The 144,179-nt window shown below is 37.3% G+C and overlaps 1 protein-coding gene and 1 long non-coding RNA gene across 2 annotated transcripts; one reads left to right on the plus strand and one right to left on the minus strand.

Moving 5' to 3' along the window:
- Positions 1–22,694: 22,694 nt before the first annotated feature.
- Positions 22,695–85,294, minus strand: LOC145661780 (synaptic vesicle glycoprotein 2B-like). Its single transcript, XM_081727118.1, has 4 exons — positions 85,195–85,294; positions 81,941–81,979; positions 28,946–29,107; positions 22,695–22,861 (listed from the first exon to the last, which is right to left on the minus strand). Exons 1-4 carry the CDS (start codon positions 85,292–85,294, stop codon positions 22,695–22,697), a joined length of 468 nt encoding a protein of 155 aa, XP_081583244.1.
- Positions 85,295–94,032: 8,738 nt separating this feature from the next.
- LOC145662178 (uncharacterized) lies at positions 94,033–108,034 on the plus strand. Its single transcript, XR_014127006.1, has 3 exons — positions 94,033–94,121; positions 103,044–103,182; positions 107,887–108,034. It is a non-coding gene; the product is annotated as an uncharacterized LOC145662178 (long non-coding RNA).
- The last annotated feature ends 36,145 nt before the right edge of the window (positions 108,035–144,179 follow it).

Genomic DNA, 144,179 nt, shown 5'->3' on the forward strand with positions numbered 1-144,179 from the left:
TGTAAACTTGAGTACGTGTGAAATGACGTGTTTCGAAGTACTATAAAATATTAAACACATGAACTTGGAAAGGAGAGCACATAACTAAAATATCATAAAATACAGAAGATACACTGAAAGTTGTCAGTACTAAAGTGTCATCTACAGTCTAAAAACAATTACTGTACAATAGAAAAATTTAGTTTTTTTCCACTCTATATTATGTCATGCTATATATAAACTATTATATTAACTGTAAATGAAATGAAATGAATCCTTTGAGTTTTACGTCCCACGGTAATGCCAGTTAGGTTAAAGGAGACGGTGATGATGAGAAATGAATGAAACGGCGGAATGAAGAAAGTGGATAGAAACGGGATGACCCCGAGGAAACCCACGCACATGATGTTTCTCCACCACAAAATTCACTTGGCGCGAGCTTGGATCGAACCAGGGACCCCATGCACTAGAGGGGAACGCTTTAACACCGTTTGAACACATCCCCGGCAATGCCGGATCCGGTTCGACAATGCCGGCTATGGAATCGGCGGCAGTGTAATCAAATGGTAGCTTGCACACGCTTTCAGACCCGGCAAAAAAGCCGGTGAAACTCCTTGGTCCAGCAAGTGCAGTCGGCCTAGCGCCGACAATTATCGGTGTCGGCTTCGGCTCCGGTTTTGTCGGCGGCAATGCTTTCTTATGCGTGGATGCACACGCAGCCGGAAATACCGGAGCCGGTGTAGAAGGCCCATGTCCTTCTCCATCATCTGCATATCGAAATGCAGATGAGGGGCACATTTAAATATTGATATGTAAGTATATATATTTTGTGGTAAAATTAATTGCTTATTAGTAGCATATTCATTGCATATTAATTGGTTATTATGAGTAAAGATATGTAAAACACTGAACATAGTACGTAAATATTAATACAATATTGTATTATATTGTATTTGTTCAATTGTGTTTATTCCTTTTATAGGCTTGTTATAGTGGTTTTTCGGGTTGCATCTAATTACCGAGTCTTTGTAAAATGTATATTAAAAGGGGATGAAGGAAGAATTATATAAATAGTCATATACCATGGATAAATTAAAGAAGAAATTGGCAGATTCCATAGGAATCATGCATGCATTTTAGTATGTTGGAAGACAGAGCTAGCATGGACAGAAGTTTTTTTTTTCCCGACTTCTTGTCGCCCAGACTTCAAGATGTGGGGTCTACACAACTCATCTTGTATAGAAATCACCAGAAGAAGGATAAGTAAGACTCCTTATACACAGGAAGTAGCCTACAAACTTCCTTAGTGGAACCACACTGAAGTGGATGCACTCGGTAGAAACACATCATTTGTATTGTTTCAAAGGTCATAAAATTTTTTGCTTCTACATGCGAAATTTTAGTTTTCTATAGGTGTGATTTTCTATGTAGCGAGCTCTAGCGTCACTTCCACCCCCATTTCACCCAGGACCGGTAATCGTCAGCCAGCGAACCTTTAGCTTGTTCCCAAGATGCAACACCATTTTAAAATGTTTACTTTGTTTTGACTTATTTTCTATGTGTAATATTAATATTTACGTACTAAGTTCAAAAACGTTCTTGGAAATACCGTCAAAATTCCTGATTTATTTTATCATCGTGATCCCTACTCGTACAAGACGTTTGGATCTTGTAATTATCAAAAAGTAAGAATAAATAAATAGGTTTCCTCTATCTCTCTTCATGTAAACATGGTTGCCATTGCAGCAGACAGCTTGAAGGGCGGCCGCAGGAAATTGGGCTGACTTCTGCTTCTAGGAGAGATGACAGTGTATGAATAACATATCAATGTATTGTATAAATATTGTTCTTTATTTCTGTGTATTTTAATATGTAATTTTCTTTTCCATAAGTGTGAAATAAGTATGATAAACATTTTGTTTATATAAACTCTCATAGATTTCTGCTAGGTGCAGAAAGTTTCAAACTTATCCGTCAGGTGCATTTAGCAGCACCTGTCAAAGAGGTGAAGGGTTGGTTTTGCCACCAGAAGCAGCTGAACTGGTGTTTTGCAGAAAAGACCACCCGTAAGATAGCCTGAAGGGACAAAAACCTTTGTCCGAGACTCTTGACAAAGCGAGTTTCTGCGTTTCCTGGTTTTTGTCGATAGATATACTTGTTTTCGGGAGAAAACAAGGGGAGTTCGTTCTTAGATTCAGTGGTGTTAACATGTAAGCTATCGTCTCTTACTTTATCAGTGGCGTCTAACCCAGGAGTGTGTGGACATAGTTCCCCGTGGATTCCTCTGAGCCATATTATAACTCGTGTGTGTAGTGAACTTATATTCTACATATCACTTCGAGTGTTAATAAGAATGTGTTACACAAAAGTATTTAACTGCAGTGTTTGCATCGAAGACTTACACTTAACTGCTGTTATTAATGGAGCTTAACCATTAACGTCGCTTACTATAACTTTTACTTTTCATTATAACGTGCTAACTACCACGTTCAGATAAGAGCATATCTTATCCAAACCCCACCAGTAAATATGGGAAGCATTTTCTTTTTAATCATGCCAGTGACACTGCAAAATTAGCACATCTCTAGGAGAGATTGTTAACAAGGCCTGTATCGCCTATTACACAGAGCCTTCCTTGGACTTATGTACAAGGCTACAAGCATCATTTTGAATGACTTCATGGACATTCTAGATGCCTACAGTGGGATACAGCATTATCCAGTCATTTAATGTAGTGAAGAACACTTACCCTCCATGGTGGAATAAGAATGTGGAAGGACTTGTGATGTGGATCTAGAACTGTGTGTGTTTTCAAGCATCTGTTTTAACTACAGGAACAGTGCTACGAACTAGCGATGCTATTTACATATTTAACCATTTTTGTTTCTTTATTAATTTGGTGATACGATAATATAATTTGTGTGAAATTGATAACTCCTCTGAGACTGTTCAGAGACTACAAACTCTTCGAGAAATGAGGAGTTAAGATATCTGTATATATATTTTTTTTTAAACTGCAAAGGTCAAACAGACCTTAATTTTATCAAATTTTCATCCTCCCCACTTTTGTTGTTTTGAATATAGAAAAGATGTTGTTGAATGGTGTCTATATATATATATATATATAATGATATATACATAATTTGTGGTGTAAGTATAATTAGTGGTGCACTACTAAAGGAAAATGAGTTGTGAGTGTCATGGAGTTAGTATACCTCAACAGCTCCCATTTTAAATGTGCTTTATAATTGGAAATAAAACCTACATCTCTATCCAGAATCTGTGTTCAACTCAATTGCTGCAGGGTGAGTACCTACTGCTAATGAGAATGTTTTGTTTTCAGGAGGGTGATACAAGGAACCATTTTCCCTTGTTGTGTGTATGACTGACTGGCTCTCTGCATGGAGCCCAGAGAGAATATTAATGCCCTAGGAACTAGAATAACAACCATGAGTATAGTGAGCTCAAACACAGGCTGCTACCTGTAAGTTGTAACGTTTAAAATTTTTTTTTTCTTTTAACCTATTTGGAAAATTTAAACTGAACTCACTATAGTAGCATCATTGACCATGGTTGTTATGCAGCTAACCCTGAGATCTGCTGTTCCATTATTCTAAATTTGTTATGCTCTACCGACATATTGAATGGAGTGGCGGCTCTTGCAGGAGAGAACCTTTATCTCCAAGAGGGAAGACATCAGTTTTAAATGTGTGTAATTTGCATTTTATTCAAATCTCTAGATAAATTTGAATATCCCCAGCCACTCCACTTCATTTATTTTTATTTTATTTTGTGGTGGTGTTCTTAGGTAGTAGTTTTGTGGCTCTAGCTACCTGGCACCTCACAAAAAAGTGGCGCCCCAGCTATTGGGCTGGATTTCACGTGCTGTTTTAGCCACTCACAGAAAAAGTGTCTACCCAGCTACAGGGTGATACTTCACGCTCTTGCGCCAACAAAAAGTGGCCTGCAGAGTGAAGGGCATTGAGTATACGCTGTATACTCCCTGGTCAGCATACGATTAAAATTTTCGTTATATGTTTTTTTTTCTCTTCCCGAAATTTCCAAGAACGAAGGTGTCTTGTGTGTGAAATTTATTTGTGTTCTGAACTTATTTGTGTTTATTTGTGTTTGAATCTTTCGAATTGTATTAGAGTATTCAGTTTGTTTAGAACTTAGAGGGGGGAAGAAATTTTTTTTAATACCGTTGTTGATTTTTAATGGTCTTAACGCGAGCACAAGCTCGAAAAGTTCAAATCATGGACAGAGAGTTCGTGAATGAAGAGTTCGGTCAGAGAGCTGACGAGCTCTCAGATGAGGTACTTGTTGAAGTACATAGTAACAACGAGCGTACCATCAGCTTAGTGGGAGAGGCTGACGTGGTAGAAACGGTCCCACCAGTCACCGGTAGGGAACCGGAAGTACCATTGCGGGAGGACAGGGAAGAAATCAGAGAAAATCAAAGCGAAGTTAGCCCAGCCGGTAACTTAAGTATTGCTATGGGAAACATAAGTAATGAAAATATAGCAGCAATGCTAATTGAACTTTTGCAAGGTCAAAAGAAATTTGATAAGAAACTTGAAGAAAATAGTAGAAGTCTAAAGGGACTTGAAGAGAGTACGCGAAAACAGGATGAGAATGCTAAGATTTTAGAGAAAAAGTTAGAATCAAAGCTAGTAGAAAATGCAACCCAGTTGGAAAATAGATTAGCAGAAAGTTCAAAGGGCTTGGAAAAGTTAGAGAGGAAAATTGACGAAAGTAACTGTACATTAGAATCAAGTTGTCATAGGCTAGAGCAAGCCATTGAGGCTAGCAACGCTCGTCTTGAACTCCAGCTGGAGTCTGTGAGTTCAAGACTTGAGCAAAGTGAGCGTCAGCTGACTGAGCGTCTAGAGCTCACTACTGCAGAGCTGAGGGGGGAGATTAACCATACCCGAGAAGAACTGTCTACCCGTGTAGCTGAAACTTCTAGTAGGCTAGACGAAGTAGAGGAGAATGCCACAAGCGTAGCCAGACAACTGGAGGAAAATTACTCCGATCTCACTGACAGTATTCAACAGGTCTCGTCTCGTGTTGAACAGACCACGATACAACTGAATAACCAGGTCAGGCGAGTGGAAGTGAGTTTCGCTTCCCAACTAGCAAGGCTCAGGGGGGAAATCGAACAGGAAACGCCAGTCGAGGAGATTCGCTCAGAGTGCAACGGTAGCATCCAACAGATGCAAGATACCGTACAGGATGTTTGCACGCAATTGGAGAAGAAAATGGAGGAGTGGAAGAACTCCATTCAGAAGGAGACAAGCGAGGTGATTGAGGGGAGACTCGCCAACATCTCTGTCTCCGCCACCCAAGAACGTCCTCCATCTCCACCAAACACCTCGAGTCGCGACCTGCCTGGTTCTCAACCTGGGAACCTCGCTACTTCCCACGAGACAGACCCTGTTCCATCGACGTCTCACTCATGTACCCATGAGACGAGACAAAGCCTAGCAACTGCGTTAGGACTGATACACAGAGATGTCACCCTGCCTGTGTATATTGGAAATGAGACAGAGACTGAAACTTTTAACTTTCTCCAAGATCTCGACCGGTATTTCGAGGTTACCGGAGTACCGAACGAGATGAGACTTAGTTTCATCCCGCGTGCAGTCCGGAACACCTGCTACCAATGGTTCCAGGTGAACCGAAGCAAAATTAAGTGCTATGAAGATTTTGTATATGAATTTAGGAATTGTTATTTAAGCGAAGAGCGGCTGGCTAATCTAAGAGCGAATATTTTAACTTCACATTTTGACAGCAGGGTACACAAATCCCCTGCAGAGTATCTGTTAGATTTACTGCATAAAAACAGTATTTTGGAGCCCCGCATGTCCGATGCGACGTTACTTAAGGTACTTCCGCGACATTTTCCCAACTGGCTATTTAGGGCAATAGTCTCTTCTCGCCCTAAATCCATAGCAGAATTGTTAAATTTGGTCCAAGAGCTGCAGTCGTCGATGACTAATCGCGACCAGTTCTATCAAACCAACCAGAGAAAAGGGGTCAACATGCTCCAAGTGAGCATGGAAAATGAGGTACATAACCCCTCTGGCCATAGTGGTAAGCACGCTGTTCGAAAGAAAAACAGAACGAGAGAGAACCAGCGTCCTTATCAGAGACAGAGACATTCCAACACGAATCAAAACAACCACCAGCGCTCCCCGCCTCGCAACCAGAGCAGCGGAAGTGGGTCGTCTGGCTGGTCACGTGGGGGGAACTCCCACTCCACCCACAGCAACGGTCGTGTAGCCCGCGGTAGGAGGGGCGGAATGCGCAGTACGGAGAGACAACGAGGAAATTCCTTCCGTCAAGAGGACGAGGAAATACAATTACTCGAACGTTATGACCGGGCGCCCCCTTCTACCAGCCAAAACATAAACAATACCAGGACTAACCAATCCTCTTCTCCTTCGTCACGAGAATGAGGATTGTCCGCATGTGCTTGGAACAACGGTAGGATGGGACTGGAGAAAACGAGTACACCCGAGTTGTCAAATTTAAATTCCAAGTATGTGCGACATTTAGAAGATAACTTAGAAAATAGACAATTTGAGGAAAACTCTTGTGAAACCGCAGTAAAGGAAATTTTCGTAACGCAAGAAGAAAAAGAAGAAGAAAATTGTAATTTTTGTTTAGCAATAAAGTCGAAGAAGCATTTTAGTGAAGGAATGTTAGAAAACAAATTAACATTATTGTGTAGGAATGGAGAAAACATTGATTTAGATAGGGCTATCTATGAAGAGGCGAACGGAATTTTTAAGAATTTGTTTGATTCTAGTAACGATGAACTACCTACGAATAACGTCATCTCACTGCCAGAGATAAAAGTAGTTTTGTTTGGAAAGGAAGTCAATTCTTTATTGGATACAGGGGCAACTTGCTCCGCAATTTCGAAAGAAATTTGGGACACTGTCTCAAATAGCCACCCCACCCCCGCATTTTTGAGTGCTAAGAATATACGGGTTACGTCTGCTTTTGGAAGTAAATCAGCGACGATCATAGGCCAAACGCTGTTAGTCATTCAGATACATGGGAAGGAATTTCATACACTAGGCATTATAATTTCAGGTCTGAACAGATCTTTGATTCTAGGGTCCAACTTCTTTACCGAATCTCGTACCGTGTTAGACTATGACACCGGCCTTCTACATCTCAAACATCCTTATGATGTAGAAGTGAAGTTTAGATCAGTAGATTGCGAGACTGAGGATCTAGTAGTTCGTTGTTTAGAGTTGAGTGGAGAGTGCGAGAAACCTTTCAGTTTTATAGATGAAGTTGATAATTTTGAGTGTAATTTTTCCCCGTCAGACGAAAGACGGAAGGCCATACGGGTTAGTGCACAGAATGAGCCTAAGACCTGCAGAGAAAAGGCAGCTCGTGCCCCGAACTTGGATGACAGTAGGTTCCCAAGTGCCCAAGAAATGGCAGTTCATGTATTCCCACCAGAAGAGTGGATGAAAGTGAACACACGTGCCTCCCACTCAGAGATAGAGGAGTTTGTATCGAACTACTCAGATCTCTCAGCCTCTCAAAGAGAAAGTTTGAAAGCTGTGCTTCTTAAGCATCAAGCGCTTTTTGATGTCAAGCCAGGTTGCATAGCTAACTACGAGCATGAGATCGGAGTAACGGACGAACGTCCAATACAAACAAAATTATATCCTTACCCAAAGAGATTCAGGAATTTAGTATCGAATGAAATTTCGCGTTGGTTGGCCTGGGGGGTGATCAAGAAGATGCCTACAGCATATATAAACCCTCTGGTAGTGACACCGAAGAGTGACGGACGTATTCGGGTCTGTATAGATGGCCGAGCTCTGGCCAAAATTTCAGGAGATCTTTCCGACAGACCAATGCCACCCCTATCTGTTCTCCAAGACATCTGTGACAATTCTTGGTTCAGCTGTGTCGATGCAACCGAGATGTTTTTACAGATCAAAGTAAAAGAAAGCGACCAGAAATATTTAGGATTCCTACATGAAGACATTTCGTATGTTTTCCAGAAACTTCCATTTGGTACGAAACAAAGCCTTGCTTCTTGCGTTAGAGCATTAGATATGCTGATTGGATCAGAAGCTAGAGAGTACTGCGGCGCATACGTGGATGACCTGATTCTAGCCGACAGGAGCTTCGATGATCACATAGTACACCTCGACAGAGTGTTGGGTTTAATTACTGCGGGCGGCCTAACTCTCAGGCTGAAAAAGTGCAATTTTGCCAGAAAAAGCTTGAACATACTTGGATTCCATCTTTCGCAATCCGGTATCGGTAAAGATCCGGCGAAAGTGAGGCAGGTGTTGGACTTTAGAACACCCCGGAACGTAAAGGAACTGCGTTCCTTCATTGGGTACTGCCAGTACTATAGATGTTTTAGTAGAAAGTACTCAGAAGTTCTCCATCCGTTGTTCCAACTTCTAAAGAAGAATGTGAGGTTCAAGTGGGAACCAGAACATCAGGCAGCGATGGATAGGATCAAGCAGATCTTCCAGGAGGAAGTAGTGCTAAAAACCGTCCTGCCTGACAAACAGCTGATTCTAGAGTGTGATGCGTGTGACATAGCATGTTCATCTCTGTTGTACCAGCGTGATGATAATGATGATATTCGTGTCATTGCATTTACATCACGTGTGTTTAATGCAGCACAGAGAAATTATTCTGTAACGGAGAAGGAATTTTATGGACTAATAGATGGGGTTGTTAAGTTTAAGCAGTATTTAGTGGGAACTAAATTCATAATACGCAGTGACCACCTTGCACTTAAGTTTATTCTCTACTGTAGGCTTACAAACCAGCGCATCACTCGGTGGGCGATGTTGCTTTCGAATTTCAACTTTGAGTTCCAGTTTGTTAAGTCAAATGAGAATCTGAGTGATTACCACTCTCGGTACCCTCCTCACACAGAAGAAGACCTCAGTGTTGCACGGAAGCCTATCCTCCAGGAGTCGCTGATGTCCATCCTGACGGAGATCCCTTGTGAGTTGAGGAAGATGATAGCCATACTACCGGAGATGCAGTCTTCAAATCCTGTCTACGGCAAGATCAAGCGAGATGTCGAAGAGAAGACGAACTCACCAAAGGTGAATAGTGCTTGTCACCGTTTTGAAGTTTTGAACGGGCGCTTATGCAAGCGTGACCGGGAAGGAGTCCGAATATGCATCCCAGAAGTGTTAGTAGTTCCACTTCTCGATTACTACCATTCAGATCGAGGGCACATGTCGGCTAGTAAACTACTACCACTTCTATCAGAATTTTTCGTATGGCCTAAGATGAGAGCAAGTGTGAGGCGATTTTGTGCTTCCTGCGAATTATGCCAGAAGAGCAACCCTCCCCAGTGTTATCGTCCGGGACCACTGAATCCCGTAGTTGTTGAGAAGCCAGGCTACTTGGCCTGCGCCGACTGGTTAGGCCCACTAACCAAAGGAATTGGGGGAGTCCATTATATATTAGTTTTCTATGACGTATTTTCGAAGCTCATTGGTTTGTATGCGTGTAGAAAGGCCAACGCTACCACTGCAATTAGGAAACTGAAAGAGTACCTAAAAGTTAACCCTAGTGTGGAACTAGTCTTGACAGACAGAGGGTCACCTTTCCAGTCTAACCGCTGGAAAAATGAGTTAGCAGATCTTGGTATCAGGCACATCACTTCAACACCATATTATCCTCAGGGTGAGATGGCCGAGGTAGCTGTCAAGGCGACAGTACGTTTGCTACGTAAATTGTGCCATGATAACCAAAGATTGTGGCCCAAATACTTGGATAAAATTGAGAAGTGCTTAAATTCGGCCAAACACCTGACCACTGGCGTGTCAGCCTTTGAGTGTCACTTTGGGGAGTCTATGTCTAGAGACATAGCAAGGCTATTTGAGATCCCAGAAGTGGACCAACGCCATGACGTGCAGTATTATGTTGAAATTGCTCGTAAGAACCATAAAAGGAATGCTGCTGCACGAAAACGTAAATTCGACAAGTCACACCGTACTGTAGAGTACAAAGTGGGTGACCTTGTTCTATCTAGAGTTTTTCCCAAGTCGGATGCTCTAGCAGGTGTGTCGAAGAAGCTATTACTCTTGTACTCGGGACCATGGCAGATTGTCGCCGCCACTGGTCGGAACATGTACACACTAGGGGATCCAGCGACAAAAAAAGTCAAAATGACTAGAAATGCTTTTCTCTTAAAGCCATACATTTGTAGAGAAGACAAGGATCACAGTGGTAGTGGTCAATAGAGATTAAACAGGTCACACATTGATGCATCTATTTTCCCGGATTTGACAACATGTGTAAGTAGTGTTAGTGTTATTGTATATTCAGTGTATCAGCGTATTAGTGTATGTATGGGAACGTATGTCATTTATGATATGAAATCTTAGGGAATACTGAATTCTCGATATTTAGCTTTTGAGTATTGATATTTCATTTATTATGTTTATTGTGTGTATTACTTTGATTTTTTTAACCTTGGATGTATGTGTACTTATATTTTCAGGAACGAAAATGTGCCCTCTTTATGATCTACGTCCTGTACTAGAGAGTACAGCACCTAGAATCATAGGGGGAAAAACTGTAGAAGGCCCATGCCCTTCTCCATCATCTGCATATCGAAATGCATATGAGGGGCACATTTAAATATTGATATGTAAATATATATATTTTGTGGTAAAATTAATTGCTTATTAGTAGCATATTCATTGCATATTAATTGGTTATTATGAGTAAAGATATGTAAAACACTGAACATAGTACGTAAATATTAATACAATATTGTATTATATTGTATTTGTTCAATTGTGTTTATTCCTTTTATAGGCTTGTTATAGTGGTTTTTCGGGTTGCATCTAATTACCGAGTCTTTGTAAAATGTATATTAAAAGGGGATGAAGGAAGAATTATATAAATAGTCATATACCATGGATAAATTAAAGAAGAAATTGGCAGATTCCATAGGAATCATGCATGCATTTTAGTATGTTGGAAGACAGAGCTAGCATGGACAGAAGTTTTTTTTCCCGACTTCTTGTCGCCCAGACTTCAAGATGTGGGGTCTACACAACTCATCTTGTATAGAAATCACCAGAAGAAGGATAAGTAAGACTCCTTATACACAGGAAGTAGCCTACAAACTTCCTTAGTGGAACCACACTGAAGTGGATACACTCGGTAGAAACACATCATTTGTATTGTTTCAAAAGTCATAAAATTTTTCGCTTCTACATGCGAAATTTTAGTTTTCTATAGGTGTGATTTTCTATGTAGCGAGCTCTAGCGTCACTTCCACCCCCATTTCACCCAGGACCGGTAATCGTCAGCCAGCGAACCTTTAGCTTGTTCCCAAGATGCAACACCATTTTAAAATGTTTACTTTGTTTTGACTTATTTTCTATGTGTAATATTAATATTTACGTACTAAGTTCAAAAACGTTCTTGGAAATACCGTCAAAATTCCTGATTTATTTTATCATCGTGATCCCTACTCGTACAAGACGTTTGGATCTTGTAATTATCAAAAAGTAAGAATAAATAAATAGGTTTCCTCTATCTCTCTTCATGTAAACATGGTTGCCATTGCAGCAGACAGCTTGAAGGGCGGCTGCAGGAAATTGGGCTGACTTCTGCTTCTAGGAGAGATGACAGTGTATGAATAACATATCAATGTATTGTATAAATATTGTTCTTTATTTCTGTGTATTTTAATATGTAATTTTCTTTTCCATAAGTGTGAAATAAGTATGATAAACATTTTGTTTATATAAACTCTCATAGATTTCTGCTAGGTGCAGAAAGTTTCAAACTTATTCGTCAGGTGCATTTAGCAGCACCTGTCAAAGAGGTGAAGGGTTGGTTTTGCCACCAGAAGCAGCTGAACTGGTGTTTTGCAGAAAAGACCACCCGTAAGATAGCCTGAAGGGACAAAAACCTTTGTCCGAGACTCTTGACAAAGCGAGTTTCTGCGTTTCCTGGTTTTTGTCGATAGATATACTTGTTTTCGGGAGAAAACAAGGGGAGTTCGTTCTTAGATTCAGTGGTGTTAACATGTAAGCTATCGTCTCTTACTTTATCAGTGGCGTCTAACCCAGGAGTGTGTGGACATAGTTCCCCGTGGATTCCTGTGAGCCATATTATAACTCGTGTGTGTAGTGAACTTATATTCTACATTTCACTTCGAGTGTTAATAAGAATGTGTTACACAAAAGTATTTAACTGCAGTGTTTGCATCGAAGACTTACACTTAACTGCTGTTATTAATGGAGCTTAACCATTAACGTCGCTTACTATAACTTTTACTTTTCATTATAACGTGCTAACTACCACGTTCAGATAAGAGCACATCTTATCCAAACCCCACCAGTAAATATGGGAAGCATTTTCTTTTTAATCATGCCAGTGACACTGCAAAATTAGCACATCTCTAGGAGAGATTGTTAACAAGGCCTGTATCGCCTATTACACAGAGCCTTCCTTGGACTTATGTACAAGGCTACAAGCATCATTTTGAATGGCTTCATGGACATTCTAGATGCCTACAGTGGGATACAGCATTATCCAGTCATTTAATGTAGTGAAGAACACTTACCCTCCATGGTGGAATAAGAATGTGGAAGGACTTGTGATGTGGATCTAGAACTGTGTGTGTTTTCAAGCATCTGTTTTAACTACAGGAACAGTGCTACGAACTAGCGATGCTATTTACATATTTAACCATTTTTGTTTCTTTATTAATTTGGTGATACGATAATATAATTTGTGTGAAATTGATAACTCCTCTGAGACTGTTCAGAGACTACAAACTCTTCGAGAAATGAGAAGTTAAGATATCTGTATATATATTTTTTTAAACTGCAAAGGTCAAACAGACCTTAATTTTATCAAATTTTCATCCTCCCCACTTTTGTTGTTTTGAATATAGAAAAGATGTTGTTGAATGGTGTCTATATATATATATATATATAATGATATATACATAATTTGTGGTGTAAGTATAATTAGTGGTGCACTACTAAAGGAAAATGAGTTGTGAGTGTCATGGAGTGAGTATACCTCAACAGCTCCCATTTTAAATGTGCTTTATAATTGGAAATAAAACCTACATCTCTATCCAGAATCTGTGTTCAACTCAATTGCTGCAGGGTGAGTACCTACTGCTAATGAGAATGTTTTGTTTTCAGGAGGGTGATACAAGGAACCATTTTCCCTTGTTGTGTGTATGACTGACTGGCTCTCTGCATGGAGCCCAGAGAGAATATTAATGCCCTAGGAACTAGAATAACAACCATGAGTATAGTGAGCTCAAACACAGGCTGCTACCTGTAAGTTGTAACGTTTAAATTTTTTTTTTCTTTTAACCTATTTGGAAAATTTAAACTGAACTCACTATAGTAGCATCATTGACCATGGTTGTTATGCAGCTAACCCTGAGATCTGCTGTTCCATTATTCTAAATTTGTTATGCTCTACCGACATATTGAATGGAGTGGCGGTTCTTGCAGGAGAGAACCTTTATCTCCAAGAGGGAAGACATCAGTTTTAAATGTGTGTAATTTGCATTTTATTCAAATCTCTAGATAAATTTGAATATCCCCAGCCACTCCACTTCATTTATTTTTATTTTATTTTGTGGTGGTGTTCTTAGGTAGTAGTTTTGTGGCTCTAGCTACCTGGCACCTCACACCGGTTTGCTGATAGATTTCTTCAATCTAGCTACAGTGAGTGAGTGGCAAGGCGTTGTGTATTCTTGCTTCCTTTCCTGTATTTGGAAGCTTTATTTGCTTCAGTTTTTTCTGTTATTTTCTATTTTTCACATCACTTCAATATCTAATGAAGAATGAAATAATCAAAATGGCTGTGAGGTACCACAAATATAGCGGATTGCTATTTACATATATTCTCAGCAAGGGAAATTCGGATCTTGTTTGAATTGAATTTGAAAGTGAGTTTCACAAATGTATATATGTATATTAATTTATTATCTTCTACAGTTTAACTTACTTAAACGATTTAAACAAAGAGGTCTTTGGATTCGTTTTGATAGAGAATATGTCTAAGCATATATGAAGTCATAATAAGAAAATCAACATGCCAGAAATGAACAAAATGGAGATATGATGAAATGATGAATTCTAGGATAGTTGCCCAGTATTTATCCTGTTAACCATGGAAACCAGTATGCAGGGTATGAATATCCTACAAAATAAGAAAACAAGGATTTAAATCTCCATCGTAATCGAAGAGGTAGGCATTCCCAAGCATGACAAAGGTTGTAAACAAAATTAAAGTAAATAAAAACTAAAACAAACACAACTACAGAACTGAGAAAGCACAAACAGAACAAGAAAATTTCCAGTCTTGTGGTTGCATGCTGCTTTAACCTATAGTTCATAATAAAAATATTCATGTACTCTGTGTCTAGTCTGGCATTCGTTCCATAGAACGATTGTAGACTGAGTGAATAGGGAACCGCAATGCTGCCTTTTCAGAACCTATTATTATTATTATTATTATTATTATTATTATTATTATTATTATTATTATTATTATTATTATTATTATTATTATTATTATTATTATTATTATTTTAAATACCATGATCTCAGCCTGTTTCAATTTTGACAAGCTTAAAGAGATGTTAAAATTATGGCAACAAAAGTGGAAAGAAAGAAAGAAACCAAAAGAAGGCCATATAACTCGTGCGCACACTACCTCACTCACAAAGAGCAAATAGCCTTTCTGGATCTCATTTCTGTATCTTGGAGCTAAATATGATTACTAATTCTTTGTACTAAGAAATCGAACGTTTGTTTAGACATGCGATAGTAATTTAAAAATTTCGAATCATATTTCCGCAGCTTTTCATATAATGTGTAAAACGAACCTTCCACAAGACGCACTGTCCACAATGGATGGATCTAAATCTTTCTACTGATGCTTTGTTTCCCCTTTCTTCGCCGTAAGTACAGCAAGGCAAGGAGATATCGTTTGTTGATTGACGTCCATTTAGACAGCCTCCCCCCCCCCCATCTTTTCAGACTCAATCGGAAATGGTCTCAATCGTTTGTGCATCGTTTGTACAGAAATGTGCAGGCGAAATTTTCGTTTGTACACAATTAGGGACGCCGCCAGAACGAAAACAAAGTGGGGGCTGTCTAAATGGTAGCCCCCAAACCATGTCCAATTCAATCACAAATTGTCGCAATCGTTTGTACATCGTTTGTACAGAAATGTGCAGGCAAAATTTTTGTTTGTACACAATTAGGGGCGCCGCCAGAACGAAAACAAAGTGGGGGGGCTGTCTAAATGGTAGAAACATTAAAAAAATGTTTCACATACTATGGAGTATTTACTAACAAGACTTTGTGCACACCATTGTGTCGATTGGTATGTTCACACTATCGTGTGATTCACAACATATATCTTATTCTAACGATGATGGAATCTCAAGTTCTTTTTGATATATTAATATCCAGTATTATTCATCTGTTTCGATAATTTTAAAGAAGTGGCAAATGCTGGTAAATACAATAATGATCAATGCAGTCTTCAGTTTCTCATTTGTACAGAGAATTTTGAGGGTGTGCCGATAATTTTGTTTTCCTGAGTTGGCAACCTATTTACGAGGTTTTGTTTCAACTCTGCTACGTAGTGGCTCGTACTGACACTCCGCATGCAAAAAAGTATGTAAGGCTACCATGCGTCCCGGTTTCTTAAAATTTGTCCCGGTGTGCAGAAATTTTCCTTCTTGTCCTGTTTTTTTTTATTAATTACATATCAAAAGCTCTGAAAAGATAATGAAATCGACTTATTCCATTTGCTTTCGATTCCGACAATACTATAGGAACAATTCCATCCTAATCTTTATTATTATTCCAATCTCTGCTTTCCTGGATATAACATGCAATGTTTAAATCCTCCTAACTGGCACTCTTATCACCAAAAGTAAGAATATATACCCTGAGGTGGCGACAAATTCTTGTGACGTTGCAGACCAGCCCCGAAAACATATTTTTTTCTTCTTCAGGAAAACAATTATGCAAATTGCTTTCTTTTAGTTCGCATTTTAGGTTAACAAAAATAAATCAGTCCATTAAAATTTGGAAACAACTTCATAAATCTGGATTTTTTTCTTAATAGAGATGTAGAGCATGTGAGGTGGTATGTGTAATAATATTGAAAATATAATTTTTGCCTAAATAGTGTATGTTCACTGATTGCGTTTATATTGTATAACAGCTTCTATAATAACTTTTAACACTGTTGATTAAGTATGGACTATATTAATACATTATTTTAAGTTGTGTAGTTAGTGAGATGCTGTAGTAAAATTCGAAAGATAAAATTAATAAAAAATGCAATATTTACTACTAATTTGTAAGATGTCCCGTTTTTTCTGTTTTCAAAAAAATATGGTAGCCTTAAAGTATGTTAAACCATACAAAATAAATTGTACTGTAAATTGTAATCCCTCTGCTACTGCTCTCAGTTCGGGTCAGTTCGGGTCGGGTTGTCGGGTCAGGCCACTCGGGTCGGGTTGTCGGGTCGGGTCAGTCGGGTCGGGATATCGGGTAGGATCATTCGGGTCAGCTCGGGTCGGGTTGTCGGGTCGGGTCGTCACATTCTTCACTTATTTTGAAATACTATAAGGAGCTTTGTCGTAGAATTCAATTCAAAGTTGGTGAATGAATGATAATTGTGACTAATTGTAGCTGAAATAGTAATAAAATTTTAATTTAATCCTATATTAACTAATTGGCATGGTAATTGTAATTAATATTACGACTGACTTTTTTCCTTTCTGCGTTTTTATGTTACATTAAGTGAAATTGAAATGAAATATCTAGTTAATGTCCCATGTTATGCACCAACGCTAAGAGAGACAATGATGAAAAATAATTGAAGTGGTTGAATGAAGAAAGTGGGAGGAAATGGGAGAACACCGAGAAAACCCATGCACACGGTGTTTGTCCACCAGAAAACTTACTTGGTACGAGCTGGAATCAATACCCATGGACCTTCGGGTCAAACATCTGCCTTTGGGCAGGACACATTATTATTATTATTATTATTATTATTATTATTATTATTATTATTATTATTATTATTATTATTATTATTATTATTATTATTATTATTATTATTATTATTATTTTAAGAGTGACCAAGGTAGTTCTGCGTTGCCCTGTAACAGGAGGACCCCTTTGCGCTTCAGAAGTGCTGGATCCAGAGTTTTGAGTTTGTCTTGAACGCGGCTCAACTGCTGACAGTACACAGTTGCATTGATGCTTTGACCAGCTGGTAGCAGTTCCCGATGGACGATGCCGCGAGCAGTCCACAAAATGCACACTGGAACCTTATTCTGATGTAGTGCTGGCTTGGGCTGTTTTTTTGCCGGTTTATGGGATGCTATCCAACGATGACGGCGCCGTGGAGCTTCGTACGGGACCCACTTCCCATCACATGTCAACACGGGAACAGGTCAAAAGTCTCACAGCCAAAACCCCCAAACTCAAGAAATATCAAAACGCCCACACAAACAGTCATACCCCCACACAAATGGACAAATCTCCCAAATACACGAACTGTCATAACCCCCACAGCCAAAACTCCAACACTCAAGTAATGTCAAAACGCCCACACAATCATTCATAACATCCACACAAACGGGCAAATCTTCCAAATGCACGAACGGTCATAACTCCCACAGCCAAAACCCCCACACTGGTAATCGGTCATAACCTCAAACGGTCATAACTCCCACACAAATGGACAAAAATCCCACACATAGCAACGGTCACAATCCCCACGTAAATGAAAAGAAACCCACACAAATGGACAAATCTCCCACATGCAGAAATTATCACAACTGCCACACAAACGGACAAAACCCCCACACAATCGGACAAATCTCCCACACTCTGAAATGATCCTGGTTGCATGTCTTGTCCTTGTACTTTTTAATGAAATGTTTTATTCCACTTAAACTGATGTTGCAACTATTCTTCTTGTACTGTTTTCTAATGAAAGAAATACTAAAGTGGGCGTCATAAAGAGCCGCAACAAAGACGTGCAATCACGATCATTTCAGAGTGTGGGGGATTAGTCCGATTGTGTGGAGGTTTTGTCCATTTGTGTGGCAATTGTGAAAATTTCTGCATGTGGGAGCTTTGGCCATTTGTGTGGGAGTTTTGTCCATTTATGTGGGGATTATGACCGTTGCTATGTGTGTCTGTTTTGTCCATTTGTGTGGGAGTTATGACCGATTGTGTGGGCGTTTTGACATTTCTTGAGTGTGGGAGTTTTGCCTGTGGGGTTTTTGACCGTTCGTGCATTTGGGGGATTTTCCATTTGTGTGGGGGTTATCACCTATCGTGTGGGCGTTTTGACATTTCTTGAGTGTGGGAGTTTTGGCTGTGGGGGTTTTGACCGTTCGTGCGTTTGGGAAATTTGTCCACTTGTGTGGGAGTTATAGCTGATCGTGTGAGCGTTTTGACATTTCTTGAGTGTGGGAGTTTTGACCTAGACCGTCATCACCCTGTCCAGAAATTGCTCCTTCCTCAGACGAGACACCAAAGAAACACAGGTGTCTGCTCGCGTTGCTTTCTGGCCCCAAGTCAAATCATGTAGGACCTATCAACCCAAATTGCAGTGCTTCCTAAGTTGTTGGTGGTGGTGCTGAATGGTTTCTCCACTCACACTGAATTGTAGTACCAGTTCCTCACATGTCTGTCTTCGCCTCAATTGCTGCCTGAAGGTCTTTATTTTGAACATCTTTTTGTCTTCCGGCACGTGGTTCGTCTTCGAGTGTTTCGTTACCGTCCTTATACCGTCCTACCGCTGCACTCTCCACGTAGTCACGGCACCCTCACCAAAGGCCTGGCATATCTTCCGCCCCGCGGAGCAGCGTTTAACCCCAGTTTGAATTCGTACAGCAAACAAGCCCATATGACGCTCTGTGGAGGTTCCATGTTCACTCTGTCCTTACGCACGTTCACGGTGTAACTGAACAGCCACAACCAGGTAGTATGTTGGATATACCCACTAGTATTGCTCACGAGACCAGGTTTGGGGCATTCTCGTCTCAAAAATGTGTTGTGAAGGTAGTCTCGTCTCGAAAAGTACATATGTTTCTATAGAAAGAGCTCTGTCTCATCTCTTCCCCCTTCACGAAAATTCTGTCTCGTGTCGTCTCGTCCAAAAACTGACCTTTGCCTTATCTCCATTCGCATTCAACTCACGGTGTGAGGGCCAATTGAACACAGACCTCCACAAAAAGAGACAGAACTTTCTTGGTTACCTTCAGATTATTATTATTATTATTATTATTATTATTATTATTATTATTATTATTATTATTATTATTATTATTATTATTACTGCGGTAGTGAATTGACTTTCTCGACACTAAATTACTTGTTGATTTTATATAACGTTGCAAATATCTTCTAGATAAATTAATCAGGAAAAAATTAAAAGGTAATTCCCTACAGAATGATGTTTCAGTGCAAGTAGTTCCTTATGATTCTATCAGACAGCAACGCTCTTTTAAATAGAAAAATCGGAATGTTAACGTGATGAAATTTTTTTCATACTTTATTACACAGCAAAAAATATTAAAAGAAGTTCTAAATACATTCCTTACTAGAAAATCATGTTGTCTTCAGCACTTCAAATTTTATTTTGACTTTCGAAGTTGATTTCCTAAATTTTAACCTTGGAAATTTGGATATGGAGGAAAATAGAGAAGGTTAGCAGGGTAGAGAGGAAAACGAATTAGGAAATTCTGAAAAAATGAAAGAGACGAAAGCAATATTGGATGATATAAGGAAGGAAAAAAATGGACGAATCACAAGCTTCGATCTTGCTAAAGGATTGCATTCTGAGAGATGTAGTAAAGGGGGTGATATCAGGAGAGCGAGAGTGTGTAAGAAGGTTGCAATTGATAGATTGTAATAAGGAGGGTAGTACATTATGTTGGGTTGCGAGGAAGATATTAGCGGGAAATCGCAAAAATTGAAGCTTCTTACCTAGTTCACGGACTGCTGTTTTACAATCGATTTAGCGTTCTAATAACAATAGTGAACAAGATTTTGGCACAGAAATTAAAATATATCTGATTCTAATAGAACTTTTAACGTAGAATTCGAATCTGCAATAATTTTTCCTCCATCACCCTCTGATTCCCCGTGAGAGAGGGATTTTCAGGGAATTTCCCCTCAAATTTTCTTTTTTTTTTACAATTTTTTTGTCTGTAGCACTGGCACAATTCCCGGGGAGACGAAGGGGACATCCCTTTCCCAATCTTGGATCTGGGGTTCTGTCCCCCCAATAATCTGATTTAAAAAGTGCTTTTTGGGATAAGTGTGATGATTTGTGTCCGACTGCCACAAAAGAATGTAAGATGAAATTGATTTCTTTTGGTTTTTCAATTTTTTTAAAAAAAGAATCGTAATCTGTAGTATTTCAAACTGAACTTCATGCTGTAGTACGTTTACTAGTCTCATCAATATGTATTAATTCCACTTCCGCTACTTGACCACAAATTTTAATAAATGCCAGAGGAGGATATACCCCTCTCCTCATGCTGGAAAGTTGTCTCAGCTGTAGGTACGGGCACAATTCCGGGGAAATGGGGATACATGTCCCCACAACATTGGAACTGGAGGCTCTCCCAATAATCCGATTTGAAAAGTGCTGTTTGCAGATAAGTGTGATGATTTGTGTCCGACTGCCACAAAGGAAAGTGAGATGAAATTTGTTTCTCTTGGCTTTTCCAATTTTAAAAAAATGAAGGCGTGCGACTGTGTGTGACGTGCTGTGCTGTGTAAAAACGAAGTCGCTATTAGTAATAGTAAACTACTCCTGAATAAATACGTCATCAGGTAAAATAAAAAGTTATTTCATTATTATATTGTTTCGGTTCTTATTAACATAAAAATTATACATTTTCTATAATGTTTTGTAAAAAACATGGATGGGATCGGATGGGATTTGATATAGTGGCAAAACAGTATAAAAATTACCTGTCCGTCCCTCTACCCACTTGACCACACAGACTATCTTCTGGTGCCTGTCTTTTTCTTAACAAATAAATGCTCATGACTATAGAGCATGTCACTTCCAAACTTAAGACAACACTTTTCTCTTTGTTTCTATATTTCCGTACAACATCTTGGCTACACAAGCTAATTTATACTTTGCAGACAATTTACACCCTAGATTTAAACCAATAAATGCATTATCTTACTCCATTTTCTAGTTCCTTGATTCAACTCGACCCTATCAATCCTGTTATTCCCTCTGCAATCGTGCTCTGCTACTGCAAAAATCTTTCGAAAACATTATTGCCAGTATGCACAAAAGCGTACATTATATTCTTTGGAAATATCTCCTTAGATGGATTGCGTTCTATTGTCTCCACTTACTAATAACTGAATTTTACCCATTAACGTAAGGAAAATTGAATAATTGCGAAAAATCGTGAGTTACATTATACGCGCTTTTTTTTTTTTTTTTTGCGCATGAGGAAACATATGGTACCATACCAAATTTAAGGAACTGAACATAAGTACGTCTCTATATAAAATCATAACGTAATAAGAACCATCATAGGAGAGCTTAATAGCTCCAAAAGTAATCATTAATACTCATCAAAGAAAACGAAATGACTCCCAAATTTAAAAAGTGAACCATTGTACTCACGGTAAGTCATATAACGAAAAGGTCAGATCAAAGATAATAGGAAAGTTTACAAAAACTTCAATAATTAATATTTGTAACCGGTACTCATCAAAGGGAACAACAAAAATTAAGGTGAACTATACATACACCCTGTACTCCATGAAAGGGGATGACAATCTCCCAATTTCATGCCGTAAAATAGAACAAAATAAATCCCTTCGGTGGAACTACCCCATAAAGGCTGAGCGTAGTACCATATAAACCAGAGGGTACGGGGAGCAAAATTTCGGCGGGCGTCAACCTTCAGGAGACGCGAAAGTTAAAATCACGTACCACAAAATGGTCTATATCTACACTTGTACTCCATAAAAGAGGGCAACAATCTCTAAATTTTATACCATAAAAGAACACGAAATGGACCCCTTGGTGGGCCTATCCTATAAAGGCGGAGCATAAAACCATGTGACCAGAGGGGCCGGGGTGTGTCCTAGAGGCCCCGGTGCAAAAATTGAAATCAAATACCGCAAGGTGAGCTATATATCCACCTGTATTCCATCAAAACTTAACAATCTTCAAATTTTATGCCGTAAAAGGGAACAAAGAGATCTCGGTGGAACTACCCTATATAGGCAGAGCATAAAACCACGTAAAGCCAAAAGAGCCGTGGCCTAACACCACGTGACTCCATAACGTCATACCAGGAGCGGAGCTAAGGAGCAGGGGGGGCCAAAATTTGCTTCAACTGGCGCCCTTACTACTCCGAGCTTGCTTATGTGAATACGGTGCTGAACATCCGGGTTTGGTACTGAGCTCATGTAGTTCGGAAGCTGTAGGTTCACGTCTCACAGAGCTTTGGTACTGAAATAGACACTAAACTCTAATCTTATCACTCTAACTGTGTTTATATGTTTCACTAACAATATATAAACACAATTGGAAGCAAACAAAAAGAAAATTAAGAACATATTAAAATCGTAATCTTCGATCTACAATACTAGAAAAAATATTTGGTTTGCTTACGATAAACCGTTGAGAAATCTTAAAACTCCAAAAATCCAAAAGCTCCTTGCGAAAGCAGTTCCCATGGAGGCAATTGCACTTAGCACCAGTGAAATTGACAAAGTCAATTTTCTTCCCATTATATCTGATAACAATCCCATTACTACAGAACCAACCAATGCTCCTGGAAATTAAATTGACATTCTTGGTATAAATTCTTCTAATAATAAAATCCATATTCAAATCATTGTTTCTTGAAGAAATGCACAACATGTTACTTAATTACGAAGGATCTTTGTTTAAAAGTTACATATTTGTTGGAGAAATAAGTTGCATATGCGTTGTATCACATGAGAAAAATTCACAGTATTGTACACTAGTGATTATCTTGGGCAGTTGGGTCATAACTCTTCTCCGGATTACCCGACGACCTGACATTAACCGAAACGCCATTAAAGAAGGATTTTATGTGGAATTAGTGGTAACCTTTACTCCACCTCGAATATTCATGTTTCATCCGTTACTGATTGGCGTCAACGGCAATACGCCGTGCTGTTAGGCCACCCAATACACACCATCTTATCCCATAATCGTGTCAGTTAAAGAGACCCCCTCTCTTTCCTCCTTTCTTCTCTTCCATACTAAAATTAGCTAACAACATGAGTGCAGTTCTAATTTCAAATTACATAACTATTAGTTTCGATAAAACGAAGTTACAAAACCGAGAGGAAACAAGATTATAGGTTGATGTAGGGAGAAACTGAAACACACAATGAAAAATTGACACCAACGAATGTCTATTACACAGAGATTCAGAAAAGAGGCAGAGAGAAAGAGAGAAGAGGAGAGAAGAAGAAAAAGAAAAAAGAGAACAGACAAAACTTTGGAATTCAAACGGAGTAAGAAAAGAACCTAACATTATAAAGTTCCGTTTCCAGAAGTCCAACAGTAATATAGAAGTAACGTTGTTTTTTTACATATTATTTCAGAAATATTCGAATATATAGAGGATGTTTTAAACATTCATTATGTCACTTTCATAATGCATAGCATACTCAATTTCATGAAGAAGTGTAGATCTCCGAGACACATCCAGGATAATGTCAAAAGTTTAACACACACGCTTTATTTCCTCGTGGTACGATTGCAAATTCGGTAGTGATCATTGGACGTAATGATTCAAAATACATTTTAATGTAACCAGCAGATAGCGTTGGTCATATCATCCCATTCAAACTACTAATGCAAACTGAAAAAACAAACGAAACAAAAAGAAAAGAGAAAGAAAGAAAGGAGGACAAAATTGAAGAGTTCTATTTCACTGCTAAATTTCTATCAGAAATGATCTATATTAAAATTCCAAACTGCATCGCAATGAAAAGTTACAAATTTTCAAAAGGAAAAGTTTATGTTCCTTATAGATGTAGCGTGTTCAAATTTCAAATTGAATAAAACACATTGAATTATAGGATGGGAACAAATTTTATGTCAAACTAGTATAAATAAAATTTTGCTTTCAAATAACCAAGTAATTTACCATTTTCTAGTCCTTTTCGAAGATTTATCTGTTCCGAACATCCAGCATGGATTTAATCTCGTCCGGATATAACGTAATTTACACAGATAGAATGAATACACTAAGAGTCCAAACGGATTATGGTGTCAGTAGGATGAAGTTGGTTAGGTTATAGACCACCACTGGGTCCAGGATTCAAATCCGTAGTGACCTGGTAATTCGACTGAGACTGGGTAACCCAGGGGATAAGAAAGGTATTTTACTTATTCCCTTGCGTTTAAACAGTATTTTTGTCAGAGATGACCAGGGCTGGATATGTTATCCCAAGAGCACGAAAAACACGACGCCGAAGTTCCCAGTTATTTAGATTCTCCAAACCAGGTATATCGGGCTCTTGCTCTGTTTTAACTTTGAAACATGAAGTGCATGTGTGTGAGAGAGAGGGGGAGAAGTGAAAGATGCAAAGACAAGATAGGAAAACGTCAAGAAAGAGAGAGGAGGAGGGACGAATATAAATATGAAACATACTTATCATTGCAGTGTATGATGTGAAATGCACACACTGTTTACTTCAACTATCGCAGGTGATGCCTTGTAAGTTTTCCATCAGAAGATGAATCTCTGTTTGCAGCCATTATTTTATGCGAAAAAATCATACTACCTCATGGGGAATCGAACCAAGATTTTCCATTTGGAAGTCTGGCGCGTTACCACTACACGACCGATTGCTTCAGCCAAACTTTGTTTAACAAATGGTGTAGTGTTTCTTTCTGAGAACGATAACACGGAAAGTCTATACTGCAGATCAATGAAGTGTTTGGAACGTCCTGGTAATTCCCTTGCCCTTTCCCAACTGACATTTGTAAATCGTTTCTATCAGTATACAGGTGTTTGCTTCCACATTCTTATGTATTTCTTGTCCAGTGGTAAGTCGATTCTTCAAAATCACTTTGTAAAGAAAATTAATTTTGGACTTGAACCTATGTTAGATAACAGTATTATTCATAAGGCCATTATGTTACCCCTACACTACCATCACATCTCAAATTAAAAGCCAAATATTACTTACTTTAGCCCTGATCTTTGGAACGAACCAAGTGCACAATGGAATTCATTTATTCGCCGGCCTAGTGAGAAATTAGTGGCCAGTAATAAAGAAAAAACATACAATCCAGAAAAAATTACAGAAATAAAACATAATTTGCAGCAATTTCGGCGTGCAAGTTTATAAGTACAGAATTGGTAATAATAATAATATTAATAATCATAATAATAATAATATACGTTCACAATCAAAGTATAGTAGTCTATTATTATTATTATTATTATTATTATTATTATTATTATTATTATTATTATTATTATTATTATTATTATTATTATTATTATCAATTACCAGCGTCGTTTGGTTAAATTGAGAAAAAATAGTAATATGTTCCCATACTCAATCACTTTTTAGTACTTCTAAAGCGCTCTTTGATATCGGTCATTTTCGATTAGTTTTTCTATATCCCCTCCCCTCCCTATGTTGTGGGCAGGGCATTTGCAGTGTCATTGTTGATGTCAGCGAGCCATAAAACTATGAATTTGACACTGATATTGGTTATTTCGATCATTTTTATATGTATTCCCCTCTTCCAAGTTGAGGGGCTGAAATTGGATTTAAACTGCAACAGATGTGTCAGTGTTAATCTCATCGACTCCAAAAATTGTAGATTCGGCACTAATACCGGTCATTTTTCGTTCTTTTTTAAATGTCGCTCCCCCTTTCCATCTCTTAAGTTACACCGTCAAAGTGATATGACAGAAACCATCTCAGATTCGTACTTCATCTAGGTTGAAAACTTGATCGAGATTGTCTTTGTGATTCAAGAGTCATTAAGGATTATTTATTTTTATGTGTCTCCATCTCCTATTCCCCTCCCCAAGTTCTCCCGTGAAAGTGAAATGATACAAATCGTCTCCGCCCCGAACCTCACCTATGTTAAAAATTTGATCGTTATTGATCCTGTGTTTCACGAGTTATCAAGTTTTATTTATTCTTTTTAACTCCTCGCTCTCCTAAAACCCTAAGTTATATCGTCAAAGTAAATACATAAATACAATCTTAGGCTTGAACCTCATTTATGTTGAAAATTTAATCGAGATCGGTTGTGTGGTTCAAGAGTGATGAAGTCACAAAGACAGTCACTTTCATTTTCTTTTGCATATATCTCCCTCTCTCCGGCCCCTATGCCGCACCGTCAAGCTGAAATGATAAAAGTCGTCCACATCCTAACCTTATCTATGTTCAAAGTTTGATAAGATCGATCTGGTAGTTCAAGAGATATTAGGTTTTATTTATTTTTATATATCAACCCTACTCCCCTCCACCTAACCCTAAGTTTTACCGTTAAAATGGAATGGTAAAAAAGCTTCCCAGACCCGAACATTATCAATGTTGAAAATTTGATCGAGATCGATCGGGTAGTTCAAGAGATTGGCGGCCATAAACATAGTTACTTTAAATTTTATAATATAGATTATTATTATTATTATTATTATTATTATTATTATTATTATTATTATTATTATTATTATTATTATTATTATTATTATTATTATTATTATTATTATTATTTGAGTACTTTTGAACTTGCAGGGCAAAATTACTGCAAAATATGTTTTATTTCTCTATTTTGGGGCCGCGGTGGCTCAGTGGTAGAGCGTTCAGCTCTGGTGCTTGAGGCCCAGTGTTCGATCCCAGCCCCCGCCAAGTGAACTTTGTGATGGATAAACACCGTGTGCGAGGGTTTTCTCGGGGTTCTCTCGTTCCCCCCACTTTCTTCATTCCACCAATTCATTCATTACTCATCATCACTGTCTCCTTTAGCCTCACCGGCATAATCGTGGGACATAAAACTCAAAGATTTCAATTCATTTTTTCTCTATTTTTTCCTGGATTGTATGTATTTCCTTTATTAGTGGGCACTAATTTCTCTCTAGGCCGTCGAATAAATTAATTTCGTTGTGCACTTTGGTTCGTTCCCAAGATTAGGGCTAAAGTAAGTAATATTTCTCTTCTAATTTCAGGCAGGGATAACGTAATGGCCAAAATTAATTTTCCTTACAAAGTGATTTTGAAGAATCGACTTATCATACTGGACAAGCTATACATAAGAATGTGGAAGCAAACACCTGTATCATGATAGAAACGATTTACAAATGTTAATTGGGAAAGGGCAAGGGAATTATTAGGACACTCCAAACACATCATTGATCTGCTGTATACAGTTTGGATACTTTTCATTGCGATACAGTTTGGACTTTTAATATAAGGCATTTCTGATAGAAATTTAGCAGTAAAATAGAACCCTTCAATTTTGTCCTTCTCTCTTTCTTTCTCTTTTCTTTTTGTTTCGTTTTTTTTTTCAGTTTGCATTAGTAGTCTGAATTGGATGATATGACCAACGCTATCTGCTGGTTACATTAAAATGTATTTTGAATCATTACGTCCAATGATCACTACTGAATTTGCAATCGTACCACGCGGAAACAATGCATGTGTGTTAAACTTTTGATATTATCCTAGATGTGTCTCGGAGATCTACAGTTCTTCTTGAAATTGAGTATGCTATCCATTATGAAAGTGACATAATGAATGTTTAAGACATTTTGTATATATTCGAATAGTTCTGAAATAATATGTAAAAATGAACGTTACTTTTATATTACTGTTGGATTTCTGGAAACGGAACTTTATAATGTTACGTTCTTTTCTTACTCCGTTTGAATTCCAAAATTTTGTCTGTTCTCCCTTTTCTTTTTCTTCTTCTCTCCTTTTCTCTCTTTCTCTTTGCCTCTTTTCTGAATCTCTGTGTAATAGACATTCATTGGTGTCAATTTTTCATTGTGTGTGTTTCAGTTTCTCCCTACATCAAGCTATGAATTTTTTTTTCGTCTCGGTTTTGTAATTTCATTTTATTGAAACTAATACTGTGTAGTTTGAAATTAGAATTGCGCTCATGTTGTTAGCTAATTTCAGTATTGGAGAGAAGAAAGGAGGAGAGAGAGGGGGTCTCTTTACCTGACACGATTATGGAATAAGAAGGTGTATATTGGGTAGCCTAACTGCACGGCGTTAACTCACATTTTTTTAATGCGGAGTGTACACGTTTTACTGGCAAGCCGATTAAATTTTGAAGATCTCTCATAAGGAAAACATTTAACTTTTCTGCGATTTTTACGCGTTTATACTCTGATAGGTCTTGTAGTTACATTTGAATAAAATATTTTGACACACACACATACCCACAAATAGGCACGCGTACACAATAAGAGAAATGCAATATATATAAATTTAGTTTTGAAAAAGTGAAACAGAGGAGAAAAGCGTATTTGTTACAATTGCATTAGAAACTTCATTTGTTCTGACCATGTTCAATGGCGATGTCTTGTGATATTTGTATGTGTTCGGGTTAAGCAAAAGTCCTCCGTTTTACGATTCACAAAGATCGTTCGATCATTGTTGTGCACAGTAGCCGAATTGACATTAGACCTTGAACACTTCGACCCACCCGCTAATAACTGTAAGGTGAAATTCCGTTCGACTGATATGCTACATATTCGAAATATTCGCTAAATGCATTGTAATTTACGTAAGTATTAGATCTAAAAAGGAGAGAAAATCCTAAAAACCGGTTCCGGTAACCAAAAAAAAAAAATTAACTACCCAATCGCTGCGGACCGGTTGAATGACACAAAAGTACTTACCAGAAAACACAATTCCATCAATTACACCCTTGTCGTTAGAATTGAGGTTGAAATCACATGCTGCCGATGGTAAAAGAAATGAAGTTTCAAATTTGTTCAAAGCAGCAACGGCTATGATACTTCCACATAAAAAGAACAACTTATAATGAAAACTTCCATAACCTGTAATACATGATACATACAATTAAAACAGTTAAATTGCAAAGATAATATAAAAGTAGTAAATTGTATAAAGGTAACCAAGAAAGTTATGTCGCTTTTTATGGAGGTCTGTATTCAATTGGCCCTCACATCGTGAGTTGAGTGCAAACGGAGACAAGGCGCAGGTCAGTTGTTGGTGTGGTTATATCCAACACACTACCTGGTTGAGGCAGTTCAGTTTCACCGTGAACTTGCGTAAGGACAGAGTGGGACCTCCGGAGAGCGTCATAAGGGCGTATATGCTGTACGAGTTCAAGCTAGGGTCAAACGCTACTGCAGCGGGACGGAAGATATATCAGGCCTTTAGGTGAGGGTGTCATGACTACGCGGACAATGCAGCGGTAGTTTAACAAGGTTAATGATTGTGACGAACCACTCGAAGATGCATCACGTGCCAAAAGACCAACACATGTATAAAATGAAGATCTTTAGGCAGCAATTGAGTCGAACAGTGGCTAGACATGTGAGGAGCAGGGACTACCATTCAGTGTGAGTGGAGAAATCATCCGGCACCACCTCCATCAACCTGTGAAGCACTACAAGTTTGGTCGATGGGCCCCATATGTTTTGACTCCGAGCCAGAAGGCAACGTGAGTAGATACCTGTAATTCTTTGCCGTCTCATATGAAGGAGGAGTCATTTCTGGACAGTATGTTGACATGTGATGAGAAGTGGGTCCTATAGGAAGCTTCACGATGCTGTCATCATTCGTTAGCATGCCATGAACCAGTTCCAAAACAGCCGAAACCAGTCCTGCACCAGAAGGAGGTCCTTCTTTGTATTTAGTGGTCTACTGGCGGCATCGCGTATCGGAAACTGCTACCAGCTGGTCATAGCATCAATGCAAATGTGAACTCTCAGCTGTTGAGCCGTGTTCAAGAAAAACTCAAAACTCTGGAGCTCTTCACAAAGGGGTCTTCTTGTTACAGGACAACGCTAAGCCCCACGTGCCTAGGATCACCCGGGACACCATTTTACGCCTTGGATGGGAAACACTTTATCTGCCATATTCTCTGGACATTGCACTGTCCAATTATCATCTATTCCATTCCCTGGACAATCACCTTAGTAGAAGCCAGTTCAAATCCCTAGTAGAGGTGCAAAATGCAGTTGATACCTTCTTCACATTACGAACCACCAAGGTCTACCGCGATGGAATGCATGGCCCTCCAGAAGTTGGCAGAAGGTTTTCTCGATGCTGATGGGGACTATTTTTGACCTTCTAATTAGGTATTAAGAGACATATGGATGTTCGAAGGACAGAACTTTCTTGGTTACCTGTATAGATACATGTGAATTTTAATCACTACAAGTTTTGATGTTCTCTATTTTTCTACTCGAGTAATACACCTACTTTCTTAAAAGTACTTGTTTGATTGCTTGATTTATCGATTTTGTATTAATGTGCTTCGTCAGCAACGAGGCTATGTAGAACAAGATGTTCTATTTTTCCAAACGAGAACCGGAACCTATACTTTGTGTACTAAAAGCATGAGCCCAAGCCGTTAGATCAGTAAGAAGGAAAAAAACGCTTTTGGATTGTAAGAGAGTAAGATAGGTAATTCTACAAGTTACGTAGTGTTTTAGGCTGTCATCCTCAACATATGTTTCCACTTGTGCATTAGAGATAAAGATGTGTTAACGTAAGCATTAGGCTACACACCTGATACATTTGTGTAAATAGCAAGATTGCTAAGTAATTTCTTTGTACATAAGTTACATAAGTCATATAGTAATGTTGACATAAGTATTCTTCTAGCGAAAAAATACTGCTCTTATAAATGCATGGGATTTTAGTAAAACAAAAGTAACGAGTTAGTTCTAATGAAATTTGTATGAAAGGAGTCGTGTACGTACTTCCACTACTTGCGTTCCATATGTCATTTTCCTGTGTGCGTGCTGTAACGCCAGGTTTTCATTTACTATTAAAAGACTGTCTAGATCGTTATAAAGGGGATAGTTATTGTGGACGCGCGAGAAGAGCATTCATATTAATAATTAAAAAAAATCATAGTGAAAGATTTGGACTGAACAAGGGACATTTGGACTTTCTGAAGGGATTTTATGCCGCTTCAGGTTGGCAACACTGACCATAAATCAAACACAAGGTTTTTTTTTTTTTTTTTTTTTTTTAGATCCCGAACTAGCTAATTGTTTACCTTCAAAGCGAAAACATGTTTGTCGTAATTGAATACTCCCTTAGGAGTGCCATCTACTGAAACAATTCTTTTTTTTTCTGTGAGTAAGGTTCTGTCACATAAGGTGAAATAGTATAACTAACTCGTGCCTTCAACAACTAAGAAATTTCATCATCTCCTGGATTAATACGACCCTTAATAAAGGATATATATTCATGACATCCACATGGATGTCACTGGTATTTTGGAACGGAGTATTTTATGACATCCACATGTATATTATTGACATGCAAGAGGTTAAGTAAGAAGGGACCATCAGTGTTCCGTCACAGGCTCCGTCTTCTGAGTGGGTTCCCGAAGGTAATCGATGCAAATGATTAATTGTTCGTTAATCAATGGAGCATCTCGATGGTGGTTTGCAATGGTTTAATTGTGCTTCCCTCAGGATTTACTGTCCGCTTGGCTGTTCTTATTAAAAGGGAAAGTCTTCACAAACTCAATAGCCACGGTTATTCGTTCGTTTTGCATAGCGATTTACCCCCGAATAATACCCATTTCCTGTCTGATCTCCAGTATCAGTATGCATTCATTAATTGGCTAAATGAATTTTGGAATCTTGCTTGTGCTGCTCTGTTGTACTCTGTACATACATCAGAAAGATACACACTTGATGAACAATTTATGTATAGAATCATTAAAATACAATACAGTGAAACCTCTACTAACGGACACCTCTATATAGCGGACACCTCCCATAACGGACATATTTTGTAATCCTCGTACACTGTAATAGGAAAAAACATATTGGCAGACCTCTCTAAAGCGGACTCTCTCTAGTACGGACACGGACAGTCTTTCTTGTATTTTATAGGTATTATTTACCTCCGTATTACGGACACTTTCTCTAGAAACAAGTTGAAAAGTACATTAAAAGTATATTTTCAGAATTCACTTTTTTACCATACATATGTTACCAAGGAAGCCTTGTGATAACATTTTGCCTCCTCGACTGGCTGCTCAACAACCCAGACAAAGCGTCTCTGTTTTACAACCTCATGTTCTTTCTTTGCATTCTACTCCAACCCAACCTGTTTAAGAAACAAAAGTGATTGACAGTTGCCCGCTGTTTGGGATGACACGTCATTGTACTGTCCCGCTGGAATCTCTAACCAAGCAGAAGACTAGTTTGGTAATTTTTGTCCACGGTTACGCATATTGTCTCACTGCCTCTGTTTGTAGAAAGAAATCTTTTTGTCATCCGGCATCAAATAAGCAATAAGGTGTATTCAGTTGTTGTAGGCTTTGAAAATGCCACGAAAAGCGCTAACGTTAAAAGAAAAATCGAAGTGATTGAATTTTCGAAGAAAGAAAACTGTGGTGTGCGAAGAATTGCTGAATATTTTCGTATCGGTAAAACACAAGCAGCTGAGATAATAAAAAATCAAGACAAGTTAATGAAGTTGTGGTGTGAAAATGGCAATGAAAAACAGTGTCGCAGCGCTTTGAACAGTGTTGGTGTGCAAGTGGATAAAGTAGTTTTTGAATGGTTCTGTAGAGTGCGAAATCAAAAAATTCCTGTGTCAGGGCCGATGCTACAAGCTAAGGCTTTGGAGGTAGCAGCAGAAATGGGTGTTACAGATTTCAAAGCCTCGAACGGGTGGTTAGAGAAGTTTCGGATTAGACACAAAATTTCTTTTAAAGCGATTTGTGGAGAATCCGCAGATGTCGACATCCCCACAGTAACAGAATGGTTGGATAAATTACCTTCGATAGTTCGTAATTACCGTCCGGAAAACATTTTTAACGCAGATGGAACGGGGCTAATTTTTCGTGCGCTTCCAGAAAAAAGAATATGCTTGAAGGGAGAAACGTGTTCCGGTGGTTGCAAAGAAGCGGTTGACAATTTTTTTGTGTTCTAATATGGCTGGCGATAAAGAGAAACTAATTATTATTGGTAAAGCTGCAAAACCCCGGTATTTCAAAGGACTGAATTTGAACAATCTCCAAGTAGAATGGAAAGCAAATAAGAAGGGTTGGATGACTAAAGACATTATGACCGAATGGCTGTTGCAGTTTGATAGGAAAATGATTCGTCGAAACAAAAAGGTGCTCTTATTTTTAGACAATGCAACATGACATCCGAATATTGAACTTCAAAATGTTGAAATTGTTTTCTTCCCTCCGGATGTTACATCTACTTCACAGCCGCTTGACCAAGGTGTCATTCAAAATTTCAAACTGAACTATCGCAAGCATGTCTTGAAAAGTTTGATTACGAATGCGGAAATGGAAAAGACGTCAAGTGAGTTTTTAAGCAAGAAAATTGACGTACTGCAAGCAGTAATGTGGATCCAAGCCACCTGGGATCAATTCAACCACGTAACAATTCAGAAGTGTTTCCGCAAAGCAAGCTTTCCTTCAGATAATAATTTAATCGAAGATACATCAACTGATGACGCAGTAAAAGATGTTTCTAGCTTGCTTACGATTGTTGGGAGCACCAATGTTGCTGCAACTGATTATGGTTTTATCGACGATCAGATTTCGACGGAAACTACGAGTACTGATGTGAGTGCTATAGTAAAAGAACTACAGGAGAACTTGGAAGTGGAAGACGTCGAGGAGGATAAGGAAGAAGAAAAACCGTGCGATGTGAAAAATTACACTGATACACTAAGCCATCTGTCGATTTTGGAAAATTTCTATTTGTATAAGAAAGACACTACTGGACTGCAATTAATCTACAAATTAAAACAACATACCAAAAATGTAATAAGTAGTGATAAGTGTAAAGTGCAGAAAACTATAAAATCTTATTTCCATGTTGTGCCTCGAACATAGATGGCGGAGAATAATACAGGTATAGTAACATTTTTGTAATATTCGTAGATACATGATTCGTGCAAAAATACTTTTTTCTAATTGCATATTATCTTGTTTACTAATTTACGTAAGAAAATATTGAAACCTCTTTAAGGCGGACACCTCTCTATAGCGGACAATTTTTGATTCCCCACGGCTGTCAGCTTTAGAGATGTTTCACTGTATTTATTGTCTAACTTGCTACTTGCTTTTGTCGTGTGTGTGTGTGTGTGCGTTTGTGTGTGTAGGTGTGTGTGTGTGTATGTGTGTGTAGATGCTACATTCAATACTATAAATGGAATGAATTCGGACGATATTTTTAGTTTTACTTACATCAAACTGAGCGGGAAGGGAATATCTAATGACCACACATACCAAACTTTTCAACAAGTTAATTCATTTGCGTGATATTTAAAATTTTCTTATCTCCATGCTTTTGTTTCAATTTGTCCTATACTATACTACATAGTTCTTTTCGACGCTTAATATGTTTTACGGACGCTAAGTATTTCCGACGACCTTCCTTAATATCTCTTAGTAAATTTATAGTGCTATGCATTTGATACCTTTTGTCATATCAGACGCTTTATTTTTAAATATACTTTCCAATGCAAGTGACTCATGTTCCGATTTAGTATTTAGGAATTAAATTTTGGGCTTTCAGCATCTATGGCAATGTTAGAGAGGAGTTATATTTCTTTACATTTCTGGCGTCTGTGGTCTAATCCTCTCATATATGAGGGATGACGTCCGTAATCACACAACTCGGAGAAGTGGGAAAGGAAGGAATCTGCTTGAGACCTTTATGTTAGATGTCTTTCCGGCATTTGTCTGGTGAGAATGACGAAAACCTTTAAAAAAAATGGATGGCTGGCCTGAAATGGCGTTTTTTTACCTAATGTTCACACCGGGAGTCGAACCCAAGACTTAAAGAAACATAAACAAAGGCAGCTATCACCAACTGAGACAGCATCGTCTGTGACTGCAGGAAATTATGCCAACGAAAATGGATGAACGTGTCAAGAGGCACCACATTCTAGATGTTGCGTTTCAAGATATTGCATACTGGAAATTCCTGATTTCTAATGCATTTCGTCACTTAATGGTTGGGATCGTTCCAAGAGATCTGCAGAATCAAGACTGTAGTTTTCCAAAAAGATATTTCAGAACTGGAACAGTTCAAAACACTTTGAAAGAAAAATGGCAAATAAACAAAAGATTGCTATAACTTTAATGTGTTACTCCTCACGAAGCAAGAGTTGTTTCTTTTCTTTATGTCTTTTGTTCCTAGGTGAGAGGATGAAACGGAGCAGGTTTTGTCGTGGTGATGGTTTCTGGAATTAGAGAAAGTTGAATCCTACAATCCAAGACCATGAAAGGAGCTCTAATCATCGGTCGGATTTTCGAAATGAAAATACTAGAATATCCCACAAACAAATGTGTACTGATCGATGACAGTTTTAAAGTCTCTTAGTATAGCTCCGTCGTGGGCCACCGACCCTTAACCCTTATCCAGGCAAGTGGGGCCTCCCAGGCCCATAAGCTTCATTTTTTTCGAATTTCTCAATAACTATAAATATTTCGATGACACAAAATTCTGAATCCTTTTATCGTTAGTCAAAGTTAAAGTCATGAACATATCGAGTTGGTAAGGCTAATAGAGTTGGTTAGGCCCAGTTGCCCGTCTACAGTACAAAAATATCTTGCCCGGACAAGGGTTAATGACCAGGGCAAGTATCTAAAGAGGGAGTCAAGCCTTAGAATGATAATTGTTAAAGAAGGGAAAATAATTGAAGTTTCATTTAATAGCAAAAAATAGAAACATTTTCTATAATAATTCTTGTCTATGGTATCAATTCGTATCTCAGACTAGCAAAACATAAACCTGTATTTCAATAACCAAAAAGGTAATATAAGGCTATAGAAATAAAAGCTGGTATATCTATGAAATTAATAACTTTATAACAATAATGCAAGCGAGTAATATAAACTGGAAATTGATTTGAACAAGAATAGTAATTTACAATTTGTAGATTGATATCCTGAAATATACATACATACACACACACACACACACACACACACAACCTGTTCTTGCGATAAGTCTAATTACAAGGTACTAATGATATTCTACTTCTCGTAAATTTAGATTTAAGAACTTTCTAATAGGGCCTTGCCAAATAATTTAAATATACATATTTACTCCACAATAAATTTACATATTAAATGAGAAAAAAATAACATACAAATACAAAAATTCACCTACTGCCAAAAACTGGTATATATCTATATTCCCCTCCAATTTAGTTATTTTATGCAGCACAACAGTAATTTTTAACCACACAATATCCTAAATAAAATTAACACTTTTCTGCAATTATGTAACAATGATTTTGAAATTACATACATTTTTCTCCCTTGAAGAAACCGTTAAACTCACTAATCCTGACACTTGTAATAGGTAATTACGTTATAGTTGACTACTATAAGAAACAATACACTTTCACATTTTTTAAAGACATTGGTGAAGTGTGTGCGTGTGTGTGGTGACGGTATATACAGAACTTACCTATTTTTATATCTTTTGTTTCCTCTACATAGACAAGCATTAAGCATACGTTTCCTACGCGTCACACCAACATCTTCAAAATCATTCTCTCGCAATCGTGTTCTTCTTAGCGTATTGGTAAGGAGGTCACTTCTTACTTTCTGATTGTTCACTTCGTAGTGTTGGCAGTTCGAGTCTTACCCAATCCATTTGATAATGTTTATAGTACCTTTTCGTAATACACACAATTATCTTCACTGATCTAGATTAACAAATATTGAAAAATGTTGTAGAAAGTACCTAGGTATCTGTAATGCCATCTAGCTGGAAGGAACGAGTAATTGTTATGTTATTTTCAATTGCAGACCTTATTTTATTCACATAGACACTGTAAATTCGTTGTGGTTCGTATTTCTTGTTGGCTTCGTGGTACAGTACGTAGTATTTCGGTTTACAAATAAGACGATCGCGGGTTGTAATCACTTCTACTTATTTCTATTTTTTAAAAAATATTATAATTTAATACTTTTTAAATATTGCCATTAGAAGTTCGTCTGTAATTATGCCTTATTTCGAACTCACAGACAATTGAGAATAGAGATAAAACAGGAGATAATACTTGTTTCATTGTTTTATAATGTCTTTTAGACTTACCTTAATGAAAACAATCACGCGTATAGGCAATTTAACGTATTTTGGGGGAACAATTTATTTGGTTGGTTGGCGTTTCCGCGCGTCTCTGTCGCTAGTAGGCCACTCGATGTATAATTTTTAAAACGGAAGTGGGGCCACCGCGTATCGTCGCTACGGATCCGCCAATATTTGGCGAGGGGTCGCTGGGTCCCCATCGGTAGTACACCGACGCTTACAGCATGGGGTTGTTTCTGAAATTTAATGGCGTACCATAATATCATATATGTCAATTTAATGTGTCACAATGATTGACGATATATTTCCACTGAACATTGAGTATGGCAAAGGGTTAATATCTAATATAAAATGTTATTGTTAACTTGTATATTTCCATTACATCTAATCCAAACGAAAGTTTTGTGAACGAGACTTCTTGCAAAAACAGTAGTTTTTACACGAACAAGAATACGTTCTTCTTTGTAACAGTGAAAATTGCTACACTATTATTTTGCACTGTTGTAACAGTAAGATTCGATGTTGTTTTATTTGCATCTATTACATTGGAAATGTGTTTGATCGTTGACAAGTGCCCCACGCTGTGAACTTAGGTGGCCCACGGATGGTCAACTAGCAACATCTTGCCAAAAGTTGGCTGTCCCGCAGTGACGATCCGCGGTGGCCTCACATACGTTTTGAAAATTATACCACCAGCGGAAGAGAAGCAACGAAACGCCAACGAATCAGAAAATTACTCCCCAAAAATATGTTAAATCTCCTATATGCGTAATTTGTTTACATTAAAGGCGAGTCTTAAAACATCTAAAAACAAAAATACCACGTGATGGATGCGAGCCACCAACGTTATGATTATTAAGTTCGTGTTCTTCCGACTTTGTCACGGAGTCGATGAAGAAAAGTCTCGCTTGTAGAGGGTTGGCCAATCAGAGCTCCTTTAATCGTGTATATTAGACGGTAACAGCTTGGGATCAGATAAAATGCAATGGGGAAATTAAACAGATCTTTCAGAATTGGCCCATATTTAAACAGTTTTTTAACATATACAAAAGGGTATAACATACACTATAAGAAATTTACGATGTAATTGATTAGAATTGTGTTCATGTAACAGATAAATTATAAATAGAGGAACCATCTACCGTTCAAATGTAACCCATGTCCCCATGTGCGTTTGATACGAAGTCTAATTCTGACTGAGGAATAAAAACAATAAAGAGGATTGTGTTGTTTCATGCAAATAATAGTAACGAAAAGCATTATAAGAATTATTATTATTTATTAATCAATGTGATTTCACCAAAATTCACAAACGAATTACTACTTTCAACGGGTTTTGAATCCTACTTTCTAATGGCACCGCGCAATATCACAGTTATAATTTGTTACTTTGTATTACTTACAATTAGTTTGAAGTCCGGAATAGATCTAAACGTTGAAGGTGAAGAAAGAACAGAAACGACAAAAACATTATAACGTTACCTAAATATTAAAATATTGTATTGAATAATAACAGTAAAGTAAAATAGTGAGCACCTTTTCTTATGTTCACTATTGATTTAGAAAGAACTAAAGATATAAAGTGATAGAATGCTCAACTAAAATGGAGCTTTACTTTTTCGTAATGTACGCTTTTACATAACTGCCGACTTTCGTTCAAGAATGTTACGTTCAAGCTATTCCAATGTGTTCTTTCAACGCTTGCTCTCAGAAACGTTCTCCTAGGCATCCGAAATTAAATTCCACAATTCTATTTTCGTGGTAGGTGACGGAGTAAGCCAGTGTTCCTTCATAATTATTTTATCTTCCGTCCACAAGTTCTTGATCGGGTTCATGTTGGTACCACGGGGGGGGGGGGGGGTGCAATCTCCAACATCCAGATCACCCTGCCGCGCCAGCCAATTGTGAACTATCCGAGACATATGAACGGATGAATGACAGCATGCTATTCCGAAGAATTTGCACGAAAGAGAAGCTTATTTTTAAAAACAGTGACATTATCAAATTAGATTGTCCTTTATCACCATATATTCAAGCAGAGAAGTTCACTCTCGCGAGGACATCCTCACCCTCAAATTCCCTTGCTCACAATGACGCGAAGGTGAGGGTGCGCTAGGACCAGGACAAGCTTCCAGCACGAGGGCGAGGGCGAGGACAAGCTTGGACTGCGAGGGCGATTACAAGTTTCAAGCACGAGGGCGATGGCAAGCAAGGGAGGACCAACTCCCTTCGTGATGGCGTGGGAGAGTGAAGGCGACGACCAACTGCCACTGCGAGGGCGAGGGTGCGCTAGGGCGAGGACTAATTTCCTTCGCCAGAACGAGGGCAGACAGGGAGAAGGACAAAGCTTTCTTAACACCACCTATTTTGGAATTTGCTCTTTGACCATATTTGGAGGGAATTAATATTTAAAATAACATTTGCCATGTCCCCTGGAAAGATAAAAATTTGGTGTCATAACAAGATTATAGATAAGTTATATTCTTCCTTTCATTTAATTGCAGTAGACAATATCTCTAGTGTACTTCTACATAATCATTAAAAATAATAATAGAAGTGAAAATAATATTTGATGTTTCCGAGGAAAGTTTCCGGATAGAAATAGCGCTATGTTTAGAAGCGAGTATGCCCCATTGCTGTCCTGCTTGTGCTGGAGACAATTTTTTAGATAAAAACTTTCTACAGTGTCATGTTTAAAGTCAGTCACTCTCGACATTCAGCAGTAAATGAGATAATCTTAAGAGCGCTGATATCTGTACAAACAATCAGTTTGAGAACCGAAAGAATGCAGTATATCACATAGGGAAAGACTTGATGGAATGATTGTTGTTCATACATGACCATTTTGCACTGGGTTCGCTCGGGCTCACGCTTAGTTCTTTTAACTGAGCTTGCGCTCATCCGTGCTCGGGCTCAGTTCCCTCAGTTGGGCTCGCGCTCGGGCTCAGTTCCCTTAGTTGAACTCGCGCCGGCTAGCGCTCAGGTTTACTGCCCTCAGTTGGCCTCTCACTCATTTGGGCTCACGCTGACTTATTTCATTGGGGCTCGGGCTCGCTTTTAATTATTGAGCTTCAAACCGGTTGAGCGAGAGTGCCGAGCTCGCGAGCACCAGGTTCGTGAGCTTGGATACCTATGAAACGAGCTGATTAATGATGTACTCCTCCCTCCAATTTCCTCCTGATGGATTTGTTACAATTAATTGGAATTTTTAAGTTTCCCATTTTTGTAACAACCCAAACTATTAACTGAATGAATATTTGTTAAAATAATGTCACAGTATTCTATCGATTTTCATTGTTTCTGGTTTTAGAATCTACGTGGACAGAGCTACCATTTGTGACAAAATGTGTTTTTTCTTGACCCTAAATAGAAATACCTGACACGTTAATACTAAAATTTTGTTAAAATAGCTCCTTTAACAAAATAAATTTAACCAGTTCCACAAGACATAGTTTGTTTATGCAGCAGAAATTTGCAACACTGTTCACTGATTTTGATTATCGTTTAGCGTCCACTTTTGTCGGCAAGGCTATATAAGATGTGGACCTATATTTTAACGTGGAATTCTTACCACTGTCGTTCAATGCTTTCCCACTAGTAATCGATCCCCAGGACTCTGTGCACCAAAGGTTCGCGTGCTAGCTATTAGACCAGCGGGGAGGGCTTGTAATTATTAGACTTCATATCAAAGGCACATGGGCACATGGGTTACATTTGAATGGTAGGTCCCATTATCTATAATTTGTCTGTTATATGAACACAATGCGAACAATTTCATCGTAAATTTCTTACGGTGTATGTTATGTATCATAATAAACTGTTTAAACATAGGCAAATTCTGAAAGATCTGTTTAACTACCCAATAGCGTAAACGTCGCAAACACTTAGTGGCCCACTTGCCGGTAAATGTCGATTTTTGATAGAGTGACGCGCCGAAGGATCACCTCTAGTGTGTCACGGGCGGCAGGGTTCGTCGGGTTGAAACAGATATCTAGAGTCGGGGTATTGAAGTTACCAGCGCATAACAGCGGGGACTTCATTTTGGTCCGCGCTCCTTCGATTCGTCGCGTAGAATCGCGCAGGGAGCAGCACGAACTATCAACAGTCATGTGCAGCCGCTTATCATTATATATGACTTTTCTGACGAATTGTTCCTAAAGTGAGCTCCGGGAGTCAAGAGTAACTCCTGTCTCTACATCATGAAGTAAAAGATCTTGAGATGAGTGTATATAATTGTATGAATTTATATGGTAACTGCCGGCGATCATTAGAAAGTGAATATGGGAGACTATAAAATAAAGTAAACAGACGAGCGTCATTTTGTAATAAATTATATGGCAATTGCATTTTATCTGATCCCAAGCTGTTACCGTCGAATTACACGATTAAAGCAGCTCTGATTGGCCAACCCTCTACAAGACTTTTCTTCATCGACTCCGTGACAAAGTCGGAAGAACACGCACTTAGTAATCATAACGTTGGTGGCTCGCATCCATCTCATAGTATTTTTTTTTTTTTAGATTTCTTAGATTCGCCTTTAATGTAAACAAATCACGCATATAAGCGATTTATCATATTTTGGGGAAATAATTTTCTTATTCGTTGGCGTCTCGTTGCTTCTCTTCCGCTGGTGGTATAATTTTCAAAACGTATGTGAGGCCACCACGGATCGTCGTTGCGGGACAGCTAAGTTTTGGCAAGATGTCGCTAGTTTCATATCCGTGGTCCACCGACGTTTGCAGCGTGGAGTAGATGTCAACTATCAAACACATTTCCAATGTAATAAATGCAAATAAAACAACATCGAATCTTATTGTTAGAACAGTGCAAAATTATAGTTTAACAGTTTCCACTGTTACAAAGAAGAACGTATTCCTGTTCATGTAAAAACTACTGTTTTTTCAAGAAGTCTCGATCACAAAACTTTCGTTTGGAATTAGATGTAATGGAAATTTACTAATTAACAATCACATTTTACATTCAATATTACACCCTTTGCCACACTCAATATTCAGTGGAAATATATCGTCAATCATTGTGACACATTAAATTGACATATGTGATATTATGGTACGCCATTAAATTCCAGAAGCAACCCCAGGCTGCAAGCGTCGGTGGACCAATGATGGGGATCCAGCGACACCTCGCCAAATATTGGCGCCTCCGCAGCGACGAGCCGCGGTTGCCCCACTTCGGTTTTGAAAATTATATCATGAGTGGCTTACTAGCGACAGAGATGCGGCGAAGCAGTAATCAACCAAAAATATTTCTCCAAAATATGTTAAATTGCCTATATGCGTGATTTTATTACATTAAGGTAACTCTAAAAGACATTATAAAACAATGAAACAAGTATAATCTCCTTCTGCTTTACCTCTATTCTCAACTGTCTGTGTGTTTGTAATAAGGCGGTACAGACGAACATCTACTGGCAACATTTAAAAAATATTAAATTATAATATTTTTTGAAAAAATAGAAATGAGTAGAAGGGATTACAACCCGCGACCCTTTTATTCAGAAATAACAGTATTTTATAACAGAAAAACTACGTACTGTGAAACGAAGCCAACAAGAAATACGAACCACAACGAATTTACAATGTCTATATGGATATAATAAGGTCTGCAATTGAAAAGAACATAACAATTACTCGTTCCTTCCAGCTCAACGGCATTCTGTACAATATTTCTCGACATTCTTTAATCTACATCAGTGGAGAGAATTGTTTACAATGTAAGGTACTATTAACATTGTCGAATGGATTGGGTAAGACTCGAAATGCCAACACTACGAAGTGAACACTCAGAAAGTAAGAAGTGACCTCGTTACCAATACGCTAAGAAGAACACGACAGCGAGAGAGTGATTTTGAATATATTGGTGTGACACGTAGGAAACGTATGCTTAATTCTTGTCTATGTACAGCAAACAAGAAGAGAGATAAAAATAGCAAAGTTCTATATACTCAGTCATCACACATACACACACACACACAACACTACCACCACCACCACTACTACTACTACTACTATCACCACCAATGTGCGACTCGGGCTTGGGATCGAAAGTGTTAAAACAACAGTTATTTGAAGAGTGTCAAAAACTTCAATTATCTCAATCTATATTACACGTAACAACACGACACGAGAAAGTAAATTCTGCAGAGATAACGCGCTACGCACAATGATAATGAAACTTTTCAAACTTAAACACTTAAAAATAAAATTACAGAATACATTCGTACAGCATTATCTAAATAATTTTTAAATATTTTTTATCTTTATTAATAGTTTTTATCCCGTGCTAGTGAACGCGTAAAAGTATTTTTTTTTAAATAAATATAGACATGCCAAGTACGTTGATGAAGACAGCCGGTCATCCCATAGGTAATGAAAGAAAATGGATAGGAATAGGAATACGGATCGAGATCAGCTTTGTGAGGCTTAAGAAGTAACAGCACATCTTGTTTCGCACCTTTGAATTCTCCTTTTAAACATTTGTAACATTTGAAACCATATACCTATCAATTTATTTTGCTTCAATTTTCCTGCTGTGAAAGCGAAAAGCTTGTAAGTAGTTTCAAGTTCAAGAACGACTGATAAACGTGAAACATGCAAGCTGTAGTGTTCCACAGCATATCAGTTAGAAACCTGTTTTTATCATTTTACGTTTTTCTAAATACCAGAACAATGAGTGTTCTTCACACGGAAATAATAAAATTTATGGAATATACTTCAAAGTTACATGTATTTTTTTATTGTTTCAAAATACTTGTTCATTAAAGTTCTGTATAAATTATGTAAACGCTCATCCTCGTTTTACCACTAAGGAAGCACATTAAGTATAATGGGGTCTTAGCGTCAGGTTAGGATATATAGTGAATGTTTATAGAAAAATTTCAAAACTCTGCAGCTAATAGTTCTGGGCACGTGCTGAACATCGAAAAAATTTTCAAGCCTTATAGTGATTTTTATTATGAACTAATTTTAGGGACATTCATTTTATTTTGTGTAATGAATTTAAATACGTGTATTTGATTTTTCATTTCTGCATTTTTTTCTTTTCATGTTACAATGGACTCTTTATTCATGTTTGAACCTCATCCGTGAAACCGCAGCGATAACATACTGTCATAGACTTTACGTCATGATAATGCTCCAGCCAATGAAAATACATGTGCATACTGTACTTGTATTTCCTTTAGTACGAATACAAGGCCTTCCTTTCAGGGATAGCATCTCGCAAAATGTCGTCTTACCTGTAGCTTAGGGTTCATATCAGATGAAATACAAAAAGGACATTAAAGCTCTCCTTTTTCTTCTTGAGATTCACATTTAGCAAACCCCGTCTATCTAGAACCTATTGTTCAGCCACTTACAAAAGTATCTCCCCCTTCCCTAAGTGCTCTAATTCCATTCCTTGGGGTCCAGGTCATTTGCAGTTGTGAGAACGCCTACACAGATGCAACCCAACTTACACGTAACTTTTCCCGGTAATGACAGCAATTTGTAGCACTGACTAGGTATGATTCTATATCGGGACCAAGTACCTGGGAAAAACCTATATATCGCCTGAAAGCTCTTGCTATGAGAAGTATGAAACCGTTTTCAAATCACGGGCGAACCCGCAACTTCACCCTATAAGGGCCGGTTTGTTGGTGTTTTTGACCTTTTGTATGGCATATTCGACAGAATATAAATGAATGTTACGCGTAAGCGCCAGAAGCTATTATGTTCCTTTTTGGCTCATTGCTAGAATATGACTCGAGCAAGAGTTTGATAATGTCACTTTTGCACCCAGATATACCCATTTGGTCAGTGTTGCCAACGAACTATAAACACAATATGGTAGATAGTTTCTGTACCAAATTTCACAAAATTAAATCCCCACGTTAAGCGGATTTGCATATCCAGGCTCCTAACTATGAAAACATTTACGCTCAGTCCAACCTCAATCATTTCACGAATTCAACCTGTTTTACGTATGTTATTAGGACATAATATCGATTGTGATTTATTCTAAAAACACTTTTATACATTGCAAGAGCTGTAACGTCCAAATATTTACTGAGAACTCATAGTCGTATCGGAATAAACAAAATCAAGTATGGAACAGTAAACTGCTATAACAAAAGGCAAAAGAAGATGCGCAGAGGCATACAAAACAGTTCGCGTTGAGACACGGGGCGCATAACATCGCCTCTCTGTCCGTGCTGTACTATTGTATCTGCTTTGTTTGTCGAATAGTGCCGTTTGATTTTTTTTTAATTATTTCTGTGACTTAGTGATTTGGTGAAGTGTGTACTACAAGTCCTTTGTTTCACTTGTGAGCAACACCATTTATATATATATATATATATATTCTGTAGTTGACGTGTAACGTCGAGTGTAAGCAATATGAGTTGTATGAGGTCTAATACGCTCCGAATTAATTTCGTAACTGTGCGTCAAAAGCCTACGTCTATTCATATTCATGAATGGATTCGAAGTGTTTTCAAGTTAACAATTGACCAAGTGTTAAGTATAGAACTCGACTTTATTCGTAAACTTTTATACATCAAACTAGTTAGTAAAGTGCTATGTGAACGTATTCTTGCCGGTACCAACGGCACCGTACCAATACTGATGGAGATCATGTGTTACCCATTGATTTGGCAGACAACTCTGTTGTTGTTGTTGTAAAAGTCTCTTTATGTCCAATGGAACTTAGTGATACCCAGTTAAGTCGTGTACTCTCCCAGTATGGGGATATTCAGAATATTGCTGATGAACAGTACTCTACTGATCATATTTATCTTACCCGCACGGGTCGCAAACTAGTCAAAATGACTGTTAAACGTAACATTCCATCCTTTGTTACTGTTTGAGGTTTACGTCTTTTTGTCAGTTACGCCGGTCAAATCCAGACCTGCGCGGTCTGCAACTCTCAGGACCATTTTGTACAGGATTGTCCTAAGAAGAGAACTCCACCTTTACCCAGGTCTACTTCTGTGTCTCCAGGTGTCCGCATGCCGTGCAACCTTCCAGTGGATACATCAGCTCCCAATACCGGTTCTTACAGTGCATTTCCTGTTCTACAGAAGGATACCCACATACCCGTGTCGTCCCCGATTTTGCCACTTGCAAGTGCTGCATCTAGTGTTCCAGACATTCATCCCGTCCACCCTTCCATTGCTGACAGCTCACATAGTATGGAAGTGACACCTACTCCCGATGCTGATGAGACAGGTGTTCCATCTCCAGTTCCTGTGACTGACCAGCCACTTCTACTAAACTCTGAGGTAGGTGATAGAAATACAATAGAGGGGCACAGTGCTACCCCTTCAAGCGTTCCTCTCGCAGTTGGTTCCATTGAACCACTGGTTTTGAAGATGCTACAAGTGATACCATAAGTGATTCCGATCTGAGTGTAGCATCCTGCGAAAAGCGCAAGTTAACTCAACTTCAGTTTAACAGTAGTGCAGTGTCTAAAAATTCTAAAGGTAACCGCAGTGATGAAACAACAAGTGGTCACAATGTTAGGAAAACACGAGCTTCGACCACAAAGTTGAAATCTGTTGTTCAATCAGACGGCGAATAGTGCATTGCCCATCTTTGGTATCAATAATTTATATTGTTTATATATTTCTTCCTTGTTTCTACTTTACACATGTTCTTGTTCCCGCATTGCTTTACTTTCTTGTATTTACTTTATATATTTTTTGTAATGTTTAGTTTTCGTTTTGCCACAGTCAATTTAAATCGTCTTACTTCTCCGGTCAAATTACACGCACTACGAGATTTTATATATCAGGGAGAAGTTGATATTCTGTTTGCACAAGAGGTGGCAGTACCCGATTTCCCAGACATCCCTAATTATTCATGTGTTTCATGCTTCACTGAAAATGGTTTAGGAACTGCTATTCTATACCGCAGTGATATTGACTTTCAAGCGCTTCTCCAAATGCCTACTGAACGTATCACCTTAGGAACACTAGAAAATATACGCCTGTGTACAGCATATGCTCCAAGCGGTTCGAATCATGCACGAGAGCGCAATAGTTTCTTTAATACTGAGCATGCCCAAGCGTTACATAATGGTTCTTCTCCTTGTATATTAGCCGGAGACTTTAATGCTGTTTTGGCACCAATAGATATGACCCCAAATTATACCTTCTCAGCCAGTCTGTCCAATTTAATTGCCACCTATGATCTAGTCGACGTGTGGCGACACTTATTTCCAACCACGCCTGGCCATACCTTCTTTACAGGGACGAGTTCCTCAAGATTGGATAAATTCTATATCAGTCGCACTCTTATACATCAGGTTCAACACATGGCTGTGGTCCCAGTCTGTTTTAGTGATCATCATGCTGTACTCATGACCATCAAACTACCAGCCCACAAATTTCTCAAACGTAGCCCATTGTGGTACTTTAATACGTCAATTTTACGTGAGCCCGAATATGAAGCTCTGATACATGCTGAATGGAAAGGCCTCCTTCATGTGAAACAACGCTACAAAGGTTCTCTCATGCAATTTTGGGAAAATCGTGTTAAACGAACTTTTTGCTCTGTGACCAAACAATATTGTCGAACTAGAAACGCCGACCATTATCAGCAATATCACTACTATACTGGTCTATTACGAGATTACATGATAGAACAACAACGCGGGGGTCAAGTACGACCTCAAATTCAGCAGATCAAAGCTCATTTATTAACGCTGCATAAACGACGTATGCAAGGTTTTATGATTCGTAGCAAAACACATCAATATGATGACACTGAACAGGCAAGTATCCACCAAATACGCAAGGAGCGCACACGGGGCAGACAAAAATTGATTTCTAAAATTAAGGGTGACGATAGCCGTGTGTATGAGGGCGTAAACGTAATGACTTGTTTTATTGATTATTATAAACAATTATACGCTCAACCTCCTACTTGTTGTACTGATTCTTCTATACTAGAGTATATTCCCTCTGTTTTAACGGATGATGATCGAGAGTGTCTATTGGGTCCGTTCACACTAGACGAGGTCAAACAGTCCATCCGATTAGGAAAGTCCACAGGTATTGATTCTCTACCACTAGAATTCTATGTTACATTTATAGATATTTTAGCTCCTTTTCTCACCGACCTTTTTAATGAATACCGCACACATTTTGTTTTAGGCCAGTCTCTCAGAACGGGCATTACTGTTTTGGTCCCCAAACATTCATTAGCATCTAGTGTTACAAATTTCAGGCCACTAAGTCTCTTGTGCACGGACCTAAAACTATTAACTCGTTGTGTGACGATCAGAATGAAAACATACCTTGAGAAGCTGTTAAGTCCTTGCCAATACGGTCTTGGCCACAATAACCCTATTTATAAGGCCTTATCCAATCTCAGAGATTTTATTTCCTTTCATGAGTCCGCCGATCCTTCTTCAGTAGCAATTTTATCCACCGATTACTCCAAGGCCTTTGACAGAATTAACCACAATTATCTCTTCCAAGTTTTAGCTAAATATGGATTTGGTGACCTTTTCATTTCTCTTATCAAAGGAATATATACGAAACGAATTACCAGGTTAAAGCTAAATGGAGGTTTAAGTGCTCCCATCTCTGTTTGTAATGGTATTCTACAAGGGGACACAATGTCTAGTATTTTATTTAGTTTATCTTTAGCGCCTCTTGTATATGCGGCACACCGCTTACTCCCTGGTGTTCCTGTGTATAACAACAGTCTAGCAGTGCAATCATACATTGATGACACACACTATATATTACGCAATGACGCAGATCTGGAATGTATACAGAAGTTACTACGCCTTTATCAACACGCCTCAAGCGCGCAACTTAATAAAGCAAAAACAAAAATATTGTGTTTACATGAACAATATCAGTCTCTGTATAGTAGAACGTTTGAAACTGTTCCATCAATCAAAATACTTGGTATTGTATGGTATCCTACTTTACAACAGACTATCACGAAAACATATTAAGTCATAGCCTCTAAGATCCGAAGTCTTTTAATAACGCATAAATCACGTAATCTTAGTCTTTTCAGTAGAAATTTGTTTCTTAAAACTACTGTGTTTAGCTTACTATGGCATTCTGCACAGATTTTCCCGTTACCAAAGCCTATCTATAAGTCTTTAAACAGTCAGGCGTTGTTTTTTCTCTGGCATAATAAAGCTTTAAGAGTAGGTCAAACACAACTACTTTTGCCTGCAGCAAAAGGAGGAATAGAGTTTATGGATATTGGAATTCAGTCACGTGCTCTGCTTGTGCATAGAAGTTGTCGTATGGTTCGTTCCCACCCCGATTCGATTACTGCTACGGTTTTCAGTGTCTATTTTCAGTGTATTGACCTTGTGCTTCCGATTCCTATCTTTCCTTGGGCGATTAAATTCCCTCACCTTCGCGATGTAGTACTTGATATGCTGTATGCAATAGTCGCACGACAGCAGATCGAAATTAGGTCAGTCAAAGAATTATACTGGCACTATCAGAGCACGTGCGTATCTGTTAAGCCACACGTCATGCTTCACGTGCCATGCAAAAACTGGAGTAACATCTGGAAAAACATAACTGCCAAGTTTTTAACTCACAAACAGAATTAAATGTGGTATTTTATTGTTAATAATGTATATGAAACGTCTGCTAGGCTCTTTAATCTAGGTATCACCTCTACAAATGTATGCTATTATTGTAATCAGATAGACACTCTTGAACATCGATTCCATAACTGTTTTGACATACCACCCATTTGGCAGGCTTTTAGCACTATACTTAGTAGAATATGTCGTACCTCACAAACTGTTTTTAGCGTACATAATGTAATATTATTTCCAGATTTTCATTACTTTCCTAGCTATAAACATAATGCTGTGATCTGGTTTACTATACAAACTATCATGTTTATTCTTGTAACAGCACGACCATTGTGTCTTGAAATGTATGAAATGTATTTAACATACCAGGCTATGAAGCTCTCTCCTGTATGTAAACGAAAATATTTTGCAAACTACTTATCTGCAATAGCTCCCACACTTTCTTATGATGTAACCCACAAACAAAAATGAACTGAATCAGTAAGTTTTTTTTTTTAATAATGTTTTATCTTGAATAATATTTTACACTTTCAGTGAGGCTGTGAATAGTAAATATCCTTGTAAATTTCTCTGTATTTCGATGGAAATAAAGTTATTAAAAAAAACGGTCGAGTGGTTTGGGTCGATACACTATCAATCACATGTTTGTGTGTTCAAACCCGCTAGCAAGTTGTTTCTTTTTTAAGTGTCTTCCTATTTTCATCCGGAGGCTGAAAATATTTCTTTGAGTAACTCATTGAAAACTTATTTTGTTTCAAATTCGATTAGAACGGAACATTATATGAATTGCGAATCTTAAATCCATAACTAAAAAAATGAAGTATACTCACTACTCTATTATCCTCTGATTTGTAACGAAAAACTATTTATAAACAGTGGTGACTTCAGAAAATTATCCTCGGGGAGAATTTCAATATGCGGGTGGAGGGCAAACATTGGTAGTCCACATTGAGCACGATCGAATATATGGTCCTGAAGGCGGAAATTTCTTAGCTCGAGAGGGGTCTCAAATTCTTCCTCAGATCACGTCCTGAAAGCATTATTGCTTAAAAGCTTTTCGTAACAAATATAATATTACACTTGTTTCTCGTTCTACATTTAGAATTGGTAAAACTTATAGAGGATTATAATAAAAGCATAAAAATTAAAATACCAATCATGTATAAATTATCCTGTAAGTTACCAACTTTAGATCAGATTAAAACTCAAATATCTATTTTCGGATTGCACTTAGAAGTAGGTCCTCCCTGTATAATCCTGATTGGAAAGCCATGTTTAACACTAATTAATTAATCAATATTTATACGAATATTTTTTTATTTTACTATTTTTACTATTCAATATTATATACACTTCATTTCCAAAATCAAAATCTCGAAAATGTATATTGTACGAGTGCAGACTCGCAAATAAATGATTATTTATCATATATATTGGTCTCTATTCGAAATTCTATTTAATCGAAACCGACAAGAACACAGACAGAAACATCGAGAACAGGTGAAAAAAAGAGAGAAAAAGGCATTGGACCCGGCGGGGACTCTAAGTAAGTTCGAAGGGTGTTTTACAAGCCGAACGCCTTAGACCACTTTTTTTTTTAATTCTTTATTCAAGAAAAGGTCAATTACATAATTAAGCACAGACTTGAGCTAAAAGGAAGCAGAAAATAAATTTTGAACGTTAAGAAATGGCGTTTACATAATTAGCAAAATATTTCCGTTGTTGTTGAGATGTAAAAAGTGACATACGAGAAATTAAAAGTTTTAGATACAGATCAGTATTTCCTTTGATATTGTCCTCAAGTATTAAAGCTGCCGTAGTTATCGTTAACCAGATAATAAGATTGTGCTTTGGTTGCGGAAAATGTTTATATTCAGGAAGCAGCAACATGTTGGTAACAGTGACATATTTTGGGTGCAAACGGAGAATGCGGCTTACAATACAACAATATTTGGACCAGATCACTTTGCTTTCATGACACCCTGAAAGACGATGTTCAATTGTATCCTCAGTAGGGCAACGAGCACAATACATAGTATTACTTAGGCCAATGTTATATCTACGTACATTGGTCACAATTAAATTGTGTACAAGAAGAAACCAAAGCGATTTAAGACTAAAAGAAAGAAATTTCGCCGTAATATTGGCCCAAATTTGCGACCATTGAACAGTCGGAAATTGCTGCTGTATTTTAGGAACATACCTTATATTACTATGATAATAACAATATAATTGTTTAACAGTATACGTTTCAATACTCTCATGACTGATGAGAGCATAACTTATATCAAGAATAACATTAGTAAGGTGGGGGTACATATGAGACCAAGGTAGAACACTGACTGGCGAATCTAAAGATACATAAAAAAGACATTGTTTTAGTAACACAGCTGTGATTGAAGAATCATAAACACAAAGTAAAACACATGTACGGTGTAATAATAAGCTGCGGCATTGTTGGCGAATATTTAAAATACGTAAACCTCCATGAGAAAGAGGCTCATAGATAGTGGGACGAGCAACTCTGAAGATTTGTTTATGCCACAGAAAGTATAAAGCATGGTTGGTGATTTTACTTTCATATTTGACTGGTAATGGGAAAATTTGAGCAAGAAACCAGAGTTGAGAAAATGCAAATACATTAAGAAAATAAGCACGGCCATATAATGTAAGGTCTCGCAACTTATTAGCATATAAAGTAGAAATTATTTTAGCCGTGACTTGAGAATAATTATAATCTATAGTTTCTTTTATTGTGCGTCGCCAGTGAACTCCTAAAAGTTTAAAACCATCAACAAGAGTAAAAGGTGTGTGATAAAATTGCTCAGCCTCAGAGTGAAAACAAAAGAGGTAGTTAACAACAGCACCCGAAATACTAGCAAAATTATTAAGCTCAGTCTGAACCACCTGTAAATCTGCAGGGGAATTAAGTATGACGTGGACATCATCAATGTATGCTTGAATGCAAATGGCCCTTGTTTCAATACGGACACCAGTCAAAAGATTATTAAGTTTGTATACTAAGGGTGCAATAGCTAAACTGTATAAAATGGAACTTAAGGGGGATCCCTTGGGGAGACCTCTGTTCACAACCAAATGCTTAGATAAAATACCATTACAATGTATTTGAAGTAAGCGATCGGAAGAAAGCGCTTTTATCATAGCAATAAAATGAGGTCCAATACCATAAGACGGCAGTAATTGATGTAAATAATCAAGATGGAGATGATCAGAAGCTTGTGTCATATCGACTGAGAGTAATGCAGTGGTAGAACCATGAACATTAGTAAAATAAGCAATCGTGTCCCTGATATTACTTAAGGCTACATACAAGGGGGGGCAAAAGCCATGACCAAACTAAAATGGAGACAATAAACGGTGTAAGACGTGCCTCAATCTATTTGCAAGAAGACGGGCAAGAATCTTGTAGTCAGAATTAAGTAAGGTAATAGGACGGTAATCTTGAATGCGAGTAGAATGGGCATGTTTAGGAACTAATACCAAAAATCCTTTTTTCATGTGCCTAGTCAAGTGAGGCCTTCTCCAAAATTCATTAAACATTTGAGTTAGAAATGGTAACATCAAGTCAGTAAACATTAAGTACATTTCATTGGGTATCATATCAGGACCTGCTGATTTTTGTCGTTTAGCCATAAGAATGGCATTTTTAACTTCCTGTTCTGTAAATGGTGCATCCAGAGTTTCTCGATCGGCAGCCTCCAAGCTAGGAAGCATAGCAAAAAAAGGAGAAGAAGAAGTATTGATGGGAGATACATTTGTATATAAACTGGTATAATACGTATGAAAGCATGGCACCACCTGATTACCCTGATGCACAGTGTTAGTCTGATCTACTAATTTACTTATAAGTTTACGTTGACCGCGTTTGCGCTCTTTACAAATTTGCTGAAGTGCCGCATCCTCCGTTGCATTACAACTTTCTGTTTTACTTCTGACAAAAAATCTTTTGTTCGCTTCCGATACAATGATATCAGTAACGCTTTAATTTCTTTGACCTTGACAAACACAGAAGGAGGCATAGGTCCAGGATATGCAGAGTAATAGTCATGAAGTAAACGAGTATAATAATTAAACTGGGTATGATAAGCATGCCAACGCTCCTTACTATAATGTCTACATACAGATCTTAAGGCCGGTTTAATATAAAGTTCCCAACGAGTAAGCAAGGATGAACGTCCACTATAATTGGAAAATTGGCGCCATTTAGTGAGAAGCTGTTGTTGCAACTCAAGATCCGTTAATAGAGATGTATTCATATGCCATACTGGAGAACACTGATAAAATTTTTGAACAGGTAACTGCAATGTTAACAATACAGCACAGTGATCGGTGAACGAAGCAGGATAAAGTTGTATATCTATCACACAAGGAATTAAAGATTTAGATATGTAAAATCTGTCTAACCGACTAGAACTGTGGCTAGTAAAGAATGTATGTCCTAGTTCCGTAGGCTTATAATAATTCCAAACATCGATAAGGTTAAACGAAGTGACTACCTGTTGTAGGGTAGACGAAAAGTTGCGTCCTGGATGATGATCTTGCGCAAGAAGAGAACAATTGAAATCCCCTGCGCAGATAATAGGAGCGGTACTATCATGTAAAGCGACTGCAAGATCAGTAGCAAAAAAGTGCTCTCTGACAGCTTTGTGATTACTTCCAGAATGAGCATAAACGTCAGCAAGATGACAGTGTTCTAATTTTGCTGTTAACAGTCTACCTTCCGGATGTAAAAATAAATTATCAATTGCCAAATCTGCCCTATAAATGAGACCAGTGCCGGTACCAGAAGGAGTATCATTAGCAACATAGATATACTGATGCGGTAAGTGTAGAGTAGAAAAGTTTACTTTTTGTAAAAACACGACGTCAAGAGAATGGACCAAAATAAAATCCACTAAAGCAGCTTTTCTAACCGCGGAAGACAAACCATTAACATTAATTGTAGCAAAATTCACTGAAAACATGGAGAAATAATCATACGGAAACGGTAACAAACACAATGAAAACACTATAAAGAGAGACCATAAAAGTAAAAAACGGATCGGGAGGAGAATCATTATAAAAACAAAACAATAAACAGTATACACTAGGCACTGTAGTTTTCAATTTACACAAGATCGGCGAGTTCACTGAGAAGCACTGACATCCTCCGGAGCACTGATATCATCTTGTAATTGAACGGTTTGAGAAAAGAGTAACTTACCAAGTTCATCTCGCTTCTTACGTTTTCGACGTCCTCGTTCTGGAGATGCAGATGATGAACGGGTGGCTTCCGTGGTAGTAGGTGCAGTTGAAACGCTGTCCAGCACCATAGGGTCAGAACAAGTCGTAGTGGTAGAAACAGGATGAACGTCAGGAGTAGTCGTACTCTTGGTAGATGAAGCATTCAAACATGGCACAGGAGTATCCACAGGGGTCTCAACAGTGGGAGGCAGTGAAACTGGAACCGAAGAGCCGGGCAATTCTTCTACTACGGTAGTGGGACTGTTGCTGCGACTGCAAAGTACAGGATCCGGGGGGGGGGGCACATTTGTCACTAGAAGGTTCAGCTTCAAAAAAAGACTCAGCACTAGGTAGAAGTTTAGAACTGTTAGGAACTACTGTTGAAAAAAGCACTTCCCCAGTTACAGAGGGGGTGGGGGCTACCACAGAAGAAACACACTCAACACTGGTATTAGCAGGACGGTCTGAAGGAGGTTTCTGTTGCAATACAGGAAAAATACTGTAATTTGTAAGGTCGGGCGCACTGTCAAGTTGTAATGGGGGAGGGGGTCCCCTCAGTAGGGTACGGACACCTGGAGCCACTGACGTTGACGTATGCCCATGAGGTTGAACTGGCTTAGCCTGGCGATGAGGGCAGGAGGAAACGAGGTGATTTTCACTATCACATCTAGCACACGTTTTAGTTTGCCCAAAATAGGTAACCCAAAGCCGTAAATTACAGATGGTCACATAGGAAGGAATGTTCCGTTTCAAAATCATTTTTAAGAGTTTCCGACCAGTTCGTACAGGATAATAATGACCTTTGGTGTATTTTTCTTCGTCCATAGAAATAATTTCGCCATACTGTCCCAGCACTTGCTTTATTTGGGCATCCGAAATTTCCATAGGAACTGTATGAATTTTCACCAATTTGAACATGTGAGAAGCCGATTCTAAAGGCAGTTCATAAGTACCTTCAGCGTCAGTATATGGCACAACACCATTACGATCCATGAGGATCCGATCACACAAGTCCGCATTAGAAAGTTTAATAAAAAGAAACTTACGAGCAAAATCAAGTTCTATGCTCAAAACATCACTTAATGCAAACTTAAATTCATTGTGTATCCATTCATGTAAGTAAATAGAATTAGGAACATTTACTACACTCTGGAAGTTAATACGAATCGTATTAAGACGTAAGGAAGCCATTAGTCACGGAATAACCACAATTAATAACTTAGCGTTCCAAGAAGGAAAAAAAACAATGCAATTCAATTGCACAGGCAGCAAACTTAACACCAAACGAGGGCAAAAACAGCGAAGCAACCAGACACCACCCTCCACCAAACTCCAAGCACTCAACTCGTACAGACACAGCACAGTACACGATGTGAACTGCACGAAGGTCACGGACGAACTGCCACTCGGCTATGGTAACAATTAGTGATTGTAGCAAAGGCTTCGAGTAGTAGTTCTTATTACAGAATAACATTTTCTATTGCCTAAAGTTTAAACCTAATTTACTTTGATATAATATATCTATTAATTTGTTACATGAACACGTTTTCGTTACTTTGATGAATGATGTATGTTGTTGATATAGATTCTATTACACGTTTTTTCGTAAGTATTATAGAAAGTATCAGGGTTATTTATGATCTTTCATGGAAATTTACTGGCGCATGCACAGTACACAGACAGTTCAATTGGAAGGCGAGGAAGGAAACGCTAACACACTGTTAGAATGTTTCATCGCTGTGAAGTATAATGAACAGCTAAAATGTATTTTACGCTTGTCATTGGATAAAGAATCACCAGGTTAATGTTTGTCCAAGTTCTCACTAATCAACTGGACTCATGAAAAATAATTAATATTGTCATTACTGCACAATATGAAGAATAAAGAACGTATATGACACCACATTGTTCTCGAATTCGAACTTAGCTAAGGAAGGGACAATAAACAAAATGTGATTTATTCATTAGAATTGAGATAATTCAATGAAACTAGAAATTACACAATCAAAAGGAAAAATATCGTTAAAAGGACAATAATACTTTTATCCGAGATGTGAAATAAAGTTATTAATTAACTGAAATGAAAGTAATATTGGGCATGATATACGAGTAAGAAAAAAACGTAAATTTATTCTTAGAAATGTTCAAAGTAAATTCACAAATACTTTTTGAAGATATACTAGTCTTCCTTTATGTTTTAATGAACTAATAAGTAAACAAGCAAAGAATGAAGAACGAAAGTATTGCTCTTGAAAAAATATAATAAATAAATGAAACTTAAATAAATGTTTACACAAAATAATAACACACTAGTACTTCGTGTAGTCACCTCCAGAGTCAGTAACTTCTTGAAGTCTGGAGGGGATACTAGATACAAGTCTCGAGCAATACGACGGTGTGTCACGAAAATGTTGCCACAGTTCCATAACATGATTTTGAAGAAACATTTGGTCTCTGTCTTCACGTCTCTCTTCCCATTCTTGCACCATGTAGGCTCACAGATGTTCAATTGGGTTCAAATCTGGGGATAGAGGGGGCCACTCAATACAAATTAACTCTGGATGTTCACTTAGCCACTCTCGTGTTTGCCGGGAAGTGTGAACAGCACTGTTGTCATGCATAAATATATATTCTTCCTGTTCGGGGAACTTTCTTTCTAAGGACGGTAACAACGTATTTTCGAGGATATTAATGGAAACACTGATGTTCATTCTCTCAGCCACCGCAACCAAATCTCCAGGACCAGCAGCCGTCATGTATCCCCAAAAGTGTGCTGATATTCGTCCTGAACAAGAAGTTCTGATAATATTTTGTTCAGCATACCTGGTACCGTGCGGTCTATAGCATATAACTCTGCCTTGTTGGTTAGACTTGAAAACCTTCTCGTCGGTCCAGATGACTAAGTCCCAATATGGCTGAGGTTGGGTTATGTTATTCTGTGCCCATTCCATTCGTCTGGCCTTGTGAGTTTCAGTCAGGAGAGTCTCCCTAACGGGTCTTGAACAGTGTAGACCAGCCCCCAATAATCTTCTTCTTATTGTTTCGTGAGAACAATTATATTCTCTGGCTTTGTCCAAGAGGATTGACATGTGGCGTAGAGGTCTGTTGATTACTTCTGTAACTAAAGCTTGATCTTGAGCTGCAGTTGTCACTTTTGGCCTTCCACTTCTTGACCGAGACCTGAACCATTCACCACTTTCTTCATGTCGCTGAACCCATTTCTTGACCGTTTGCTTGTCACATCCCAGATCTCTAGCAATCTGAGGCACAGTTTGTCCCATTTTTGCTCGGCCTATGATTTCTCCTCTCAGAGCAACAGACAGTTCTCCACAACCTTTAGAACGAGGTATTTTGAGAACTTGTTAGAAATTTGCATTCTGGCGTGTATGACAAATGTCGGTAAAGTGCATCTTTCTGTTTCTACTGCGAATGCACCAGTCAATTTTCATGAAAGATCATAAATAATCCTGACAATTGCTGTAATATTTATGAACGAATACGTAATAGAACCTATATTAAGAACATAATTCGTCAAAGTAAAGAATACCGTAAACATAAAACAATTTCAACAGACTATTACATCAGGCCAAAATAGGCTTAAACTTCAGAGAATACAAAATAAATTTCGTACTGTAACAAAAGATTGAACATGAAACACGCTTACTATATTTTCAACTTGTCACATTAGCCGAGTGGAAGAGTTCGTTGTGAGACGCGGTGTAGTGCACCTCGTGTGTGAGCTCCGCTGTAACTAGGTTATACGTTCGCCTTGACGGCCTTTGTGTTTGATACAATTTCAGTAGTGTGTCTGTCAGTGTACCTAACACGGATTTCTGCATAGTTTTGTTTAGTGAATCTTAGTTGTTGTGTCACTCTACGATAGTTTTGTACCGCTTACAATGAATGCTTTACGTAAAAATACAGTTCGAATTGCATTTGACAAGATGACGCGTACTATCAGGCCCAGTGTAGCCAGGATACAGGCTTGGTTAACTACCGAATTGCAATTACATATTCAGGATATTGCAGCGATTCAACTTCATAATGAGGATTATAGTTTGTACATCAAGTTTAAATGTCAAGATCACGTGGACACCTTTCTTCGTCAGCACCCGGAAACAATGAATTTTGAGCATGAAAATGGCACAATCAGTCAAGTACAGTTGTCCAGTGCAAGTATACAATATACCCGTGTACGCATATTGGATCTCCCCATGGAAATCACAAATGATGAACTTAGTGCAGTGCTTCGCCCCTATGGACAAGTGATACATGTCACGGAGGAACTGTGGTCCAGTACGTTACCATTTCCAGTTTATAATGGCAATAGACTTGTTCAAATGATTTTAGGGAAACATATTCCCTCTAAAATTGTGGTTCGTGGGTGTCGTGCTAGTGTCATGTATCAAGGTCAACCGCCTACCTGCTTTATTTGTCTGGCCCCGAACCACGTCGCAAGTGCCTGTCCACGGTAAGTTAAACCCCAGGTGATATCTACTTCAGCTCCCACTATATTTAAGATGACTGAACTTTTCAGTGGTAAGATGCCGACAACTCCTAGTTATTGCCCTTCTTCACCCGATTTACAGTTGCCAACGGTTTCTACTGCCCAACCAATGGTCCTAGAGAGCACCCCCTCCCCTTCGGTTCCTAATTTACAGGATGAGAGGAATTTTCCCCAGTTGCCCCTCAAAAGTGAATCTCTTCAGTCAGCTGTATCCGAGAAGCAGAGTAAAGAGGGCAGTGCCCCTCATGCTACCTCCAAGATGATTCCCATTACTGCAACGACCCTGTCATCTGACCTCTCGCCCGACTGTAAACAGCCTGAAGTGTCTATTAACCAAGAAGCACATGTGACTCCCCCTGTTGTATTAGAGCCTCCGTTACAGCCAGTGCAAAGTGAAAACGTGTCAAAGAAAAGGAAAACAAAAGTATTTACTGAACGGAATGACGTAACAAGTGCTTTATCCGTGTGGCCTTCTAGTGCAGTGTCTTCCCTCACTCCAGCAAATGGTGAAAACAATGTTAGCCAGTGAATTCGTAAACAAACCATGTTCCAAGTGTTTATATCGTTCTGCGATCTTACACGTTTCAGACACGAGACCAACAACACACCGCACACCTCTTCTCTCTCTCTCTCTCTCTTTTTTTCAAGGTTGCTAGTTTCCCGGTCTGATAGTCATTTTGACTCTAAAGTAAGATTTACGTAATAGTGCCTGCGATACGAAAGCTTTATTTCATTGTTTTCTATTATATGCTGTTATATAGGTTGTTTACAAATGTACCGTCTGTTAAGAAACGTACCAGAGCGGTCATTTCCTTTCTTTTTGTTTCTGCTGTTCCTGTGCGCTATATCCGGGTCAATGCAAGAAGTTCGTAAGCCAAATGTTCGATCATATATTACCTTAAATTTGAATGGAATTCAAAGTGATGCTAATCGCAATCTTTTACGAAGCTTTATCAACCAAACATCGACTGACTTTATTTTATTACAAGAAGTGGCGTTTGCAGAATTTGACTTTTTACCCCAATATATTGCATATGTCAATATAGGACCAGCGCACCGGGGTACAGCTATATTATGTAAACGAGGTATAGAGGTCTCAAATGTTATTCATTTGCCGTCTGGCAGGGGTATAAGCATTACTTGTGACAATATTACGATCATTAATATTTATTCGTATTCTGGCACTAATAATCGAATAGCACGGGAACAGTTTTACTCTACTGAAATCTTACCATTATTTCCGAATGTTCCGAATAACATAATACTTGCAGGCGATTTTAATGCTGTCTCTAGAGCAATTGATACCACGGGAAAGTTTATTCCATCACCTGCCCTACAGCAGCTAGTTTCATCAATACCTTTCAAGGACGTCTGGGTCCACCACCGGCGAGATCTCCAATTCACTTTTAAAAATTCTACTATGAGCAGTCGGTTGGACCGAGTTTTGGCAACAACTAACCTAGTATCCTCCATCACTGATATTCATTTGAAATTAGTTCCGTTCAGTGATCATGCCGCAGTAATCTGGACATGTAAATTTGCGCTAGGTGTTACTACAACCTATGGAAAAACAGCTTGGAAATTGAATACTCAATTACTTACTGACGCCGACACGAAATGTTTGTTTAGAACTAAATGGACGTACTGGCTCCGCCAACGTCACTACTATCCGACACTAAATGATTGGTGGGTCAAATATGTGAAGCCTAAAATAAGAAGTTTTTTCAAATGGCAAGGAGCTGAAAAGAAACGAGACCAGCGTGGCACCCTAGCGTATCTTTACAGAGCGCTGCATGAACTTTGGATCCTGCCCAGCTCTCCGCAAAATATGATTGCAATTCACAAAACGAAGGCATGGATAAAACAACTTCATGCTAATGATGTACGCAAATATGTTCATACCCTGCCAGACGGAGACTGTCTGCCCGATGAACACATTACATTTTATCACTATATGGCGAAACATAAACGTCGTATTGGGAAGGTGATTGACACCCTGAATCATAATAATACCAAACTTACGGCCCTCCCTGACATTCAAAAAGTTTTCTTTGACCATTATACAACGTTATATACTGCCAATACGGACCCTCCTCAAGGGTATCATGATTATTTAAATTTGTTGCTCCCACAATTATCAGCGGCTGATAATCAGACATTAACTGCACCACTAACAGAAGCGGAAATACTTCACACGCTTAAGCAATGTAATCCTACCTCATGTCCCGGGAGTGACGGTTTGCCGTATGCACTCTATCAACAGTATTGGGATATCATAGGCGTGGATATGGTAACATTATATAATGAACTCTATGCTACTCCGCACTTCCTTCAAAATGATGGTCATGTGATCTTTATTCCTAAGTCTTCTGATGCCAACACTGTCACACAATATAGGCCAATCACCTTGCTCAACACCGATCTCAAATTGTTTAGTAAAGTTCTAGTGCGACGCCTCAAATCAATATTTCAAGACAAAATTAGTCCCTTTCAGGCTGCTCTCAACCCACATAAGAATGTTTATTATGCGCTGACCAAGATTCGGGATGTTGTAGGTTATTTTATGTTTAATAGAAAATCGGCTTGCCTGATATCCCTTGATTTTCAAAATGCATTTGATCGATTATCTCATGCCTTTCTGTTTGCTGTGCTAAGAGCGTATAATTTTCCGGAAGTTTTCCTTAACTTTCTCACTCACATTTACAGCACAGCCACGGCTAAGCTTCAAATAAATGGTTTTTCTACTGCTCCCATTCCATTACAGAAAGGAGTACGTCAGGGTTGCCCAATTTCCATGTTTTTGTTTGGCCTCGCACTAGAACCTTTATTATATAAGTTAGCTGCCTATATACAACCTGATCTGAATGACCTGCAAAACATATCGGTTACTGCATTCGCAGACGATGTTAGCCTTAGCTGTACCACTCTACAACAATTTCACTATATTATTGACCAATTACAACAATTTAGTGCCCTTAGTGGCGAACTGCTTAATTTACAAAAACGAAAGTGTTGCCCTTTCATTCTTGGACTATGGACGGCATACCCCTACCATTTGCCAACATTGAACTGGTTACGAAAGTGAAAATCCTGGGCATAACATTTTCTAATTCAGACAGTTTACAGTATGAACATATTTGGGATCCTCTCATTCAAAAATTACGAATGCTCAGTCTAAATCACAAATTGCGCAACTTAAACCTCATTCAACGTATTTGGTACATCAATAGTTATTTATGTGCTAAATTGTGGCACTCCGCTCATATATATCCCATTAGTGATTTGTATGTTCGTAAAATAAATTCCCTGATTGGTTGGTTTCTGTGGGCAGGGCATTATTTTCGTGTCAAGAGTGACACTGTTACCCTACCCCTTGACCGTGGGGGCTTGAACCTAATATCAGTCAGAGCGAAATGTACTGCATTCTTTCTAGCTAACAATTATAAACAATTTCAAGTTACTGACCAAATCACCCATCAATGGATTTCTTGTTGGATCTCTTCCCTCCCTGCACCTAATCCTCCTAATATGATGTCACTCAAACAGGCCCCGGTGTATATTCAACACTGCGTGCAAGGTTGGTCCTATGTTCCTATCTCTGATCCTACAAACTACTCCCATATCCGCTTTCTATCCACACACTTCCACGCACCTCTTTGCAATAATATCGTTCCGCGTATCCAAATGAAATTTCCAACAAAAAATTGGTCCAGAATTTGGTTCAATATTCATAACACCAATTTGACATCAGCGGTCGTGAGTGTCTGGTATACGATAGTAAATGAGCTCGTACCTACTCATGTTAAGTTAAAACGTATTAGTGTACTCCCGACGGATATGTGTCAACACTGTAATCAGGAAGACACGCTAGAACACAGATTGACGTTGTGTCTTCACTCTTCTTCTATCTGGGCTAAATTACAACGCCTGTTAAGTGTGATTTGCCGAGAACCTGCACATAAGTTTGATCATAATTATGCTTTGTTCCCAGACTATAAGTTTTTTCCAATCACGAAAAACAATAGCGTCACATGGTTAATCGGTCAAACGATTTTTTATCTTATGGACACATATCCGTATGGAAATGAATATGCATATGTGATGTTTCTTAAAACTGCTTGTAAACAATTTTCTGTAAATGTAGCTCACAAATATTTTTCAAATTATTTACGTATACTATGTACTGAATATCTGTCCTAAGCTGTTTTAGTTTCCTGTAACTCTTCTGCAAATGGCAAATAAAAAAAAAAGTGGACTAAAGCATTCATCTAAAGATTTTGAGACACCATTCAAGAGTAGTTCGAATCCCACTAGAGTACAATTTGGTTTTACCTCTTCTTGACGTTTCTGTTTGTGATCCTGCCGCATTCTATTAAATATAATTCCGTAATACGCTAAAATATACGTAATATTTGAAGTTCTTAACCTCCCACTTCTACATTTTTCAAGCTCAATTGAGAAGAAAGAGGGAAAATGAAAGTACAAAGATTTACAATAATTACTTAGCATTTACTGTCATTGTAATTGTGGATATTTTATTTATGAAAATGTATAACGAACTAAAAATATATTTAGTAGGTCACATGTCTCCGATTTTCGATTCTAACTTGAAAGTTACAGTTTAGGCGGTGACATATCGAAGACCCAGGGGGTTGAGGGGGTTGTAACCCCTCCCATTGAAACTTTTATGTTCTATTGAAATAAAAAGTGTTTCAGTTTATAATCTTGGAAAAGCAACAATCACTATGTGTTGAGGATGGTTTATTTATACTACGATTTATCACTTCCAAATGTGTAGAAGATGTGACTGGATATTGTGTATAATCATTCAAGAAATATAAGACAACGAAGAGACTTCGTAAACCCTTCACGCCACCCCAGGAAGGACGAAGTGCGTCCCGCCGTCACTCGGTTGGGAACTACTGCTTGCGAGGGAAACATTCTAACAGTGTGTTAGCGTTTCCTTCCTCGCCTTCCAATTGAATTGTCTGTGTACTGTGCATGCGCCAGTCAATTTCCATAAAAGATCATAAATAACCCTGATACTTTCTATAATATTTACGAAAAAACGTGTAACAGAATCTATATCAACAACATACATCATGCATCGAAGTAACGAAAACGTTCATGAAACAAATTAATAGATATATTATATCAAAGTAAATTAGGTTTAAATTTTAGGCAATAGAAAATGTTATTCTGTAATAGGAACTACTACTCGAAGCCTTTGCTAAGATCACTAATTGTTACCATAGCCGAGTGGTCTAAGGCGTTCGGCTTGTAAAGCACCATTCGAACTTACTTAGAGTCCCCGCCGGATACAACGCTTTTTTCTCTCTTTTTTTTCACCTGTTCTCGATATTTCTGTCTGTGTTCCTGTCGGATTCGATTAAATAGAATTTCGAATAGAGACCAATAAATAGGCCTATATGATAAATAATCATTTATTTGCGAATCTGCACTCGTACAATATACATTTTCGAGATTTTGATTTTGGAAATGAAGTGTATGTAATATTGAATAGTAAAAATAGTAAAATAAAAAAATATTCGTATAAATATTGATTAATTAATTAGTGTTAAACATGGCTTTCCAATCAGGATTATATAGAGAGGACTTACTTCTAAATGCAATCCGAAAACAAATATTTGAATTTTAATCTGACCTAAAGTTGGTAACTTACAGGATAATTTATACATGATTGGTATTGTAATTTTTATGCTTTTATTATAATCCTCTATAAATTATGATTTTACCAATTCTAAATATAGAACGAGAAACAAGTGTAATATTATATTTGTCACGAAAAGCTTTTAAGCAATGATGCTTTCAGGACGTGATCTGAGGGAGAATTTGAGACCCCTCTCGAGCTAAGAAATTTCCGCCTTCAGGACCATATATTCGATCGTGCTCAATGTGGACTACCAATGTTTGCCCTCCACCCACATATTGAAATTCCCCCGAGGATAATTTTCTGAAGTCACCACTGTTTATAAATAGTTTTTCGTTACAAATCAGAAGATAATAGAATAGTGACAATACTTCATTTTTTAGCTATGGATTTAAGATTCGCAATTCATATAATGTTCCGTTCTAATCGAATTTGAAACAAAATAAGTTTTCAATGAGTTACTCAAAGAAATATTTTCAGCCTCCGGATGAAAATAGGAAGACACTTAAAAGAGAAACAACTTGCTAGCGGGTTTAAACACACAAACATGTGATTGATAGTGTATTGACCCAAACCGCTCGACCGTTTTGTACGCCTCTGCGCATCTTCTTTTGCCTTTTGTTATAGCAGTTTACTGTTCCATACTCGCTTTTGTTTATTCCGATACGGCTATGAGTTCTCAGTAAATATTTGGACGTTACAGCTCTTGCAATGTATAAAAGTGTGTTTAGAATAAATCACAATCGATATTATGTCCTAATAACATACGTAAAACAGGTTGAATTCGTGAAATGTTTGAGGTTGGACTGAGCGTAAATGTTTTCATAGTTAGGAGCCTGGATATGCAAACCCGTTTAACGTGGGGATTTAATATTGTGAAATTTGGTACCACTTGATGTATATAACACTGACAACCTAAAATGGTAGGGAAACGGTTTCACTCAACCCCTTTTTGCTATAGTGTCGTGTGATGATTCTGCCAAGCTTGGTGTATAAACAACTCACCGTACGGAACCTATTTACAACTTCTCATTTTACAATTGGTTGGCACTAGCAACACTAGCAACCTGGGGTACTTGGGAGAGGAATACAGTGTGTCTACAGCATATTTTCTCTAATGACGAATGATGTTTATCCCACGTTTCATGGATATACATCCAGTGGTACAGAAACCATCTTCCACATTGTCATTTCATTTATAGCTCGTTGGCAACACTGACCAAATGGGTATGTCTGAGTGCAAAGTGATATTATCAAACACTTGTTCGAGTCAAATTCTAGCAATGAACCATAAAGGAACATCATGGCCTCAGGCGCTTGTGCGTAACATTCATTTTTATTCTGTAATATGCCATACATAGGGTCACAGACACCAAAAAACCAGCCCCTTATAGGATCAAGTTGCGGGTTTGTCCATAATTTGAAAACAGCTTCGTACTTCATAGCAAGAGCTTTCAGACGATATATATTTTTCTCCCAGGTACTTGGTCCCGATATGGAATCATCCCTAGTGAGTCAAGTCTTTATGCAAGTAAAATTGTGAGTAGGTGACGCGCGAAACATTTCTCCAGTCTGAGATCAATCTCTCCAGTTCAGAGCGTGTTGACCAATCAACATCATATGTTAATCTCAATATTGCTGTGCAAGTAATGTATTAATTCATTATATAATGTATATTCAAAGAAACAAAACACCGATCACACCTGAATCGGAAACTGCTTGAAAGTAGACGAAAATATCAAATCTAGAACAACTACTGGAAATAAGTTTGTAAATGACTCTCTCCATTGACAGATCTTCTCCAATTCTCCCTATTCCAATATGTTTTCTTCTTTCTAGGAACAAGATAAGATCTTGCTTGTCACACTGAGTATGCATTGAAATTGAAATTGAAACAGGAAGACTTGAAAAAGTTTGTCTGGCCAGGATTTAAACACGGGTGTACCGAATAGAAGTTCAAAGCGCTAACCACTCAATTACAGCGCCACTTAACCTTCCACCCAAACTAATTCCTAGTTAAAATCGTTTCATGGAAAAATATAAACAAGATACTCAAATATAACAAAACAAACAAATATAAACAAAATATAAATAAGAAAATATAAGCAACTTGTCTGAATGTCTTAATGACTTACTCGGGATTTCATTTTTAACTCAGAAACAAGTTAAATAGACGTTCCGCAATGAGAAAAATATAACGAAACATCTTTCAAGTTGAGGCTACGTCATTGGCAGAACCGTAACTTGTGGGGGCCCAGGGGCCTACTACCTTGTTCCCCCCAGAGAAGCTCCTCGCCATTCGAGGGGGTCAATTTTGAGACAAAATTTTCTTACCTCATATACGATACGAACATGAAATTAGAAATAAAGCATCAAATAGGGTCGCTACATTACACAAATAAAACAGCACACAGAAGGTAAATAGAACAAAAAAGTGTCGTAGACCCATTTCAGTAATGTCTACTATATGAACAAAAACACCAGAGGTGCAAAAAGTGCAGCCAAGTTCGTCAGCCTCAAAAAGTGTTGAGATGAGGATGGATGAGCCAAGTTCCTTGGCCACTGCATCTGAAAGGAACACTGGAACTTGGCGCGAAGTGTCTAACATATTCGAATACATTAAGATGTCTGTTCCTAGTTTCACGGCCGGGACATTTCAGCCCTAAGGCTAGTGGTAACCCCCAAATCCACCACGCTCACAAACATCATCCCTAAGGCTCGTTAGCATCATTTACTTTGACACTTCGTCGAGGAATATAAGTTTTCCTTGTCTGGGTTTCGAACCACCAATCTTACTGCAGTATACTGTATATGTGCCTTAGCGCCTTAGCAAAGTTGATATTCCTAAGGTTGATTGTGGTCCCAAACCCACCACGCCCACCACCACTATCCACATCATTTTCCTTGACACCTCGCGCCAAGTTCCAGTGTTCCTTTCATATGCAGTGGCCAAGGAACTTGGCTCATCCATCCTCATCTCAACACTTTTTGAGGCTGACGAACTTGGCTGCACTTTTTGCACCTCTGGTGTTTTTGTTCATATTTCACTTCTTTTTGTAGTTCACCATGTCAATATCGTATATTGGAATTCTCAATTGTGGCATATTGCTGCATTTAAATTTAAAATTGTACATTTTTAAAGGAGTCATAGTGTGTCACATACAACATTAGTTCCCAAGGGCTCTCCCACCGGGAATCGAACCCAAGACCTGTACAAGAAAAGCGCACATGCTAGCCACTAGAACAGCGGGGAGGATTTATTCTATTAAATATCTATCAGAGCGTTATGTCCAAACGAGATTCATATTCATTTACCCGAACTACAAAATCACGATCGCTAACATCTCATTTTTCATTACCTAAATACGAAGAGTATCAACAGGGCCCAAAACCCTTGATGCTGAATCCTCGCTGCTACATTACTAGACATAGCTGGTGTTTCAATATACCTAGTTGTTCTCTACCTTTTCACATTGTGAAATTACGGAGTTCATCACATGACGCGCATGTTGCGTAGTTTCATACTGACTCGGGTTTTCCTTCCGATGATATACACCTTTCAAATAGCTTGTAAACTTAATAATATTTGCCACCAACATATCCTAACTGTATATAAAACTACATGAACTGACATAAATGAAAGGGATGCTTCCGGTTGACGTGGAAAGTTGAAATGATGAAGGGGGATGAAGAATTTTCCCATGTTATTTAAATGGGTCTCTTTTTTTTTTTTTTTTTTTTTTTTGACATATAATCTCATGTTTTAGGAACTTGGAATTGGAATAAAAAAAAATGAGATTCGGTATGCTTGTACGATTTCATTAGTATTACCTAAGTAAATTAGTAAAAATAAACAATTCCAACTTTAGAGTGGTTTTATGGGGAACTGAAAAATCTTTCCCATGGTACGTATTTATATGGGACACCTTTTACACCACAAAATTATACGGCACTTCCTGTAGGGTTACAATGATTAAATTTGACGTGATTGTAGTTTTTTGGAACTAACCGACAGAAAAATTGCCAAAAGTGAATATTTTTAATTTTTAGGGAGTCTAAAGGGGAGATGAAGAAATTCCCCATGCTATTTAAATAGGGCCTTCGCCAAGTGAACTTTGTGGTAAACAAACACTGTGCTCGTGGGTTTTCTCGGGGTTCTCCCGTTTCCTCTCACTTTCTTCATTCCACCATTTCACTCATCTCTCATCATCACCGTCTCCTTTAGCCTAACCGGCATAACCGTGGGACGTAAAACTCAAAGATTTCATTTCATTTTCATTTCATTTAAATAGGCCTTTTTTTTGGACTTATAATCTCATATTTTAGGTACTTGAAATTAGAATACAAACGTGAAATTCGGTATGCTTCAACGTTTTCGTTAGTATTACCTAAGGAAGTCAGTAAAAATGAAAATATATAAATTTAGAGTGGTTTTATGGGGAACAGAAAAACTTTTCCATGTTATTTATATTGGACGTCTTCTACACCCCAAAATGTTTAGGCACTTCCGGCAGGGTTAGAATGATGAAATTTGGCACGATTGTAGCCTCCCGGGACTAACCAACAGGAAAATTGCTAAAATTGAATATTTTTAATTTTTAAGGAGTCTAAAGGGAGATGAAGAAATCACCATGTTATTTAAATAGGCGTTTTCCTGGAATACAAAATCTTATCTTTTAGATAGTTGAAATAGGAAAAGAAACTTGAAATTCGGGAATTGTAAGCTTAAGAGGTGTGAGGAAGTAGGACGAGCAAAGGCGAGGGTGTGGGGGCGAACCCCCGAAGGGCAAATTCAGGAAATATGAAGAGCAAAGGCACGAAATTCACTGTTGATGAAAAGGCTGACACGTAAGAGATTCTCACACTGTTCACAGATGGAGACACGAAGTATCAAGAACATTTTTACATAACGACTGTGGTAACTATAATATAACTCTGGTACCAATATATTTACGAAATCGGTTACATTTTGTTACCGTTTGTAAAAATGTCTCACATAAATTCGAACAATTGGATTTCTCATTTCTTCAAAAACTACATTAATTTTAAACATTCTCACCTCAACATTATCTTACTTATCAAATTAATTTCAATATCTATTTAATACCAATGACTGCAATAAAGGAAAAATATTCACCGAAAAAAGACAAAATATTGGCTTTCCTTGTCTGGGTTTCCAACCACGAAATTTATGGCAGTATGTACGTGTCTTAGTCCACGGTTTTAAAAGTTAACTGATTCACAGAACGCGCCTCATTAACTTGCTTAACTACTTAGTACTAGCTCTCACTTATTTTACTCGCACACTCAGAAAAACTGTATGTGGCGTACGTAAAAACGTTTGTTACATGTGTAAATCCTGTAGTTGTTGGACTTAACGTACACTAAACGTATAACTGAAAAAGTATATTTGAACGTACTTTCCGTATAAGTGTTCCAAATAAACGTACTTTCTAAACGAACTAAAAGACTTTATCTAGGCGGTCAGGATCTCACATACAGATTTCCGTACGTAACTTATAGCTGACGTACGTAATATACGGAAGACTGTTAGATGTCAGACATCCTGCAACGACATTGTGTAACATCTAAGCGAGAAAGAGGGCAGTACGTATGTAGCATATGGATAACGTATGTTAAGTATTGATTTCTGTAGTAAACATCAGGATCCTGTATATTTGTACACTATACCGCTACCCGGATAACGGATTTTTCTCAGTGACCTTAGCTCATTTCTCTATTAACCTAGAACGACAGGGACACGAACACAGAAACATCGAAGAGAGTTAAGATTCCAAAGGCTCTTCCACCGGGAATCGAACCCAGGACCCCATACACCAAAGGCGCACGTGGTAGCCAATAGACCAGCGAGAAGGGCACCAACTCGACCACTCAGACGATTGACAACATTATCACTATGTACATGATGTGTTCAATAACGGAATCGTTCCCGATTTCTGATTATAAGAACAGTTTTTTTGCTAATGAAAAAATTTCCGTAGCAAATTCCTCAAATTTCATTTTCAAGCCGTTATAGTGTACCTTTATAGAGAGTTTCGCATTTTTATCTCATTAAGAAGTACCTAATGGCTATGGACAGTTTTTCGCCCATAAAAAGTCCCCATAGTACATTCCTTAAATTTGGAACCTTTACTTACACAGGCCATTACATAAGGTAGATACCATTATGCAGAGTTTCAATTCTCTATCTCATTTGGAAGCACCTAATCAATGATGAGTGAGTAAATGAAACGATCTCTGTTTGAGTAAGGACAATTTTTTGCCCATAGAAAATTCCATAGCACATTCCTTAAATTTCGGATATTTTTCATATTCAAGCCATTATAAACTACCTTCGTGTAGACATTCACATCTTCATCTCATTGGGAAGTACCTAATGGCTACGGACAATTTTTCGTCTATAAAAAATTTCCCATAGCACATTCGTCACATTTCGGACTTTTTCCATACTCAGGTCATTATAAGATACCTTTATGCAGTTTCACGTTTCTATCTCATTGGGAAGTACCTAATCATTTTGATGAGTGAGTGAGTGAATCGATTTCTTGCTTCGCTAAGGAAGTTTCTTGCCTATAAAAACTTTCCCGTAGAACATTCCTCAAATTTTGGACTTTTTCCATACTCAAGTTATTATAAGGTATCTTTATAAAGAATTTCACGTTTATATCTCATTGGGAAGTACCTAATCAATTTGATGAGGGAGAGAATGAACCGATTTGTGTTTGACTAAGGACAGTTTTTCGCCCATAAATAACTCCCATAGCACATTCCTCACATTTCGGGCTTTTTTCATGTTCAAGTCATTATAATGTACCTTTATGCAGAGTTTCACGTCTCTATCCCATTGGGAAGTACCTAATTAACTTAATAAGTGAGTGAGTGAAACGATTTCTTGCTTGGCCAAGGACAGTTTTTTGCCTATAAAAACTTTCCTGTAGAACATTCCTCAAATTTCGGACCTTTATCCATACTGAAGTCATTATAAGGTATCTTTGTGCAGAGTTTCACGTCTCTGTCTCATTAAAAAGTACCTAATCAATTTGATGAGTGAGTGAGTGAAACGATTTTTTTCTGGGTAAGGACAGTCTTTTGCCCATAAAAAATTTCCCATAGCACATTCCTCAGATTTCTGACTTTTTCCATACTCAAGTTATTGTAGGATACCCTTATGCAAAGTTTCACGTTTCTATCTCGTTGGAAAGTACCTAATCAATTTGATGAGTGAGTGAGCGAAACAATTTTTTTCCTGGCTAAGGACAGTTTTTTGCCCATAAAAGATTTCCCATAGCACATTCCTCAGATTTCGGACTTTTTCCATACTCATATCGTTATAGGGTACCTTTATGCAAAGTTTCACGTTTCTATCTCATTGAGAAGTACCTAATCAATTTGATGAGTGAGTGAGTGAAACGATTTTTTTCCTGGCTAAGGACAGTTTTTTGCCCATAAAAGATTTCCCATAGCACATTCCTCAGATTTCGGACCTTTTGCATACGCATGTTATTGTAGGGTACCTTTATGCAAAGTTTCAGGTTTCCATCTCATTGGGAAGTACCTAATCAATTTGATGAGTGAGTGAGTGAAACGATTTTTTCCTGGCTAAGGACAGTTTTTTGCCCATAAAAAATTTTTCATAGCACATTCCTCAGATTTTGGACTTTTTGCATACTCAAATTGTTATAGGGTACCTTTATGCAAAGTTTCACGTTTCTATCTCATTGGGAAGTACCTAATCAATTTGATGAGTGAGTGAGTGAAACGATTTTTTTCCTGGCTAAGGACAGTTTTTTGCCCATAAAAGATTTCCCATAGCACATTCCTCAGATTTCGGACTTTTTCCATACTCAGGTTGTTATAGGGTACCTTTATGCAAAGTTTCAGGTTTCCATCTCATTGGGAAGTACCTAATCAATTTGATGAGTGAGTGAGTGAAACGATTTTTTTCCTGGCTAAGGACAGTTTTTTGCCCATAAAAAATTTCCCATAGCACATTCCTCAGATTTCGAACTTTTTCCATACTCATGTTATTGTAGGGTATCTTTTTGCAAAGTTTCAAGTTTCTATCTCGTTGGGAAGTACCTAATCAATGTGATGATTGAGTGAGTGAAACGATTTTTTTCCTGGCTAAGGACAGTTTTTGCCCATAAAAAATTTCCCATAGCACATTCCTCAGATTTTGAACTTTTTGCATACTCCAATTGTTATAGGGTACGTTTATGCAAAGTTTCACGTTTCTATCTCATTGGGAAGTACCTAATCAATTTGATGAGTGAGTCAGTGAGTCAGTGAGCCTGAAAACGGCATATTTTGGGGGTCCAGTACTCAAATATGGTTGAAGGTAGGAATGTGAGATTTGGCATATGAGTACATCTGTGAGATATCTCCTTATATTCTAAATTTCATGTTTCTACCCTTAATAGAATCGTTTTTACAAAGCCTCGAAATCTGCGATTTTACCCAAAACTCTTGTTCGTGTATAATATGCTTACGGCAGTGCAGGCCAGTTTTCATTTTCTTCGCGGAACTTGGCTGCCATGCACTACCGTGCATGTTGATTAGAGTGGCTCTAGAAATAATACTTACTCGTATGGCTTTGAGATTTATCAATATTTTCCCCTTAATTTTGTCATGTATGGAATGTGCCCAGGGAATATCCGACAGAACCGTAGACCTTGCCGTGCGGGAGAGAAAAAGGCTCCGGGGGCCCATAAAAATTAACAGAAAGTTTTAAAGAGTGGGCCAAGAATTACAAAGACATTTTTTTCTAGGGGCCCAAATAAGCTTATTAATGCTTGACCCCCCCAGAAACAAACTAAGTTACGGCGCTGGACATCGGTAGCAGGAATGGTCCCGATATACATTACATTTCTTCTTTACCATAACTTCTAATTTCCAAAGAAGAAAAGACGACAGAAATTATTTTCATATACTTTGGATTGTATCATACAGTATCAATACGTGTAAAAATAGACAGTTCCTTCTTTATGTTTCATAACTACTAGTTTATTTTCTCATATCCATATGTGGAATTTGTGGCAAATTGAGCCAGTGGCACTAGCCGAAGGACCTCGGGCGTTCGGTTTCTGATCATGAGGCGCAATCCACTAGGGGTTTGGATTTCTCTGAAGAGCAAGGTCGGAATTTTAACTGTCTTCAGTATTTCTGTATTCGTGTCCCTGTAGTGTTTGGAATACGTCGAAAGGGCATGAGCTGCCAGTGGCAAACAATACTCCGGTTGCGGTGATTTGTTTAAAAAAATGTAAAAGCAGGAAACTTCCATTGCAACTGCCTGGGTTCAAATTCCGTCGTGGCAAATATTAATTTTTCTGAATGGGAAGATAATGTTTATATATTTGGAATTGTAATTATGTTACTCGTTTATTATTATTATTGATACCACAGAAAGAAAGAAAAGTTAACGTAGACGAAGGTATTCATAGGAAAAGAAGATATGTACAGTATGTTGGATGTTTCTTAGGTTTACACATGAACGAAATTTTATTCCGTTTATGGATTTACAGATAGAATTATCATTTGATGAAAACAAGAAATGGAATAGAAATATTATTAGCTGATAACAGTAATGCATTTTGTTTAGCCCTTCTGCTAGGTAGAAAGGTGAGGTGACATCTTATATAGAATCATTTCGTGACTAGCGTTGTATGTTTGATCACTATTTGCAATTTGTGCACAGCTAGGAATAATTCCTTCGAACTCAGTTTTGGCCCATACTACAGCAGTAAGGACGTGTTTAGCTCTAATGTATTCAATTCTTGTCCAAACACGTTACGTCCCAGAGAGTTACGAATGATTGTTGATACGGATGACGTAATTTTGTGTTGTTGGCATTTCACCTGTGAAGGAAGTCGTCTCGACTCTTAGACCCAGAGAAATTGAATACTATTCATGTTAGTATACATCAGAAGTATCAGTATTGCAAATTATGAAAATTTCCTGAATTGCTACAGCCGGGATCGAACTCACGTCCCCAACATTATGAAACTAATGCTTAAGCCATTACTCCAAAAAGTCACTGTGGTGGGAGAAGGAAAATTGGAGTTGCAGTGAATTCAGTAACTAAACACTTTTACGATTCCAGTGTAATAATGCAGAAACTTTCTGATTTCAGTCATGATAAAGTAGTAAATTATTCTGCAGAAAGAATAGTCCAGAGAAGTCAACTTTAAAGTGACAACTCATATGTACGGAGGCGCTACCGTATGCTCTTGCCTCGGACCCTGATTTTCACGGCACGACAGATACTTACATTGATTAGAATCTGGTGTTCAGGGCACTGAATTATTTTTTTAAATCAACTAATTTAACGAACCTTCCTCAGTACCTTGTTGCCTATTTTGAAGCGTTTTACTCACTTTTACAGTTTTTTTACTAACTCTTTAAGAACGGGGACAAAAACAAAGAAAGATGGAGGACAGTAAAAATCACGATCACTATTCACGCGTTCTTCCCTTGCCTGAAGTAAAACAATAAAATATGGTGAACATGTAATTTTTGATCTTCTATCTTCTATGTGGTGTCTAATCCAGAGTTGGAGTGGGCCAGTGGATCAAATGTATTGAAGAAGAAGAAAATTGAAGAAGCAGTTGTGGTTAAATTTATATAATGGCAATCAAGGTGGAACAAAACGAGCCCTGCGGGAATTCAAACCTGCTCCTTCTACTCCTCCAACTACTACTACTACTACTACTTATACAGTGGATTCGTATAGCAAAATCTTACACTTAACGTAACCATTTTTAGTATTATTTCAAGTTATTTTACTTTAAAAAAGTATTTTGAAAATTTTAAAAATAAAATATAAAAATAAAAAATTTTCCTTGGCCCGGGTTTGAACCCATACCAAAACAATCATAATTACTAGCCCATTGCGCTAGTACTTTCGGCCAGGAAGACCGCCAGAACAGATAGTTCATTTTTGCTATATTTGTGCTACGTGGCGAGAAACGGATAACTCCAACTTACCAGAACAACGTATTTAGCTCCTATGAGTAGGGTCGAGCGTGATTTAAAAGTACTTCGGAACACTGGTCAATTTGTTTACGTTTTACTTTGAAGGCCTACATTTCTCTTTTTCATTTGTTTCTCTTTACTTACCTCAGATAACTATATCAAAGTGGAAAAAGAACTTGAGGCATTTTAGATATTGATATTTGTAATTGTAATAATAGCAATAGGACGTATACTACTACTTGGCTTTCGAGACCCACAGTTTAACTACTGGAAAAATTCGTTTTTGAATCACTGTAATATATAAATTCTTATATGTAAAAATGGAATGTAAGTATGTGTGCCTACACGTCACTGGTAAATTGCAGTCAATTAAAATGATTTTAGGTATATAGTTAGACTTTAATTCAAACTGTGATGTTATCATATTGTGCTCATTATAATAATATTCTAACGAATCGTGGGGATCCGAATATTTGCGAAAAAAATTGAGCATCTCACAAGCCATTAAACCTACGGAGCTGAAATTCAGTATATTAACGTATTATTGAAAATGAACAGAACGTCTCCTAGCATTTTTAACATTCTCCTTTATGGGGAGGGGTGCACTTTCCATATATGGTAAACAGATAGTGGGTTAGTTTGTAAAAATAATCGAAAACGATCGATGTTAGTTGAGAAAGAAGAAATAGAGCCGGGTTTGATTTCCGGCGGGAGATCATGTGGTTCGGATTCACGTTAATCCGTACCCCATGCCATTAGTGTAGATGGACCATTGATGGACAACTAGCCACATTTTGTCAAAAATTAGCGGCCCCACAGCGACGATCTGCTGTACTCCCTGTTCCGTTTTGAAAATTATACCACCAGTGGCAGAGACGCGACAAAACGCCAATGAACCACAAAATTTCTCTTCAAAAATATGTTACATCTCCTATATATGTGATTTGTTTACATTAGGATGAGTTTTAAAAGCAAAAAAGTATACCATAAAAGTACCCTAGGAGTGCTCGAACCACCAATCTTACGATTGCTGGACGGGTGTTCTTTCGACTTCGCCACGGAGGCGATGAAGCAAACGTCGCTTGTAAAGGGATAAATCGTTGAGATCTTTTTAATTTGGTCAATCTGAGTGCTTTTTTAACCGTGTATATGAGACAATAACTGTTTGGGATAAGATGTAATTTATAACAAAATGACGCGTGTCTATTTACTTTATTTCATAGTTCTCCCATACTCACTTTCTAATGATCGACGTTATTCTTGGCCCCCAGGAATAATTCGTCAGGAACATATAATCTATAACAATAACCGCATGTACATGACTGTCGATAGTTCATGTTGGTCCCTTCGCGATTCTCCGCAACGAATCGATGGAGCGCGCACCAAAACGAAGTCCTCGCTGCTACGCGGTGTCAACTTCAAGACCCCGACTCCAGATATCTGTTTCGACTCGACGAAAGCCTGCGGCTAGTGGTTCACTAGCGGCAATCCTTCGACTCGTCCTTATTTTGACGATCGACATTTACCCCCAAGTGGGCCACTAAGTGTTGGCGACGTTTACGGCATGGGGTAGGTCCACGTCTCGTATAACCTGGCTGTTGAAAGGGACGTTAAACTCAAAATCAACTCAACAAAAAATACAGTGCTTTCCATCATATATCCATATATGCTTACCATGCGCTTTATAATAATTGCTAAGCTTCTTTATTATATAGTGGGCTAAGAGCACAGGGCAATTAACCCATAATTAACCCTTATTTCCAACATTGTTCTAGATTTGACCGAACTATAGAGATTCATCTTAGAATAGAGAAGTGTTTCGTTAGTCACCTACTTTACAATTTTTCCTGCATAAACACCTGGATCAGATCTACCACCTGCTGTCAGTGTCAACAAAAGTTACGTGTAAGTTGCGTTACATGTGTCTAGACGTTCTCACAACTGCAAATGACCTGGACCCGAAGCAATGGAATTAGATCACTTAGGGGGGAAATACTTTTGTAAGTGGCTGTTCAAGAAAATTTGCAGAGCCGTAACTTTTGGGGGTCAGGACACAACTGCCCCAGCGGAAGCTCCCTGCCTTTCGAGGATGGCCCATTTTAAGGCAAAATTTTCTACTCCATATATAATATGAACATGAAATTATAATTGAAACATCAAGCAGGTTCACTACATTACATAAACAAAACATCACAAAAAAGGTAAATAAACCAAAAATGAGTCGGGGGCCCAGTTCAGTAAAAAATGTCTACTTTTAGGCGGCCTAGATATAATATTTATTCGTATGGCATTGATATCACTAGTCTGCGATGATTTTATTGCATAAGTGCAATAAATTTCTGTGATGCGGTGATTGCCACCTAAGCCTAAAAGAGAGGTTAGTTTTGTCTCATCACATCACATTTTGTGACAAAATCGAGATAATCATTTTACCTATTGATCCATATGCGTCTCAAGCCAGGAGGACTAAACATCCTGATTGGCTGAAATGCTATTACTTACATGGCGTGAAATGTTGTAGCAATAGCTAAACAACAGCTTATAGTGTCCGCCTAGCGGTACAGTACGGTATTATCGCCTAGCGGCATTGTTTTGTTTAGTATATTGCTTTTCCTGCGAATGATTCATACAATTTCGCTGTATACTACCTAATTGTGCTCAGTGCTTTGAATTCCCTAATATCGTGGTGTGTACTTAGTATTTAGTGACAAAAGTGAAGTGGTTGTACGCAGACTTTTCGGAATGCAACGTCGAGGTTGTAAGAATAATCCAGATGTATCTTGTTATATATGTGGGACATTTGTGTCCATGAAACAACGGCACAATATAACTTCCTTTGTGCGAAACGCTTATCTTGCGTATTTTGGTATAGCATTAGGAGATCAAGACAAGACGTGCATCGAAAAACTGCGGCAATGGATGAAAGGTGAAAGACAAGCATTGCCGTTTGGAATACCCACTGTGTGGCGTGAGCCTACTGACCACAGCACCAATTGCTACTTTTGTTCTGTGAATGTGAAAGGTTTTAACAGTAGGAACATGCCTAAAATTGCTTACTCAACTAAAATTCCATCAGTCGGTTTACTAGTATCCCATGGTCCTGACATACCTGTCCCACAGCCACCAGACCAATTAAACGAAGCCTCTTCCGAGTCTCCTAGTTACAACAATGACGATTCGGACTTTGACCCCAAGAATTAACAGAACCTATATTTTTCGAACAGAGTGGTTTAAATGATTTAGTTCGTGGCCTGGGTCTCACAAAGGAATCTGCCGAACTACTGGGATCACGACTAAAGGAGAGGAACCTGTTGATGGCTGAGACGACATACTATTGGTACAGGCATCGTGAACAAAAATTTGCTGCTTTCTTTTCTGCAGAAGATAATATAGTATTTTCCAACAACATTCCGGAGTTAATACTAGAATTAGGATAGTCTGACTATGATCTATTCCAATGGAGATTTTTATCGATGCTTCCGAGCGGAGTTTCAAATGTGTACTCCTACACAACGGAAACAAGCTAGCATCCATTCCAGTTGCTTATTCTGTTTGTCATGAGGTTAAGCTACGAAAACCTTGATTTGATGTTGAACAAGATAAAGTACCACAAACATCGATGGCTAATATGTGGGGATTTTAAGGTCATTGATCTTCTGTTGGGTCAGCAGTCAGGCTGTAGCAAATTCCTATGTTTTCTGTGTGAGTGGGACAGTCGGGCAAGGGCAGTTCACTGGACTCAAAAGGAATGGCCAGATAGGCAGAGGAATGTTGATTCGAAAAACTTACAACGCGAAGTCTTGTTAATGCACATGATATACTGTTACCTCCCCTTCACATTAAGCTTGACTTAATGAAGCAATTTGTAAAGGCTCTAGATACTGAAGGTGAGTGCTTGAAATATCTTTGTCAAAAATTTCCTGGCATCAGTAATGCATAAATTAAAGAAGGCATTTTCGATGGTACAGATATTAGGAAACTTTTTCGTGACACAAATTTTGAAAATGTCATGAACCAGAACGAGCGTTCAGCATGGCAAACTTTCCGAGATGTAGCGAAAAACTTTCTTGGCAACAGAAAGGATACAAACTATAAAGACATGATGGAAAGAATGCTACTGTGTTTTAAAGAATTGTGTTGTAACATGAGTTTGAAAGTGCATATGCTGTTTTCCCATTTGGAATATTTTCCGGACAATTTTGGAGTCGTGAGTGAGGAACAAGGAGAGAAATTTTATCAGGATCTCAAGGAACTCGAAAGTCGTTACCAAGGCAAGTGAAATTGCAGCATTTGCATACTACTGCTGGTTGTTGCGGAGAGAAGATTATGCCACTAGTCACAAGTGTGCCGCGACAAGAGTCAGTTTTTCAGGGGAAAGGCGTAAAACCCACTAGTGTGGATTTTTTTGTGCGGCATGTGATGACCTATGGGTGCGTTATTTCCTCCTTTTAAAATGGCGCAGATGAGAACACAAATTCTAAAAAACTATGGAGTTTTTGTTTGCTTGCTTTAAGAGTCTTACTGTTTTATAGTGAATGCTTATCCATAAGCTTTGCTTCTTTTTTCCCCGTTTTCTTGCCTTATTTGTTTCTAATATTGTGATTACGAGTTAACTTACTGTCGCATAAAGCACTAGAAATACAAATATAAGATATTAATATTGTTTATATTAGTAAGTGTATCAGTATTCGTAACAGTGTTATGAATAGCAATAAACTGTTAGATACATTGATATTGGCAACGTTAATATGCAATTTGCAAGAAAACCTGATGTGCAATGACTAAGCCCATTTCTATTCTGAATTCGATACACCCGAAATATGAAACGTGGCATACTATACTTCCTGCAATGATCCAAAAGTTAAAATTCGCAGGCTAGTGTATTTTTCAATATTGTCCCCTTAATTAATTAATCATGTATGAAACGGGCCCATGAGCGTAACTAAAGGTCCAGCAGCCCTAGCTGTGGTGGAGGGCCTACAGGCTCCGGGAAACCCATAAAGATTAAGACAAAGATGGATAGAGGGATCCAAAAATTACAAAAACAATTTTCTAGAATGCCCAAATAGGCGTATTAATGCTTGGCTTTTCCCCCAGAAGAAAATGTAAGTTACTACGGTGAATATTTGTATAAAATTTGAAGTTTCTACACTCAACAGTTTTGCAGATCCTTTGATGAGTAAATTTGTGAGTGAGTCTTGAGTGAGTTAAAAGAAATTCTTTCAAAAAATAAATATTAATATTAACTGAAATGAATTAAGACGATTCTTTAATTTTTTTGTGAGACCTTAGGCTCTATAAAATCATTCATTCATAATTCATAAACCACTCATTTTTTGTTTTGTCCCTAGCTCACCGAAGAGATTTTCTAACTATCGAAACATCTCATGTAATTACTCAGTAGTTACTGAGTAATTTTGCTGATCATGAGTGTGCTTGAAAGCAAATTTTATTACAGTCTCTTTTTTGCCACTGTTTCTGAAAGCTGAGTAAAATTTGGATGTTATCAGTTCTTTTATAACGATGAAAACCCAATAAGAACGCATTTAACTTGATTGATCCTTAGTTTAATATTTTTTTTATCAGTGTATGAGAAACTTACCTGTAAGATTGACAGCTTCATCAAATGTAACTCCATTCTCTGCAAATAAAGAACAAATAGTGAGATATTCTGATTCAATAAACTTAAGCAGATAAAAAGGAACATTACGCTGGGTACACAACAAAAAAAAGTCTTAAAGAACTACATTTTAACACAGGCCAGTAGTCTGATTTTGACTACCACTTTAGTGTTTTTGGCTTTTGCGCTAGCACAAAAGATAATGTGGGTCAGTGGGTCGTTGGTCAAGTGGGTCAAGATTTGTGAGTAGAACAGTGAGTCTTGGGTCAACAGGAAGTGACTCACTGCAACTGACCTCCCACCGTGACCGACCAACTCACAATGACCCATCGATCCACCAGAACCCACTCTAACTCATTATGACCCACCAATCCACTCTGCTTAGTGCACTCTAGACAGCATCTCCTGAACACTGGTGAATTTGTTTGCGTTTTACTTTCAACGCCTCCATTTTTCTTCATTTTTCATTTGTTTCTATTTACTTATCTGAGACGAGTATGTCTAACAAGGAGAAACCATCTTTGGTAAATGAGCTTCAGGACCATTTTTCACGAGGTAGTAGTGCACATTTGAAAGGTTAATATTACAAACTAGAAGAGGGCAAAAGCCAAAAATTGCTGAGAAATGCACCTTAAAATTTCCGACTCACCGCATATATGATACGACGCGGAAAGTTACTAAGTCAGGCCGTGGCAAAGTGAGAAACATCTACAGCTCACGTACAAAGGATCTCGAGTTCGATTTCCGTTCAGGTCATTTATTGTTTTCTGCTTTAACCAATAAAGAAGTAATTCGTCACTACTAGTAAAATATTAATTCACCATATGTTTATAATGCATAAAACAATAGAAATATTCAACTCAGTTATAAAACCTTTCAATGTTCCATGTCAACTAGCAACACAATGTAACCTACTTTGTAAATATATTGATATAATCAGTTATATTTATATTCTTGTTACCAGAGTTGTTGTCTAAAACTGTTTTTGACGCTTCGTATCTATATCTGTGGACAGTGTGCGATTTACAAGGGGAAGGAAGGAGATTCCCCTTCGGTTATAGGATATATCCAGTTAAACAACGGCTGTGATAAACCTCTGATTAGTGATAATTTGTCAGCCTTGTTTTTTAAAATGTAAACTCTTTAGTCAGTTTAGAGGAGAGCGCGGATCATGATTTAGAGTGGATAACAATATATATTGGTGGGTAGTAGGTCACAGATCAAACTTTCATTGACCAACGCCACCTCTGGCTAGCACAAATATGTGTCACTCATTTAACATGTTGGTAATGACCAGTGTGAAAATAACACCGCGATACTGATAAAGATCTAGGAGAATGAATGAATAAACACATAAATAGAAATTGCACCATGAGATTCTTTCCAAATTTACCCTGTGTTGTCAGTCAAATTTACCCCTACTCGGATGGTAGATGCGACACATTAAAGTACTAACATAAATAACTATATTATTCGTCAACGATCAATCGAACTTTCCATTTGGTACGAACAATAACTTGGCAAAACTTTCACAGCAGCATCAGAATCATGTGCATCAGCTGGATACAGCTGTATTCTAATTTATATGGTACATAGTACCTTGCACGGGTATGGTAGATTATTGAATAACAGACTTTATTTTGAGGTATAAATGAATCTTTACACGAGCAATGAATAACTTGTTATACTTTCCGTAATCTTTCACATGAAGAGTGTAGCCGGATAAGATGGTGAAAAGTGCCCTTATGCAAATTGTTGTAATATTTACACCAAAGGTACCCAATGTCCAAAGATATCTTTGGCCAGAAAATCAAGTTCGAATTCCTTCGAATTTCGAAATTATTGTTGAAGATTCGAAAATTAAAAATTGTTCATCTCAAAAATGACTCAAGTTAAAAGGATGAAACAAAGTATGAGTATGGTTTGCTTAAAGGCTTTACCAAAAACAGAATACTATTATTTCGCCCTTCAAATATTGAACGAAATGTGCGTTGGAAATATTTCAATTCAAATATGTTTGCTTTGTGTTTCAGTGTGTTTTCCACCATAGAAGCAGCCCCAACCCACTTTTTATATATTTTGACCATAGCTAGATACTCACGGTGCAAATTGGTGTAAAATAATGAAAACTAAATTTGGACACGGTTGGATGTCATGCAACTCGCTCTACCCCATAAATGTTTTGGCCGTCTCGAAATACTGTCAGAAGTCAAATATGGTTGAGTTTCAATTTCTTACTCGTTGAGTCTGCATGACAATATAACTCTTACAATCATACCTCTTCTAGAAACTGCGTGAGAGCGCTAGTGCAATCGATGTTCAGCCTACCTAAGAAGGATGACAATATTTTAAATCCTGATTTACTGCAAACGAGGTTTTAGATTATTCTTATGTTTATAATGTACCCATATACAAAATATTATAAAGCACAAGATGATGATAATTTAAAAACATTCTTTTGCAATGCTTTTCCTGTATTAGAAAACACCTCAAGTAAAACGAAGGACACGGTATATGGAACTTCAAATCTTCAGTACTATGTGGTTTATTACTGGAGTAAAAGACCCCAATTTGTTTAAATCTCTGTGTTCCGAAGTTTCTTTGTAAAGTATCGAGCACGTCAAAGGCAATAAATGTTTGCAGCGACATATGAACATCAAACAGTTTGATTCGCGTATGCACATTCACAATAATACGGTTTTAGACCCCAATATTATACTGTATTTGGAAGATGATCTATATGTCACCTGTATGTATCCATACTATACATCCAGATCGTACCTCGAAATTGTCAGTGTGAGCATTTTTCCAGAACATGGAGATTCATGATATTCTCTTCATAGATAATTGCATGAGTTGAATTAATTTTAACGTCCCTTTCAGCAGTGAGGCTATATGAGACGTAGACCTAACGATTAACAAGCAATCCGAATCACATGAGCTCCCGTCGGGATTCAAAAAAGGCGCGTACAATGACCGCTTAGCCACGAAAAGAGCTCTCGTTAATCATTTTACCCGAGTAGGAAACTAAGAGAAGTAATAGGAACGGGTAAAAAGATTTTTTTTTTGGTCTCTTTCTGTCAACTCCGGGAAGCCCAGGATGTCCGCAGATGACACTTTAGAGAAAGAGCATATACAGTGGGCCACATAAATTCTTGAGATACAAAGTCCGTGATTTGGCAACCCAATTTACGCTTGGTAGAGTAGCTAGAACAGCAGCATGAAGTTGCCCTCACCTGTTAAGAGAACAAATCGTAACGAGTGTCTTGGAACAGGAATGAGCAAAACGCTGGCTGACGAAATGACAAAAAAGAGAATTTGAATACTTGTACTCATAGTACACAGCACAGTAACAGAAAAAAGATATACGGACATCAGAAGCGCCGATGAGAAGATAATACTTGGGAGACCTAAATAATCTTATAATTAACTCAAATGAGCGATTATATAAACTACTTAACTAACTTCAAATGACTATATATATGTGTGTATCAAATAATATACGGATAGATTATGCGATATGTGTAGTAGGTTTTTTTAAGTAAACACAAAGCCTTGCGCTGATTTTTGAAACTATTAACAGGAGTTCCACCTTCAAATTAATTAAAGTATGGATGGATCACTCGGGGTAAGAACGCAGCCCCTAATGAAAATTCTGGGGATCTAACAGGGCCTGTGCTCCCATATTCCGGCGCCACTGTTTGATACATAATATTACTTCGAACGAAGAATTTGTCCGATTTCATTATTCGTTAAGTGACTTTTGAAAGGGCTAAATATTGATATGCAGTAATTTATTTTAAATATTAGAAATTCAAAATTCGATAACACTCAAACGAGTTGGAGAACTTATCCGTACTAAGCGTATTTCCCCTTAGGTTGTAAATATAACTAAGGGTTCCTGACTTGTATAACATTTGTAAAAATTTATACATTGAGACATGAGGAGAGAAGAGTAGAATATAGTGTCAATAAACAGCAATCTAAAAATGCACGAAATTAACGGTTAGTATCAAATATAGAACCATTAACTCTGTAACTCATTTTCTCCATTCATTTTTCTTCCTTTATTTTCAGGATTACATCGGCGCTGAATTTCTCAACTGGAGATTATCTTTTATTTAGCAGCATCCAACTGGAGCTCAGCCTTATAAATGAAACATTTTAAAAAGTGTAAAGGGCGAGGTGGAGAATCGAACCGGGCCGCTGGTTAGGAAACCACAATGCTAACCCACACAGCGTTACTTATTCTGGCTCGCCTAAATAAAGAGCATCTTTCTGTTCGCTCAAAACAGTAGCTTGGTAATAGGCAAATTGATTGGCAAAACACATGAATATGTAATTGAGAAATCGGAGTGTAATATATCAATATATTCACTAAATTATTAACATTACAGATTTCTTAAAATACAAAACTCTTTTATTCTGAATCAATAATATACAGGTAAACAAACTAAATACTAGTAAATTACTGAGTAGTAATCGTGGTTCAGTAGTCAAGGCGCTCGACCAGTAATTTGAAGGTGATGGAATCATATAAACAAATGTCCAGTAATTTTTTCCTTTGGAATTTTTGGTTGCGATTGATCGGCGATGATACACGTTTTGTTTTTACAGATATTAAAATACTTGGATGTTTCAATACTTGAACTAACAAATCTTCAGGAATAATAATAATGCTAATAATAATAAACTAATAATTATTATTATTATCTCATAGAAAATTAAAAGTTAGGAGCTTACTGTCGCTCAGGGCATACCAATACAACCAGAAAGGTGACATTTGGCAAGAATATCTCGGATTGCTTAGCGTTGCCTACGAGAACTGGAATTTCTCATCTCGTTTTTAAAACAAAAAATGGAAGAAGAATTAATGTTTTACATTCGAGGCAGGGCGAGTCTAACTCAAATCATCGTCTCGCTTTGAGTTTATTATATGCATTACTGTTCAGTCATATTCAGTTATTTTTATTACAGTTATTTTGCTTAAAACTTACAGTAGAATACTTTCTATATGAAGCTGCAGTAGAACGCTTTCGTTTAAAATATTGGTATTTGCAGAGGTGCGTCCTGGAGGTAAGGACACCCTCCCAAAATCCCGACTTATCTATAAGTCGTGCCTAACTTTAGGGCAATTTTAAAATTTTTAATTTTAAATACCAGTATTATTATTATTATTATGAGTTCAGTAGACTTATTTCCTTCATGAAATTTGACTGGAAGCATTAGGTAGTTGTAGGGATGTACTTAGGGAATACGTTCTGGTGGTCCGAACTCTTCTCTCCAACCTCGTGTATTTTGTAACTTTTTTCTAATATTAGGGGTGATTTTCCTGATTTTATTACAATCAATCCTCATAAGGAATTTGTCTCATAAGAGATACTTTCGAAGGAAAAGTGTCCGAAATGAAACGATGGGGGAGGAAGGTGTCAGCTCCTGGACAATATTAATATCAAAACTTCGGATGCTTAAACAGAAACTAAGCATGATTTGTCTTCATCACCTACATAGTAACACGCTTTCTTTGGATAAAAGACTTTGGATTATGAATTACGTTATATTGATATTTTACCAAAATATACACATTAATATTAAAAAACTACTTCCTATTTACCAATTTAGGATGAACGGATATATGAAACGTGTTGAAAATGGTCAACGAAAATATTATTATTATTTCTAGCAGTAGGAGTACTAGTAGAAGACGTTCGGAAAAATTACTAGCAAACAATATCGTGTGAGAGATATTTATTACTCATACTAGGCCTTAAGAATGGCAATTATGTATTCATGAATTGTTTGCTAAACACGTTACGTTCTCGTGCTGTAGGATTCAAGGTTGTAGACAAAGATGTGGCGTCATACTGCTGGCATTTCCCCTGTGAAAACATCTTGTTTCCACTTTAACGTGTAAGACCGAAATAAATTGAATATTTCTCATTTTATTACACATCAGAAGTGTGAATATTGTAGTTTATAAAAATCTTCTTAATTACCGCAGAGGAAACCGAACCCGGGACTCCTGAATTACGAAACGAATGCTCACGCCTCTACGCTAAGACTGCTCTTTTAAGTAAGAGTAAAAACAACTCGTGTATGTAGCAAATTACACATATTTAGGATAACTACAAATCACTCTGATTTCGATAATGACAAAATGCTATAATCGAGAGAATTCAAATTTAAAATAGAAACCAAAAATAGACACACAAACGCGAAAGGACATGTAGGAGAAACGTTCTACGAATAATTCGAAGCTTTAATTGGAACCTGGTGTCTAAGGCTACTTCACCCAAAGTATCTCCGTAACTTGTTTCTATTGTACTTACAAGGGATAAATGCAAACCCTTGACAGCTAGATATATATGAAAATTGGTACCCTGACTAATTGTGGATCTCTAATCATCGTCGTGATAGTCCCTCGGTGCGGAAATGTCTTGTTTATGCGTACGTATAATACATATGCAAAGCAATGACTTTATGAGGCTGTCCCGAGTTATACCCCAAAAACGACGGAAAACGGCAGAAAACGAAAAATGTATGCAAGTAACCTGGTACCTGCTGGAGGGGTACACGTGACCAAGAAAGCGGCAGTAATTTTATACAAGCAGTGTTGTCATCCCGCCACAAGTTTCCAGTTTTTCAAATAGAATGTATGCCACTTTATGGCATTAAAACGATTGGCATAAAACCTGAAAGAAAATAAGCAAACGGTGCGTTCTCAGTGTTTTCAAATAAAGGAGATATGAGGGTGTAAAGTAGAGAAATTATTTGGTCCATACGATGAAATGGACAACAACGAAACTGCGGAAGGAGCAAATGTACAATAGGAAGTAGACGACAGCATGCACAGCATCTAGTGAGTAACGGGTTTGATATGTCATATCAAGAGTGCTGCTAGGGCGGTGTATTATTAAAATGTTTTACACATATATATTACTGGTAAAATGAATGCAGTATGCTTTATCTTCATCGTTGTCTCATATGTTAACGTTTCCTATACTCTTGAATGTCACCTGTCACACGTCATTATCTTTGCAAATCGATTCTGACGTACTTTCTTGTCTCGGACATTTTACCTTTCGTGCTTCAGGTTTTTTGTACTCTTTTCATATGCTACTCCATCGTTTCAGTGGTTTGGAAGGAATGTAAAATTTTATAGTGTTGCAACCATAAGACACTTCATTTTGAAACTCTAAGGAACGGTTCGAGATATCGGTTACGCATAAATGCCATACGAACCGCTGCGCTAGAGGAAGACTTGATCTTCACATTTAGCATTATGTCACATAGAAGTATTTTTTCTTTTTACGACTACTTTCATATGTGCCTTTTTGAAGCGAATCCTGTATCAAGATCATTAGCCACTGCATGCTGTGTATGCTATGGTTTACTTCCTATTGTACATTTGTTCCTTCTGCAGTTTCATTATTGTATATTTGATCGTTTCTCTCAACGAATCCCATAATTTCTCAAATTTACAACTTCATACCTTGCTTGGCAGCACTGATAAACCACCTTCACTTATTTTTTTCCACGTTCTATGCCAATTCTATTAATGCCTTAAAATAGTATACATTCTATTTGAAAAAATGTAAGTGTGTGTTGGGATGCAAACACTGCTTGTGTGACAGTACTCCATGTTCTTGGTCACGTGTCCCCCTCTCGTATGTTTCAGGTTACCTTCATACATATTTCATTTTCTTGCTTTCTCCGGCATTTTTGTGGTATAACTCCGTACAGCCTTACCCAGTAACTGTTTGAGATATGTGTTTTACGTAACGTATAAAAAGGCATTTCATCACCGAGTGACTGTTACCACGATGATTAGCATCTACAATTTCTGAGGGTACCAATTTTCATATCTAGGTATCACGGTTCGCATACGCTCCTTGTTAGTAATACTCGATTTACAGTAATTTCCAGTAACCTTGAACGACATGGACACGAACACAGATACATCGAAGACATACACAATTTCGAATGATTTCCCACCGGGAATCGAGCAAAGAACCGCGACTACTGACTTATCTAAAGCAGAGATGGCGTGGGTCATTGAAAACGAATCACGACTCACTGCCCCAAAACCACGTCCCAGCATGACCCATGACGTACCGTGACCCACTCTGACCCACCATCTACCTTGAACCACCACCCCTATGACCCACTACGACCCACGCCGACCAACCCGCTCCGACCCACCAAAACACATCGTCATCAACTCTGACACATGATCCACGGCTTCTTCTCTACTGACTAAAGAGTTTATACTTGTAATAAAACTAGGTTGTGAAATTCTAAGTAATCGGAGTTTGAATTTGTACGGTCAATCGCTCAAGCACCGCTCTGTTGCAATAACGGTGGATTTGATCTTTACGATATAAAATGGTAAAGTATTTGTCATGGGCCAAAATGACGATGAATTTCAATGAAATTATCACGGTATAATTATTTCCTTGTTGAATTATCCATACTTCTCAGTGTAAAAAAAGCATGAAATTTCAAAGTCTTAAATCAAGATAAGTAGACCAACGTACAGTCCCAACTTAAAATTTCCGTGTATTAATCTTACATTACAAATTTTATGTATATTTTTCTCGCAACTGTATTACTAGGTTGAATTGTGCTCTAAGCGCCCCATATAATAAACATAGGCTTCAGCAATTATTATAGTACAAAGTACATCTTATGCATACATGGATAAATGATCCGAAGCACTGTATTTCTTGTTTCTTGTTTCGGAATTAGTTTCTCAACTTATATCGATCGTTTTCGATTATTTTTGCAAACCAACCCACTACCAATTTTGCATATATCGAAAGTTTCGCACCCTCCCCCCCCCCATAAAGAATTTTAAAAATGCCATGAGACGTTCTGTTCATTTTCAATAATAAAGTGTTAATATGCTTAATTTCAAGTCCATAAATATAACAGCTTGTGAGAGACTCATTTTTTTCGCAAAACTTCGTATCTCCACTACCCTCTTATGATATTATAATGAAAGTGATATGATAACATCTCAGTGTGGATTAAGGCCCAACTATATACCTAAAGTCATTGCATTTGACTTTGCAATTTGGCCGTGATGATCAGACACACATAGTTACATTCATTTTTATATAATAATTTATATATTTCAGTGATTCAAAAATGTATTTTTTTAGTAGTGAGCGCCTCCAGAAACTCATAGTTTGTGTGTCTTGAAAGCCAAGTAGTAGTATAAGTCCTATTGCTATTATTACAATTACAAATAACAATATCCGAAAATGCCTGAAGTTCTTTTTCACTTAGAGATACTCATCTCAGGTAAGTAAACAGAAATAAGTAAAAAAAGTAAGGGTAATGGAGACCTTGAAAGTAAAACTTAAACAAATTCACCAGTGTTCAGAAACATATTTTTAAATGACGCTTGATCCTAGACATAGGAGCTAAATACGCGGTTCTGATAAGTTGAAGTTATCCGTTTCTCGCTACATAGCATGAATACAGCAGAAATTAAGCACCTTCTACTGTCGGTCTTCATGGCCGAGCTTGATAACGCAACTGATTAGTAATTACGGTATAATCGCTTTTGGCGTGGTTTCAAACCCGTCCCAGGGAAACTGTTTTATATTTTATATCTTATTATATTTTCATATCACTTTGTTCCTTAAAATAAGATAAATAATACTCAAAAAAGTGATTTACTTACGTTACGTGTGCAGTTTTGCTACATGAACACATTGTATAAGTAATAATAGTAATAGTAAGAGTATTAGTAGAAACGGGTTAGAAACCACGCAATTCTAGCTTTCTTCCACCTTAACTGCCATGATATAAATTTAACCGCAGCTGCTTCTCCAATTTTCTTCTTCTTTAATTCCAGCAAACTGACAATTGTCTTCTATTACTATAATACACAACACATACACCAGAAGGTTTGGACAATCGCAAATTGCAATCAATCAGGAACGTGTATTTAGTTCCTATGGCTAGAGTCGAGGGTGAAAAAATACATTGTTCAGAAGATGCTGTCTCCAATGCAGTACATAGAGTGGATAAGAAGATCAGAGTGGTTCGGTGAGTCAGAGTGGGACATGGTGGGGTGGTGGGTCGCATTGGGTAGTGTGCTGTTGATCAACGACTCACTCAGAAAACTGCCCACTTTACCCACTGACCCAGCGTTCCACTCGAACTCTGATCTGAGGTTGGGTAACTTCGCATGTACCAAAGTAAGTAAACTTGTGGTGGACAACATCGTGCTCGTGAATTTTCTCGGTGCACTCCAGTTTCCTCCCACTTTTTACTTCCACCAATTCGTCCATTATAGTTCACTTGTTTTAACCATTGTCTAATATGGACATTTGACTCCACCACATTTTCTAAAATATCTACCAGATAACTTGAAAGAGAATTCACCAGAGTGTAGATATTATTACTCCAGATGCGTTGGAGGTGTTCACAGTATTTATGGCTATAGTAAATCAAATTGCTTTATGTCTTCCTCGTTCAGAATAGCATGCTGAATAAAGGTAAGTTGATTTTATCTGTCTTATACTTACATGTAACATTTCCTAAGTACACTGAGAAAAATCCATTATCCGGACAGCGGTATATTGTACAAATACAAGGATTCGTTATGTTTACTAAGGAAATCTGTACGGAGCGTACTTTATCCATATGCTACACAGCTACTGCCTTTAACGCGCTTGGATGTTATATCATGTCGCTGCAGGATGTCTGATATCTAACAATCTTCCGTATTTTATATACGTATACGTATGTTAAATACTTCAGCTATATGTTATATACGTCCATCTGTGTGTGAGGTCCTGACCGCCTATAGACACCTCTTTCTTGCACCATAGATGACGTCATGAAACAACTGTCGTATGCTTACGAGCTGGTTTATAAACGAGGTTGTTTACAAACGGAAAAGAAGAGCGGAAGGAAAGAAAGCCTGGGTAAGTGCAATAGTAAATTATCACTTTAGTTAAATATTCCATTAATTATATATTCCTTTAGTATAACTTGCTTTAATATAGTACTAAACAAGTAATGTGATTTATGACCACAATTCTTACTATTGTAACTCGTTAATGGTTGAGGAGAAAGAAATGGGTTAATCTGAATTTTGAGAAATCTTTGAATATTAATGTTTTGTAACTTTTTACATTTCAAGGTACGCAAAATGAATGTTATGTGTTTATTCTTTCCTTTTTATATGTGACGGTTTATTACTTGATGGAGATTTACTACAGGACTGCTTAACATAATTGCTAAGAAACCGTTTTCAGCGCGAACATTTTCTTGTGTAGTGAAGATTTAGGATTTAGATTTCTGGGCTTTCGGCATCAATGACCTTGTTAGCCCGTCACATGTGAGTTATGACGTCCCTCGGTGAGCACACTATCCGGGGAAAGGGAAGGAAGCAAACGGCCTGGGACCTATATGTTGGGTACTACCCGGCATTTGCCTGGTATGAAATGAGGAAAACCCAAGAAAGCCTCATTCAGGATGTCTGGACTTAAAAGCTTTTGATACTTTTTCGACCGAGTGCCCCTACCGGAATCGAACCTGGGTCCGCTCGTACCGAAGGCGAGAGCGTTAGCAACTACGCTACGCGGAGCCACTTGTGTCTAGGAAACCTATTTTTACTAGGATATTTGCAACAAAATTTATTTCCTTTCTTTCTTTATTTTTCTTTTTCTTTTTGTTTTTTAACAATAAAACAAAACATATTTTACAGCCTCACTGAAATTTAAAAACAGCAGTCAGGGAGAGCTCACGTTTAAGATTCTTTTTGTTTTGTTTTGTTTTGTTTTGTTTTGTTTTGTTTTGTTTTGCTTGTTATGTTCTCTAGTTAACTAATGTTTGAGTTCCTGAGAATTACATTATTATTATTATTGTTTCATAATTTTCGAACCAAAAATTAGATGTTTTTCTTTTTTCCTTGTGTTGACGTCATTGTGGCAAGTTGGGGTGTTTGTATCGTACCTTGGCAATAATTTGGTTACTAGCACATAGTTTCAAGGTCATAAGTTGTAGGCCGCTTGAAACAGCTATTACACAGTTGAGTGTCAGGCGTTTGACTTGCAGCTTTCGTTACAGCGTCTAAATTGCAGTATTGGATTGCGTCCAGCTTCTATGGCTGGTAAAAAAGTTATATCGCTTTCGTAATATGGTAAGAAATACAATGTAACAGTTAGGTATAGTATATATGACTAGTTTAATTAGTCGGAAATTACTCTGTTTCCTTGTCTTATTCTTTCGATTATGTTTAAGTACTGTGTCTTCATAGTATTGTTTCACTATTTCTAGAAGGAATTAAGTATTAACGAAGTAAAGAATAAGCAGAAGCCCACTTTGACGTTTACTATTTCTCATACTTCATTGAGAATGTTTTGATCCCCAATTGCGCAAACTTCTAATATGTATGTGTGTTTCTTTTTGTTGTTGTTGTTGTTCTAGTATGTATGTGTGTTTCTTTTTGTTGTTGTTGTTGTTGTTTACACTGCTATAGATATGAGCTCCTTCATGGCTAAGCGGTTAGCGTACGCGCCTTTGGTGTGGGAAACCCGCGTTCGATTCCCGGCGGGAGTGTTTCGGAGTCCATGTTAATCAGTAAGTCCACGTCTCATACAGCCTCGTTGCAGAAAAGGATATTAAAATCAACTCAGCACTGCTTTACAGATGGAGTTGTTTGATTCAGGGTTCGAATGAAGCTTTTTACGGGAAGCAGGCACGTAGCCAAGGGGTGGGTCCAGACCCCCCCCTCGGATCCAGAAATGAAAAATATTAAGGAAAGATGAAACAGAAAGAAACAGATGAATCAGCCTCAAAAATATAAAGCTACAATAAGCGTTTTGGTTACTCTTTCTTACGAGGAGCTTTGTGTGGAGGAAAGGGGAGGGGGGGGGCGGATCAAGTTGAAATTGGATATTATTATAACGGAACATTCCGAATTCCATCTAGCTCCATGTTAACCGTATGCAGCGGCGCAAATCTGTCTTCAACATTGGGAGGGACGGGTAAGACAGTTCTCATAATTTTTTTAAGGATGTTCAAATTACAGTATAACCTCGTTAACACGAACTCGCTTAAGCCGAACACTCGGTTAGGACGAACAAAATTTCGGTCCCGGCATCGCTGTACGTTATCTTATAGGAAGTTTTATCGGTTAACACGAATTTCGGTTAGCACGAATTACGAACTAATTTTTAGTCCCTTGAGTCAGTAAAGGTTTTGATTTAACACGAACTTCCAATCCTTTGATTTTTTTAAACATCATTTTTCTTATTTCAGATTTCACTCCAGATCAGTTTTTGTCATACAGTATTTATACAGACGAAAATTGCCTTGTAAATAAGAGAAAAACCAGAAACAGATATCTTTCCTCTTATGAGGTGTTGATTCTGTCCTCTGTCAAGCGCTGAACATGCAGGTGCTTGTCAGACGAGCTGGCGACAGCTCGAGACAAAACATCTTCTCTCCCCTGTAACTCCAAACTGGTGACAGCAATCATAAATACCTTTCCGTTACAAGCGGTACTCACCCTGCTAGCGAAGTTATCAATTTTATAACTTGACCTGGATTTTCTGCGTGGAAGCTTTTTTTTTTTTTTTTTAATCTTCGAAGATAGGCTAATAAACTTACTGTAGTGTTTTCACTTTTCAGAGGATGGTACCGAGACCTACACTAGTCTCGATCTCGATTTTAACTCGAATTTGAGACCGAGGAGTGCTTTCCGAAATCGAGACGAGACCGAAACTCTCAGTCTCGTCTCGATACAATTTTGTAGATGGTATCAAGACAGAGAATAGTCTTGGTCTCGTCACGAATTTGGAACCGAGACGAGACCGAGACTACTCAGTCTCGTCTCGATACCATCTCTAGTGTGTTCTATGACATACATAATATACTGTAGTGGTATGTATAGTCTGTATACTGTAGTGTGTATGTATGGAGAAAATGTATTCGAATAATAAAATTTGTGTCCCCGGTTAACACGAATTCTTTTAACACGAACTCCTGATTTTTCAGTCCCTTGATATTCGTGTTAACGAGGGTTTACTGTATGAAGTTGAAAAACAATGCTGCGGAGGATCAGGGGAGCAGAGTTGTCTTCAAAATTCTGAGGTGGGCAGATTTAAGGCTTATTCTGGGGTGGGGACATCAATTTCATCTTACTTTCCTTTGTGGCAATCGGACACAAATCATCACATTTCTCTCCAAAAAACGCATTTCAAATCGGATTATTGAGGGGAAAGTCCCCCCCCCAGTTCTAAGATTGGAGGGGACATGTCCTCATCCCCCCGGGACTTGCGCCAGTAACCCTATGGACTACAAATGACGATCGATAAACCGGTTCTTTCAGATAGCCTGTCAGAACTTAAGCAATGCCCAGAATTACCAATAATATGAACCATTTTGAATTTCGCGGCAACACTAATCCATTTTATAGGATGTCTTTACTCCAGAAAGAGATCTCGTTGCTATCCTTGACGGCATTGAACTAAGATAAGAGAAATAGAAAGAAGACGAGAAGAACCGAGTTCGAATGACCTTGGAAGACTATGTCTTTGTCAATACTTTTTTCTATTCTTTTACGCAAGATTTCTTCATAATTCTTTAATTAAAATACTTACTAACATATCCTCATTTTATTGTCCTAACAAATCAATATGGATATGTTGTCAGTAAAATAGTTTAGATTGATCGAACCCCTGGTGTGATAACCACAGTATTTCGTCACAGACCTCCCGTATTGCGAAATCGTGGCTACGTGCCTGCGGGGAGGGGGCGACTTTTCAGATATACAATCCAAGCCTTTTATTTCTCAGTGATGCAAGATATAATATATAGTATATAATATGTAAAATATGAAATGAGGGAACATATTTTCCCGGCAAGGGAGAAATTCTTTGGCGAGTTGGGGAAATTACTTGACGAGAGGGAAAATCTTCATCCTCCCGTTGATTCAAATCTTGATCGAAGATCATGCGAGTAGGATTCCATATTATGCTGTAGGTGTAGGTAGTACACAGTCTTGGCGCTGAATAGGACGCTAAGCTTCAAGCCAACCACATGTCTGTAATAACCTATTGCGATTGAATGGTAATGTAACGTAATGTACGATATGTGCATTTTCTAGATGCCATAAAATTATAATTTTAATTGAACATTCCACGATTATATACTTCAGGTTAAAGGAGTTTGATGATTAATTGAAGTGAATAATCGAGGCAGTGATTCTCAATCTTCTTGACTTACGACACACTTTAGTAAACCCCAATGACATCGATATATTTGTTTAGATTTTGGATTGCTTTCCAACAAGTCGAGCCGCGCCAAAGCTGTAGGCTTACTAAGTTAAGTGAACTGATCCTAATCTAAATCCATTGTTTTCGGGGGCGCAGAAATGGACAGTGACACTTCCGATACTATTTAAATCAAAATTCAGCCAAGCAACTTGGGGAGGGAAAGAGGGGAGACGGATCTTACAAATGATCGAAAATAACCGATATGAGAGAGCGTTTCGTAATAGTAAAAAAAGTGACTGACTAACGTAACATACATGTATTACTGGTTTTCTTATTTTCACCCAACGAAGCAGGTAATTAACGCTAGTACTAGGTATGTGTAGACTAAATGAGGTGATTTGCTTCGTGACCCTTCGAACAATGTACGAAGCGGATGCAAGCAGTTAGTACATGGAGTTAGCTTACCTAAATTTAGATTTCGCTTTCCGAAATCTTAATGGATGTATTAAGTGATTTCGTTACTTACACTCTTAATCTCTAAATACAAGGATTCAAAACACATTTTCGATTCCAAACTATGACTCTGCTAGACAAAGAAAGCATAGTCCAGTGTATGTTTTACTTCATTTTCATATACGTGCTCGTAGGTTTTCTCGGGGACTTGGTTTCCTCCCACTTTCTCATTTCACCAAATATTCCATAATCATTAACTTGCTTTAATCACCGACTCCCTTAGCCTAACAGCATAATAGTGGGACATTAAACTCAAAGACTTTATTTTTATTTTCAAGTAATTACTTTTCTCTCCCTTATTTATTTTTAATTTAATTTCTCTTTCAATTTCCCTCTTTTAGGAACATCAACATAATTTACAATTCTTTCTCATTATAATAACACTATTAAAAGTCCCATATGCAGCTCACCACGTTGGAACCCAGCGGAAACAGATGAACAACGAATATTGTCGAAAATATGCATTGCTTACAGCGGCGTAGCGAGCATTACAAGATTGGGAGGGGGATGAAACTTGAAATTGCCAAGTCTTGATTTTTATCTTTAAAAAATGTCAAGTCTTGATAAAAAAAAATGCCAAGTGTTTCGAAAATCTTACAAACCCTATGAAAAACTATTACAGCAACCTTATTTTCATATTCGTTCCATTCCATGCCCCCCGTCTGAGACACGAATAAGATCAGCCCTTGTTCCGCTCTCGAGTCCAATTTAACATCTAACCTCAGGATCATTATCATCACCCACGAAGCACAACTGTTAATTTGATAACTCATGGCTATGTTAGGTAACCTCCGCCAGCTAATCTTCACGAGAACCTTTAAAGTTACAATCAGTTGTAGAAATGCATTTAAAAACGTAGAATAAGGTAGGTTATATTTACTGTTTGTGATGTAGAAGTGCCTAATTTACATATTAAACATTCAATTGAGGGGTTCAGTGAGAGACCAGGCTAACTTACATCCAGGTCAAGATTGAGATTTTGACGGAACAGCATACTAATGTCATTAATTGACCTTTGCCTCAACCACTTGTCTGTGTGGCTTGTCCTGAGACAGGGGCGGATCCAGGGAGGGTCTATCTCCCCCAAGAAGAGGAAACTTTGTGTATTTTAATATAAAATAAAACCCACCCAGAGTTGAATCTCTTAAAAGTAGCTCTATCTTGTAAGTAGTGGCATTACAACCCACCGCCCCCCAGTAGTCCATCCTGGATCCACCCCTGTTGTATACTAAACCAAACTATGAATATCAGTCGTATCCTTTGAAACGTGCTGTTTTCATTTGTTTCCTTTTCTTTCAGAAAGTTAAAATTGTCAGTTAGCCTAGTCTCTCGCTAAACTGTCAATTGTGACAAAACACACCAATAATTGTTGATGCCAAATAAAACATACATATCCAAAGCCTACAAAATATATCACATTATTTAAGTTTTTTTCTTTCTTTCTTTTTTTTTTTTCAAAATTGCTTGCAATGTTTTTCTTCGTGCCAAGCATCCGAATGTCATCTTGAATTCTGACCTCATTTCACTACAATTCTTTGAAGTGTAAGACTGCGCAGCTTTTTTTTCCCCTCTCTCTCGCTCTCTTCAGTCCTTCAGTCTCCCCCACTTTGATTTCATGATTTCGCACTCTGATGAAAAGTATTAAACACCAAAATGGAAAAGTACTAATATATAACCTCTCTTTTAGTAGCCCCTCCAACCACACGCCCGGGGCACGTGCCTTGCTTGCTCGCCCATAGCTCTGTGAGCTATATAAGTAAAATACAATGCGCGCGCATATGTAAACTTGGTGCCAGCTTTGATTCTCGCTGAGAGAGTATACATATAATGTTGGTTCGAATTCCATCAAAACCATAGGCTCATTTTTGTGTAACCTTGGTACTGAAGAAGACAGTAGACTTCAACAAATATTCCTGTCGGGCCTCGATGGCTCAGTGGTAGAGCGTTCACCTCTGGTGTTTGGGGTCTTTGGTTTGATCCCAGCTCGCGCCAAGTAAACTTTGTGGTGGACAAACACCGTGTGAGTGGGTTTTCTCGGGGTTCTCCCGTTTCCTCCCACTTTCTTCATTCCACCATTTCATTCATTATATCATCATCAGCGTCTCCTTTAGCCTAGCCGGTATACCCGTCATTATTGATACAACTATTATATACAGGATGCATCAGAAGTCCCTTGTCATCCTTTCTGAAAACTACAGGGATGTAGTTACATTGATTGCGAGATAAGAGATACACATTAGGCCCAGAGGGATACTTTCGGATTACATCACGCGGACGGTCGCCATCTTAGATTCGAAATTGTAATACGGACGATAAGTGGGTAGTGTGATACATGGCCATGCACTAAAATGTTCTGAGGATGTCAAATATGCAATCAGATATCATGTAACTTATTCTGGTGAAATGTTATTGGCAGTGAACCAAGTGAGACTATATGTAGTGGTATGTCATACCCTTCTTTTTTTTTTCCAGTGATAGAGACATACCGTTTCTGGTTTTTTAGTGATCAAGATAAACCTTCACGGAAGAATAAATGCTAAATACCATTAATAAATCCCTTTTTTATACGTATTGACGAATAGCTTTGCACATAAAAAGATTTTATTTCTTATGTAGATTCTAAGTTGACAATACTGACATTTTTACCTTTTTCTACCTTTTGTTTGTAAAATGAGGTGTTTTCAAAGAAGTTCATCTAGTTTATATTTTGATGTGCCGTATTGAATTGTTTCTTTCGTATGTATGTATGTGTCGTCTTGTCTGAATTCTTATAAGCGTCGTATTTTGAGCATGGGCGGATTTAGGGGATTGCTGTGGGGGCAGATCTTACGGGAGTTTGAAATACCCCTCATTCGAGTGTGTGGTCCAGGAGTTTTCCCGCTGGAAATTGTTAATATTGAAAGTCGGTTTTTGAGCACTTTCGTGTATAATTCTCTGATACAAGGTAAGGGCTATTTTTATTTATTTTTTTCCAGAAAGTTGTTCACGATGGATGGATCAGTCTCCGTTTTTTCTCCGTAACTAAAAGAAGCTTTCCAGTGGTTTTCAGACATTATGTAAATAGAAATGCAATCTTGTAGGCTTCACACCTCACTGCATTTGAACATTTAGATAGCCGATATGTCGAGTCAAAATCGTAATAAAACACACCGCCTCTGATTTTTCCCACTTCGAACACATTTCCCTGTTATAGTCAGGGGTAAAAGCTAGGGGGAACGCGGGGGACGCAGTTCCCCACCTCGAAAAATATGTAGGACGTCCCCCAGATCCTAAAATGGTACAATGGGCAGAGATAGGCAGGAGGAACGGCGTGGAGTGATGCCGCTACCTACCGTCCCCCCACCTTTTCAGGTCCACTTTTACCCCTGGTTATAGTATATGTTCTACATGTTCCTACTGAGCAATAAACATTTGCAGAAGCTTCTTCCAATTGCTGTGGACACAAAGTAGGATATAGGGTCAAATTTGTGCACAGACGATGGCGATACTTTGTTCTAGATGATAAAAATTATGAATATTTACTGCACAAACCATAGCCTTAACTTTTCCACTTAGCTAGAAATTGAACAGCGTTAGGTCCGGTGATCGAGCAGCCATTCAACTGCCTCTCGTCGATCAACCCATGTTCTAGAAAATTGTTCAAGTAGTGACGCAATACGAATCCATAATGAAGAAAGCGCCATGGTGTTGAAAAAACTGCGAGAATGTACCATCCTCGGGCATCGCAGCTCGCAATATCTATCCCTGTACGAACGAGCGTGAGGTATTATTCCGCAGTTAATTTTATGGAATGAAAAAGTGACTGATTAGACGTATTCCTCATTTGTCTGCCAACAACATAATTAATTTTCTTTGCGCTGGTCATGTTGGAGGGGTCTTGCACGCGGGGTTGTCAGGTGACCAATTGTGCATGTTCTGCCTATTAACCTTCCCATTTACGTAGAGGTCAGCTTCATCTGAAAAAAGTATTTGCATAAAAATGTTAACCATAATTACTCACTGCACTTGGCGATCAACATCGTTCTCGTGGAGATGTTGCTTCATTTGCACCTTGTACGGATGCACTTATACACGCGCAGACCCTATGACTCAACCCACATTGCATTAATAAATGACGTGTGCTCCTCTGGGGCCACATCGAGAAAGAAGTCAGCACTGCCGTAGGCGTTGCTTCATCTGTAGCTCTCTACGATCGTCCGCTACGACGTATGTTCACGAATGTGCCCGTCTCCTCAAATTTAGTTAATTACTGTGACACTGCAACATGTAACACAGTCACATTGTGGATGATTCTGTTTGCAATCGGTAACCACTGTACAGGCACTCCTCCCGCTCCACAGTTTGAATATTTCGATGCATTCCTCACGTGCTAACGGTATGGTTCTACATCTAGAAGAAAGAGGTAAATACAACGTTCAATTGGCAATAACTTTTCACCAAATTAAGCTCCATGGAATCTGATTGCATATTTGACATACTGAGAAAATTCTAGCCTGTGGCCATATATATATCACATTACCCACCAGTTTATAACAAACAAATTTAATCCAAAATGGCGGCCGTCTGTGAGAGTATTTCCAAACGGCCTAATGTGTATCACCCATCTCACATTCAATTAAACTACACCCGTGTAGAATTTAGAAAGGAACTTCGTATGATGTATACAGGGTGTTTCGAAAGTCCTCTGACGTTACAACAAAACGTAAGAGGAAAAACCATTTCTAAATATGTTGTTTTCATTCTAAAGTGAACACTTTTTAAATCGGAGGAGCCGTTTGGGCTGTACTCTTTATGCGCCCAATGTGGAATGAAAATGCAATGTTACCATTTACCTGGACCCACAACATATGTGAATGAAGTTACTGTTTGAAATGGGGGCTAGCCATCGATATGTTAGCGTAAAAATCAGTAACTTCATTCACTTATGTTGTGGGTCCAGGTAAATGGCAACGTTGCATTTTCATTTAACATTGGACGCATAAAGAGTGTACAGCCAAACAGCTCATCCGATTTTGAAAATTCCTTCAACTTACATTGGAAACATCATATTTGGAGACGGTTTCCCAATTACATTTTGTTGTAACTCTGATAATAATCGAGTTACTTAATGTCAGGGGACTTTTGAGACACCCTATATATCTTATGGAATATATGTTTGATGTCCCTATAACTGTAGATATAATTTAGTTTGTTTAAATTTACAAGTTATTACAAGTAGATTCTGACTTACATGCGTAAGAGTTTGTATGTAACTAACTAATAAATTCTATTTCATGAAATTTACATTGAAATATTTAACACAAAATCTTTTATATTCATGCTTAACTTAGTGACTTGGCTTTGGACTGCAACTGATTATTGTACCCCATTATTGCTTGAGAAGAAAACCGATGTCCGAATCTTCATTTGGAGAAACCAAAGAACTATTGGAATGCTGAGGATTGCAATCATTAATTTCTACACTTCAAGGTGCGTAAAGTATATCTAGGTATATTCTGTGTTTATTGTTATAATTACTATTACTATTATTGGGTTTAGAATCAATCAAGTACTTCATGATATTTTAGAGGGATCAAGATGGCTGCCAGATAGATAAATATTTGAGCGTCAGGCCCTTATTTCTTTTCAATTTTATATTTAATCAATGTCTATTTCCCCCCCCCCCTCATTATTCCACCAAATCGTATTCCAAGATCATCAATTTTCAATACTCATTTGTGACTGTCAGCATACATAGCATAACCGTAGGAAGTAAAACAAAGATTTATTTTTATTTTTCGTTTTCATGTCTTTTCTCCATAGCTGTGAAAAATAACGCCTTCAACCTCATAAATTTGTATGCTACTTGCCTGCTTTCGAGCACAGTAATCAACTATTTGGACATTACGAAGCAAAGCAGGTCTACGTTGCAGTTAGCATACTTTTGAAAGGATGTGACATAATGATATTGGTGTTGCGATGTTCAGCCTAAACAGTGCAAGTAAATAAATCTGTAACAATTGTATTGGTGTTTAGCTTACATGTCCTCCAGACGGGTCATTTTTTTTTTTTTTTTTACATCTTGTTACTTCTACTCTATATGAGGGGTCGCGGTAGCTCAGTGGTGGAGCGTTCACCTCTGGTGCTTGGGGTCCTGGGTTCGATCCCAATCCCCGCCAAGTGAACTTTGTGGTGGACAAACACCGTGTGCGTGGGTTTTCTCGGGGTTGTCCCGTTTCCTCCCACTTTCTTCATTCCACCATTTCATTCATTACTCATCATCACCGTCTCCTTTAGCCTAACCGGCATAATCGTGGGACGTAAAACTCAAAGATTTCATTTCATTTCTACTCTATATGAAGTATATTCTGAGGTTGTGTTTTTGGGGACGTGGTAGCTCAGTGATGGAGCGTTCACCTCTCCTGCGTGGAGTTCCTGGATCGATCCCAGCACGTGCCAAATGGGCTTTGTGTTGGACAAACACTGTGTGTGGTTTTCTCGGGGTTTTCCCGTTTTCTCTCACAGTTTTCATTCTACTATTTCATTCATTCTCATGATTATAGTCTCCTTTAGCATACCCGGCAAAATCGTGGAACGTAAAACTCAAAGATTTCATTTCATATAAACTTTGGTGCAAAGTAACCCCATAGATGAAGATATTTTGCACCACATACAAAAAAGTATGTTCAATATACTAACATAATGTTTGTCTGCAATGTTTTCTCTCCTGTATTTATACATTTCACTTTTTACACAAAACTGCATGTGTAACGAATTTTTGTTACGAAATTCGAGACGAGACATAGCTCTTCCAATAGAAACAGATACAGTTTTCGAGACGAGACAACTTTCGCGACACCTTTGCGAGAGGTGACAGTCTCAAATCATTTCTCGTGCGTACCCCTAGCCCATATCGTGCGTTATCAAAAAGCATGTTAATGAGAAATAACAACATGTAAATACAATATAGGTAGTTAAAAACATTTTTGTTTTCATTCTTCACTAATGCATTATTATTAACCTCAGTATTTTATTGTCCATTCTTAATCTTAAGGTGATATATAATTAAGTTTTGAATTCGGTTAACTTATTTTGTTTCTCAAATTGTATTAAAAATGTATGTACAAACATGTTTATTTTCATTCTTGAGTGCTTAAAGTCACTATAGTTATTAAACATAGTAATTAATATTGTACTCTTAACGTTAAAATAATATACAGTTAACTTTTGAATTCAGTTAACATTTTTCTTACTGAAATTGCTTTAAAAAGTATGTAAAAACTTTTTTATTTTCTTTCTTGAGTGCCAAAAGTGATGCACAGTTATTAAGATTAGTACTTTATACTCTATTCTTAATTTTAAACTGATAAACAGTGCGTTTCTGAATAAATTATGTCAAGTTATTTGAGTGACGAACACTGGTACAAAACCCTAACTACCACTGGAACATTTCGATTTTGAGATGACTACTACCGGTGCAATACAAGGGATTTTAAAATATTGTTTTTCCTTCAACGGCTATTCGATTTTGAATTCTGACTACATGGTCATATATAGGAAGGATCAGTGTCTCTTTCCAACTATGGTACAGCTCCGACCGATTCACGGTGCTCACAGAAGAGACAAAAGAGTATGTTTTCAACCTTAAAGTAACGACCACTGGTGTTTTTACCCTGGTATGCAAAAGTAAGTGGGTACCCCAATGGGGTAGAGGGGTACTATGCGGTACCTAATTTCTGCATTTTAGATATATGGAAATACATGTGTCTAAAATGTAAAGAACTGATATTTGTTTACCGAAAACTGCAACTCGGTAAGCCTTACGGATACCGAGACATGGGAAAATAAAGAGCGACACGATATGTATGTGGGGCTTGCATACTTGAAGGTACAATTTGGAAAATGAATTCAAATATGACTAACGGCTATCAAGATATTGTCAAATAAAGAGAGGAACAATACAGGTATGGGATTTTCGTATTAGATGATAAAATTTCCGAAACCGGTCATGGAAAGTTAATAAACACCAGTAGCAATTCCATCTTCAAGTAATTAGATATTTCCATGGGGTGTTAGAACATCTTACAGTCTACCAAGATTAAATTTTAAAAGCTTTTGAAAATATAACTTGACATTTGTAAAGAGTATTAGAAATATGTATTTACCTAAAACTTGCAGCTAGTACATCTAACATATAGAGAAACACCGTGAAATAAAAGAGTATGAGATGTTGAAACTTCGGAAAAATTATTGGTCCCAACAAAATTAAATAAGATGGTATTTCTATGGGTTAAGTAAGTACCTCAGTACAATTTCGATGGAAAGATTAGTTCTAGGTTTTCTTCAGGCAGTTCCAAAGGTTCATCGAGCTGTGTAAAAGAGTGAAAATTCCCTGTGAATATCTAATATAGTAACCAAAATATAACGAGTCATTTATTTTATGACGTAAAAATAGAGATCTTTAAGGATTTGTACTTCTGGGCCTTTGCTATAAGAAAGAAATTCAAAAACCTACTGTATATACCTTAATATGCAATTAAATCAGTGAGGACACAGTAACTTAGTGGTGGGGTGTGTACCTAGTATGTTTTGCAGAAACTACACTGGAGTATTCTCTTAATCCACAGAGATACGATCACACTTAACTGCCCATTTAATTTTAAAATGAAATTAAGGCAAGTGAATGTTGATGATAGAATTGATGGAGTGTAAAGGTGGGAGGAAAAGAGTACACCGAGAATACCCACGAATACAATGTCGACTACAAACTGACTTGGACACGGATCAAACCAGGGACCCAATACACCAAAGGTACGCACTCTACCACTAAGCCACCGTGCCTCCACCCATTTAATTGTCTATTAAGGTGTATACGGTAGTTTTCTGAAATTTCTTCTTCTTACAGCAAAGACTCAACAGTACAAATCCATGTGGGTCTCCATTTTTACGACCTCGTAAAATACATAATTACTTATATCTCGGTTGCTATATTAGATATTGACAAAGAATTTTCATTCTTTTTGTACGCTAGGAATTATCACGCTTGGATTTACCCGAAGAAAACTTCGAGCTGAATTAATCTTTCGATCGGAATTGCCCTGACGAGTGTGAGGTACTCACTTAACCCATATAAGTACCATCTTATTTAACTTTTATTAAGATCAAAAGTTGTTTTATGAAATTTCAAGATCTAATACTCTTTTATTTCACGGTGTCTCTCTAGCTGTAAGATGTACTGGCTGGAAGTTTTGGGTAACTCTATTCTCTTTTCTAATACTCTTTACAAATGTCAAATTATATTTTCCAAAGCTTTTAAAACTTAATCTTTTTAGACCCATGATGTTCTAAAACCCCATGGAAATACCCAGTTACTTTAGGATGAAATTGCTACTGGTGCTTATTCAGATTTCATGATCGATTTCGGAAATTTCACCACCTAACACGAAAACCCCATAACTGTGTGGGTCCTCCCTTTATTTGACAATATCTTGATAGCCATTAGTCATATTTTCATTAATTTTCTAAACTACTGTCAAGTATGGAAGCCCCACATACCTATGGTGTTCCTATTTATTTCACCATATTTCGGTAACTGTTAAACATACCGACTTGCGGTTTCGGTAAACACACACCTGTAACGTTCTTTATAAGTTTATTAAGATATATTTTAGAATGTTTAGAAATGGGAGGTCTGCGAATGCCATAGTACCCGAAAACCCCCATAAGGACGTGTGTGTAGTGTATTGAATTGAAACTACTTTTGAGGTTGTTGATAGCCCTCAGTAATTACGTTTTCGAAACTGCACAATCTAGTACGCAAAACTCACACTTCTATGGTGTTGTCCTTTATTTTCCCATACCTCGGTATCCATAAGGCTTACCGAGTTGCGGTTTTCTGTACTAAACAGATATCAGTTCTTTACATTTTAGAGACATATATTTCCACATATCTAAAAATGCAGACATATTAGGTACCCCATGGTACCTCGAACGCCAGTGGGTATCCACTTACTTTTGCATAGTAATACATTTCGAGTTGTTCAGCATCAACAAACACTTTTTTTTTAATTCATCATTTTTCTACCAGAAACCCAAAAGTCCATACCTGACCGAACAGATTTTGTCCATTTAATCTAAAAAATGTTAAATATTTTAAAATGTAACATTTTAAATATTTTTGGATTTTTGTTTCAGGTATTTCATGTATCAAAACAAAACCAGGATTCTGCATGAAAGACAGTGAAAAGAAGCAGTGTAATTTGTGGCTAAAAGCACGTCCTTTCTGAAGACAGACCCGATTGTATTTACATTCTTTTGTACAAATATGTAACCTTAATAAATATACTGCTCCGCAAATTATTTCTTTCTTCCATAAATTAGAATAAATGTATGTCTGTTTAAAGAAAATGTTTGTTAGTTAAAGGTCTTTTCAACTCTTTTTCTCTGTAAATAAGAACATTATACCTTGCAACATTTTTTTTTATCATTGTGCAATTCCGATTGGATAAAGTAAATCTGCACGAAGCACTATTATTTCAGTCATACATTAATAACTAATGTATTGTTCTGTGAATAAGGCAATGGTATAGTGAATATGTTTTAACATAAAATCTGTAACTCAGCTTTTCAGTAGTCAACTTTATTGAGAATCCGAAGAAAGAAAGAAAAAATGTTGGACTTAACGAATTTCAAAATTATTTTTGTTCGAATTCTGGACTAATCCAAATTATCCAGAGAAATCATTTATGTTGCTCTCTACAGATGTATCCTTTCTCCAAATCGTATGAAAAGGAGACTTCATACATCGCTATATTTTGTATGTACTATGTTTCGTATTTATTTAATCACTTTGTACCTTTCTCTAGTGTTGACAAGGCCGCAAGTGTCAATCGAATAATTTAGTGTTTCACTCATGTAACCTTGTGACTAACGTACGTCCTGTCGGTATATATATGTTACTGGGTTCGGTTAGCGACAAACAATTTTTAGTGTTAAACAAATACAAAAATCTACACGCAATGAGATACGATGATCTCTGCCTCATAGACAATACCAAGCAACTAACGGTACTGAGTGTGGTTGAGTTTACTAGTGGTATTATCTGGCTAAAATCAATGTTCCGAGAGCTATACTTCTTTTTGTGCTCTGAATGCAAACTTTGATATAACCGTTTTAAATTATTGTACATCTATCTATCTATATATCTATATCTATATCTATATATGTATATAATTGTAAACTAGAAACTTCCGAGTAATTCTGAGAATCATCGCTCTTTCTTTAAATAATGTATGAGACTATTACACTGCTCGTTACTTAAAATGTTGAACTAAGAAGGATACATCCAGGAAAGTCCAAATTTGCAGAATGTGTAGAGCAGGGAAGGATAAATATGTTTGGTCGATGGCTGCACAGCTTCTCATACCTGTGAACTCCGCCAGCTACAGTTGATGAGCTGTGGCATTGGATCGTAAGACGCATGGCTTACCATACCAGAAGAGAACATCCTCTCGATGTCTCGCTGTGTTACAGTCGTTCTGGTTGTCAATGTTGGGTCAGTTCTGCTCTGCTATCACCACGTTGTCACACAGCGAATACAGCGGTAAGTTTAACCCTTAACGTAGCAAGCCTAAGTCGTCAAAGTTGTTTACCAAGCTGGAGTCTTCTGGGGACCCCAAGTATTATTTTAATTTCTCAACATAGTATTGCAGAGGGTTACTCCAACTATTATTTTTTGGATGTCTAGAAGCATACTTAAGTTAAATGAACATTGTTGACGTCAAATATTATGTATATTTGAACACTATTCAGTTCTTCATACAATTTCATACTTGTGTGTTCGTAAATCTGAAACACAGGTTTAACAATGAAGTTTTTACATTTTGAAGTGTGTTTTTATTTTTTGTATTTTTTAAAGAAACGCATCGTTGATCTAATCATGTAATTGATATCTCAAAGGGTTGCAGGATACATATAAAAATCGAGAATAAATTGATTCTTATAATTGCGGCAGTATCACCAAATATCACTCTCTGGGGTCCCTAGAGTACCCCGCTTGGTATGTTAAGGGTTAAGCATATTCGACACTTACTATTAGATATCGGCTTGGGAACTTTGGCGTAGCTACCCTGTCTCCTTGAAGTTGCATTTTTAATGGGGAGTACTGTTTAGGAATCATCTTGTGAGGGAAAACGTTTTCAGCTGACACCATGTTTTTAATTATAGCTTCATTTAAAAAATAACTTATCTGTTAATTAAAATGTTCAGAGAAGTTATTTCTGGAAAATCCTATTCACGCCTCTTGTGGTAACAACTTCTGCATTTTGGAAGAGGATATTATTAAGGAAAAGAATGAGGTAAAGTCGTCTGTATATAGTACACACGGAAAAGAAAGTATTTGACAGTTGACAAATTTTCTTTTGCCAATAGCTCGGCAACAAATTAATTAATTTGGATCTTTTTGTTGTTATTCTTCGAATAGTTATAACTTGACAACCTGCCAAAGTCGGTACTCTGATAGGTTAATTTATTGTTGAGTTTTTAGGAAAACAAATTTTGTCAACTGAAGAATATTTTCTTTCGTGACTGTACAAGCAATGGATGATAACGGCTTAATAAATGACTGTACGTAAGTCTTTTTTGAGTTTGAACATAGGATTGTACATGGCTGTGAATTTTGCATTATTATTGAAGTGCTGCAACTAAGTTATTGCAAAAGGTATGATAAATTCTTACAGTAATATTGTCACATATTGATTTACTCTGTATGAAAACTAAAATAGTTTAACATATGGTTACCCTCCTTTGTGCCAATAATTTTAAAATTAACTCTTGTGCCACTTTTCAACACTTGGCTTTGCAGTAGCTTTCCAAAGAATTAGCAGGAAGTCCAAACTTACACCCTGCAGATAAATACATTTCTCTGGACAGTTTCACTGCTCCAAACTAAAATTTGAAAAGTGTAGTATTTTTAATTTTATTATTATTGGCACAAAGGAGATCAACCATATTTTAAGCTATTTTTGTTTCCATACAGAGAAAAACAATATGTGGCAACATTACAGTAAGAATGTATCATGCATTTCTCAGTATGTTGCAGCACTTCAATAATGGTGCACTATACGTACAATCTAGATCCTGAATATGTCCAATTCATATATTACAACAAGGCAATACGTATGCGATACAGGTAAAATCCGTATATTTCATATGGACAATCTACAAGCTACATACATCCAGTCCATACATTACATATGGCCAGCCTGTACGCGACATACGTGTAATCTATATGCCGCATGCAGACAGTCTGTAAGCTGCATATGTGCACTCTGTATGGTGCATACGGATATTCTGTATGCTGTATCGGGACAAGCTGTGTGCGACATAAGGAAAATCTGTATAATACATAGGTACAATACGTACACTGTATCTAGTCGTACGTACGGGGCACAAGTACAATATAGATGCTGTCTCGGGGTTGAACGCAAGAAACACACGTACAGAACGTATATTGCATACTTCTTGAAATTACGCTCCGTCCTGATAGTCAGTGAGTGTCGTCATTATTAACCCACATGCTACATACGATCCTGACGTCACAAAGCTAGATATTACCTCCGTATATACTTGTTACTGTAGATGACGTCACATGAATGACGTCATTGCACTTATGTAGACAGTACGTATAATACATACTTTTTCAGCTATACGTTTGCTGCAGGATGCTATATACGGTTGTACGTTAAGTCCAGAAACTACAGGAATTACGAATGTAACCTACGTTTTTAAGTATGCCACCTACATTTTTTTTTCTCAGTGTATAATATTCTGGTTTTGATAAAATTTGACAGATAGGTACTACACATGAAATAAACGAATATGTGTTATTTATTTTCTGCGGAAATCCTGTATTACGGGTGCAAAAGCCCCCACCCAAAATTTTGACAATTTCCTTTAGGCACTTCTGACATACTGTTATTATCAATTTTGATATTTCCTGATCAAAGGTTTTGCGGAGACCGTGCCCACTCAAAAGGTTCTTCCAGGAAACTATGAAACACATATTGCCTCATTTTACGAATACAACATCTGGGCACAATTTCGTTCGCTTCGGTCCATTTTTTGCCTTTCGGGCGTCAAATTTCAAAATTTCGGTTCGACGCTTTTGTTCCCTAAAACATTGTATTTCCGCATACAATAAAAAACACGTATTCGTTTATTTTTTACGTATTGTCCCTACACTAAGTTTCGTTACAACCCTTCATGTTGCTTAGGCACTTCTGACATATTGTTATTAGTACTTTTGAAGTTTCGTGGTCAAAGCTTTTGAGGGGTCCATGTAAGAAAATACGAAACACGTACTAACTCATTTCGGGTCTAGAATATCTGTGTGCAATTTCGTTCACTTTGGTCCAGTTCTTCTTGCCTTTTCGAAGTCAGCTTTCAAAATTTTGAGTATGGCTTTTGCCCCGTAAAACAGTATTTCCGCAGAAAATAATTTACATCCTTTTCATTTATTTCATATGTAGTACCTATCTGCCAAATTTTATCAAAAACGGTGTGTTAAACTTGGGAAGTGTTACGTGTAACAGGCATGTAGCAAGGGGTAGGTCCGGGGGTTTCCGGACCCCCCTTCCGGATCCAGAAATGAAAATATTAAGGAAAGATGAAACAAAAGAAACGAGAAAAAGATGAATCAGCGTCAAAAGTATAAAGCTACAGCAAGCGTAACGAAACATTCCGAATTCCATCTATCTCCATGTTAATCCTATGGACTACAAATGACGATCGATAAACAGGTTCAATAAGATAGACTCTCAGATAGAACCTAAGAAATGCCCAGAATCACCAATAATATGAGTCATTTTGGATTTCGCGGCAACACATCCATTTTATAGAATGTCTTTACTCCCGAAAGAGATTTTGTTGCTATCCTTGACGGCATTTAAACGAAGATAACACAAAGAAGAAGACAAGTAGTACCGAGTTCGAATGACCTCGGAAACTATATCTTTTTCAATACTTTTTTATATTCTTTTGCTCAAGATTTCATCATAGTTTTTCTGATTAAAATACTTACTAACATATCCTCATTTTATTTTCCTAAAAAACCCAATATGGGTACGTTGCCTGTAAAATAGTTTCGATTGATCGATCCCCTGGTGTGTAACCACAGTATTTCATGTCACGCCCCCCCCCCCCCCCCCCGCCATTACGAAATCCTGGCTAAACGGATATGTTGCCAGTAAAATAGTTTAGAATGATCACGCCCCGAGTTTGATTACAACAGTATTTCGTCACGGACCCCCCCTATTGCAAAATCCTGGCTACGTGCTTGCGTAAGACAGATAAAATCAAGTTATTTTTATTCAGCATGCTCTCCTGAACGAGCGAGACATAAAGTAATTTGATTTACTATAGCCGTAGCCATTGTGAACACCTCCAACGTATCTGGAGTGATCATCTCTACACCTAGATCAATTATTTCTTTCAAGTCATCTATTAGATATCTTGGGGAAATGTGGTGCAGGCAACAGTCCATATTAGTAACTGGCACATGCAAGGAGCATCGGAGTATTAATTCTGTGATATTTTTGATTAATCTAAGCTCACTCAAATTTCCAAAATAAAATTTGGAGCTTTTACAAAGATGCACCATCATATGCTGCATCATAAGGGCAACCGAGATTGCAGAAACGCATACCTTTTATTACTACAAGAACGCCAATTTTTACATTAATTGACAAAAAAGTTTCTTCTCGTATGTCCCTGCTAAGAATATTTATACCGAGTTTTTATATGAATTTTGGACGGGGCCTGTAGCCTCATATCAGTCACTGACACATACAAGAAGCAAAAGAACATTAATTCCGCTAAATTTATGATTAATCTGACGCTCACTAGCATTTCCAGGATAACATTTGGACTTACTCTCATATGTTTCGCCCCTGTGCTTCCCTAAGGTAGTGCGTTACCAAAATAACACCCTATATTAAAATACGCTTACGTTTTTGCTACAAAAAAGTAACAGAGATCAATTTCAAATTGATTGATCCAAAAATTGCCTTCTTTTGGTAGTCCCTGCTAAGAATAGTTATGGTGATTTTTTAATCTTATTTTTACAGAGAAGTCTGTAGCTCCGAATCAGTCGCTGGCACATGGGAGGAGCATCGAAGCATTAATTCTGAAACATTTGTGATTAAGTTGACGCTTACTGGCGTTCCGAAACTACAATTTGTGATTTTTGTAACATTCCAACCTAATCCAGAGTCTTTTATCCAAAGAAAGCGTGTTACTATGTATCGTGATGAAAATAATTTCTACCTAGTTTCTGTTTAGGCATTGGAAGTTTGATATTAATTTGTCCAGGATCTGACACCTTTCTCCTCCATTGTTTCCTTTCGGACACTTTTCCTTCGAAAGTATCTCTTATGAGACAAATGACTTGTGAGGACTGATTGTATTAAAATCTGTAAAATCAATCCTAACTAGTGATGTGAGTTGGAAAATTTTCCGGAAACTTTTCCGCTATATTTTTCCGGAAAATTTTCCGTTCTAAAAATATCAGTAATCAAGTAACAATTTCTCAGCAATCATGAAATTGATTGAATTCATGTATAGAAATGTTAAAAAGTGAAAGATCGATTAAAGAATCTGAAAATTTTCATGGCTCAGACAATATTCAGTACTATGTAAGAACAAGTTAAACAATTTTTCATGAATCCAAATATTTTCTGCCTTATATGGAAAAATTGAAGAACTTTTTATGAGTCGGAAAGTTTCCATCATTTTGAAGCAAGAAGTAAAACAACTTTTTGTGAATCGGAAAGTTTTATTGCTCTGTAGAAACAAGTGAGAGGAACTTTCATAGATCCGAAAATTGTCATCACGATGTAGAAACAAGTGGAAAACACTTTTCATAGGCCTGACAATTTTGGATAGTATGTAAAGTGATGTTAGGTGGAAAATTTTCCACTATATTTAACTGCATATAGAACTACAAAATTGAATTTCTGTAGAGGAAAGTTAGTCGTCAACAAATTATAATTTTCCAAGTAGCTTTCGGGAACCGGAAAATTTTCAATTTCAAGTCGGAGAATAAAATTTTACGGTGTTTTTCTCTCTCTCTTTTGCTCTGCGAGCTCCTTCGTTGCTAAGCGGTTAGCGTACGCGCCTTTGGCATGGCAAACCTGGCTTCGATTCCCAGCGGGAGCTCATATAGTTCGGATTCCACGTTAATCAGTTGGTACCGTTTTATATAGTCTCGCTGTTGAAAGGGACGTTAAACTCAAAATCAACTCAATTCAACTACTCTCTCTCTCTCTCTCTCTCTCTCTCTGTGTGTGTGTGTGTGTGTGTGTGTGTGTGTGTGTGTGTGTGTGTGTGTGTGTGTGTGTGTGTGTGTGTGTGTGTGTGTGTGTGTGTGTGTGTGTGTGTATGTATGCAAAGTGCAGAGAAACAACCTCGAGTTCGTAGAGTACAAATATCCCATTCTATTATCTAAAATTTCTATTTATTAAAAGTCATTAATATTTTCCGATTCTTAAAAACATACTCCACTTATTCATTCGATTCATGAAAAATTGTTCCACTTGTTCCTACATAGTACTGAAAATTGTTTAAGTCATGAAACTTTTTACATTCTTTAAACGATCTCTCACTTTTTAACATTTCTATATATGAATTCAATCAATTTTATGAATACTGACGAATTGTTACTTGATCACTGATATTTGTTAAGAACGGAAAATTTTCGGGAAAAATATAGAAGAAAATTTTCCACCTCACATCACGGATAAACAACGATATAGGAATAAGTGGAGTATGTTTTTACGAATCGGAAAATTTTCCGTTTCAAAATTTTCCGGGAAATTTTCATCACTGTACAGGACAGACAATTTTTCGATTCATGAAAAATTGTTCCACTTGTACCTACATAGTACTGACAATTGTCTAAGCCATGAAAATTTTCAGATTCTTTAAACGATCTTTCACTTTTTAACATTTCTATATATAAATTCAATTGATTTTATGAATATTGACGAATTGTTAACTGATCATTGATATTTGTTAAGAACGGAAAATTGTCCGGAAAAATATAGAAGAAAATTTTCCACCTCATATCACGGCTAAACAACGATGTAGGAATAAGTGGAGTATATTTTTACGAATCGGAAAATTCTCCGTTTCAAAATTTTCCGGAAAATTTTCATCACTTTTGTCTCGTCTCGATTATCGTCTCCAAAGCGAGACGATAAATTCCTCGTCCGTCTCGAATGTAAGATACTAGTTCTCGTCTCAGTTTGTTATGTTTTAGAAACGAGATGAGAAATTTCTCTTCTCGTGGACAACACTAAGCAATCCGAGATATTCTTGGCAATTGTCACGTTTCTGGTTGTAATGGTATGACCTGAGCAATAATAAGCTCCTAACTTTTAATATTCTATTCAGATAATATTTACTGTTTTATTATTATTACTATTATTATTCCTGAAGGTTTGATAGTTGAAATATTGAAACATCCTAGTATTCAAATATCTGAAGATAAAAAACATGTGTCATCGCCGATCAATCGCCACCAACAATTTAAAAGTAAAAAGGCACCGGTCGTTTGTGAATTCGATTCAATTATCTTCCGATTACTGGTCGAGCATCTTGACCACTGAACCTCGATTACTACTCAGTAATTTACTAGTATTTAGTTTGTTTACCTCTATAATATTGATTAAAAAAAGGAGTTTTGCATTTCGTTTTTAAAAATCTGTATTGTTAATAATTTAGCGAATACAATGATATAATGCCCTCCGAGTCCAAAACTACATATTCCTGTGTTTTGCCAATCAATTTGCCTATTACCAAGATACTGAGCAGAAAAATGCTCTTTATTTAGGCGAGCCAGAATAAGTAATGCTGTGAGGTTAGCGTTGTGGTTTCCTAACCAGTGGTCCGGCTCGATTCTCACCCTCGCCCTTTACACTTTTTAAAATGTTTCATTTAGAAGGCTGAGCTCCAGTTGGATGCTGCTAAATGAAAGAAAATATCCAGGTGAGAAATTCAGTGACGATATAATCATGAAAATAAAGGAAGAAAAATTAATGGAGAAAACGAATTACAGAGTTAATGTGTTCTATATTTGATACTAACCGTTAATTGTGTACATTATTAAATTGCTGTTTATTGACACTATATTCTACTCTTTTCTCCTCATGTCTCAATGTATAAATGTTTACAAATGTTATACAAATCAGGAACCCTTAGTTATATTTGCAACCTATGGGGAAATATTTTTAGTACGGATAAATTCTCCAACTCGTTTGAGTGTTATCGAATTTTGCACTTCTAATATTTACAAATAAATTACTGCATATCAATATTTAGCGTCTTCAAGTCATTTAACGAATAACGAAATCGGACAAATTCTTCTTTCGAAGTAGTATTACGTATCAATCAGTGGCGTCGGAACATAGTAGCACGGGCCCTGTTAGATCCCCAAAATTTTCATTAGGGGCTGCGTTTTTACCCCGAATGATCCATCCATACTTTAATTAATTTGGAGGTAGAACTCCTGTTAATAGTTTCAAAACTCAGCGCAAGGCTTTGTGTTTACTTAAAAAATAACCTACTACATATATCGCATAATCTATCCGTATATTATTTGATACACACACACACACACACACATATATATATATATATATATATATATATATATATATATATATATATATATATATATATATATATATATATATATAATTTGAAGTAAGTTAACTAGTATATAATCGCTCACTTGAGTTAATTATAAGATTATTTAAGTCCCCCGACTGTATCTTCTCATCGGCGTTTCTGATGTTCGTATATCTTTATTCTGTTACTGTGCTGTGTACTATGAGTACAAGTATGCAAATTCTCTTCTTTGTCATTTCGTCAGCCAGCGTTTTCCCTCTCTCCTGCCCAAAGACAGTCGTTACGATGTGTTCTTTTAACAGGTGGGGGCAACTGTGTTCATGCTGCTGTTGTGGCTACTCCACCAGGCGTAATTAGTGATGGGCAGTGGGAATATTCCCGGTGAAAAGGAATTTAAAAGGTGGGAATTTTCCCGGGTTTTTCCCTGGCCTATAAATACCCGGGAAGGAATTTATTTCCATTTGTTTACTTTATCTTCCAAATTATAAGAACCATATGACAAATTACTTTATTTTAATGTATTCTGATTTACTTCTAGGTTTTAAAGAATTTGGATGTTAAAAACTTAAAAATTCTTTGACTGTACTTTATATAACTAATAATATGATTTTTAAAGTTCCATTTCCATTTGCACTAAAAAGTAAGGTAATTGTAATAATAATACTAATATTGGGGGGCAAAAACTAGCAAAAAGTAGGATGATTTACGGAAGAAATGAGTTGATAGTAGTGTTCAAGGAGTCAAGAAACTATCGAACACAATTTTCTTTAGGGCAGTAGGGAATTTGTACATACCGTAAAGGTAAATGGAAGTGATTTATATGAGAAAAGAAAGTGAGTTGTTGGTAACGAAGATAGAAAACAACGTGCCATGCGGGGCTCTAACCGGCCTTCACTCGCTAACGCTCGATCTGCACTACTGTCTGAATTTAATGTTGGTAACGTAATTTAACGTATGAAACCATAAAACAACCGCATAGGAATAGAATATCGCAAAGAAGTAGTTGCAAATGGTGGCCCCCCAATGCTAAACAATAGCCAAAATTAGCAAAGTACTAATTTACAAACGATGAAAAGGAACCATTTTGTAAAGTAATGTAGAATTATGTAGAAATAGAGATGAAGTACTATTAATAAACCCTGAACCACCGTTAGTAATAAATGTCGGTCTGTCACCTCTCTCTGACTCGAATTTCTGAATAGGTACTCGGACTTCTCTAACATGTGAATTAATGCATGAAATTTCGAGAAATAGGTAGGAAAGAAGGTCGCCTAAGGCAATGTCACGTGCTAAATTATAAAGATAAGTAAGTATCTAGCAAATTTTGTGAATATAAAGGCGTATGCGCAAATGTTGATAAATTGGTGAGACATATATCTTACGGCAGTTATCCAATCTAATTTGTTTAATTAGATTTAACTAGATTTGATTAGATTTAATTATATTAGATTTAATTATAAATTTAAACTGTTTAGCGGTGTAAAAATATGTGGACTTACTATACCATTTTTTCCACATGTTTACTTTCATAGTGCATATTGTAAGTAAATATACATTTATGCGTATTATCTAAACACAATAAAATATTAATAATGCAACATAGTACCGTTCAGAATATACATTTTAAAGAATCCCGTGGAGACAAGTGTAATAATATACGTGATAAAAAACGAATTTAACTTCGAAATCTTAATATAGTAATAGAATGCACTTTTCTTTGTGATTGTACATAAATTCCCGGAAAAATTCCCATTTTGGGAATCTTTCCGAGAATATTCCCGAAGAACATCTTCCCAGGAATTTACCCATCACTAGGCGTAATTAATCTTGGACCGGGGGTTAATTGGGTAGCTAAACTCATGGATTTTGTACCTCAAGAATTTATGTGGCCCGTTGTACATGCTCTTTCTCAAAAGTCTCATCTGCGGCCCACTGTACACCTGTCCCAACCGTGCTCTTCAACTCCTAATCCTAATGCGTTGTCTGCGATATGCTGTCGTTTAATTTGCTGAACTTCTTCGTCGAGGCTATCGTCAGAATTAAGACGATTACAAGAAGTTTTATGTAAAAAAGAAGTTTTTCGGCATTGGAATCCAACTTGGAGAAGCAACTTGTCAAGTTGGTGACGTAGAACAATACTTTGTCCAAGAATATCATGAACGCCTCAACAACCAACGATTGTTTGTAGCATGGCGGGAAACGTTCGCCTCCTCCGTAGTCAACTGCCTACACATATCTTTCAGTGTAGGCATTAAAACTGTAAATCCTCTTTCTTCCAAATATTCAGTTTTATCCTGAAAGTTGCGATTCACGAAAGAAATGCAGAGATCTTATTAAACGTTTGCAGGGACATGAGTTTAGAAGTAAATGCAGAGAAAACTAAATACATGGAAATGCATCGGGACCATAATACGGCAAATTGTGGATGCGTTAAAATATTAAATAATACTTTTGTTAAAGTGGATACTTTCAAATATTTAGGATCGATATTAACAGATGAAATTCATATTCACGAAGAAATTAAATGTCGACTAAAAGCTGGGAATGCGTGTTACTATTCGGTTCACAATCTCTTGTCGTCGCGAATTCTGTCGAGGAATTTGAAGCTTAAAATATATAAAACGATAATCATGCCTGTTGTTCTGTATGGTTGCGAAACATGGTCGCTTACTCTGAGGGAAGAACATAGACTGAAAGTATTTGAGAACAATATCCTGAGAAGAATATTTGGACCCAAGAGGAACGGGAATGCGGAATGGCGGAAACTTCATAACGAGGAGCTACATAATTTTTACGGTTTACCCTACATTGTTAGGGTCGTCAAGTCTAGGAGGCTTAGGTGGGCAGGTCATGTAGCTAGAATGGAAGAAAGTAGAAACGCTTTTAAAGTCTTGACTGGAAGACCCATCGGAAAACGACCATTAGGAAGACCTAGACGTAGATGGGAGGACAATATTAAGATGGATCTCTCAGAGATAGGAATACAAAGTAGAAACTGGATCCAATAAGCTAAGGATAGAAGTCAGTGGAGAGCTTTCGTGAACGCGGCATTGAACCTCCGGGTTCCATAGGCCATAGAGTGAGTTAGTTAGTTGCGATTCACACATAAATGTCAACTTATGTCATGAGAATCGTTAGCTCGTTTGGATCTTGAAACACACATTTGACTATTGCTGCATCATTTGTGGTTGCAGTATATGGCTCCAGCATATCTACAATATAACCAGTCGTATTTTAAATAGTAAATGGCTTACAAATTTTCTTTTTGTCAAGGGTACGATTTTCGTTCATACTCATTATTCGACTTCTTGCCGTGTTGAATATATCTTCTATCAAACATTAGTACCAAATGGTCAACAGTATTATGAAGTCTCGTTGCCACAATAGCTTTTCCAATTGTTATGAGCTCTTTTCGCGAACACGCCACGACTCCAAAATTATAGGGTAAAATGATTTTTTTTTTCAAGGACGTCATGACCGTTGGACACATATCCGAAACTTTCTTTTCCCTTTGCAGTCCTAGAATTGCAGCACTAACACTATTCGAATTTCCAGTTCGCACTTTAGGCAACAACGTAAGAATAGTTATTACAATTCAATTATCAGCAGCACGCGCGCTCACGCGGTTTCTGGAAGAAGTACGATTACGACAGTTATATGCCATGTAGAGCCAGCCATTCACGACGAATCCGAAATTCAAACTCGACTATATTGGACTTTTACAGTATTCGTGCCAGCAAAAACATTTATAGGGTAACGCGGGTTACATAATATCCAGGCATGTTCGACTTTGTTTTCCTCATTTTACTCCAAGTTGCACGGCGAATCTGGAACCAGGGTCAAAATACATTATAGATAGGTTGGTGTTGCTTCTATGGTGAAAGCAGGTGGTTACTCATACATAAAGTAAATATATTTGAATTCGAATATTTTCGACGCACTTTTCGCTAGAAATTTGAAGGAAGAAATAAATAAATAGTATCTTGTTTTGGTCAGGTCTTTCAAGCAAAGCATATTCATATTTTGTTTCGTCCTAGTAACTTAAGTCGTTTCAGAGATATTAACAATTTTTTATTATCGAATTTTCAACAATAACTTCGAAATTCGAAGGAATTTGAAGTTGAATTTCTGGCCAAAGTTATCTTTGTACATGGTGTGCCTTTGGTATAAATATCACAGCAATCCATGTAAGGGCACCTTTCATCGTCTTATCCGGCTATTGCCTTTGGGCGCATATCAATTTCTGACGAAATTTACATTAACAGAAATGCTGCTCTTGTTTTCAATGTTCTCGGTGTATTTTAACCCATAAAGACCATGCCAGAAAGTTGATTTGACCACTGCTATTTTAACAATTTATTTTGAAATTCGATGGCGTTGAAGTAGCACCAGATATGTGTCAAAATTTAACACAATTAGAGTAACAAATAGCCATTGAGTTGATTTAACCTAGCCACTTTTAGTATGTAGAAGAAAATACTCGGAAAAAGAAACATTCATGGTGACATAACGAAAGACCTTCACTACAGGGATTTTAAAATTACTTCAAATTGTGCTTTAATCGAGTTTAATCGTGAAAATGTGTGCATTGAAGTTCTTACCAGCATAACTTCCCCTTCCTATGTAGACAGACACAAGATACTTAAAAAGATATGTGAACTAAATACTACTTATAAACATTTTCTATGAGTAGGTTCATTAGCCAGACTATTGCACTTATGAATGAACCATTTAGATGCAACAAAGATTAACTCCATCAAACGAGATTTTTCAGTACTGAGGATTTTAGTAACTTATATACAATGTATTTAAATGAGAGTAATCAAAACTAGAATGTACCATTCTAGTGGCAAGTTGTTACGCTATGAAGTTAAATCATACCTCTTAATGCTGGGTATACAAAGGAGAAAAAAGAGAAATTAAATTTTCGTAATTGCATTTTAAAAAAAAGAAACTTTTTATTGTTTCGCACAGTTATAAAGAAGATTTGTCAGTTGGTAGCCCCGCGTTTCGTAGTCGCTAACGCTTTCGTTTTCGGTGCGAGCGGTCCCGGTTTCGATTCGCTGTGGGGGCACTCAGTCAAAACAGTGTAAAAAGCTTTTTCAGATCAGCCATCCTGGAAGAGATTTTCCTGGGTTTTCATCATTCACACCAGGCAAATGCCGGGACAGTACCTAACATAGATCACAGGCCGCTTCCTTCCTTTCCTTTCCCCGGATAATGTGCTCGCCAAGGGACGTCATCCCTCATATGTGTCCGGGCTAAATAGCCATAGATGCCGAAAGCCCATAAATCTAAATGCTAAATCATAAGATTAGTCAATTTGTGGATCATAGTCCATCAATATGTGAGTCTGAGGTTACGCGGGACACATCCATGACGAGATATTTCCAGTGTTCTCTTGCGACACATACTTATGGAAGAGCCCCTAGTGTTTTCTAATAACACAGGCTGTAGTACATTTCTGATAACACATGGCATTTCTCATACCTTCAACCTGTACTTAATATTGTTTTTGACTGCACAATGTTTAGTGTTATCTGGCAGCACACACTCGGTGAACTATGTCGAGTGTTATCTAGTAATACTTATGTACGAAGTTAGCTAGTGACGCATACCATTGTTCCCAGGCGGAAGAATACAAATGTTACCTAACGTTAAACTGTACTTGTTTATCTAACACAAGGTTCGTAGAGAGACATGGGTAGTGGAGCTACAACCTCTTCCAAAAACATGATCACTCACATCTTTACAAAAATTGATGTATTCTTATTCACAAGGGGGAGGGGGCGGTTGCTTAGTGGTAGAGCGTTCACCTCCGGTGCTTGGTATCCCTGGGCGATCCCAGCTCGCGCCGTGTGGACTTTGTGGTGGAAAAACATCGTGCTTGTGGTTTTCCTCGAGGTTGTAACGTTTCTTCCCACTTTCTTCATTCCACCATTTCACTCATCTCTCATCATCACCGTCGCCTTTGGCCTAACCGGCGTAATCGTGCGACGTAAAACTTTAAGATTTCATTTCATTTTCTTATTCACACGGCATCAGATGAAAAATGAACTAACATTGTAAGAAGGTTGTTTTTACTTGCACCATGGTCAGAATTCTTTCTCTGAAAACGCCATTTTGGAACTTTCGGCAATGCTTTCAAAACTGGATAACTGTTTTCCTGGTCATAAAGTTTATACTCAAGGAAAGTGATGGACATGGTTTTCTTTTTCCTTATAAAAGCTCTTCTACAGATAGACTATATGCACACAGGAAATGGCTCCATGGGAATAGAACTTTTCTAAATGATTTACGTGATTAAAAACTAGTACAAGAACGAATTTCGCTTACAGATGAAGATAACCCAAAATGCTCAACTGGTTTGAAAGAATATTCTCACAGGGACATATCGAAGGTAACTAAGTATCCACATTCCAATTACTCAGCGCATATTTATTAACAATATACAAAGTGTTTTAAATCAACACCAACAAAGTTCGGAATGTGATTCTTGACACCATGACAATGAAAAGCACAGACCAACATAGGTGCAGAAATGCATTCTTTCGGCGCTATGACCAACCGAAAATTTCTCGGAAAAAAATAAAACAGCCACAACTCGAGAAGAAAATATCGGCTGGAAGTAGGGTAAAAGGGAGAAGTCCTTTATTTTTAGTCGTAAGTTCCACTAATGCACAATTAGAAGCAGTGCAGGGCGGCGGAAGGGAAAATCGCAAAGAAACTAAACAATTTCTGGGATATTTTATCAAATGTTGGCTCAGGCAAATTAGCTACAATTAAATACAGTATTTAGAGAACAAAGTTCGCAGCACTTGTGCAAGTTAGAAGAAAGTTTTTAGAGTTCGAAAAAAAATGAGAAATACATATTTGATTGATTTTCCTTTGTCTCAGTACAGAATTGGCTATTGGAGAAAGAACTTAAACGATATGAATTTACAACGTTCAACTTTATGCTTGCTAGGTTAATGAAAACAGAGATATCACTCATGGCTATGTGATTAGCGTACGCGACTTTGGCATAGGAGACCCAGTTCGATTTCCAGCGGGAGTGCATGCGGTTCAGATCTCACGTTAAGGCGTAACTCCGCATCGCATATAGCCTCGCTACCTAAGTGATTGTAAAATTCAAATCCGATCCAATAATGGAGACAGAGAATAGATATAAGCTAATTATTGCGAAATAATTCGTAAAATGATAATGTAGGGGAAAACAGAATAATCGCGAGAAAACTCTCGGGTAGGGTGTTGTCCACCACGAACTTTTCTTGGTCTGGGATCGAACCAAGTTCCATCGCACCAGAAGTGAGTTCTCTATCACTAAGGCACTACCATTACTTTGAAGGAAGAACTATGATCGTGAAAGATGTACCGGTCTAATAAATGTTGTGATAAACCAATATGCAAAAAGTACAGATGTCAGAATGTGGAATTCGTAGAGTTTCCTTCGCCCGAAAAGTTCGTTTTTTATGTCACTTAACCTTAAGTGATGGACCGCGTCTCTTCAGAGTGGCTCAACGGTAGAGCGCTTATCTCTAGTGTGTGGGGTCTCTGGTTCAATTCGCCGTCAAGTCAGTTTGTGTTGGACACCATCGTGTACTGGGTACTCTCCTTACCTCCCACATTCTCACTTCACCAATTTATCCATCGTCATTCACTTGTCTTAATCATCGTCTTCCATAGCCTAAAGAGTATAATTATGGGACGTTAAACTTAAATATTTCATTTAATTTTTCAGGGGTTGCTGGCAGTTCTTCAATGGGTCACAGTTAAGGTAGATTTCAATACGTTGTATTATTGTTGGCATTATTTGTAATGAAGGATGGATCGTATGGGGATCATAGTTTAAAAAGGCTGAGAACTACTGTTGTAAGTTGATTGTAATAAATGCTAAAAGTACGAACTAGATGCGATTTGTGTATCTTTTGCACAGAGAAAAATCCGTTCTCCGGACAGCGGTATATTGTACAAATATACGGTATCCTCTTGCTTACTATAGAGATCAGTACAGAGCATACGTTATCCGTATGCTACATAGGCACTGCTCTTAGATGTTGCATCATGCCTTTGCAGGATGTCTGACATCTAACAGTTTTCCGTATATCACATACATATAATTATGTTATATTCCTCAGCTATATATTATATACGTCCATTTGTATATGAGATCCTGACCGCCTACGTTCTTTCATACAGAAAGTACGTATAGATGGAACACCTATACAGAAAGTATTATAAAATATGCGCTTTATGCTGCTGTATGTTAAGTACAAAAACTACAGGAATTACGCATGTAACCTATCTTTTTAAGTACGTCACCTACATTTTTTTCTCAGTGTAGGATTATTAGTCGTATGATGAACAACATTATTAGTCGTATGACAATTTTCTATTGATAAAGGGACGAGAAAAATAATTCTACAATGACTAAGTAAAAAGGCTCATACCTAGATAGCAAACATGTAGTGCAAAGATAGTGCGCCTAAAATTATCACAGACAACTTCAACTCATATTTGGTACGGGCTAGACATTAATATGTAAGAATATATATTGAGCACCCTTCGTATTAGCATATTTAACGCAATGATTTAGCAGGCGTTTCAAGATCATTTCTAAAAGAACTAAGTAGTTAACAAGAGTGAACTATGTTGCATGGATTGCTTCATATTTTAAGTCAAGAATTGTTTCTTAACCTGTAAAATATTGAGTGAAAATTATTTTAAATTCGAAAGAAATTGATAGAGGAACTCACTGAAAGATTCTTAATAGTGACGACACTAGTTTTAGTTTCTTGTGCGGGGTTAAAGGGAGGGACAGGAAAATTTTGGAAACTGCATATTTTTGTATAGGAAACGAGTAATGTTATATTACTTCACCTATATCACAACACAATATGTCTGTTGAGGCAAGTGTCGTCACTAGGGGCGGATACTCGTTCTCCTATTTCTTTTTGGTGTTCTCATTGATTCTTGACTTTTATATAGAGCATAATTCACAGCATCGCAAATGTATTAGGGCATGAAGAGTGGAAGGGCACAGCAAACAAAACGTGTATATTAAAGAACTTTATAACAATAAAACTTAAAAGACAATCCACGCTCTCCTATGCAAAATACATATTTGAGTATTTTCCATAAATAATAAATCATACACTCGAAGAATATGTTTGTTGAAGGAGCAGTCTCTCCTCGGAGAATTTATTTTGCACTAAGACAAACTTGATCAATCAAACATGTGTATCTCTTCTCTTTATGAATTCTAAGAGTGTCCTTCTAACTTGGACAATGGTAGGTAGTACGATTTTCGTTCGTTGATGTAATGTACTTGATTATAGTCAATTATTTATCGGTTAACATTTGATAAAATATTCCAGAAATTCTTCAGTTTCTTTGGGAGTCACCGTTGCGCCGCCCCTGCACAACACCGAATTGTGCATTAATGGAATTTACGACTAAAGTTAATGAAAACTTTCCCTTTTACCTTACTTCGATCCGATATTTTGTTCCGTTACATTTTCAATTGGTCATAGCGCCGAAAGGAAGCATTTGTGCACCCAGGTTGCTCTATACTTTTTGCCTTATCTTGGGTGTCAGGAATCACCTCCTAACTTTTGTCGGTGTTGTTTTGAAACACCCTATACAAGGTCTGCTAGGAGGGTAACAAGACTGATTTTCTTGGGACAATCAGAAGGATCGAAGGTTATTGGTTAATGAGCTGGACGGTTGGTGCTAAATGTTAGCTAAAAGAACGATTGCACGTAAGTTAAGTCTGAGCATTTACAGTGTGTGGATCATTTGCGGAGTGGAAAAATGTTTGAGCATCGCATAATTATCAAAATGCAGTTTAGTGTTTAGCAGCAATACGCAAGAAAGTTTTGTGTTCAACTAATAAACTCTGGGAGACTTATTCAATGATACAGAACCCCTACACGAATAATGCTTTCACTGGAAGCATTAATGTTTCGGTACCGCAGCTCTAAGGTGGCACAATACTAAATTGGCTCAAAGTTAAATTGGTTACTATATAGTGAGAAAATGTGTGGTGCAAGTAACCGTGGCAATGCTGTTCCAATCTCTCTATACCCTGGGCATATACCTCGTTGGAGTTTAGCTTGAAAAAGGGTACGATTTTGGGATTATTGGAAATCTTTAAACTGCCATGATGAGTGCTTTGGAAGGGATCCCTATTCAAGAATTCCAGGCAAGCTACAATCAGTGGCAGGGCACAACCACCGGTGTATTGATGCTCAAGGACGTTATGGCAACGAATTTTAAGTGTATGTAAGCGTACCTTGAAATAAATGAATTCCTCGAGATAGACCCTTATATACCTTTGTATCATCATATCTTATTGTGTATTCTTATCTTATCTTAAGGTCAAGTCTAGTTCTTTAGCTTCTATATTATGAATTTGTTATACTTATAAAGCCTGCTTGCAGCCATTATGCTACAAGATAGAATTACTACTAATTCACGGTTCATCTCTTCAAATGTATTTTATAACATGCCAAAAGCTTATAGTGTTCTCGAATTTTTGTGTCATTTACGGTTTTCGGGTTTTGAGAAAACCGTTTCTTTCAAAACCAAAAAGCGCAAATGCGGTTTTCAAAACCGACACCGCAAATACGGTTTAAAAACCGAAACCGCAAAAGCAGTTCTCAAAACCGAAACCGCAAAGGCGGTATTCGAAACTGAAACCGCAAAAGCTCTTTTCGAAAGCCTCCTGAAACCATGTTTGCAGTTCTATAAGAAAACCATGTTTGTCGTTTTCAAAGCAGAAACAATGTTTACTGTTTCTAATTACACCTTTTAACAACTGTAAAAGCATCTACCAATCGAGACAATTATATTGATTTATATGTGTATTTTAACTTTTTTTTATTTGCTCCAAGACTCTTATGGTAATATATGCAGCACTGTGCGAAAGGATAGTTCGTTGGTTGTACAAGTCACAGCTAGATTAGGTTTGCCATATTTTAAAATCAGAAAAGTGAGGGGTTCTAAACTGTAAGTACTGATGTGAACTTGTGTGTTACAAATACTGACCTGGGACCCTTCGGACTCTTTTTTTTTTGGTTACTTCTTTGATGACACTTCCAATGTACTTTTCGGCTGCAGGGAAGCAAACTGAACCCCACCTGATTTTCATATATTTTGTAAACAAGACCACGGCGAACACAAAACAGAAGGAATTTTTACATTTCGAATTTGGGAACTCAGATATTCGAACATAAATTGATCACGGAAGCAAACGGGATTCTACCTGATGTTCATAAACGACAGAACTTTCTTAATTACCTTTATATATCTCACAGGACATAAAATATGTTTCCTATAGAGAATATTGTTCTTTTTTATATATACGTAGATACATAGCATCTATATTAAACTTTAAGTTTTAATATCTCGAGTTCCGGAAGTCGGAATGTCAAAACTCCTTCAGATTCGTATTCCTCGTGATCTAGTTTACAAAATATATAAAAATCAGGTGGGGTCGGTTTACTTCCGTGGTCACTTTATGTTCGAATGTCTCGAGTTCCGAAATTTGGAATGTAAAAATTCCTTCAAATTCGTGTTCCCCGTGGTCTAGTTTACAAAATATAAAATTCAGGTGGGGTCCAGTTTGCTTCCGTGGTCACTTTATATTCGAATATCTTGAGTTCCGAAATTTGAATTGTCAAAATTCCTTCAGATTCATGTTCCTCGTGGCCTAATTTACAAAACATATAAAAACCAGGGGGGTCCAGTTTGCTTCCGTGGTCACTTTATGTTCGAATATCTCGAGTTACAAAATTCGGAATGTCAAAACTCCTTCAGATACGTGTTCCTCGAGGTCTAGTTTACAAAATATAAAAGTCAGGTGGGGTCCAGTTTGCTTCCCTGCAGCCTACTTTTCAAACGTAACTGAGTTTTCCAGAGTGTACAGTTTGCTGAAACTGAGTTCTGCCCTGGCTAACAAACGTAAATTCTCTTCTATAAGAGTCTTTAAAGTTACACTTGAAATTATCGTTCGGCACTCTTGTAGCTTATAAAGGCATGAATAATTTAAGTATGTTTGTCACAACATCTACAAACGAATATTCATTCGTATAGAACTTCCAATACATTACATTAAAAACACATAAACTACGCAAAGAAAACAATTGTGTATTAGAGCAGATCTCTTATTAGCAAATGGCCCTGCACACGCGCACTGCTCAAATAGCCCACAGCCTGAGCCTGAGCGCAAGTCCAGTTTTAACTGAATCGCGATTGAGATTGTCAGAGGTCCAGCTATTTACGTTGAATATACAAACATTTTATCAACTAAGTCGTCTTAGATTTTTCTCCAATCCCAAAAAGCGGGTGATTTTTCGGTATCAAGATATGTTTAAGCGGCGGACGAATATTGAACCTGAAAACCAGGTGATATCCGCTAAAATCGGGTAATATGACCAAGGATGTTATAAAATAGAAGATCTGCCCATACTTACCTTCATTATATGAATTATATGAAGCAAAAAAACAACCGAGCATCGTCCGAGCTGGCACGTCTGATTGGCTACTCTCGTTTCCGCCATGAGTGTTTGCTCGAAACATTGTGATCTTAGTGGCTCGGAGTGGGCAGAGTAGGTGTGGCGAAGCTGTGACGTATGGCTTCACGATTTTGTTGTATGGGCAGATCCTCTATTTTATAACACCCTTGAATATGACAACTCAAAGCTAAATAGAAAATAAGGTATATCCCTATTTAAGATCACTACACATGCAACTCATGAAATTCAATTTGAAATCTCATCCACTTAGACTGAGATCTTTTATATTTTTATTATTCCTTCCCCTTGTTTTAAAAAATAGTAATGCCAATGTTTCTTTTGTTAACAAAAAGCACCACCTCCCTTTATTTTTTTAAAAAAAGAAAATCTAGATCACAACACACAATTTTATTGTTGATTTGTTGCCACTACGATAAATGTTAATGTTGTGGTTTTGCATGTGTTGACTGTTTTCTTATCGCAAGTCCCAGACACCTGCAATAGTTTATACGTGAAGGAAATACCGATCAAGTTTTATTCTGTATATTTTTACTTCCCAATAACGCTATAAATGAACCACATTGACTTGACACCTAGTCTTCCGTTCCGAGTGCTGCTATCGGCTGAAGAAATTCCGCTCCCTTTCGCTGAGGGTCTCTCGTTTAGCAACAGCTGAACCCTTATTAGCTCAACGCGTGGGTGTGTCGAGGGTGTTTTAGTTCGTATTTTTGCCACGGCTCAAGATATTTTGGCAGCAATTTAGCCGTGCTTGTTTGTGGGAAATTGCAGCTTACTATTTTTTTTTTATTATTCTGCCAATTGTCAAAGTATACTCAAAAAGGATTTCCCTACAATCTAAGACATTTTAAGAAAAAATGCCTTCTTTCCCTCTGTAAAGTTTGAGTATTTTCCCCTACGCCGGGGGAAATTTCCCTCCATCTGGCAACTGTGAGCCGAAGTGGGGAAAGATTCTTTGCTGTTTTGTCGTCGTTACTTGATATTAGTTGTGTTGAATTTTTGTGACATTTGCGGTTTTCGGTTTTTAAGAAAACCGGTTTTCTAAAAACCGAAATCCGCAAATGTGGTTTTCAAAACCGAAATCTCGGTTTTATGAAATGTCACTTTTTTGAAAAGCCGGTTTTCGATTTTTTTTAAATCCGATTTCGACAGGACTAATCAAAACTAATACGCATCCAAAGAAAATACGTTCACCTCATCTATGTTATACCAGAGTATACACTGAGAAAAAAAATCGTATGTATCATACGTAAAAACGTAGGTTACATGTGTAGTTCCAGTAGTTTTTGGACAACGTACAACAAACGTATAACTGAAAAAGTATATTTTATACGTACTTTCTGTATAAGTGTTTCGAATAAACATACATTCCCCACGAACGACAGGACTGTATACAGGCGGTCAGGATTTCACATACAGATGAACGTATGTAACATGTAGCTGACGTGTGTTACATACATATATATATGTAACGTACGAAAGACTGTTAGATGTCAGACGCCCTGCAGCGGCATAATGTAACGCATAAGGGCAGTGCCTATGTAGCATATGGATAACGTATGCTCTATGTTGATTTCTGTAGTAAATATAAGGATACTGTATATTTGTACAATATACGGCTGTCCGGATAACAGATTTTTCTCAGTGTACCTTCCTTTCAGTTGTGTGCTATATCCACCTTTGCGAGAAAGCTTTGAAATGAAATATGGCCACCTAAATGTAAGTTTTATAGACATCTACGTAGTTGCATTGCACTGAAAGTAAAATGGTAGTCACATTGTGTGTTTTTATTTTGGGTTTACCTCCGTCTGAGATTAGTACTAAATGCAGTGAGCCTGCTGTTAATGTTTTAATGAAATATTCCTTTTAGTTTAAGATTTAGTTTGACAAAGACTTAACCTTGATTCTTCGTTAGTTTCTCGTAAGATTAAAAATTTTCTTCGTCAAATAAAAACGTTTACAATTTCTTTGCAACTACAAGCTTGATTCGGCTCTAGGATGAAGTAAATACTCGGTTTAGGCTTGCACAAAGCCAAACATGTAGCAAGTCATGTGTTTCTAAGAAAAGATGCTACAACTAATTCACAAGAATATTTTACGATGGAGTAAACCTCGCTTTGGACATTTAATCTTTTATTTAATATTTAATCAGTATTGCTTGAACGACCCTACCGAGGGAGGATGTGGTGGTCCCTTCCAATGGTGGCATACACGTACCATTGGATTCAGAATGTAGTTTTTCTACGACGTGTACATGGTACCTAGACATGTTAAAGATAGGTAGCCACGTATTGCTTAGGCTACCCTACCAGAGAAGACACGGCTTCCAAATGACACTGTCTGTGTTGAACACACGGTCTATATCAGTCATTGGTTCTGGTAATGTACAGTGTACCTCTGCCGTAATTAGAGGAAGCCCCGTATTGCTTGTACGATCCTAACGGGAGGGGAGTGTCAGATTCCTGCCTGCAGGGGGACTGAACTTCGACTGGGAAAAAGCGCTTATCCCAGATACCTGGGTAACGGTCCCTGTGAAAGGGAGGGAACTTTGTAGGATGTGCGCTGGCACCAAACTCAAACGATCACTTAACATGTTCCATTGGATCCGGGATGAAATATGGGAGTATCTCGACGTTTGTGTGGTAAGTCTACATGCGAAGACGGTTGCCAGTTGAACGATAGAGGTAGGCAGGGCCCTGGATTGAACTAGCCCCCTCGGGCAATACCTGGGACTCCCGGATTGGGTTGGACTCTGCCGGGCTGCGGTCATACCATGGGATTCGGTAGCTCATGGGGCCAATACCAGGAATCTGGGTAACGGTGAGTATTTGTGGGAGATGAGCTTGCTCTGAAATGCACGGGTACCATGCCAGCAGAACATAGGAGCACTAGCTCGCTAGCATTTCTCTTTTACCAGTAGGCAGAACTTCTGTCGCGCAGTGGACGTACCCCACTCCCTAAGAGAATAGGGGTTACACGCCAAGATGTCAAGGTCGGAGGAGAGATATTGACAGTGCACTAAGTGCACGAGGACTAAGAGTTAGAACGAAGAACCTCGGGCAGAATGCCTTGTTTGGAGGAGCCTGTCCATCAAATAGGCCCAACGGCCGCGGGTTCGCCCTCGATGCGTGCACGTAAATGTGGATATCGTAGACCACTCGATCCTAATGTCCCAGAAACTGTAAGTGCCTAAAAGGAGTACTCTACTGCACATCCATGTGTGGAGAATGTGCGGGAGAACCATGCACAAACAAACTAATATTAAATTCATTAGAATACGACGATTATATTTGTAAATTTCTCGAAGAAACATAAAAACAATCTTCTAAACGGTTTTGAAACATTAATGAATGAAAAAGTTAAGAGGAAATTGTAGAGAACTTTGTAATGCAGCAAAGAGTTTTTAAATTTTGATTATATATATATATATATATATATATATATATATATATATATATATATATATATATATATATGTGTGTGTGTGTGTGTGTGTGTGTGTGTGTGTGTGTATTGTGTTGTTAAACAAAATTTTAAATATATGTTATTTTATAACAGAAAAATATTTAATATTTACTATTTTAAATAATAATTTTGTTTGATAATATCATAATGTAAAATGAAGACTTTTTTGCATTACAAAGTAAAGTAAATTAGCGATATCAATGTTACTTTAAAATACTAAAACTATTTCTTATGTATGTATCTGATAGTTTCATAATCTGATTTGAAACAAATAAAATGAAACGGAGTAAATTAATTTTTAAGATAATACCCGGCACACCTTAAAATAGCGGTAACATAAAAAAACGATATTAATTGAAATCATTTGAATCATGTAACTTTAACTTAGCACCAGAACGACGTTCATATCTCAGTTCTGTGATCAGATATATCGTATAAGCATAAATGAAGATATTTGCATGGTCGCCATATTGATGACGTCATTTCAGGTGGTTGCTCATGTGCTATTTTTTACGATTCTCTCAGACGTCTCAGCGGTTTAAAGAATATGTGTTAAAAGTTTGTTTTCCAAACGTTTTTCCGCCTTTAATTGTAAAAATAATCTCACATGTTTAGCGTAATCTAAGTGCTAAAAATTCAACACCTTGCGCTACAGAAAATGTAGTAGTTCGCTTAACTGTTAAAATACAGAAATAATATTGATATCTTTAGATGGTGAGACTCCATTGTATAATGTTTACTTCGAGGTGTTTTTCCGTATATCTGATAGTTTCATAGTAATCTACTTTAAAACAAATAAAATGAAACGGAGAAAATTAATTTTTAAGATAATAACCGCCATATTTAAAAATGGTGGCAACACGTAAGAACGATATTAGCTCAAATCACTTATACAATACCTTATCTTTAATTTTGCACCAGAATGAAGTTTGTATCTCAGTTCTGTGATGAGATATTACCGCATAAGCATAAGTAATCGTAGTTGCGTGGGATTTTTTAGGACTTTTATGTGGAGGATCAGAGGAGTCCATAAAATGTGTTAAAATGAAAATTTACTTCCTAATATTTTTCCATCTCCAACCCTAATTTGCCTATACTATATATCTAAGTAGTGGTATTACAACCCTCCGCCCCCCAGAAATCCGTCCTGGATCCAGTCCTAGATAAAACTCCAACATTATTCCAAAATAGTATACACAACTGTATGTAAAAATATGCAATATGTTAGGTTCCATTACCTTTCGTTGAAGCTCCTTCGCAATTGGCGGTATCAGTAGACGCAGGTACACTTGTCATGCTGGTTAGTAAAGTTATCTTGAAATATTACCCTGAAAATGAAGTAAGAAATCAGCATTTCCACTTCACGGAATTTATCTTCTAAAAAAAACGCTCAGAAAACGTCTTTACCTTTGAGATAAATATGCGGAAAATGAGTTCACGTATTTACAAAGTTATTTTCTATAATTATGCACGTGGTCTCTCGGGTTAGCAATTATTGATTTAAAAAAATAATAACTATGTTATGTGCTCACACTAAGGTCATTTTTGCTGTTTTCATTCGATAACGTTTTATTGTTCGTAGCTACGTTATGTTGCTTTGATATCGTTTATCTACAATTGTAAATTTGTATTTTTCGTAATTTGTTTTGTTGGTTCATCACAAAGAACACACCTACTATAGATATATAGAAATATATTTTAAAAATAGTTATCGGATACTCAATGTGCTCAGGTTAATGGGACCTTTCTTTTGAAGATACGAGTAATAAGCAAGTCGTTGTTGAGTACCGATTAGCATAGAAACTGAAAACAAGAACTAAAGGTAAAAACAAATTTCCAGTTAAATCTAGTTAATTTTACTCAAATAATTACTATTTATAATCATATTTCCCACAAACGTCAATACTTGTGTAAATATACTACAATATGTAAATAAGAAATCGTCAAATAAATGTCCATTCCCAAACTTTGACGGAAATTTAATTTACAATTGTACTTAGATATGAGGTTAAATTATCGAATGACTTCAGGGACTCCGAGATCAGGATAAAGCCAGGTATCAGGGACACAGCGTGAGGAAAATCGTCATCATAGGCATTTTAGCAATTTTGTCAGATCGTTTGCTATAAACAGCGAAATAAGTATGCACACGATTCGCAGTTAAATTGGTTTTCAAGTAGGAATTTTCTTTAATACCGTCCATTAATCGTAATCTCTTTCTTTCTCCCTATTATTCTACTACCGTACTTTCTAGAAAATTCCTCATGATACAGTTTATTCTCAGTCTAAACCAGTTCGTTTTCCTTTTCATAAATTACATTCAAACTTAATGTTTCTTTCTTACTGTCCCTAACATTTCCTCGGACTTTCCCTCTCAGTGCGGGTAATTCTTTCCATTCTTCGTCGCATACACATTTCTACAGGTAATCGCTTTTGCGTAATGCCCATGTTTCCGTCCCCGTACAGTACAATATTCAACAAGAAGCATGTTATCATGAATCTTTATCTTAACCCTTTATTACCCAAGGACCCAAAAAATCGATTTCTCTTCTTCTTTAAATGCTTCTTTCGCTACTCTTACCCTTGCTTTTACTTTATGTCTCCACTTCATATCACCTTCCCGACAAACACCACCTTTACGAAGACACTTATATATCGGGTGGGGAAGATTGCTTGCTACAGTGAAATTTAAAGCTATGTTGGCCGTAATTCATTACCACAAGACCCACCTACCGAATTGGTCTAAATGGAGTAGCCAGACAAAGAATGTTCTTTGGGAAGGCAGCGGTTTTTGAGTAGCCAAGTTGGCCGAAGTCATAGTGATTGGTACGGTAACTTGGAAATTAGTCCCAGTCATAATCAAAGTGACTTTACTGCGGGGTGGAAGGCAACGGTAAACCACCACTCTATTTTCCCTTTGTTTGCTGGCAGCAAAAAGAGAAGATATATACAGTGGTCTTTCGCAGGTCAAAATATTCGTAGTTCCCGAAGTAAAATATTCTCCACTCGGATCTCCAGGATGGGGGTGGCTTGGGAAGGACTATTGGACGAGAAAGTAATAATGGGGGCGGGGAAGACAGACAGAAAAAAAAGACAAGCAAGAGCAAAAGATTTTGGATAGAGACCCGGGAAATACATACTGTATTACAGAGTCGGCAAAACAGTCGGAAAGGCCTCTTTCCGACCCTCTGCCGACTCCTTATGCCGACCTCTTTTCGACGGCTGCGCCGGCTGTTTGCCGACTGCTTGGCAAGACAATTTTCCGACGGCGGCACCGGCGCATTTAAAAAATGAAATGAAATCTGTGAGTTTTACGTATCACGGTTATGCCGGTTAGGCTAAAAGAAACAGTGATTATGAGAAATAAATGAAATGGTGGAAGGAAGAAACTGGGAGGAAACGGAAGAATCCCGAGAAAACCACACACACGGTGTTTGTCCACCACAAAATTCACTTGGTGGGAGCAGGGTTTGAACCCAGTACCCTATGCACCAGAGGTAAACGCTCTAGCACTGAGCCACCGCGGCCTCCCGGCGCATTTAATGCTTATTTCCGGCTGTTTGCCGACTGCTCGGCAAGGCAACTAGTCGTCGCGGTCGAAAATCGTGCTGAAAGACGCCGCAGCATCTGATCGGCATGGACAAATTGTCCGACTTTAGGCAGCAGAATCCTGATGGGGTATCCAGGTATCGAAAACGAATCACTTGTTCTATTTTCTCCCCGTCCAACTTTTATATTTCACATAGACAGCTTCGTTCCAATCACCACGCCTTTCGTCTTTCTAACATTTATTTTCATCCCATATTCTTCACACCCTTTCTCAAGTTTTTCATAATATTATTGATTTTCTTTTCAGATTCTGCAACAAGCGCCATATTATCTGCAAATCTTAACATTAATCATTTGCACTCTCCTCTGTCAGTTCTTCCCCTATCCTAACACTTACTTCTTAATTCATGTATAATTTTCTTATGTATCTTCCATCTTTCCATTCCAATACAATCTTTTATACAACTCCCAACAACAATGCCGAATTCACGCGATCAAAAGTCTTTTCTAGATCAATAAATGCAACACAACATCTTCTCTAAACCTTTTCTTTTCTATAAACCTTTCACCTATCACCCTTAATAATCCAAATGCATCTCTTGTGCCCTTACCTCTCCTCAACACGAACTGTGCTTCCTCAATTTTTTTTCATTTCTTCTTCCATACAACCTTATGTTCAGTACTCGGAGCAGAATTTTAGCTGAATGAGATATGAAACCAATAGTTCTCTAACACTCGCATCTCTTTGAGTTATATTTTTAAAGAATTCAATTGGTATATTATCTATTCCGATTACCTTTTCATTCCTAATCTCGGATATAGGCTTTTTAAATTCATCCCGAAAAATACTATCATCCTTGTCTACCTCATTTTGTACTTCAGCACCTAGACCATATGGTTTATCTCTACTTTCATATAAGTCTTCAACAATCAACATATTCTTTACACCTTCCTATAACTTCACTTCTCTCGCTGACTACCTTCCCATTCTTAATTTCTACTGCCATCGTAATACCATTTGTTTCCTCTGGAATTTCATAGATTTCACCTTCTTGTACTTTTCCTCATATTTTCAACTCTTTCTAATTCTTCTATATCCTCGCATTTTGTTTTGAAAAACTCTTCCTTTGCTCTGCCTGTACATCTTTCTGCCCTCTTCTGTGTCAACCTATTTCCAAGTCTTCCTTTCCATCGTTTCTACAACATCTGTTCTGTCACCCATGGTTCCTTTGCCGTTTTGTATTCGAGGCAACCTGCTACTTCTACAGAATGCTGTATGGAAAGTTTAATATATTCCCACTATCAGTTACTACCTACGCCTCTCCTTTCCTCATTTGATATTTTTCAACGAATTTTTCAACGAAAAGATTGCTTACTTCCTCGTTTTTCAACTTTTCAGTATTCATCACGTTGTTCCTACTTTTCTTCTGCCTGCATTATTCAATTGAATATGTACTTCGGCCAGCACAAAATTATGACCAGAGAAAAGTCGTTCCTGGGAAGGTATTCGCGTTCTTCAAGCTATTCCATACCTCTCCTATGTGATATTCGGCCGTCTATTGAGGATTTCCCTGTATATCTTCTCCTCTTGTGCCGATTGAACCAAGTGTTCCCAATTACTAGTGAATTCTACAGATTTGGAATAAAGTCTAATAAAATGCTTCATGTGGAGTGTTGTGGCTACTGTATGTGGTGGAAACATGGGCATTACGCAAAAGTGATCAAAAATCACTGGAAGCTTTCGAAATGTGGGCCTGGAGAAAAATGGAAGGAATTGGTTGGGTCGAGCAGAAAACGAATGAGGTTGTGTTAGAAATTGTGGGGGGGGGGAAGAACACCTTTAAATATTATTGAGAACAGGAACAGAAACTGTTTGGAACATTGCCTAAGAAGCAATTGTATCATGAAGGATTTGCTAGAGGGTATGGTTGTAGAAAAGAGAGAAAGCGGACGAAGGTGGCTACAATTAATGGACTATATAATAGCAGAGGGATCATAGGTGAAGACGAAGAGGTTAGCGGAGAGCCGTGGAGCATGGAAGCTTCTCAACTGCGACAAGTGACCTGCCAATAAGAGCAGAATACCTGTAATGATGATGATGATGACTTCATATCAGCACTAATAATACTACTCATGTGTCGAAAACTAGTAACCTGCATTGGCGTAACTAGGATATTTTCCTAGGGAGGCATGGCCCCTTAGATCTGAAAATTGGAAGAATCTCTTATGAGACTTTGTTATAATGATTTTATATTTCCTTCTGAGTTCCCCTTCCCCAGCACTCATTATCATCTCTTCAATTTATTTAGTTCTCCTAACACGACAGTCATGTAACAGTTCAGTGAAAATCTATTACATCAGAAATTGTATATTTCCTATATTCTGTTGCTACTAAACAACTACCCAAAATCTACTCTAATTATGAAAACTCATGATTTTCTATTGCTGTTTTGCTCGTGAAATTTTGATTGAAAGAATATTATTCGTAAACGTGAACTATTATGTTCTGAGTTTACTCTTACATCTAATAAAAATATAAATAAATTTATACGGAGTGACATTTAAAATTTTAAAAAATCAGTCACGGGGTAATATTTAAAGTAAAGTGTAAAATCTTTTCATTTTATGTTTTACAATAAATCGCTGTTGTTTACTGGTGTTGCAGGTTAATTACACAAACTTTTCCAAACAAAGAAATACAATTATTTTTATACACAAAAATTTTAATTAAAAAATAAATTATACGTAAAATTACCAAATCGAAGAAAACTTTCCGTATAGTTGGCTAACTTTCCGTACAACTTAAATATTAGGTCAACAATACGTGAGAAGAAGACTTGTAGACAGCTTGAGGGACTCATTTGCTTATAAAAGATAATTGTTTTCTATCATCTTTTCAATGAAATATTAATTTACACATGTTAAAATTTAAATGTTCTGAAGAACCTATGAAAAGTGCCCCAGATGGACAAGCAAAAGTGATTGTAAAATTTTAAACAACAAATATGTAATGAAACAAAGATTTAACCAGCAGAATTGAATGATAGTGCTGATTGCAATATTTTAACCGAGAAAGAAAGAAAGCAAATTAAATGGTATAAACGGACTTTTATTTTAAATCATTAAATCAAATGATAAGCGAAATATTCAACGTTTTGCAAGATAAATAAGACAACTCTTCTATCATAATATTCCTGAATTACATATGAGCTTAGCTTACTGTTGTGGTTGCATTGTCAGTATCAACCGTCGGGAAATATGGTTACAGCCAGGGGGCACCCACAGAGGAGTCCACCAGATCCGGACCCTCAAAAAATCATATTTTTTCAAATGATTGTGTTTGTCTGTAGCAGGGTAAACCCATGGAAAGTCCATCCAATCTTGACCGTATGCAATCTTAGTAACTTGACAGACATTTGTGCACTTTCTTAAAAAAACTATACTTACTTTAATGGAGAAATTATTAATGTGGCTTAAAGGTTTGAACTTACACTGTATCTGTATTCTTTCCTTTCTTATAAAAACAATCTACATATTTCTTTAATATTTTCTTGTGAATAAAGGTAAAGTAGGGGAAGTCCTGCATTCCAAGGACATAATGGTACCAGAGGACATGGCACCTACAGCTCTCCTGAATTTCGTACCAATTTTGCCTTACTATCACTGAATACAGTTTTCTATACTTCATTTGAGCAACATAAAATAATTGCATATAGAGAAAAACAAGTGAACTGGAAGAAGTCAATATATGTTTTTCGTATATCAAAGTTTTTTTTTTTTTTTTTTTTGGCTGACGTTTGGAGTTTTCCTTGTTGCGCATAAGTGGAAGTAACAAGTAAATGCTCCAGCATATTTAAGATACCATGTGTTGCTTCTACATTCTAATCACTTTAATTTCTTATGCGCTCTTTCGTTAAACTTACTTTAATTTATAAATAGGGCGATCCAAATGAAAAGGGACACGAATTTTCACATACCAAGGGACAATTCTTCGCATATGATGATAGCTGTTTGATGTCGCCCTAATAAACTTGTGAATTTGTATTTTTTGAAAAACAATATGCCTAGTTAAATACTTATTGCATGCTATTTCAGCAAAAACAGTGATAACACTGCAGTATTATTTGTTTTATGTAGCATTATATTCCTTGTATTTAGAAAGTTACTTGACAATGCAAAAATTCCCATTGTATTGAAAATGTGGAAGCAAGTTATGGTTTCTGTATTGTACTTATAATTGTAATCGATTATCATCAGATTTATGGATGTCCCTAGGTACGTACACGAGCAAAAGTGCATTCACACTTCCATTTTTCATATCCAACAACGTTAGACAACGAACAATACTGTTAAGGTTGGCTGCTTGGCATTCTTGAAATGCAATGGTTTGTTCGAAACATGTCAGTGTAGCAAACAGCAAAAAAAAAAAAAAAAAAATACACATGCCTCTGTGACGAATAAAAAATCAGGTAGAGTACGCCGTTTTGTGTCTACAGAGCGATTGGTGTCATGAGAACGTTACAAAGAGATCGTATTTAACCTTAGACATACCAAGGAAAAATCAACGTTGCTCAAACATACATTTTATTTCAGAGGTTACAGTATTTTTTTAAAATCTCTGAATCTTTTACATTATTCGTTTCAACGTTACCTTCATTTTTGTTAGTTATCAGTTTTAATATCTCTAGTAAAGCTTTATAAAAAAAACATCAGGTCGAGTTGTTTCGATTTCCATCTTTGTTTTGCGAGAATATTTTATCAGCAAAACCATCGTATTTTTAATAATGCATTATTATTATTATTATTATTATTATTATTATTATTATTATTATTATTATTATTATTATTATTATTATTATTATTATTATTATTATTCATTTGCACATTAAAACTAACAAAAAATTTTCTGAAGTTACATTATTAGTTTCCAGTGTGTTTGGAAAATGAAATCAAAAAAGAAAAAAAAGAAAGACAATTTAAGAAAGTAAAAACAAGATATGCATTTTGTGTCAACTCAATTTGCGAAAACCATTGTATCAGTAGAAAACATGTCATATGTTTTAAATATGACAAATAGTTATATTTTGTGTGCACATTACATGAGTTGTGTAATTTAATCCCCAATTAATGATACAAACATGTTTTATCAGAAGCATATACGATATCAAAAGAATACGAGTGTTCTCTCGTAACACGCCGTAATATATCATTCACTATCCCTTATTATATTCTTAGTAATCGAGAACTGTTATTTTGTAAAGATGAATAAACATAAATGAACTAAAACATAATCAAATACGAATATCGATGAATGTTTCGGATAAAATTTCAATTGGAGATATCTCCACTCTCTTTTTCTCTCGATTAACATGTGCTTGATTATTGTATCTCATCTCTAGATGGAGATCTTTGAGCAAAGAGAAGTCATCACATACCATGCAAGAACAAATTAAATTTAAAAGTATTAAATTGACTTACAGTGGATTTGAACCAACGACTTCTAGCCTACTGCCTACAACACCTCGGCTATTCTTTCACTACTGCCGTAGTCTCCTAACTTGAGAGTAGTGTCGTGAGTAGGCGGGGAACACTTAATCCCCGATAGCTGAAAAATCGCCCTTGTTCTCAGGGCCTCCTTGTAGCAAGGACTCAATTTTTTAGTGTCGTACGATGCCACTCGTATCGTCCAGCTGTGGAAAATCGAACACCATGAAAACTCTTTCTTTTTTACGACCCCTTTTAATGTGTATTCGTTCTCTTTTATGAGCACCTTTTAGGGGTGTACTCGTTCCCTTTTATGGACCCTTTTTCAACCCCTATTTTAACATAGGAGAAATTACACAGAGACTATGAACACAACTATGTAAAATAGCAAAACTTCTTTCAACCACTATTTATCATAGCAAATATATTACATGAAACTATGATCGTTCTCTTTTACGCCTACTTTTTGCAACCTTCTATGTAAAAAATTCTCCAGACCAAATATAACATAGTACAATCACTATTTCATCCGTCATGTTGAAATAATAAATGGTTGCAAGCACGTTTTGAACCCGCAGTGATCACATGAACAATAGCGGAGTTAAAAAGAGATAAAAATTATAACCAATGCAGAAAACAACATTTTTTTTAATTATCACAACTCTCATGAAACTTAAGACAGTCATTATTTAGTGGCAAATCAAGGAAGCAATATCCTTGTCGGAAAAAAGACAAAAAGCATCTCTTAGGTTAATTCATTAGATAAACTGATAGCATTTTGGGTGTACAGAACGGGGCAATCCCGATCGTATAAAAGACCGACATGCTATAAGCACATTTTTCCAACCTTATTTAACATACCAGTGATTTGATCAGGTATAGTAAACTTTTTTCAACCCAATTTAACGTAGCACATATTACGTAAGGCTATGAGCACATTTTCCAACCCTATTACCATAGCAGATTCGATCAGGTATAATAATAAACTTTTTATGATACATTATTTATGTCTTGATAACATTTAAGTCGCTATTTTTATTTGGATTTTTTGTAAAAGAGTGAGGCATCTTTTTTTGTAACAACATTTAACATGACAGATTATTGTATTGATCGTGGTATTGTTTTAAATGATTTATATTAAAATATTTAGAAAAATATGTTTAAGTTTTTAATTATAGTGTATTAAATTGCAAAGGAAATTAATAAAAATAATTTTAAATAATTACCTCTCGCATATATGTTTTGTACAAAAAGTTATATGAGACCATTCATGAGGACGAAAAATTCCTCTGAGTCCAAGCCCAGTGGAGTAGCAGAAGCAGCAGCAGAAGGAGAAGAAGAACTAGCAGTAAGAGAAGAAAAAGAAGAAGCAGTTTCAGAAGAAGAAGAATTAGTAGTGACAGAAAAAAAGAATTAATACTAGCAGCAGTCGTAGAAGAAGAAGAAGAAAAATAAATTTACGTAAGTAGTTTTAGCCAAGCTCTATACTTAGTTGGTGGCAAATACGCCCTATTCATATCAATTTCAATCGATTTGCATGAAACTTGGTATCTAGAAATTTTTGAACATGCTGATTACGAGTATTATATCTATTTTGACCTAGATCTTGTAGTTTATGTGGGATACGCCATTCTATGTCTTTTTAGGACGATTTGCATGAAATTTGGTGTACATGGGTTTTCAAACATGCTGATTACGAATATAATAGTTTATGTGTATTGTATTTTTAAAAAACTATTTATGTATGAAGTGTATTAATTAGCTTTC

Source organism: Thermobia domestica, chromosome 10 (genome assembly GCF_964235325.1).
Source record: "Thermobia domestica chromosome 10, izTheDome1.hap1.1, whole genome shotgun sequence".
In the NCBI taxonomy this organism is placed as follows: Eukaryota; Metazoa; Arthropoda; class Insecta; order Zygentoma; family Lepismatidae; genus Thermobia; species Thermobia domestica.

Bases quoted from the DNA above. Each gene is read 5' to 3' on its own strand.
- LOC145661780 (XM_081727118.1), bottom strand. From the start codon at position 85,294: ATGAGTACAAGTATTCAAATTCTCTTTTTTGTCATTTCGTCAGCCAGC. The intron at 81,980-85,194 runs GTGAGGGCAACT...CTTTATTTGCAG, and splicing joins ACGATTTGTTCTCTTAACAG to AGAATGGAGTTACATTTGAT. The intron at 29,108-81,940 runs GTAAGTTTCTCA...CATGTATTACAG, and splicing joins TGAAGCTGTCAATCTTACAG to GTTATGGAAGTTTTCATTAT.